The sequence below is a fragment of the Macadamia integrifolia genome, chromosome 8 (genome assembly GCF_013358625.1).
Source record: "Macadamia integrifolia cultivar HAES 741 chromosome 8, SCU_Mint_v3, whole genome shotgun sequence".
NCBI classification, from domain to species: domain Eukaryota; kingdom Viridiplantae; phylum Streptophyta; class Magnoliopsida; order Proteales; family Proteaceae; genus Macadamia; species Macadamia integrifolia.
Window position 1 is genome coordinate 25,031,988 of NC_056564.1, and position 144,179 is coordinate 25,176,166.

Sequence of the window (144,179 nt, forward strand, 5' to 3'; positions counted from 1 at the left end):
ACCATAATTGTCACACCCTACCTTGACCTTTATATGGCATAGGTGAGCCGGCACTGAATACCTCATCGCACCTAGTTAGCTCGCCAAACTAAGATCATACTCTAGGAGAGTGCACAACACCACAACCATATATGCTAAAACCATAATTAGAGTTTGCAACGGATCATATAAAATCAAATAAAGATAATATCCACCCAGTGCTTCTATGTGATGCTTGATATCATATATACAATGATTCACAACAACATAAATAGTAATCCATATATATATATACATTCATCCCATTCTAAAACAAATATTTACACAAAATATTTTCTAACAGTAGTTTTTCCCTCCAACCTGTATCAACAAAAACTGATTTCCATCACTATCCACATATATACACAAAAGGATAATCAAATACATCAGTCCTCAATAATATTGTCCGCCGTATGCACAATCATCACATTCGCAGTTATGCCCATGGCTGAAATCATCAAAATCCGGAATACAAGCCAAGTGATCCATAACCACGTCATCATGCTCTGAATTATCAACCTGTAGCTGACTGCTCTCCTCACCTATGGAACCAAGAAATGGGGGGTGAGCACATGGTGATGCTCAGTGAGGGGGTGGGATAGAAACAACCACTCGCATCCATATGCAATGCATGCTCCACACAATAGAATGATGCTCATGAATCCATTTATTTAACTATTCAGATTTCCTAGTCCATTACTATGTCTCATCTCCTATGGGTATAACTGCTATAGACGCAGGTGGCATTCCCTACCCTGTACGTTAGGCCTCTAGAATATAAGCTACGCCGTAGGCAGGACCAGCCAGTGCCTGTACGGGTCCTGGTCCACACCGCTAACCCCTAAAAGGTAACCTTACATCATAAATATATCTACAGGTATACAGTACATCGTATCCTGTCACACACACTCACACCCATACACATCCACCATTGGTACAGTACGTTGTACCACTCACAGTGCACTGCTGATCAGGCAATCACTTTTATTGGGATTAGCCCGTACCTAACTCCCTATGGATAAGGGGTGTAGCACATGGGGTTCTGATACCTAGCCCAACATTCTACATGGTGCACAACAAATCATTCGAACCATATATGCACACATGGGCACCTGCACGTGATGCATCTCACTTACCTTTCCTTCCACATTTCCACTACCATCATATCCATCATACCACAAATATGCAAGTAGATGCAAATGATGAAAATGAATGCAAATGCACAAATACAACAAGTAATGCAATACAAATGCACATATACAACAAGTAATGCATGCTCAATATTAATAAACACACCAAAAGAATGGGGGTTGAGAAGGGCACCCACTCACAGTGAATATCAGGGGCCACAATCTCTCCTGGTGCCGAGGAATCTCTCTCACGGGTATCTGGGATTCGGAAAAATCAACAATTACACACACGTATTAAAATCAGGTAAATTTTTATCTACCCCTAACAGTGCTACCTAATATCTCCCTAATAAGATCATCTATAACCTCCCTTATATGATCAACAATTCCTCTTCAAGTCCAATTTAACAAATTTCATTTTAAACCCTTAGGGTCTTATATGGGATTCAATAGAAATTTCAGATTTCCCCCAATTTGACCAATTTCTTTTATGAAATTATGAACCTAGAGTGTATATCAGTATTTTAACTTCAAACTTAATGATAAATTCTCAATTCTATAAGCATGCATGGATATCATACTCAATATCTCTTGCATCTGTCTCTATACTCTCAAATTAGTGAAATTGAGATGGGATTTCATTCCAATTTCAAATTAATTCTCTGTTCCAGAGCTTCAAGTAAGGAACCCAATCTCCAGTTCCAAATCGGCCTTCAATAATGAAGATCCGATCTTAGATTTCATTTCACATATATATAATTCCATCTACAATAGTATAATAAAACCAATTTTCATAATAAACCCTCAATTTGAGGTTGCATGTTTAAAATCCATTATTAATCTTACCATGCATGTGATCTACCATCAATTCCCACCTTGCAGGTGAATCCTGGACCTCAAAACAGTGAAATAAAAATGAATTTTCACCTTGCATGTGGAGAATTAAGCTTCAATTAACTTGCATGTAAATTTCAGACTTTAGAACAGTAAAATTGAATGGATTTTCTCCTCATCCACATGGAATTTTTCCTAATTAAAGAGAGTCAGTGTGAATCCTCACTATGTATAGGAATCGGTCATAGTGTACACATCAATTGACTAAATTATTACTTTCCTTTCCAATTTAGTCCACCGATTTCAGAGAAATTAAACTCTATGTAGTTGAGTTACTACTGAAATTTCCAGATTTCCTCTCTTTTCACAAATTCCAGTCCAAATCAGTTTAAACTCCCTTTTATTTCTAAAAATCCCTTTTATTAGAAGTTAATCTAGGTGAGATTTCTTACCTTTTTATTGAATCATCTAGCAATCTCCCAAGAAAATCGATCTTTACAGTAATTTCTCTCTCTTCTTGTTACACCCGTGCCCTAATCCGGTCTAATTTGAAACTGTTGTGATAGGCCTCAGATCGGAGATCAAAAGTACACTTGGGTTTCGACTTGCAGCTATGCATTACTGAAGGGGTAGAGATGACCCCACATGTTCGTGCATCGCATGCCAATCTAACTGGAGGGGACTCATACCTTCCGATCCTAGACAGTAAGTGACTCAACTCCCCACACTTGAATTTCGACACGCATTGAAAATTACCGAATAGCCTTGAGCATGTTCGAGGGCAACCACTCGTGTGAGACTAGCCATGGGACAACAAGCTGTCAAGATAGTAAGCTGTCCTGACCATCGGAAACAAGCCACTGGAAGCAGCCTGGGCCTGAATTTGTTGCCTATTTTTGGTGGATTGACAGGCTGCTGTTGGGGTTCCGATGCCCATGGTTCCCGCCGCTTGCATCGTAAATGACTCTGGATGATCCCAAATCATCCCCCACACCTTCTTCGTGATGTGAGTACTTTATGGACCCAAGTGTGTGGGTCCTCGTATCCCCAAAATCCATTTTAAACCGATTGGTCCAAAAGAGGTCCAAACCAAACAGACCCTAAGGCCTACTTAAGTTATAAGTTGGGAAATGAGGATTCATTTCCTCATTTCCCTTGTGCCCAACGTAGGAGAGGAGAGAAAGAGGAGACGAAAGAAGAAGAAGAAGAAGAAGAAGAGGAAGAAGAAGGAGGTTGGAGGCCTACCGTGGTGCCAACTTCCGCTTTATTGCCAGAATCGTTGCCAGAGGTAAGTACAACCTCCTATACCACTCTCTCTCTCTCTTCATTTCGACCTAGCCAAAGCTAGGTATGGATAGAATCTTGGTCTACAAATCATGTTGAGGTTGTAGGATGCATGTTCTACCCTCCCGTAGTTGTTGTCGAGCTCGAACCAAACCCGGTGAGCTTTGGCAACATGTTTTGCCAAAAGACCAACTAGGGTTTCGATCGTTCGATCGACATATCTCCCAAACGGGTTAGTGAAATTGGGATTTTCTTGGCTTCAAATGATTCTAGGAACATTCCCTACAAACTCTATGGAATAAATCCCGATGATCGGGCCCAAGCCGGAGAGCCCCAATTCGAGTTGGACTTTTCTATATTACCACCGGAAATATGGCACATGAAACACTGTAGCTGTTTTTAGTGGGTTGTTTTCAATAGACATATGGGCCTTATGTGCTCTCTATCTTCTCCACCATAAACAGGACTTACATTTTCGATGAAAATACCCTGTTACCGGTGGGTGTTTCTAGCCTAGTTAGCAATTTGACCGAATAATTCACGAATTATTCGGAAAAATCGATTTTTTCTGAATTAAATGAAAAATTCTGACCAAATCCGAATAAAAAATAAAAATCGATAAAATTCACGGTTTTTTCAAAAGTGAATATAAACCACGAATAAATCGTGACGAACCGGATTAAACCGAATTATTTGGTTACCATTAACCCACTTAAAAAAAAAAAAAACAAAACATAAAAAACCAAAACCGAACGGTCTTAACTTTACCCTCTCTGAAAAGTGAAAACCACACCCCTCCCATTTCTTACGGTCTCTGCAGACAGACTCTGCACCTCGTCGCTTATCGATCACTGATCGTCTCCTCACTGCCTCACCACTCGTAGCCTCGTCGCCTCACTGCCTAGCCACCTCACTACGACGCTGCCTCATTGCTCGCTACCTCATCGCTCACCGCCTCCCTCGATCCCGCCTCTTGAGTCCTGAGTCCTGCCTCGTCGATCATTGCCTCACTGCCTCACCACTCGTGGCTCACTGCTTCGTTGCCTCGTCGCCTCGCTGCCTCACCGCTCGCTGCCTCCCGCCTCTCGCCTCTCGCCTCTGAACTTGAGAGTTGAGAGTGGAAACATAGGTGTTCCTTTTGATGAGGATGAATCAGTCAGAGTCTCAGAGACACTACAGAAGCTAATGATAAAACTAATAGGTTAGTAATCAGGGTCCTATATATTCTGAGAAACCTGATAGAGGTGGAGATCCTCTTATTGTGCCAGTTGAACTTACATCTGTGCAGGATTCTCCTTGTGGTAGAAGGATTCTGATTCATGTGTCCTGCGGCTCCTGCCTCGCGGCCCTCACCGCTCGCTACCTCCTGCGGTCCTGTACTCCTGAGTCCTGCCTCACCGGCTTGCCCTCTCAGAGAAAGCTAACACATCTCAGGCTTCTCAGCTTGTAGATCAATCTCACGGTTTTGGCCTTTTGGTTTCCACTTTCCACTTACGGTTACGGCATCTTTTGGTTCTACGGACTCTTGCCGTCTTGCGGCTACGGGCTACCAGTGACCTCACTCCTTCAGTCCTTCCGAGTTCTGAACTTCCCACTTCCTTCCTGCGGACTCTTGCGGCTACGGGTTAGTAATCATCCTCCTGAATAGTGGCAGTAAAATCCAAAATAATTTGATTGTTTAAAAGAGAAAACAGTAAGTATTGGATGTTGTCAAACAATTTACATTTGATAAACTCCTATGACAAATCGCCATAGATCATCTGTCATAGGAGTTTTTCTGTGATTGTATTTGTATCTTCCCTCTCTGTGTTAAATTTGCATTTGATTGTTGTTATGTTCTGTACTTTTGTTTCATAGGTTTGGATTTTTCTTAATTGAATGAAATTGTGAACTAAACTATATTGCACAGCACAGTAACCGAATGAGTTTTTGTTAGTATGTTCTACTCATAATGCAAAAATCTTGGTATTCTTGGTATGTTTTCTTTGTAATTATTAATATGATTTATTTGCTTGTTCATATGAAATGATTTTTATGTTGTTTTTTTTGTGTTTCAACTTTCAACAAATAGGAAAAATGGGGAGACAAAAAGATAAGTTTTGGCAATATGCTGAGCCACTTGATAGTTCACATTTCAAATGTGAATTTTGTGTAAAACAAGTTTATGGAGGGGTCAGTCGCCTCAAGTATCATTTAGCTAAGGTTAGTGGTGATGATGTTGCACCTTGTGAGAAAGTATCTGATGATGTCCAAGCAGAAGCTCTTCTTGCTATTAATTCTGAATCAAGTAGTAAAAAGCGTAAGAGTTGTACCAGTGGTGAGAGTATAGTTGGTTCCTCTCCTTTGACTCCTTTAACTACAACTAGTCAAAGGCAGTCTACAATGGAGGAAATGATCCCTAAGATGGACAAACCAACTTGGGAGAAATGTTTGTGTGACTTATTTATTAAAAATAACATTTCTTTCAATGTTGTTCAATCGGATGCTTTTACCAAGTTTGTGAAGTGCATAGCCCGTTATGGTCCTAGTGTTCCTATTCCAAGTTATGGAACCCTTCGTGGAAAAATAATCCCTAAAGCAAGAAAGGACCTTGAAAAATATGCTAAAGAAGTAAAACTTTGTTGGAAACAAACTGGTTGCACAATTATGTCTGATACATGGACTGATTTGAAGAAGCGGTCTTTTCTTAATGTGATTGCTTATTCCCCGGGTGGTACTCTCTTTCTGAGGTCAGAGGAGTGTTCTCATGCTAGATTGACTGGTCCTTATATATTTGATATTCTTGATAGAGAGATTCAAAGTGTTGGCCAAAAGTTAGTGGTTCAGATAATTTCAGACAATGCATCCAATTATTCCAATGCACTTGATATGCTTATTGGAAAGTATCGTTGGTTGTTTAAGACTTGATGTGCAGCCCATGGTATCAATCTAATGTTGAAGGACATCTATGAAAAGGTTTTTTGGGTTCAAGAAATTTTTGATGAGGCAAAAAGAATTATTGACTACTTGTACAAGTCAATAATTGTCTTACAATTGATGAGGAGTTTCACAATCAAGGACCTAAAATATCCTTGCAAAACTAGATTTGCTTCAAACTTTTTAATGCTTTAGTCAATTGTTGAAGTGGAAGAGAAGCTTAGACTCCTAGTTGCATCAGCTGAGTGGAGGAGTTTAAGAAATTCTAGATCTATTAAAGTAGATAGAGTAGTGTACACTATTCAAAGGGAGTCGTTTTAGAATGATTCAAAAGAGATTTTGAGATTTATGGAACCAATCATTCGAGTTCTTCGTTTGGTTGATGGTGATGGGGCTACATCAGGATATTTGTATGAAGCAATGGAAAGAGCCAGAGAGGTATTGGAAAGGCTTTATGAGGTTGACCATCGGTATAATCAAATTTTGGATATCTTTGATAAGAGAAGGGATGAAAACATTTTAAGTACCATTCACTATGCAGCTACTGTTTTCAACCCTACTTATTTTTTGAGTGAAAGATTCAAAAAGATTCCTCAATTGAAAGAAGTAACAGATTTCATTGGTGGGATATTAGTTCCACAAGATGAGAGGAGAGAATATTATGGACAATTGGCAATATACCACATGAAGTCCAGCACTGTTTTTACTCCTAGTGCCAAGACGCTGATGGAAACTAGTCATCCTCGTAAGTGTAATAATTACTTTCTTTTTAAAACTTTTAGTTTACTCTTTCTTATGTGAAAATTACTTGTCATTTAAAATTGTATATATATATATATATTTTTTTTTCTTTTACCAATGACATGGGTTTGGTGGCATATGCAAGGTGATGCTATTCCTATCATACAGAAGTATGTCATTCGAATAGTGAGCCAACCATGTAGTTCTTCGTCTTGTGAGAGAAATTGGAGTGCCTGAGATGCAGCACAAACAAAAAAGAGGAATAGATTGTCAGTAGCGATGTTAGATGATTTAGTCTACGTCAGAATGAATTCGTTGATGATGGAAAAGAGGGGTGAACTTGAACCAAAAAACATGCTACCCATTAATCTTGACAGTATTAGTGTCAATGATTTTGATCAGAGCATTGAGGACGTTGATAAAGAGCTAAAGAGATTATTGGATGATAGCATCGCTGAAGACTTGCTATTTGGTGTAAGTGCTAGTTTTACTGAGAGCAAGACTCAACCCTCAGATAGTATTATCTGATTTAGTTAAGTACTTAAGTTGTGGTGATGTAATAACTTTTGTTATGCTTTTGTGGATGTTTTGCTTTATTTAGAATAGTTTTTCCTTTTAAGCATGGATGATGGAATCATGGAACAAGGTGAGTCATGGATTGAATGATGTGATTTTGAACTTTTATATTCCTACAGGACAATTTCTTTAGAAATTGGATTACTGTAACTATTGTTTCCATCACCCAATGACAGCTTTTTCCTAGTTTTTTATTGTATTGTATATTTGAACTACAGTAATTTTCTATTTCTAGGTGTACATATCAAGTTAATTACTTGATAAATAAAAAAGATACAATAAATTAAAAAAAAAAAGGTCAAAATTTTTTGCCCGACTTTTATTTTTGTAATCGAATAATTCTCGAATCCGAATCCGATTTTTATTTTGTCCGCTTTTTTAACCGCTTTTTTGACCGCACCCTTAAATTGACCAGTCGAATTACTCCGAATAATTCTCCGTCTGAATAATTCCCAAATTCAAATTTGCTAACTATGATCAAGCCGCAAGGGACAAACCCAAGAGGGAACAAGAGGGGAGGGGAAACAACCAAAGACCAAGCTAAGACCTATGAGGATTTCTTCTCTCTGTTTATTGTTCCAAATGTTATAGTTGAGCATGGATGTTCATAGATGTGACTCATAATTTATGGTTTCTGTATTGTGGGATCATGGGACAGAAAGGGGCAGAGGGGTGGGGAAGTAAAGTTGGGCCTCCATTGCCTTTGGTCGCCTTGACACCTTGACACCTTGACAACTATGTATGGTACAAACTTAGAATTTGAGAGGATACCAACAACCTCCATCTATTGGTTTTAATATACATGGATCTCATTCATAATGATATGAAGCAAAAAATCAATATCAGAGACACATACCTCTAAATTAATGACCAATATGAATGGCAGTTTCTTCCCAGCTTCTGACTGAAAATGAGAAGACAAGTTTAGTCAGGAAATATTGTCTTCCAAATAATATTTGATGAACAAAGAAGCTTATAAATTCAGGTAAGAAAAACCATTAAGTTCATAAGGGTGGAGGTGATCGGGTTTCTAATCTCCAAACAGATTTAAGATGTCAGAAAACCCAGAACTAGAACCAGAATCAAACAAACTTTAATAATTTGAGCAAAACAGTTCTGATGGATATGAAACTCTAACTGAAAGGTCACTCCACCAGGTAATTAGACCTGCAAAGTTTGGTTCAATTCCAAACGGTTGGATTTCAAGTTATGAAGCAAACCTACTTCAACTAGGAAAACTCCAAAAGTGCAGATTTGATGGGAATTCTTAAGGACTCAAAATTTAAGGGCTCAAATTGAGAATTCAGCAGCAGAATGTACTAGTTTCAAAACAACAAATCAGGATTTGTAAATTTAAGTAGAAGTTGACTTTAACAGGAAAACCAGAACTTGTGAGATTCAGAGTTCTAGAACAGAACTGAAATTTAAGAGCAAGAAATCCTATCGATGGATAGGATGGCAGGGTATATTAAATAAACAGGTCAGTAACTCGAACTTAACACAAGAATAGACCTGCAACCAAAAAATTCCAACCGAATATTTTTATTTTTTTTGGATGAATAAATAATTCATTACCAAGAGGAGAAGGGGGGGAAGGGAAGGCTTAAGCGAACAAGGAAAAGCCATCCCAGGGAGAAACAACAATAGAACAAAGACAAAACATCACAAACCAGGGTCAACAAAAAGGGGGGGGGGGGGGGAGAAAGCCATAATGCCGTCAAGTGGAATGGATGAGATCGACCTGTAGGTTCCAAGAAGCAATGATGTGGGTATTTCTAAGGGAGTTGGGAACAAGACGGGTTTGGAGGGATTGGACTTTGGAAGTAACATCAAAGTAGACAGTTTTCCAAATCTTATCTGGAGATCGAGATTTGGGGGTCCATCTACTAATGTTGCGCTCTATCCAAAGATGGTTAATAGTTGTGCAAAAAGTCAAATTACCAACGGTGTCACAAATGGAAGAACCAGAGAAGGTCATGCCAATCCATATCCATTCCCTATCAAAAGGGAGAATGGATCTCCTAGCCGGTCAGCACTTGGAAAGGACAAATTCCAGATAAGGAAGGAGAAGAAGAGATGGGGGATATCCTCCATACCCTGGGACATAGGCAGCAGGAAGGGTTAGCGGGGATATGGTAGTGGATGAAGAATTGGGTAGGGAGACAATTGGACAGGCAATGCCATAGAGTGAAGCTATGGCGGGGAATATAGCCTTTAAACCAGACCACCTTATGCCACGGGACCACTGAAGAAGGGGTTTGAACAAAGGACCAAGCGGAGGCAGAGGAAAAAGTCCCATGGGAGGAGGGGAGCCAGTTGCACTTATCTTCTCCTCCTCTATGTCCAGAGGGAAGAGAAGGAAGGGTGGTCCAGAGATCAAGGAGAGGAGGGGGAGAGGAGGGAGGGGATCAGCCACTGAGAGGCCTAAGGAATTTGGAGGATTCCAAAGGAAGGAACAAAGGAGACCTTCAAAGGCCTCAATCATAGAGGCAGGAAGGACAAAAGTACTGGACCGATAAAGATACATGGACTAAATGACTGACCTAAAAAAGGTAAGATGACCGGCAAAAGAGAGGAGTTTGCCTTTCCTGAGTTGGAGCTTTTTCCTGAGGTGATCGAGCATAGGCGCACATGTTAGAATATGTGTATTAGGGGTACATTAGGAATGTTTTGTAATTTCTCTCATTTTTCTTATTTCTCTTTTATCTCCCTAAGGGAGGAATATGTAATTCCCTCAACTTATTTGAATCTAATTTAGGTGAGATGAGCCAGAAGCTCATTCACGATTTTCCTCCTACCGTGTCTTCTATTCTCTCTTCTTCTCTCCTTCTTCTTCCTTCCTCTCTTCCATTTTATTCCCTCATTTTCAACCTTGATACTTCTTATTTCTAACTTGGTATCAGAGCCGTACAAAGGTTTGAGAGTCGACTAATCTTTTTTGGTTCCATTCTTTAAGTCTCTCTTGGGACCCTAAAAAAGAGGGGTTCATTAGAGACTATACTATGTAAAAAAGTATACAAGAGAGCCTAATCGAGTTATGAACACAAGTTGAAGACACTTGGAGGGAGATTTGAAGGCTACAAACAGAAATAGGAGCTCACACAGAGAAGAGAAGCCCATTCAGCCACTACCACCCCTGCCAATTTCGATTCTCCTTTTCTCTCTCATCCTTGCTTGGTTGGGTGAGTGGGATAGTTTAAAGGAATCGCCCAGGGGTCTAGATTTGACTCCCCAATCCTTGCTTCCTAATTTTGTGTGCTGTTGGAGTACTACTCCATTCTCCATTTGCTGCCAGGTATCGTCTGGTTCTGTTTTTTCAAGTTTTATGGTCTGAAATGGATGGTAGATTGTGTTTTGGTTGTGTTTGCTAGATGTTCTCTCTCCTCTAATGCTTGTAAGTGGTTGTTTGATGAAGCTCCATAGTTGAAGTGGTTTTTTATTGGCTTTGCCTCAAGTCTTTATGGTTTACTAGCTTGCCTCTTGTTTTTCGAGTTCCGAGAAGAAGACTTTTTTGGGGCTGGTGTTCCCCTTTGCTTTGGATTTGCCCTTGGAGTGTTGTTTAGGGGCATCCTTACATTATGTCTGATCTTACGGAACCTTTGGAAGCTACATCGGGTGGGTCGAGTAGTACAAACCCCAGTTCGATTGTATTTGACAATCCTAACACCCAGATTTCTCTTGTGAAGTTGGATAGTACCAACTACTTGGATTGGTTACATTCTGTGAAGCTATCCTTGCGGAGTAGAGGGAAGCTAGGATATATTACTGGGGCTATCAAGGCTCCCGCTGTCGCAGACCCTGGGTACCAGAAATGGAAAACTGCAAACTCCATTGTGATGACTTGGCTGTTTTTCTCCATGAAACCTGAGAAAGGTAGGAGATTTATACAGAAAGAAACTGCCAAGGATATTTAGGATAGTGTCTCTAGGACCTATGATAGGGTAGGTGACTCTGTGAATGTCTACCAGCTTCTTCAGCAGGCACTCTCCATGAAGCAGGGGACTAAGTCCATTTCTGACTACTATAACACTATTATTGGACTCTGGGAGGAGTATGACCATTACTGAGATCTTCATTTGACCAATCCTGATAATGAAGCCAAGGTCTATAGATCTCTTGAAAAAGAGCGCGTTCTGATACGCCTAGGTGGGCTGAATTCAGAATACGAGCAGGTCCAGATACAGATTTTGGGCCGGTCACCCCTACCTACACTTGATGAGGTGTGTAGCTACCTCCTGAGTGAGGAAACCAGGAGAGGTGCCATGGATTCTACACCTTCACTTGAGCGCTCTGGTCTTTCCTCCACTTCTCACAGAGAATGGCATGGAGGCGGCCGAGGTCAAGGGACCTCTCGCGGAGATGACAGGGATAGACGACTGTGATCATTGTGGGAAACCTGGACATATTCGAGATAGGTGTTGGGTTCTTCATGGCCGTCCTAGTACACGTGTTGGATCTTCTGCCACACGTGGTGGCCGCAAAGGAGCTACAACCCATACTACTATGACAGAGACTGATACTAGAGACACCTCCTCACAGGCATATACCAGCTCTTTCTCCTGGGATGATATTACAGTGCTTCCCCAGTTCATGTCTCAGCTTGATAGTCCGTCTACCTCACAAGATGCCTCAGCTCTACTATGCATGTTACCACCTCTGCACCTTCCACAGCTCCGTCGTGGGTCATCGACTCTGGTGCCACTAACCACATGACCTGTACATCCCATTACTATGACTCCTACTCCATTTTCTCTGGTAAGGATAAGGTCCACGTAGCTGATGGTACTTTCTCCTCTCTGGTAAAAGCAGTATTCCCATTATCACTTCCATTTCACTTGCTTCTGTTCTTCATGTCCCTAACCTTACCTTGAACCTATTGTCTGTGAGCACTTTAACTAAAACTTTGAATTGTTGTATCACAATTTTTCCTTCTCATTGCCTGTTTCAGGATTTGGGGACGAAGAGGATTATTGGCAGTGGACGTGAGGAGAGAGGCCCATACCGTTTTGAGCCGCAATTACCTTTTTTGCCTACACCACAGTCTTATGCATGTGGCCGTAGTGATGTTAGCTCTATAGACTCTGTGATGCTTTGGCATCAACGTTTGGGACATCCATATTTTGTGGTTATGAGGAAACAGTTACCTCATTTGTTTACATCTTTTTCTTCTACTAATGTATTTCATTGTGAACCATGTACTTTTGCTAAATATTGTCGTTCATCTTATCCCTAACATGGTAATAGATCTATTGTTCCTTTTCATATTGTGCACACTGATGTTTGGGGACCTTGTCCCACTACCTCCTTGTTTGGCCACCGCTATTTTGTTTCTTTTGTGGATGACTTTTTTGGTTGTACTTGGACCATTCTTATAGAGCATAAGAGTGATGTTTATGATGCCTTCAAAAACTTCTATCAAATGGTCCATACCTAGTTTGAAACCAGGATCAAAATTGTCCGGTCTGATAAAGGGGGGGAGTACATTTATGGTGGTTTACAAGACTTTTACTGACAATGGTATTATCCACCAGCTTGCTCGTGTTGATACACCCTAATAGAATGGGGTAGCTGAGAGGAAAAATCGTTATTTGTTAGAAGTTGGTAGAAGTCTTTTATTTGGTATGCATGTTCCTAAAACCTTTTGGTCTGAAGCTGTTCTTGCTGCAGCTTTCCTTATTAATGCATGCCTACAAAGATTCTTGGGTCCCAAAACCTAATTGCACTCTTATCTCCTCAATCTCTTGCTTTCACTCTTCCCCCAAAGGTGTTTGGTTGCATTTGTTATGTGTATGTTAACAAATCCTCCCGCACCAAACTCGAACCCAAGGCTCTAAAATGCCTCTTCCTTGGGTATTCCTCCACCACCAAAGGCTACAAGTGTTATCACCCATCATCTCGTAGGAGATTTCTTTCCAAAGATGTCACATTTATTGAGTTTATCCCTTACTTTGCACCTTATCAGCATCCTCTTCAGGGGGAGAATGGAAATGAAGGTGACAAGGCTGCTGATGTCATTCCAGTTCTTACCCCATTGCCTCTTACTCATTTTTCCTTTGATATTGGTAAACATAAAGAGATAGATGATGTTGCTACTGTGGATGAATCTTGTACAGAGAAGGCACATGTTATTGTGTACACAAGAAGGACAAAGAAGACCTACCAAGAGTCCTCTTTGAATCCACATCCTGAGCTTCCTCTTCCTTAGTCAGGTAGCATCTCCTCTCCTCAATTGGAGGAGCTTCCTATTGCTGTTCGTAAGGGTAAGAGAGCTTGTACTAACCCCATAGCCCAGTTTGTTTCCTATGATGCTCTTTCTTCTACAGGTGTTGCTTTTACAGCTGCTCTTTCTTCTGCTTCCCTTCCCAAAACTGTTACTGAGGCCATGTCAAACCCTACGTGGAAACAAGTCATGTCAGAGGAAATGATGGCCCTTGAGAAGAACTGTACCTGGAAACTAGTTGACAGTCACCAAAGGCTTGGTTTGAGAGGTTCAGACAGACCATTCTAAAAAATGGATACTCCCAGAGTCAAGCAGATCACACATTATTTACTCGGAGAGGTAATTGCACCATCACAGCACTAAGTGTGTATGTTGATGATATTGTGGTGACTGGAGATGATGATGAGGAGATAACTAGGCTGAAAACTTATTTGGCTAAACAGTTTAAGATCAAAGATCTAGGACACATGAAATATTTCTTAGGTATTGAAGTGTCAAGATCTAAGAAGGGAATAAATGTATGCCAGAAAAAATTTGTTCTAGATCTACTGAAGGAAACATGAATGATGGGATGTAAACCAGCAAGTTCTCCTATTGAGCAGAATCATAAGCTAAGAGAGGATTGTGGCCCTTCCCTTGTTGATGCAGGGAAATACCAGAGGCTAGTGGGGAAGCTGATTTATCTGTCTCTGACACGCCCAAACATTTCATATGCAATGGGAGTTATGAGCTAGTTTATGCATGCACCCAAGAGTGGGCACTTGGATGTTGTGTATCGTATCTTCAGATACTTGAAGTCCTCTCTAGGAAAAGGCCTTTTGTAGCCAGGAACAATCACTAGAGGATTAAAGGCTATTCTGATGCTGATTGGGCTGGATCCATTTCTAATAGGCGATCCACATCTGGGTATTGCACATTTGTGGGTGGCAACTTAGTTACATGGAAAAGTAAGAAACAACCTGTTGTAGCTAGATCTAGTGCAGAGGCTGAGTACAGAGCAATGGATCATGCTATTTGTGAGATCACTTGGCTGCATCGGTTGGTCCTCGAGTTAGGGTATGACACTGAAGGACCTATGAGACTATACTGTGACAACAAAGCAGCAATAAACATTGCTCACAACCCAGTGCAGCATGATAGAACAAAGCACATTGAAGTAGACCAGCATTTCATCAGGGAGAAGATTGATTCTGGTAATATCTACACACCCTTTGTGAGGACAGGTGATCAATTGGCGAATATCTTCACCAAAGGTCTCATTCCTCACAAGTTCAGTACCCTCTTATGTAAGCTGGGAATGCATGACACTTATTCTCCAGCTTGAGGGGGAGTGTTAGAATATGTGTATTAGGGGTACATTAGGAATGTTTTATGTTAAGTTGTCCTTACATGTAATTTCCCTTATTTTTCTTATTTCTCTTTTATCTCCCCAAGGGAGGAATATATAATTCCCTAAACTTGTTTGAATATAATTTGGGTGAGATGAGCTAGAAGCTCATTTATGATTTTCCTCCTACCGTGTCTTCTCTTCTCTCTTCTTCTCTCCTTCTTCTTCCTTCCTCTCTTCCATTTTCTTCCCTCATCTCCAACCTTGATACTTCTTATTTCTAACTGCACACTGGTAGGAAGAAAACTGGGAGGAAATAAGAGGGAGGCCCAAGTATTTAATAGGCAAGGAACCCAACGGGATTCCAGAGATCCCAGAAAGGGTGTCTTGGGCCTCAAGGGAGATACTGGAGAGGAGAGGAAGATTTTTTATTTGAGGAGGTAGATGTTGAGACCCGAAAGAGATTCAAAGGAGCAGAGAGTGGTCATGATAGTGGTGATGGAAAGAGGATCAACCTTAGAGAAGATCATGATGTCATAGTGATGTAAGGGGTTCCTGGGTGACTAGGTCTCCTACAAGATTAACTAACTAGGTAGGGTCAACTCAAGGGGCTTAGGTAGATAGGACAAAAAGAAACTCAGCAATCAAGATTAAGCATGCAAGATAAAATGAGACTAACAAACAAAGTAGCCAAAAGCAATAATAATCTAGACGGACAAACACATAAATTCTTACTTAAGTTTCAAGTGGGGACATGGGGAAGGGAACAAACGACATACGAGTGTTAGGTTCAGCACAAATAAATCTAGACACCCAAATTAGATATGCAAACAATCAATGTCCTCTAGCAACCAACTAAAATAGAAAATCAACAAGGTTTTTTTTGGAGATATAACAGTGACGAAACGACTTAAAGCAAGGAGTAAAAATAGGCATAAACAAAGGGCAAAGGCTGGTTTCAATGTTAATGGGCTGCAATATATAATAGGGATTAATGGAGGTGGGGAGGGTTTAGTTTAATGTTTTACCATGCTGCTATCCAGATTTGAGGAGAAAAGAAGAGATCAAGGTCCTCCAAAATAAAGAGATGCAGTCCACCTTTAATTGATGAAGACAAGTCCAGCTGGTTGTATAGAGATCCTCAGTATTGTCGATGTAGCTTGGTGAATGATGTTAGGGCTCTCAGCAACTCACGGACAGCAGGTACAACCAGCAGTCATCCATTCATTGAAAGGAGATCAGCACCAGCAGAGAGTAAACAACAACCGAGAGTAGCAACAGACGAGGGTAGCAGCAGCAGTGATGTAATGGCAGCAGTATGTAACAGCAATAGGGAGTAATCGCAGCAGTGTGCAGCAGCAGCAGTGAGCATCAAAAGGGGAGATCAGCAGCAACAGTTCAACATTAAGGGGAAAAAAAATTACAGCAGCAGCAGTTCAGCCTCAAGGAATATAAAACAGCAGCAAAAAAAAAAAGAATGGAAAAGAGAGGGAGGCGAGATAAGAGAGAAGAGAGGAGAGAAGAGGGAGCCGAGAGACTAAGGAGAGGAAAGAGGCGAGAGAGAAAGTGAGGAGACGAGATTGAAAGAGAGAGAATCGTGAGAGGGGTGGGGGGCCTTGCTCTTGGCTGTTTTTTTTTTAATTCACATTCATTAATTAATGAATGGCCAATGGCCTTACACTTAAATAGAATAAACTTCCAAAAATAAAAAAGATATTTAGAAACTCAATTGCTTGAAATAAAAAACTACCTAATAGACCAATATAAAGAAGTCCTAGTTTCCTAATTGTGTAAGACAATCAAATATCACTAGATTTAAAGCAAAGTACTAGAATCAAATAAGATTTGGTGGGGTCCACAAGATCTGCAAAGTACTAGAATCAAATAAGATTTGGTGGGGTCCACAAGATCCACTGACTGGGAGGACAAGGGGGGGTCGAACCCAGCGCTGGAAGGCTGGTTCTGGTTCGACTCCTCTCTTTCCTTCTTCTTTCTTGTTTCTTCTCTTTCCTTCTTCTTTCTTGTTTAATCCTCCAACCACAAAGATGGACCTGGTTGAATCTTCTTCTTCTTTCGACTGTACACCTTGATGTCCCCATCACATAGGCAAAAGCCAAGTCAGAGAGGAGAAAAGATTTTCATTTCGGGATGGGAGAAATGAGGTGGAGGTTGGTGATTGATTGGATGGAGCGGGAAAGGAATTCCAAGGAAAGGGAGAAGAGCAGAGGAAAAATGGGACATCCTTGGTGGATACCACACCCCGAGGGGAAATAACTGGCCGGGTCACTAAGATAGAGAAGCGAGGGGAGGAGATGCAAGAGCGGATCCAGTGGACGAAAGAGGGCGGGAAGGACATTTGGAGTAGAACATTGCAAACGAAGTCCTAATTGATCATGTCAAACGCTTTATGGATGTCAATCTTGAGAAGCGTAGCCGGTGTGTGAGACTTGCAATCGAAACCGCGAATGATCTCATGACAGAGGATAAAAGGTAAATTAGTTAGGACTAATAAGGGAGTCAACGACTTTCTGAATCCTATTAGAAAGGATTTTGGCAATGAACTTGTAGAGAAGATTACAGAGAGAAATGAATCTGAAGTCATTCATGGAAACCGCACCTTCCTTTTTAAGGATGAGACAGAGGAAGGTGTGATTGATCCCACCAATTTGGTTTGGATTGTAGAAGAAACCACGCACAACAAGAATGTCATTTCAGATGGTGTTCTAACAAACAGAGAAGAAGCCCATACTGAAGCCATCGGGACCCTTATTGGATTTGTGAGAAAGGATGGCCAATATAATTTCCTCCTCGCTGGGAAAGGATTGGAGGAAAATGAGGAACTCATCGGGGATAAACTTATTGAGGAGATTGGGAGGGAAGGGGGAGGGATAGGGGAAGTTCGGAATAGCCCCTGAAAGCATGGTTCAAAATCTTGTCGAGATCTAGGTTATTTTGTGATTTTTTTATTGTCGAGACGAGATAAACTACGAAATACACTTTGTACATAGTCTCGGTCGAAATTTCGGTATCTCGGCCGAGATATCAATATCATATCGGCGAGATACCGAAATATTACATTCTAAGGCTTATAAATACCTCATTTCGGTGAGACAGAGTCGAAATTTCATTTCGGTGAGACAGAGTCGAAATTAGTGAGACAGACGACTCTACCGAGATTTCACCTAGACAGACGAGACAAAGTCACCCTATTGGCCTCTAATTAGCCACATCATCACATATATTGCCTTCCAAATCACTCTTATAGCAAGAATCTACACATTCCAAACTTATGAAAGGTAAAGTTCTTTCCCCAAAACCATTTTTTTTTAAATAGTACATAAATACATGTTGGATGGGGTTAGATTTTTTATATGTTAGACATAAGAGGCTGATTTATGACCTCACGGAGTCGAAATTTTTTTTTTGGGTACATAAATATATTTTTTATTTTTGTGATTTAAAAATGCATTTTTCATTAACATAAATTGTTACTTTTTATGGTAAATATACCTTTGATGGAAGTCAATTATATATGTCATTGGTTGTTCTACGACTCTATCGGAGTGAAATTTTTTTTCAGCCAGTAATTGTTTATTTTAATTTTTAAAAAATTAGAAAAATAATATGCTCAGTGGATGACTTTAGTTAGGACTTGTGAATTAGGGAGTTGCATAGTATATTACTCTAGTACTCTAAATATTAGTTAATTAATGTTGATGTATGTTTTGATAATGGCTTAGATGCATTATTTATTTGTTTTACTATCATATTATATCTTGTTCTAACAATGAAGTAGGTAAAATCTTCGGAATAGTTCGACGGTTGCTACCATACAAGGGTGCAACTCTAAAACAATGTCATGTTCTAATATTTTTGCAAATTTATGTTCTAAGCATGTTTATTTACCTTAATAACAAACTACCCACCAAGTTTCAAGTCAAAATATGGCCGTTTGACAACCGAAACAATCAACTGAGTAAAAAAAAAAGAAAAAATACACCAACTTGCCGAGATCTGCGCAAGTTGGTGATTCTGAACCCACCGAAATGAAACGAGATTTTGAACCTTGCCTGAAAGTGAGAGACAACTTCCGTCTTGATGAGTTCTAAGGAGGAGAAAGTTTAGGAATGGAGTTGGCATTATTCCTAGCTTTGGGAGAACGGTAGAGATATGTCGAATTAGAGTCTCCCAAATCAAGCCATTTGATACAGGCTTTCTGACGAAGAAAGCTTTCTTTTATATCCAGAAGCAAGGATAATTCAGAAGCAGATCGTGTTAGTGTCTGGATTGAATGGAGTGGAGTTTGTCCCAACCAGAGGCCCGAGAGATGTTCCCAAAGGTGGAAGAATTCCAAAGCTTTAAGGTAGCTTTCACATTCTTAAGCTTTTTGGCAAAAGTAAGGAGAAGGGAAGGGAGCAAGGGTGGGAATGTTCCAAGCACTATGGACTAAAGGTTGGAAATCGGGATGTGAGATCCACATATCGAAAAACTTGAAAGGCTTAGGACCAAAGAAGCAAAAGGGAAGGACATGGATTAAGATAGGACTATGGTCCAAAATCCCAGTAAGGCCAAAGTAGGCATGAGAAGAAGCGTAAGAGTCAAGCCAGGTTTCATTAACAAGGGCCCTATAGAGCTTACAAGCCATTAGATGATTGCCAGATCTTCTGCTGTGCCAAGTAAGCTTGACTCCAGACCATCTGAGATTAGTGAGATTGAGATCATCAATGCAGTTGTTGAAAGATTCAACAGCCTGAGTATCAATGGGGTTCCCCCCATGCTTTTCATGGCTAAAACGAATTACATTAAAGTCTCCAGCAATTCCCCAAGGCCTGAATCCCGTGAAGGGGGTAAAGAAGAGCAGGTGAGACCAAAGGGGGAGCCTAAGAGAAGCCATATTATGAGCATAAACGATTGAGAGAAAGCAAATGAAGGAACCAGAATGGTGGGAGATAGAGATGTGGATTGCTTGGGCAGAGGAGGATTGACAAGAGATGGTCAGGAAGGAGAGGTCCCAAAGAATCCATATCCTCCCATTAGGGCTATGAAGGTAATTGGATGCAAAGGACCAAGAGGGGGCAATCGACGAGGCAATCCGGGAGATATTGGCTTCCAGGACACGGATTTCCAGAAGACAACAAAGATTGGATTGCGAGGAGCAAATACAAGATCTGATCTCAGCTTGTTTTACCGAGGAATTAAGACCTCGGACATTCCAAATCGACCATGGAATCATTAGGAACCAATGTTGAGCATCGGACGTTTGGACGAGCTTCGGGAGGTCTTGGAGATGGGAGGACCCGAGGTGGAGGGAGGTCGGTGGCTATAAACTATGACAGGGGAGACACTGGGCATGGATGAGGATCTAGTGGTGATGGAGGAGGATTTTTTATTTTGTTTTCTGTGGATGGATGACGAGGTAGATCTGGGGGACCACAGGGATCTCATCCAATGAGCCAACCAGAGAGGCTTGCTGAATATCATGCAATACAAGTGAACCATTGCTGTTAGGATTTTCTTTGATAGCCATAGGGTTATATCTGTTCAGCTGTTGTAAAGATCACATGAAGGAGATGGGAGCTTAGCAATGGTGCCCTGGCAAGGTCGAGAGCCTTCGATGGTGTCTCGGGGGGGACCCTGAGGAGCAAGGATGAGGCACAAAAAGCAGCATTGGAGAAGGGTCAGCTGGGCCTTCAGAGGCCGACAGAGGCGAGCGAAAGCTAGTATCCAATTTGGTGATGCCATCTGAGTTGGTGCAGGGAGCAGAGAGGCCTTCTAAGGTCAGCAATGAGGCAGAGAGGCCTTCCATGTTGGTGCAGGGAATAGAGGGGCCTTTTAAGGCTAGCAGAGACTCAGAGTGGATGATCGGAGTTTCCTTGTCAAGTGTGCAATCTACTATGGTAGTAGTGGCAGAGGGGAGATTGCAGACATGCTTGGCGAAGTGGATGATTGTAGTCGAGCAAGGTGGAATAGTAGTAGCAGCGGGCAGTGTTGTGCAAGGCGGAACAGCAAAGGCAGCAGACGGCGACAGGGGAGTGCTGTAAGGGGAGCCGTCGATAGAGCAAGGCGACATTGGGCGATGGGAGTGACCAACAGAAGCTGAGCAGGGAGAACCAGCGTCGGGCAGAGAAGATGAGAGCCACGGGTGAGCAATGGTGGGGTTGGTCGGGTCGGGTTGAGGGTTGGGTAGGATTGGTTGGGTAAAAGGGTGAGTCGGGTTATAAAGGTTACCCGGGTAAAGATGGTGATCCGAAGAATATTTGGAAAATTTGTTTAATAGTTGGATCGGAAGGAACTAGTTCAAAGGTATAAAAGGTGGTTCAAAGCTGGTCTGGTTCAGCTGGGTGGGATAAGAGTGGTTGAGAGTTGGGGAAATAGGGTTAGGGATCGAAGTCTGAGTTATCACAGAAGGGTTGTGGCGACAGGGAGAGGAAGCAGAGGAAGAAGTGTGGATTTGGGGATGGTAATCGAAAGTTCAAGGGTGGCGATTACCCGACCTAGCAATCCAGAGGGCGATAGTCCACTTGAGGAAGAACCTGGGTAGAAGCAGTGGTGTGCAAGCAGGTAAGAGAACAACCAGTTTCATCATCAGGGACTAACATCTCAAGGATCAAGAATGGATTTTGACCAGCGGTTAATGGTGTTGATGGAGGACCGGGGGTCTTAGGGTTTGAGTCCTTTGCCGGTTGTGGAGCATAAGTTGATTCCATCATCTGGGATTGTCGATGTCTTTTTTTCTATTTATTTTGGTGATTTGTTCCTTGAAAATGGTAGTCTGAGAGAGATCACCAAAGGGAGCTTCATTGGCATTGGGAGCTTGAGCACTAATGGGGGGCTTGCTGAAGTTTGGGATTTCTCACACAACGATGTCTTGTGCCAAAAAATTTGAAGAACGAACAAGCTGGGGGCAACCAATTGTACTTGACTTCTTGGATAAAGGAATGGCCTTCACCATCCATGATTGTAACCGATGATGGGCGGACATGATCAGCTTGCACTTCGATACATATTCTCGCAAACGAGTTTGTCCATGGATTTAGTTCATTTATCGGAATATAAGGGCTTGCCGATGAGGGAGCCAACAAGGCTGACACCCTTTACGCACCAGAAATGGAGGGGGAGATTGGGGAAGACAACCCACAGAGTGATAGAGGGGAGCTCAATTCTGTTGAACAAAGTGTGCACATCCCATTGCCTAAAAAAAATGGGCTTCTTCCCAACATACTAAGGTCCTCCATTGATAGCAGTAGCTTTATCGGATTCTGCATCAAAGTTGAAGATGAAGGTCCTGTTGTCGAGCATATACGTGGACAAGAGCAAGCAGGTTTCCATTGATTCATAAGGGAGGATTTAACAATGGAGAATGGTGGCCTACTGCCCAGAAAGGAGCCAACAACACAGTTCTTCTATTTTAGGATCTCTGAGTCTAGAAGGCCAGGCGGACAAAGGCCAATTGGGGAGGAGTTATGGATAGTCGAAGGGTGGAAGTAGAGGGTATGACCTGTTATGGGAGGAATGGAGGAGGAGGCGATTAGGGGGGAGGAAACAACTGTACTCTAGGAACCGAGTGCAGAAGGAGAAGGCTATTGAGGAAGGGGGGAGGGAGTTGGGTAGGGGCAAGGTAAGTGGCAATCAGGAAGGGGAAGGAGGTTTCAGTCAGGGGAAGGTGCCGGCGGCCGGGGAAAGGGGCATTGGTTGGTTGGTCACGGCATAGGCACTGGGTGGTCACAAGGGATGTCGTGAGTTTTTTACTTTTAGTTGCTACTAATCCAGAAGAAAAGAATCATTGATCTTTACTCCCCAACCGAATATTAAAATCATAGGATATGAAAGTTCAAGAAATCTCTGACCTGAATTGATAGAGAAGAGATAAAAAGAAGGATAGAAAGAAGACACCAAAATAGAACTATACGAAGCCCTTCCGAATGACTATTGTATGGTAACTACATGAGCCAAGAAACAGTGTAGTAGACTACATTTGCCCGTGGAGGTGAGTGGAAGAAGAATCCACAAATATGCTATAGTTATTGCTTCTAATAAAAGCTCGATCATAAATTCACTCGACCACTTGTTAGTCTTGCTACACTACTGGCTTGTCAAAGTGACATAGGCCACCGATTTATTTAAAATCAAGAGGCATTATAAATAAGGCATGCCAGCTAAGGCTAACTTATCTAGACACATTACAAGAATAAAGAAATAAACCAAGAAATAAATTGAACCGAACCATATCTCAACACTCCCCCTCAAGTTGGTGCATAGATATCGCACATGCCCAACTTGGAAATTATGGGATGAAAGCATTTAGCAGATAGACCCTTGGTAATAACATCTGCCAGCTTGTTCTCTGTGGTAACAAACGGAGTGCAGATCAGTCCATCTTCAATCTTTTCTCTGATGAAATTCTGATCAATTTCAAATTACGGCCTTGTTTTCGTAGTAGAGCCTCATAGGTCCCTTAGGAGTCAACTTCAGATCATTGAAAAACTTTTTTAACCAAATGAGCTCACTAACACCTTGTGCCATTGATCTATTGATGGAGGGCCAATAGGGGAAGGGAGAGAATAACTGAGATGGAACTCAGAGTTGCAGGGAGAGATGATTCGCACAAGAAGAAGGGGGAGAAGAGAATCACACACGCACAACCCGCAGGCACACACCACAATATTTAACTCAACTTCATTCTTCAATCTTATTTGTCTATTCCTTTACAACTAATTTAATGGAAAAATAAAAGACAAATAAAAACTCAACTGAAATAGCAAAAACTACCCTAATAAAGCAAACTGACACTCCAAACCCTCTAAATCCTACGTGAACATAACTTGCTAAAATAAAGTGAATAAAATAAAATCAAAGACAATCTTCCTAAATAAAGTAAATTCCTAAAATCTTACTAGATCCAAAACCAATATAGATTTGCTTCATCTTTGTCCGGAAACCCATATAGTTATGGATCGGTCTATGGGTGTGTATCTACATCAAGTCATCAACTCCCCTGGTGTTGAGAAAAACTCATCCATGAGTTTTGTAGAGGGTAATAGTAAAAGTTTATGAGCGGGGTGAAGTGCTCCTTGTCTACGACACGAACAAAATCCAAGTTATGAAGTTTTGGAGGTGCATTCAAGTCCGGAAAATCATGGGGAAGAAAAAACTCATAATGGGGAATAGCGGGCTCTGTACCGATGTGCGGGCTCTATACCGATGTTTTTTTTTATTTTCCCTTATTTAGCTCCCCTTAGGTTGGCTTCTCCTTGTTGGCTTAAGCCTTCCCTCCCCCTCTTTCCCCCCTTGTATATTCTTCTCTTCTCCTTGGTAATGAATTATTTATTCATCCAAAAAAAAAAAAAACACATCACAATTATTCTGCGTTTGTACAATGCCAAACATCTAAAGTGGTTGTATTGGTTGTTTTTTTTGATAACATTATAATTTATGGAGATGATGCATCCAAAATTACAGAAGAGAAGGCTTATCCACATCATCAATTTCATATGAAAGACCTATAATATAAAACTGGTATGCTTTCCTCTAAACTAGTTGACATTGCTGTAGATCCTCATAAAAATCTTGGCACTACTAACTGTGAAGATTTTGATGATAAGCACCGATATAGAAGACTGGTGGGGAAATTACTTATTTGACTGATACACAGCCTGACATGTCATTTGCAATTGGGATTATCAGTAAGTTTAAGCAGTCATAAGAAAAGATCTACTAAGAGGCAGCTTGTTGGATCTTAAGGTATCCGAAGGGAGCTCCAGGAAAAGGGCTCATTTATCAGCCTCATCAGAATGTTGATTTGGTAAGGTATTCTTATGTTGATTAGGCTGGTGTTGATGGTGATAGGAAATCTATGACGAGATTATACATGTTTATCGATGGTAATCTAATCACATGTTATAGCAAGATGCAGACCACTGTGGCTTGGTCTAGTGCTAAAGCTGAATATAGAGCTATGGCTCATACCGTTGTTGAGTTAATGTGGTACTTTCTCTCCTTGAAGAGATGGAGTTTCCTGTTCCCCATCCTATGAAGATGTATTATGATAACCAAGCTGCTATCAACCCTGTGTTAATAAGAGGATAAAGCACATCGAAGTCGATTTTCATTTTGTGTGGGGTGCTGTCATGAAGAAGTTGATTGTTACACCATTGTTTTCTCTACTGATAAGCTCGGTGATATGTTTACCAAGCCTTTGTTTGGGCCTGCCTTCCAGAAGAATTGTTTCAAGTTGGGCATGTGTGATCTATATACTTTAGCTTGAGGGGGCTTGTTAAAGTCTATGGATATGTACACGTGTCACATACACTCATAACTGATAGCCATGGTTCCTAAACTCGAGCGAAACATGTGAAATTTCACATATTTCACAGGTATCGACACAGGTCAAAACGAAACCATAGGGGATTTTAAAAAATCTCCTGTTTTGATCTGATTTCGACAGGTTTCGACCAAAATTCCCATGTTTCGATAAGTTTCGACCGAAACATGGGAAATTTCAACCTTCTCTTGTGCATTTTTTCTCCCAAGTTTAGTGAAGATTTTCATTTTATGATATTTGGCATAAATAAGGAAATACCCCCTATTTGAATCCAATAAAAATAGTTTAAAAATCAAATTCCTAAAGGATAAAAAGTCAACCCCCCAGTCCAAGAACAAAAACTGGATTTTGGTTATAGGGGCAATTTTCAACTTTTAAATGCTAGGGTTTTTCTCAATTATAAAAATTTTATAAATCTTATAATGTTAAAACATTGCCAAAAACCAAAAGTCCGGTAAAATAATCTTTTGTTTTGATATCCCTAAAATTATTTTAATTCAGGATATTTTAACAGCATTTGCGCACTTTAAAATAAGTTTGACCGGAGCATAACTGTCATTACAACTCAGATTTAAGTAATCTTAGACTTGTTGGAAAGCTGATTTTATGTTATGCCTAATACAAAAGGTCTCATGTAAAAATAAAAATCATTTGACCAGTCAAACTTACTATAGAACAAGAGCATTTCTCTAAATGTTGATTCTTTATAATTTAATGTGACTTAATGTTGATTTTTTATGATTTGATGTGGCTAAATGTTGATTTTAATGACTTAATGTGGCTTAATGTTGATTTTTTATGATATATGGTATATATAGCTTACTAAATAATGTTAGAAAAGACAACATGCATGCCTTGAGGGTAGTAAGTCACTACTTGGATGGAACCGCATAGACACTCTACTTGGAATTGAGTCACTACTTTCGAGTGTTGAGTAATTGAGTCACTATTGTTCAGTGTTGATTAATAACTGTTGATGACGTAATATTTTTATCTATTTTGGATCATTTGGATTATGTCTTATGTTTTGATGTAGATTGTAGACTATATATAGTTATTATGTAGTAAAGTTTCAGAATTTAAGCCAACAAGTCAGCGTAATGATTATCGAACCTTTGGTTCACCGCACAAGTAAGACTCTGTGTGTGTGTTTTTTTTTTATGAAACTAATGATGTGAACGTGTTAGAAATGTTTAAAATAGGTTGTACACAAAAAATCAGACAAAAAAAACACTGTTTGGGGGTCAAAACCTAAGTTTCCACCATACCGGGAAAAATTCCCCGGTATCCTCAAAATTTCCCATGTTTCCCATGAAATTTCGGTCTCCCCAGAGGTCGAAACCTGGTCGAAACCCGATGCCGTGAACCTTGCTGATAGCTTACTCTTGTGGTTTTCTCTTAGTCAGTCTTTAGGTACTTTTATGTTTCCTATTTTGTGTCTAGTTCAGTTGCCTAGCTTGCCTGCAGCTAGTAATCTTTCTAATATTTATATATGGTCAAGGGGTGAACTCTATATCTCACTAATTCTGCTTTCTCACTGCTGCAGAATTCTTCTTCTTCCATCTCTCTCTTCTCCTTCTTCCTTTGTGATACCGCTGGTTTATTAGATTTAATATTGTTACAACTAGGTTTGATGTCAACAGTAATGGCTTTGCAGGTCAGTCAATACAGTATGGTTTAACAAAAAAGGGGAGGGGGTGAACGTGAATGTCTATAGATAAACGCTAGAAGCAAAAAGTTTCCATTGGAACCACAGCAACATGTCTCGAACCCTTGCACCTAGAAGGCCTTAAAAGAATTAGGATGGAAACTCGACCAAACAGAAAATCTCCACAAACTTACGTGGCTCTATTTTTTTCCCCTTTTGTTTCAAAAAACAATTGAATAGGCCTTATATAGCTGTTCTCATGTTTCAATGCCCGGACATGCTACTTCAATTTAATGACTTTTTGAACCAAGTAGCAAAATTCTGGACACTTGACACCAAAGGAAACATATTTTGCCTCATATTTAGTCCTTTTCAACTACTGATCTCATCCTTTAACATACATACACAAGTTGGTAATTGCGAGCAAGTACAGAGAAAATGCAAGGAATAGATTCTTTACCTGAACAAGGCATTTGGGATGCAATGCAACATTGTCAATGCAGCTGTCAGCCTTGAACCAGTCGACTGCTAAGAGCTTCAAAAGAGGATCTCCTCCCGTTATCTAAGGGGAAACAAAGTGATAGATTTACACAGCTGATTGACCAAGAAATCCAATTTAAAATTTTCAATATGAACCAAAGAAAAGATTTTCTTTCAGTGTGGTCATAGACATAAGAAAAACTTAAGATTGGAAATGAGGATGATATATACTCAAAAATAAAAAAAATAAAAAAAATAAAAAAAAAACCTGCAATGAGATGAGTTTATAGCATACAGCCCTAAAAAATACTCTATCCAGCATATTTCAATGGATCTAAGAAAAGTGGCAATGTGAAATTGCAGTGAGATGAATTTATAGCATACAGCCCTAAAAATAACTCCATCCAGCATAATTCCATTGATCTAAGAAGGGTGGAAATGCGTCATTTTGTGTCAAGACTCAGGACACAATAAAAGCACAATACAACTTTCTTCAACTAAAGCTGCTTATTAAAAAGCTCAATAACCCAATGCAATAGAAAGACCACCAACACGAGCATAGCATGTCTAATAATGGTTGTGTTCAGGTTAGCTTGATAGGACTTGAAACAACATGAAACTAACTGAAACAATAAACAATAGAACGGGAAATGATAAGAGGACGGAATTCTTATTAAAAAACAAGAAGTAATAAATGGGCTGTATGGGTCAATTTCGGAAATGGCTAGTTTCAACATGAAAATGATCTGTTTTCTTTGTCTCCATTTCATGTATATCTGAAATATACACAGAAGCAATAACACACCGAAAAACAGATTTAATGGGTTGTGCTCATGTTGGTTGGTGGGTATGTTGCATGTTTGAGTATTGCCACCGCTATACCTGAGAAGGAAGCATCTTTAGTATAAGTTGCATCGAAATGAACCAAGGACAAAGAACATACCTGACACATATTATGGTACCTCATTATAATAGATATGAGCGAAAGAATGTATCCTATTTCTCCTCAGGGGGTTGAACCCATAGTATGAACCTATTAATGTCTTTCCTCATTGCTTCTCCTATGGTTATATTAGGCCTACCCCTAATATGAATCAGATCACTCCTCCGTACTGGTACATCCCAAGGCCTCTATTGAACATGGTCATGCCAGCTCAAACGACTTCCTCAGAGCTTATCTTGTGTCATGGCAATTCCCAAATCAGCTCTAATATGGGCATTCCTTACTTTATCCTTCCTATGTTTTCTGCACATCCATCTCAACATTATCATCTCTACTACACTTAGTTTATCTATGTGACGCTTCTTAACTGCCCATACATCATAGTCGGCCGTATGAGTGTACAAATATCCTATAGAATTTTCCTTTAAGCTTTAAAAGAATATGTGGATCACACAAAACTATGGACGCACCTCTCTATTACATCCATCCCAATTTAATTCTTTATGAAACATCATCCTCTACATACAACAACTCAGCCTTATCCCAACTATATGTAGTCGACTACATGAAACATCATCATCTATATCACCTTCTTTATTTATGGTTAACCTAGATATCTAAAATAATCAGCTTGCGGTATCTCTCTCCTCAATTTCCATTATTTTGTAATCCGTCTTAGTGTAACTAAAGCTACACACCATAACTCCATCTTCGTTCTACTTATTTTAAAACCTCTTGGTTCCAAGGTTGATCTCCATAACCCTAACCAATTGTAAATCCTGGTTTTGTCCCATCCACCAAAACAATATCATCAACAAAAGGCAAATGCCACAGAATCTCATCTTGAATGTTCCTGGTAAACTCATCCATGATAAGCGCAAACAAGGGTTTAATGCTAATCCTTGATGTAACCTAATTGTAATTAGGAATTCAATACCTTGACCTCCCATAGTTCTCACACTAGTAACCGCGCCCTTATACATATCTTTAATTTTTTTCACATACTTAATTGAGACCTTTCTCTTCTCTAGTACATGTCAGATTAACCTCTAGGGACTCTATCATAGGCTTTTTCTAGGTCAATAAAGACCATATGGTGATCCTTTATGCAAACTCTATACCTTTCCATGAACCTCCTGAATAAGTAAATAACTCCTATCGTGGAGCTACCTAGCATAAAACCAAATTCTCCGAGATAGTAGTTTCTCTTCTTAGGTGGGCTTCAATAACCTTCTCCCATAATTTCGTAGTATGAAAAATTAGTTTCATGCCTCTATTCTAATGGCAAAGTCCTCAAATAACCATGGTCACCACTAAACTTATTCCTTTCACAAGTTATTAAGGGTCACCTCGGTTTAGTGGGGCATGGACTCTGCAAGCTTGCCTAATCAATTGCACCTACTGAGCACCATCACCCCATGCCTTATTATGTGAGACCTCTAGCCTACATTTCTAATGGGTAGAGAGGGAGGGTAGATAAGATAACTTCACTAAATACAGAGTTGAACATCTTCTTCGATACTTATGGAAATTCCCCGTTTTTCGAGGACTTAAAACTAAGTCTATTACTCATCTATCATGGGAAGGCATTCTATTCCAACACCGTTGGACATCTCAATTGGGCCTAAAGCTGGGTCCTCTCCTGTGACTGATCTGTTCACCTCCCTTGGGCCAGCCTGTTGCCCAAGTTAGGTTGTTGAGAGATGGAGCAAGCTATTTTCTTCTCAGGGCATCTTTATAAGAAACCCATTCCCCAAGTGTTCTTGTATGTGTAAGGGCCACTCTTATTATATTTGTAAGAGTATGAACTATCCAGCGCTTAGGCTTTTGATATATGCATCACTGCCTGGCTGAATCATCTCATAAATCAGAGGAGACAGATCTGTCAAACCTATCATCCCAATAGAGGATTACAATCTAAACCCATCCAGCCAACGAACCAGATGGGAGAAGTTCTAGGAACCATCTCATGGAAGTTGCCACTATCTATCACACCTCTAGCAGTTGAAGGTGTGGTTAAAGCAGTCTTCCCCCTTTGTTACCATCAATGGGACTATCTACTTGGAGACCCCTTCTAACCATGGGAATATCTATTGCCTTTTCAAAATAAAGTAGACCATATCTATCACTTCACATCTAAAACGACATAAACCCTCCAGAGTCTGACCTTGGTTGCATAAGAATTAAGAATGTAGAGGTAAAAAGAGAATTTCCAAATCCACCTATTGGTTAAAGTACAAAGGAGCTATTGAGTTTTTTTTGGATGAATAAAATATTAATTATGAGAGAAGAGAATAGGCAAAGACATGTGAACATCAAGAAAACAGGAAAAAAAAGGCATTACATGTTCATGTAGAAAGCAAAGGTTAGTGGAGGCGTAGATGAGGTCCATGAGGAGCCTTATCAATACAGGGGGTTGAAGAAGCAACTTTGCTTGCTACAGAAGTTCGAAACAGATATTTCATATTTTTCCCAGGCAGTGACAACTGACAAATGTGTGAACTTTTTGATGAAACCTGAAATCATAGTTTTCAAGGCATAAGGCGACCCAAGGCAAGTCAAATCAAGGTGACAGAAACAAGGTGACGCCTAGGCGCCAGTCCAGGCTGAGCCGTCTCGACACCTTGACAGCCTTGCCTGAAATAAGCACCAAAGATTTTTTTTTTTCTTTTTTTAGCGGAGGCGGGGGGCAGGAGGGAGGTAGGGTTGAAGGTTTTCTTATGATTGGAGGGGGATGGATTTATTGGTGACAGTGAGTTTTTTCTTGATATAGGATGTCCTCTCATCTCATTCCTTCTTAAGTCTTGTTCTATGTTCTGTGTTTGTTTCCTTTTGGTATCACTAGTATCTCTTTCTTTATCATTGACCAAACAAAAGGATACAAAAGAAGAAGAAGAAAATATGATGTGTACTAATAATACAGAAGAAGCTACTATACCTCATAATTGCTCAAATTGAACAGAGCAATTAAAGGAAGGAAAGATGGAACAACCTTACAATTATCCTTTAAGTATGTCTTTCCTCTTATCATAAATCCTTGTCCTCCCGGACAAGACCAACAATTTGTGTCACTAGCATCTTTTCCTTGGGACATGGAACCATGATACTGACTTGCATCAATACTGATAGGAGGAATGTGGCCATCCAATTCCTTATTTGTGACTGTAACTGCACCAGAACAAATTGAAGTTAATTCTTAAGGTTTTACGTGAACTAATCATCATTTAAGGTCCACAAGTATAATTAGAAGAAACTAAAAATGATACCTTCATCAACAATAAACTGTAAATACTATTTCCTTTGGTATTTTTATTTAGACAAAATTTGTTACTATTTTTAATATACTACTCAGCACCAAAGGTTTTGAAATATGCAATAGAAATCATCAGCTGCAGCATCTGATGCAGAGGATTACTGGCATAGTGATACATATTTTTCGGACCCATCAATAAAAATATTTTCTTCTTTTTTGTTTTTATTAGGAGGAGATTTGTCACTAAATTTGTTGATATGACAAAGGAATGATAACAGCACCAGAGAGGGAAAGCAAGCTATGAGATGAAAAAGGATAGAGTACCATCCACAAATTTTAGGATCCAATTACCAAAAATTTGAATTGGTTGTCTGATTAAATAGCTCAACACTACAGCATAATATTAATTATTATTATTATTATTATTATTATTATTATTATTATTATTATTTTGGATGAATAAATAAATTTATTACCAAAGGAGAGAAGAAATTACAAGGAGAAAAGAGTGGGGGAGAAGGCTTAAGCAAACAAGGAGAAGCCAACCCCAAAGGGAGCAAAACAATACAGCAACAAAAAGCTAAAAGCACCAACAGCCAAAGAAAGCCTAAGGGAAACCAGCAGCCAGGGGAGGGAAGGGAAGGGAGGAGGGAGGGGGAACAGGAACCAGCATAATTATTCACCTAGCCAAAATATCTAAGTTCACATTTACTCACCGAATTGTTAATCAAGCAGAAAAGAGAGAAAAATAACATAACCATGGGAAAACACATAAGCATGTACTTCATCTAAATTATCTATGTTAATTTATGAGTGAAATTACAGAAAAGTAAAATGATTTCCTCACAGCTGAAGAGGAGAATGATATTAAGGTCTAGTTTAGGCAATATTACCTGAACTCCGTTTCAAGGCCAAGCTCGCGATGGCCCATGAGACATTCTTTAGCTTCATTTTCCCATCCTGAAAGAAAGTCAAGAAGCAGGTCAAAATTTGACTGCTCTATGTGCCTGTGTGCTCATATATGTGCGTCTGTGTGTCTCTGTGTGTGTGTGTGTGTGTGTGTGTGTGCATTCTAAAGTCAAGGAGAAGTAAAACCATTGTCTGTGAGTGTTAACAGATTAAAAATTCTCAGTCCATGATAAAATAACAGTAATGGCAGTAAACGCAGACCATCTTGTCATCCTCTATATCGTCATCACTATCCTCATCATCAGATGATGGATCAGCAGCAATTGCATCATAGAATTCATCACTAACTTCTTCATCCTCAAATTCACCACTTGCACTAGAAGTAGAGACTTTTGAATGGACAACAGTAGTTGAAGAGTCAAATCTGAATGCAGGATTTGCTTCAAAGTATTCCTTGAGGCCTAAACAATCAAATGGAGAAAAGAAATAAAAATTCTACCTAAATTTATATGTATATATATATATATATACATAACTGTTTGTAACCAACACATTTTCAAAGCATAACAAATTCGAGAGAAAGAGATATTGTAAGATAATTCCAATATGTATGAATGAACAATAGTTGTTGGAAATTCAGATGTGAGTGCAGGATTTGCTCCAAAGTACATATTAACGCATAAACAATCAATGAAATGGATAAAGGAAATAAGAAATCCTCCCATTATGGAGGAGAAATAATGATACGCAAGTGCGTACATCTACAATACGACCATAGCTCTGCTCCTATGACCCCGCCCTAACCCCCTATGTCCCTTTCTCCTCTGGTGGATTCCACCGCCAGATATCCTCCCCCTCTGCCCCAAACCTCCACTGACCCCTCTTCCCCTGACCCACCTCCACCCCCTTCCTCTTCTCCCAAACCTTCTCCTCCGAAAACTTGGACATCGATTGTCTCCTCCAACTCCCACCCTTCTCGTGTCGGCCTCCTCCTCACCTTTGTTCCCCATCCCCTCTGCAACAATGCTCCAGTGGGGTTCTGCCCTGTGGGTCTCCTTGACTCAGAGATTGCAAAATGGAAAACTTGCCACTTAGGGCATTTCCTTGGAAGCAGGCACCCTTTCCCAATCGTGAAAGCTTCTCTCTCTCGGCAATGGCGAACTTCTGGCATGCTCTGTATGTTCCTCCTTGATAATGGCATTTTCATTTTTAACTTCTCAAATGAAGAAGAAAAGAACATTGTCCTTGAAGGTTGCCCTTGGCTTGATGCCAAAAAACCATCTTGGGACAAGAGTCAACATGAAATCCTTTCCCTCTTCTACTTGAGTTTCTTAAACCCTTTTTCTTGTACCCTGTTTTCCCCTCCCCTGAGCTTCGGCCTCCATGGCTGCCCCCCTGCTGGGGGGCCTCCCACCTATGTATCCTTTCCTCCTCCCTCATCTCCTTCATCCTCCATGCCCCCTGCTCTTCCCCTCCACCCACAACCTTCCCCCTTAGCCGACGCCTAGAACACACATCACAAGTTTACCGTCTCCCCTCTCATCGACGGCCTTTCCCTCCACTTCATCCCTCCTTGTAAGCTAGGAGTCTCTGTTAGCCAAATGCCCTATGGGCCTTCTTGACGCAGAAGCTTCCAAATGGTCCAACTCCATCATAGGCCACTTTCTGGACAAGCGACCTCCCTTTCACTTGGTTAAGCACTCTCTCATGAAGTAGTGGAAACCTACAAGTACAGTGGACACTTTCTTGGTTGATCACGGCTTCTTCATGTTCAAATTCTCTTAGGAAATAGACAAGGCTCGTTGTTTGGAAGTTGGTTCGTGGCTGGTGAGTCGCAAGCCAATTTTCCTTTGGCCTTGGCACCGACAACTGATGTTGAACCATGTGGATTATTCGACGATTCCCCTCTGGGTTTCTCTGCCGGGTCTCCCCTTGCATTTTTGGTGCACCGAGGGCTTAAGCATTGTCAGCCCTATGCTTGGTACCTCCGATATGCTCTAATGCTAGGACCAACAGGAAAGACCGACTTGCCTACACTCGGATTTTCATAAAAGTTCCTACCTCGGAAGCTCTTCCTTCATCAATCACTATTCAAGATGGGGAGGAGCTATGCTTCCAACAACCCATTTGTTATGATTGGCGGCCTCCTCAATGTCTCTACTGCAAAGTCTTCAGCCACAATTCAGTAGCCTGTCTTCCAAAGGCCTCCGCTGGTGAGCTAGAAGATGATACTCAGGTCAACTTCATCGCTCCTACTCCCACAAAGACAGATCGGTTATATCAGCCACCAATGATCGTTCCTTTCTCCCTCCTCCGGCGAGGGGTAGGGGCTTCGCTAGGCGTCGACAACAGCATCGAATCTCCACCACCTCTACTGACTTGCACCCTGCGGATCCTACTAAACTTTTGCCCTTTGCGCAAAGTAGATTCTCGATCTTACAGCCGAATGTGGAGATGGAACAACTTTACCCTATCCGCATCCCTACCACGGACCCCCTATCGGTTCCCAAGAAGTTCCTTCTTTCGATGATACTTCCTTTTACTCGTCTTTTGGATCTTCTACCTCTGATGCTTCCTCTGAAGACGAGATCTCTACCGATGAGAAATTTGACGACGAAACCCCTCCTCTGCTTCTCACTGCCACTCGCCCCCTGCAGGTGCTCCTTCTGGAAATCTCTCCTCTGTCTTGGAGAAAGGCCCTTATGTTTCCTCCACATCGCTCTACTCTCAGCCTTTAGACCCCAACCCTACCGGTTCGGTTGGCTTGTTGGTTGAACCAGAGGTAAGCCCTCCCTTTGCTTCTTCCGCCACTCCTTTGGACAGCCAAGCCCATCTCCCTCTCTCCAACCCAGTCACCCTTACTCCTTGCTCTCAGGCCCATCCCATGGACTTGACCCTCCATGGCCCACCTCCTAGTATCTCCCCCACTTCAACCCATTCCACCAACATTACTCTTCCTAGACCTCCCATTTTGTCTCCTCCTCAGCCCAATACTGATACCACACCCATCCTTCTATTGACCCGATCCATTACCCCTGCTAACCAGTCTACTTTGCCCGCCACCACTGCTCCTTCGAAGAAATCCTCCGCCAAAAAACCTCATGCTCCCTCTATAAAGCTTCCTCCCAACCAGCTGACCACCATTGCCTCCCCTAATCCTCGCTCCTACCAGCGCCGCAATAAGTCTCGGCCTCCTTCTGTCCCCAGCTCCCTCCCTTTAGAGCTTGAGTTGCCCTCCTCCTTGCCTACCTGATGTCTCAAGCCTTTGTCTGGAACCTTAGGGGTCTAAACTCCCCTAATAAGCACCCTGTTGTCAGTTTTCTCATCAAAGATCTCCATCCCGCCTTCTGTTCTTCGCTGGAAACTCACATAAAGGAGCCTTCCTTATCCTGGGTTGCCTCCATCATTGTCGCTGGCTAGTCCTTCTTTACCAACCATTCCCATCATCCAAATGGGAGAATTTTCTTTCTTTGCGACCCGGAAGTTTTCTCTGTTTCCCTCATCTCTTCCTCCTCCCAACTCCTTCATTTGGCCATTTCCGATGTTGCATGCAGCTTCTCCTTTTTGTTCTTAGCCGTCTATGCTTCCAATCAAATGATTGATAGAGATATTCTATGGAATGATCTTCGTAGCCTCGTTGGTTAAGTGGGTCTCGGCCTTGGGGTATTTATGGGGACTTCAATGTCGTTCGGTACTCATGAAAAACGAGGGGGCCATTTAAACTCTGGAAATATCGAGGCCTTCAATGATTGCATTGAGGACGAGGATATTGCTGTAGATGACCTCCGTTGGTCTAGTACCAAATCTCGTGGAATAACAAAAGAATGGGGTCTTCCCGTATTGCTTGCAAGCTTGACAGGAATCAGAGATCATTGGAGATTTTGGAATTTGTAAACTTGGAACCTAATATGAAGAGAGAAGAGAAGATAGGCGCATTACAGTAAAAAATATGGGGGGGGGGGGGGGAATGCCCCATAAGAAATTGATCGTCAGAGCCAAATGAATAGAAAGGTTTATATTTGGTTCGGAAGTTTTGAGAAGATAATATACTTTCATTAAGTGATTTATTAGATAATCAAAAACAAAACTTGGCTATCTACTTTCCCCTCCTCTGCAACTTTTCAGCCTCCATCCATTTCAGACCATAGCCCCATATTCGTTTTAATCCACCCCTATACATCTTTTGGTCCTAAGCCATTTAAATTCTTTAGGTGGGCCTCTCATCTAGATTTCACAAATGTTGTTAAGCCTAGCTCAAGCCTGTCCAAGCTTTCTCAACTCCCCTTATTACCTTTTCTAGGAAGCTCAGAAATGTCAAAGAAGCTTTAAAGCTTTGGAATACTAACTCTTTTGGGAACATCTCATCTCTCGTTTGGGTGTTTTTTTTTTTTACCGAAACGAATCACATGCGAAATAAGATGTAGGCAAAGTTTCGGTCGAAATTTTGGTATCTTGCCGAAACGGTACAATCCCCTTGTTATAAAATATAAATACTCCATCTCGTCGATTTCGACTCTATCTCGGCTATTTCGGTTCAAGGAAGCTATTTTGAAGGGAAAACACTCCTTCCATCCTCTAATTAGGCACATCATCACACTCTTTGACTTCCATTGGACTCCTACAAGAAGATCTATACATTCAAAGCCTTAGGAAGATAAAGTTCTTTCTCTGAAACCTTTTTTTTTTTTTGAAATAGTACACAAATACTTGTTGGATGCTTGTAGATTTTATATATGTTAGACATTAGAGGCTGATCTATAACCTCAGGAACCGAATTTTTTTTTTTGGTACATAAATATTTTTTTTTATATATTTTTTTTTTTTGTTTAAAAATTCATTCTCCATTAACATAAATTGTTACTTTTTATGCTAAATATTGTTTTGATGGTTGTCGACTATATATATGTTAGTCATCAATGGCTGTTCTACGACTCCATTGGAGTGAAATTTTTTTCTAGCCGGTATTTATACAAGTGTTAAGTGTTTTGGAACATAAATAATCCTATACACTTGTTGTACCTTATAATGCAACTGAATGGTGGGTATTGTATGGGGGTTCGTCTCCGGAATTGAGGAATATTGCCATCAAAGTACTCTCCCAGACATGTTCTGCATCTGGTTATGAGAGAAATTGGAGCACATTTTCACTCATCCATTCGAAGAGGCGGAATCAATTGGGTTCACAACGTCTGAATGACTTGGTGTATGTGCATTATAATATGAGACTGAGGATGCAACACATACGCATGGGTCAGGATAATGATAGGGGCCAGATCGAGCTAGCTGATATTTTCCAGATCGACTCAGATGATGAGGATCCTCAGTGGACTGGGTGAGGGATAGAGGCGAGCCGTTGATGGATCGGACGGGAGGTAGGCCAGACCCATATCTAGTGCGAGAGATGGCGGTTAATGTTGATGATTATATGGCCACAGATCTCACAGACCCCTCGACCATTCAAGCCTGCACCTGATAGGGATGATGATGACGAAGAGGATTGGTCCATTTCATCGGGTGGTCGTACCCACACCCAGACTCAGACATAGAGACATGGTGATGATGGTGATGGTGATGGCGATGACGATGATGGTGATGGGGACGTGGTGGTGATAGATTTGAAGGAGTGAGCAATATGAGTAGGCCGATCCACAGCCGGCGTTGGTGCGATTCACTGGGGAGAGTCAGTTTGAGTATGCCACACAAGATTCTCATCATAGTGCACGTCCATCAGGTGGAGGGAGGAGTTCAGGTTACAGTAGAGGGCCTCGTCGCCGATTCGGTGAAGGGCAACGAGATTGTACGGACATTGATAGTCTATCTACTTCTATTAGTGGAATGAGTTTGAGTGGAGGGGATAGTCATCCGGACAGCGAGAGTAGAGGGAGTGGGCAATGGCATGTCCCATCATTTACTGGAGGGAGCACCTGGTCGCACTATCATGGACCTAATGGTCAATTCACTGGGATGGGGCATACTTCTAGTTCATCCATTCCTAGTAGTAGTACTGACCATGGCTCCCAAACCCAGTCACATGGTAGTGGCTTTGTGGACACTATATTCTCATACCCAGCGGTCCCAACCAACCCGTACACGTTGCTGGATCCATTAGTTGATAGTAACTCAATGGTTCTTCTTCTTCATACTATGGCGGTGATATGTACCCTCGGATATGTTACGTTCAGTATGTAGATGACTCAGTCTTTTTGGCAACTATGGAGGACTATGTTTGATTATTCTCTCAGAATATTACGTGGCATGCATTTGTGGTGCAGTATGAGGAAAATGCACGTCATTTCTTTCGCACTGAGCGTGGATTCCAGCCAGGCCATCATAATTCTTTCCAGTAGATAGTAGATACTACATAGTCTATGATTACTGTTGTACATTTGTACTGTTATGTAAGTTACATGGTCGGTGTTTGACTTTAGTTGGGACTTGCGGATTAGGGAGTCACATAGTATACTACTCTAATACTCTAAATATTAGCTAATTAATGTTGATGTATGTTTGATCATAGCTTAAATGCATTATTTATTTGTTTTACTATCATATTACATCTTGTTCTAGTAATGAAGTAGGTACAATTTCTAGAATAGTTCAACGGTTGATGCCATACAAAGGTACAACTCTAGAATAATATCATGTTCTAATATTTTTGCATTTTTATGTTCTTAACATGTTTATTAACCTTAAAATAGGCTATCCCCCAAGTTTCAGGTCAAAATACCACCGTTTGACTATTGAAATAGCCAAACGAAAAAAAAAAAATACATTGTTTCGACCAAAATCTCGCCGAAATTTAGGTATTTTGGTGGTCATGAACCCACCGAGATACCGAAACGAAACGAGATTTTAAACCTTGCTTGTTGCTGATTGCAGAAATCGGTTGTCCCCCATCCAAATTCAGATTCAATCTGATCACCTGAACTCCTCCCTGGTTGAGGAAGAGAAATCTGAATCTACAAATCTTTCATCTCTTTTGTCTTAGGAAGAAAGCTTAGTTGAAATACGTGAATGGAGAGGAACAATGAGATGTGTGATGAGGAAGAAGATGGAGAAGTAGAAGAGGCAGAAGAGAGAGGATCGATGGATGTTGGAATAGTGTATTGTGTGAGATAATCTTACCTACACCAATATATCCTTTACTAATATATTTACAAGGTATTACACAAACCTCCCTAAGGAGGGAAATTACAATACCTCCCTAAGGAGGAAAAAGAGAATAAAACATAATGAGATAAATTACAATACTGCCCTTAGACTAACATAACTGATATCTCTAACACTCCCCCTCAAGCTGGAGAATAAATATCATGCATTCCTAGCTTGGACAGCAGAGAACTGAACTGATGATGAATAAGACCCTTTGTGAAGATATCAACCAACTGATTTCCAGTCCTCACAAGAGGTGTGCATATGTAACCGGTGTCAATCTTCCCCTTAATGAAATGTTTGTCCACCTCTATGGGCTTCGTCCTGTCATGCTAAACAGGGTTGTGGGCTATACTTATGGCAGCCTTGTTGTCACAATAAAGCCTCATAGGTGCCTCAGTATTAATACCCAATTCTTGGACAAGCCTTCTCAACCAGAGAAGCTCACACACTCTATGAGCCATAGCTCTAAATTCTGCCTCTGCACTAGACCGAGCCACCACAGATTGCCTCTTGCTCCGCCATGTAACTAGGTTTCCACCGACAAATGTGTAATAGCCTGATGTAGATCTCCTATCAGAAACTGAGTCAGCCCAATCTGCATCAGTGAAGCCTTCTATCCTCATGTGGTTATGCTTGGCAAAAAGTAGTCATTTTCCTAGGGAGGACTTCAAATACCGGATGATGTGGTAAACTGCATCCACTCTTGGGAGCATGCATAAACTACCTCACCACCCCCACTGCATAAGTAATGTCTAGACGAGTCAATGACAAATAAATAAGCTTCCCAACTAGCCTTTGATATTTTCCCGCATCAACAAAAGAAGGGCCAGCATCTTCCCCCAACTTATGATTCTGCTCAATAGGAGAACTTGCAGACTTGCAGTCTAACATTCATGTTTCTTTTAAGAGGTCTAGAATAAACTTTCTTTGGCCTATATTTATGCCCTTCTTGGATCTAGACACTTCAATCCCCAAGAAATACTTTAAGGATCCTAGATCCTTAATCTCAAACTGATGGGCTAGGTAGTCCTTTAGATTGACTATCGCAGTTTTGTCATCTCCAGTTACCACAATGTCATCAAAATAGACAATCAAAGCTATGATGGTGCCATTACCATGCTTAGTGAACAGCATAGTTTTTAAGGCACTGCTAAGGCGTCGCCTTACCAGCGCCTTGGCGCTGATGCAGTCTAGAGATGGTAAGGCAGTGCTCCGCTTTATGTCAAGTGGCGCTTAAGGCTGCGTTCGGTTGCAAGGGAAATGGGAAGGGACGTGAAGGGAAGGGAAGTGAAGTGAAGTGAAAGGGAAGTGAAGCAATTTTTTTTTCCCTTTCAAGTCGTTTGGTTGCAACAGAAGTGAAGTGAAATTAATTTACCATAGTTGTTTGGTTGGATGTAAAATAGATGTAAAATTTTAAAAAACTAATAATCCAACCAAACTCTTTAAATGAATATCTTACATTGGTATGAATATAAAACTTTAATATTTATTTAACATATGAGTAATAGGATTCAACTAGGATTTGAGCCAAATAGATTGGTTTTATAAAAAAATTACACAGGAACACTTTAGTCGATAAGGCGACGCTTTATGCCCGCCTTATCGCTAAAGCGCTCTGAAAGACCCTCAAACGCCTCCGTCGCCTTACCGCCTTAAAAACTATGGTGAACAGAGTGGGGTTAACCTGACTTTGGGAATAGTCATTCTTTAGGATGGCCTGTCGAAACCTTTTAAACCAGGCATTCGAGGATTGTTTAAGACCATACAAAGCCTTCTTGAGAAGACACACATTTCCTGCAGCTGAAGGGAACTTGAATCCAAGAAGAGTTTGCATATACACTTCCTCTTCTAAGTCACTATGTAGGAGGAAGGCATTCTTCACATCTAATTGATACAATGGCCAATCCTTATTTGCTGCCAGAGATAAAAGGACCCTTATGGTGTTATACTTAGCCATATGAGCAAATGTCTCCTGATAGTCAATCTCATACACTTAGATGTATTCTTTTGCCACCAGCCTAGCTTTATACCTCTCAATAGTACCATCTGACCGGTACTTGATGTGTAGACCCACTTGCATCCAACTGGAGTTCTCCCCCTTGGAAGGTCAACCAACTTCCAGGTACAATTTTTTTCAAAGGCCATCATTTCCTCAGTTATAGCTTGCTTCCACTTTGGGTCAGACATAGCTTCAGAAACATTCTTGGGAATAGAAGTAGATGAGAGAGCAATAGTAAATGCAACACCTGTAGGGGATAGAGAGTCATAGGAAACAAACTGGGCTATAGGATTAGTACAAACTCTTTTTCCCTTCCTAATAGCAATAGGAAGATCTAACTCTGATGTGGAAGGAAGGATATTACCTGACTAAGGAGGGTGGATCTCAGGAGTTGGATTCAAAGAGGTCTCTCGGCAGGCCTTCTTGTTCCTCCTTGTGTACACAATGGTCTCCTTATCATTACCTGAACCTGAACCACCTCTTGAATGATCACCAACATCAATAATATCCACCTCTTTATGTTTTCCAATGTCAAGCATAAAAAGAGAGATAGGTAATGGGGATAGAAAAGGGATCTCATCAGTAGCATTTTCAACCTTTTCACCTCCATTAAGCTCCCCCTGAAAAGGATGCTGGGGAGAGGCAAAAAAAGGACCAGACTCAAGGAAGGTGACATCTTTAGAGAGAAGCCTGCGTCTGGAAAAAGGATGATATCACTTGTATCCCTTAGTAGTGGAGGAGTAGCCAAGAAAGATACATTTAAGTGCCTTGGGGTCCAGTTTAGTCCGAGAAGACTTATTAACATGGACATAACAAATACACCCAAACACTTTGGGTGGAAGAGAGAACAAAGAAAGCTGAGGAGATAAGATGTCCAAGGGGGTTTTGGAGCCAAAGAGTGGTGTTGGCATACGGTTGATAAAAAAAGCAGTAGTAAGAAGGGCATCAGACTAAAAAGTTTTACGAATATGCATGCCAAAGAGAAGACTCCTACTGACCTCCAACAAATGGCGATTTTTCCTCTCAGCTACCATTTTGTTGGGGTGTGTCAACACAAGCTAGCTGATGGATAATGCCATGGTCAGTAAAAAAGTCTTGAAAACCACCATACATATACTCCCCCCTTTGTCAAAACGCACAATTTTAATTTTGGTGTCAAATTGTGTACATACCATATGATAAAAAATTTTGAAGGCATCATACAAATCACTCTTGTGCTTAATCAGAACAGTCCAAGTAGCACGGGAAAAATCATCAACAAAAGAAATAAAGTAATGAAAACCAAGTAAAGAAGTAGTAGTAGAAGGGCCCCAAACATCAGAGTGCACAATATAAAAAGGAACAGTCGATCTATTACCATGATAAGGATAACAGGAACGACAATGTTTAGCAAAAATACACGGTTCACAATGAAAGACATGGGAACTAGGAAAAGAAGTAAATAAATGAGCTAACTGTTTCCTCATACCAACAAAAGATGGATGCCCCAAACGTTGGTGCCATAACATCACAGAATCCACAAAACTGCTATCAGTACGTCCACACACATAAGACTGAGCTGTAGCCAAAAAAGGTGATTGAGGTTCAAGTAGGTAAAGTCCTTTCTCCTCACGCCCACTACCAATAATCCTCTTCATCACCAAGTCCTGAAAGAGAAAATGAGAAGGAAAAAAAGAGACACAATAGTTTAAGGATTTTGTCAGATGGCTCACAGATAAGAGATTACGAGTAAGGTCAAGAACGTGAAGAACAGAATCAAGTGAAATGGAAGTAACATGAATGCTACCTTTACCAGAAATGAAGGAAAGGGAGCCATCGGCAACCCTGACCTTATCTCTACCGGAACAAATAGAGTATGTATCATAATAATGAGACGTACAAGTCATATGATCCGTAGCACCTGAATCAATAACCCAAGATGGAGCTGTGGAAGGAGCAGATGAGGAAACCTGTAAAGCGAAAGCTGAGGACTCTGGCACTATAAGGGAAGAAGATGAAGAGCCTCCCAGTTGAGACATGACCCTGCGGAATGTTGCAATATCCTCCCTAGTAAGAGAACTGTGCTCTGGTTGTGGGCTAGGAGCAGACCCTGTAGTAGCATGCTCAGTCTTAACACTGTGGGCTCTAGCTCCCCCACTACGGCCACCACGAGCACCACTAAAACCGCCACGAGGAGGTCGACCATGAAGAACCCAACATCTATCTTCGGTGTGCCCAGACTTCCCACAATGATCACAATGTCTATCCTCTCCACGAGGTGGGCCTTGGCCTCTGCCACCACCACACTAATCTTTCTGAGAGCTAGTAGTAAGAGCGGACCGCTTAAGAGGAGGAGCATGTGCCATGGCCACCCGCCTGGTCTCCTCACTCTGCAAACAACTACACACTTCATCAAGGGATGAAAGTGAAGATAGGCCCGATATTTGTATCCGGAAAGGCTCATACTCGGGATTTAACCCACCAAGCAACAGAAGAACCCTCTCCTTCTCAAGTGTCTGGTAAACCTTAGCTTCATCCTCAGGATTGGACAGTTGGAGGTCTCTATAATGATCATACTCCTCCCAGAGACTAATGACAGTGATGTAGTACTCAGAAATGGTTTTTATCTCCTTGCTTAATGCCAATAACCTTCTGAAGTAATTGATAAACCTTTGCCGAATCACCCACACAGTCAAAGGTCTTAGTAACACCGTCCCAAATATCCTTGGTAGTTTCTTTCCTCATAAACCTTCTTTAAATTTCAGGTTTCATGGAGAAAATCAGCCATGTCATAACAGTGGAGTTTTCAGTCTCCCACTTTAGATATGTCGGGTCATCTAGTTGAGGAGCCTTAATGGAACCTTTAATATACCCTAGCTTTCCCCTACTCCGAAAGGAAAGCTTCACAAAATGGGCCCAATCCAAATAGTTGGTGGTGTCCAACTTCACAATAGAAACCTAAGTATGGAGGTTATCAAAAAACATAGGAGTAGGAGGGACACTACTCGATGCAGTGGCTGAAACATCACCAAAGAGCACTCCAAGGCCACCATCTTCAGACATATTTCCGATAAAAGGTCACACACAAGGTGGGGAGTACAAACTCCACCCAAAAAACAAATCTAGCCACCAATCCAAGCATGCACTTCAAAGGAATTCACAACATTTACCTCCATCAAGATGTAGGATCAGAACATAGGAGCCAAATACCCCTAAACATCATATCTCACAAGCAAATGGCAATCAGAAGCATCACAAGCAATTTTTAGGAGTAAAAAACACCAAAAACAAGGCAGGCGGTACCCTATTTGGACTGATAATTTTGAGTGGTGGCTGCCAAACTCAAGGAGGCTTGTAGTGAGACCAAGAGGGCTAAAAGTACACCCTAGGGCGATCCAAATGGGCTTGGTTTCAGCTCCAAAGCTGACCAGATGAGAGAGGAATGGAAAAAACAATCCAGGGCTGGCGGTAACCTTACCTAGGCCTGGTTTCGGTTCTTGCAACCTGCAAGTGTCCTTTCCTTCAAAGAAAAACTCCCATTGGTGTCTCCATGGTCTCCTTGCATGCCTCCCTCAAGGTTTCTTCAATCTTCTTACATAAAAGACACTTTCCTTGGAACCCCTTTGTAACCTAAGGTTCCAAAGAGAAGAGAAAAAGGAAGAAGACAAGTAGTTCGACTCTCAAACCAACCTTCCAAGAAGGAGTTCTGATACTAAGTTGAAATATGTGAATGGAGAGGAACAATGAGATGTGTGATGAGGAAGAAGATGGAGAAGCAGAAGAGGGAGAAGAGAGAGAATCGATGGATGTTGGAATAGTGTATTGTGTGAGATAATCTCATCTATACCAATATATTTACAAGGTATTATACAAACCTCCCTAAGGAGGGAAATTACACATACCTCCCTAAGGAGGAAAAGGAAAATAAAACATAATGAGATAAATTACAATATTACCCTTAGACTGACATAATTGATATCTCTAACAAGCTTCTTAAGGCAAACGGCTAGAATCAATTGGCTGGAATTACAAGATTCCAACTCTTCTTATTTCCATCGTTCCCTGAACGCCAGAAACAACTTCAACTCCATTCCCATGCTAACAACTCCCGATGGCTCCCAAGTCTTCAATGTTGATGAGATAAAAGAAGTTGGTGTCAACCATTTCAAGCTCTTGCTCAATCCAGATGTTACTCCAGCCTTGCCCATCCCTAAGGGTCTTATCAATAAATTTGTTCCCGATAATGTTGCTCAGATGCTCTGAGCCATTCACATAGATGAAGAGATCAATGTTATACTCTCCCACAAAGCCAACAAAGCTCCAAAGCCTGATGGTTTCAATATGGGGTTTTTCACCTCAGCTTGGGATATCATCAAAGAGGATCTAATCAAAGTTGCAAAGAGTTTCTTCTTCGACCCTAGTCTAATCAAGGGTATCAGACATACCTTCCTTTGCAACATCAAGTCATGAAAAATTAACATAGTCACACCGACATCAAGCCATCAAAAATCAACATGACTAATTAACATTTAGAGAAATGCTCTTGTTCTATAATAAATTTGATTTGTCAAATAATTTTATTTTTACATGAGACTTTTTGTATTAGGTAAAACAAAAAACTAGCCTTCCAAAAAGTCTAAGATTACTTAAATCTGAGTTGTTATGACAAAGCTATGTTCCGGTCAAACTTATTTTAAAGTGCACGAATGTTGTTAAATCCCCTTAATGAAAATAATTTTATTGACATCAAATCAAAAGATTACTTTACCGGAATTTTAGTTTTAGAAATGTTTTACCATGATAAGATTTATAAAATTTTCAGAATTGAGAAAACCTTAGCATTTGAAACTTGAAAATCGCCCTATAACCAAAAATCCAGTTCTTGTTCTTGGACAGGGGGTTGACTTTATCCTTCCAGAATTTGAATTTTATACTATCTTTATTGGATTCAAATAGGGGGTATTTGCTTATTTATGAATAATATCTTAGGTTAAATGATATTTAGCATAAATAAGTGCTGAACATATGGCGGCATACAGTGCAATAAGGCGACAATCGCCTAGGCCCTAGGCAAACCGTCTAAATGCCAAGGTGGCACCTTGACCACTATTGATTGTATTATATAGGTGGTTACACGGTTGGCTAACAGACTCTATCAAAACCCTTTAAAAGGTAAAATTGTGGCTTCAAGAAATCCCCTACCCTTCGATGTTTACAAACATTTCCCCCCATGCAAAATGGCCTCGTTCTTCTTTTGAACCCTCCTCTTATCAGACAAAAGGCTCCTATTCCTATTTTCTGCTGTCCTTTGTTCAATACGGTGAAGCTTAACATTGATGGTGCAAGTAAAAGCAATCTTGGGATTAGTGGAGGCGGAGGCATAATTAGGAATAGGGAGGGGCAGGTTTTGGTAGCCTTTTCCAACTTTCATGGGGTTTGTTTAATTTTGTGGATGAAATGAGAGCTCTTCAGGATGGCCTCCTTTTCTGTGCGGACATGGGATTCATGGACATCTATATTAATTTTGACTCTTCATTAATTGTGAATTCTATCTCTCAGAGATCAAGTTAGTTGTGGAGTTGTTGGTACTGGTTTTAGGAGGCGATTTCACTTTGTGACTCTCTCAAAGCGCACATCTCATTTTTGTACCAAGATAGTAATCGTGCAATTGATTTTTGGGCTAAGTTACCCTATGAAACCTTGGATTATACCATGTTTCATATGAATGAGATGCTTTCGAATGGTTTTAGTCTTATCATTCGGGAAGACAAAGCTTGCCTTGCCAGCTTTTCATTGTAATTTTTTATTTTTGTCTAGGGTTGTTTAGGTATGGTGAGAGCAAGAGATTGTCTCGGCAGGGTTGGGGTAAGGCAGTTGTCTCCCCCCCCCATGAATTCTCTCTTTTGCGCTTATTTCAGTAAAAATTCTAGGGGCTTTTCCCCAGGTCCCAGATAATGTTCGGGTTAAAAAAAAGTATTGTATTGTATGATTTGTATCAATCAATACGTACCAGTATCGGTGTATCAATATCATACTTATTTGGCAAAAAAAATTGTATTGACCGATTCGGGACCAGTATGTGACTGATAAAAATTGAAACAGTCCAATATGTGACCGATACAGCCCGATACAGGTAAGATACACTTGATATGCCTCCTTTAAACATGCAAAGTAGAAACTATTAGTGAGATACAAAACTAAGAGAAACCGAAGGCCTTGAAAACTTCTTGTTTTCTCTAATATGAATTGGAGGAAAACATCTAAGATAATAAAAAAATAAAAAAAATCATAATCTACACCATTTCAATAAGTTTTTGGGATTTATTGTGCTCAAGTCAAGGATCGAAACAGATTTGGACAATAAGGTGGTGAAGTTGCAAATCTCTTTTTTGTTATGCACCACTAGATTAGGTAAAAATGACTCAAAATTCTTACATCAAGCAGATATATATTTCCATATTTCATCCTAAGGTGTTTTATGCTTCAAAATTGTATTTTATATGTATCATAAACTCTTCCATGCATTTCTCGACCATTTTCATGCACATATTTAACATATCTTGCTTCTCCCCAATATGACACGATACGATGCGTCTCCTCAAATCACCCTCAAATATGATACCTGATACCAATACTTAAATCACTGGTTATATGGGCCAGGCCTTGAGCTAACATAAAAACATATATGTATACAATGTATATATGCAACAGAATTTCTTAGCTTTACCTAGACGGATGAAGGGTACCCAAACCTTCTCTGCTTGGTTAAACAGTATAAACTCCTTAACTTTACCATCCCTGTTTAAGATAAACAGTATGAAAATTCACCCTTGCCCTCCAAATGATGATCTCGTAAAGGTGGGTAACTGGGTACATGTTTACAGCCCTAGCCCTCACCATTAGAGTGAGATTTCTAAAAGAAATTAAATTTGAATACACGACATAGGATAGGTTACCCAACCTGCAACTTGGCACAACAAAGCATATGAGATTGTCTTTTCAAAGTCTGACCAGTTATTCTTCTTCCATATACAGCAGCCACTAGATGCAGGTACCTCCAAAATTTGTGTTACCAAACATCTTGAAGAATTTGAAGCTGAAGACTGATTCAGACCTCTCATCTCCCAAGTGGAATCTACACAGAACCATAAAGATAAAGACCTCAATGAAGGTCAGTAAAAAGAAGCCTGATATTTGAGTACATACAGGAATGAAATTACTAGTTGTCAACAATTTTTCACTTGGTTCAGCAAGGAAGTCGTGGAGAAATAAAAATTTATTTGCTACATATTACAATGAATAAATCTCCATGTGGATTTTCCAAGTAACCAATGTAGAATTCAACCCAACTCAACTCAATGTGGATTCATGGAAAACAAACCAAAGTAACATAGTACGCCTAATTTAAATACAAATTCCCTGGAGCTTTCCTACAGCATGTAAAAAGATACAAGAAAGATAAAAGGTGACAAGAAAGTACACTTTCTTTATAATGGTAGTGCTTTTTAACAATCAAAAGAAACCAGGAAAAAAAAGAGAGCACTGAACACTTCTATACAATGTAGAGTTTTCGGGGTTTTATTATTTATTTTATGGTTGGTAGAGGAAGGAGTAAATGTGTAAAGTAAGCAAAGGGAAGGAGACACTGTCTTGTTCTCTTTGTGGTTTGGGTCGTTTTGTGGTCTTATTGGTGAAGGTGGGTGGTGGCATGGAGTAGGAAATAATAGTGGGTGCAGGGTAGCAAGCGTTGGAATTGGAGGCATTGTTTTATTTGTAGATTTCCCTCTTTCATTTTCATCTACCAATCTTCTCCATTTTCAATGGTCTTCTCCTCTAGCTTTTGTGTTCTTGATATACTTTTGAAAAAGGTCAAATTTGGTTGCTTGTTGATGAAAGGGGGGGAGGGGGGAAGGAAAAGAGCATTGTTATTTTAAACGTAAACATGACAAACCAAAAGAAACATATTATGGCAGCTAGAATAAACAATAACCAGAATTCCATTATATTTCCCGGCCATAAATAAATTGAGTTTCAGCAAATTTAGGAGGAAGAAAAGACAACATATGCATAATCCAGTACAGAAACATAACAAGCATTCCATGATATTATCCCAGAAGAAAGAAGAATAGAATCCAAGGGAAACAGGCATTTGAACAAAGCATGAGCAAGGAAGGAAAAAAACTGAATTAAGAAAATGATTAGGAGTAATTTTTTATTTTTTTTTCTCTCAAGCAAAGAGAAATTCTTACGATTAATTTGTGTACGTTGATAGCCAGATTTAGGGGGTCGCTTCTTGTGGACAACCGGAAATTGCAATATGGCTGCAGCAACAAATTTATCAGGACCAATAAACAAGAATGCACCATGCTGAATTTATTACTGGCACATATATGCAGTTCACTTGAACGTGAAATTTTTAAATCACCATACAAGTGCTCAACCTGAAACTTGCAACTTGAGTTTCACTGAAATATTGTACAAGTGTTTTGTAAATAAAGTATTGTACAAGTTCGATATAAATACAAGTTAATCTCGAGCCTTATGCAACATTAGATATCTTAAATGATTGAAGAGAGATACAATGAGAATCACCTTATGCATTTCCTGTTGCAGAATAATATAGACCCTAAAGTGAAATTTTAGTATTGTCATAAATGCATCACTGAACATCTTCATGATAAAAACAAAATTTAAATTTTTCAGAGGGAAGACTTACTATATGCTCCATCTTGTCCACGAAACCATTGCCTAGAGAAGACAAAATCCTTTTTGGAATGCAACCTGGAGATACCATAGCATCTAAGGATCAAAATTGAAGCAAAGGAAGTGTCTTAAAAGGAAAAAAGAAAAGCTACGTATAGAGAATAACTTATAGCTAGTAGCAAGCATAGTTGTCAACGCGTCGCCTAGGGGACGACTTGGCGTCCAGGCGGTTTGCCTAGGGCCTAGGCGACAGTCACCTTGTTGCACTGCATGTCGCCTTATGTTTTGGCACTTATTTATGCCAAATATCATTTAAGTAAATTTTTTTTATATTTGTTATTTCATTTACTCAAGATATTATTATTCATAAATAAGCAAATACCCCCTATTTAAATCCAATAAATAGTTTAAGTCGAATTCCAAAAGGATAAAGAGTCAATCCCCAGCCCAAGAACAAAAACTGGATTTTGGTTGTAGGGGCGACTTTCAACTTTTAAATGCTGGGATTTTTCTCAATTATAAAAATTTTATATATCAGTGGGCGAGCCTGTGGCACAACGGTTAAGTTGCGTTATTGCAACATGTTGGTCACAGGTTCAAAACTTAAAAACAGCCTCTTCTGCGAACCAGGGGGTAAGGTTGCGTAGAACATGCCCCTCCCAGACCTTGCAATTGCAGGAGCCTCATGCACTGGGTTGCTCTTTTTTTTTTTTATTATTATTATAAATCCTATCATGTTAAAACATTGCTAAAAACCAAAAGTCCTATAAAATAATCTTTTGTTTTGACATCCATAAAATTATTTCATTCAGGCGATTTTAATAGCATTCGCAAAGTTTAAAATAAGTTTGACCGGAGCATAACTTTGTCATTACAACTCAGATTTAAGCAATCTTAGACTTGTTAGAAAGTTGATTTTATGTTGTACTTAATACAAAAAGTATCATGTAAAAATAAAATCGTTTGACCAGTCAAACTTATTATAGAACAATAGCATTTCTCTAAATGTTGATTTTTTATAAGTTAATATGACTTAATGTTAATTTTTTATGATTAGATGTGGCTAAATGTTGATTTTTACTAAAATAATGTTAGAAAATAGGGAAAATAAAAAATAACCCTTGGTCGCCTTAAGGCGGGCGCCTTCTCGCCTAAGCGCTTAGACAACCCTCCACCGCCTTGGTTCGCCTAGTCGCCGTGACAACTATGGTAGCAAGTAGAGTAGAACTCATTACAATGTTCAAAATTTTGAAATGTGAGATAATTTGCAAAATATTTTGGTTTCCCAAGGTGCCAAAAACATATATGGAAACGAAACGAATACCAAATTCCGATTGAAATGGACAAAATGAAATATGTAAAATTGCTAGTACACCTTAGTTAAGCATCCCTTAGAGTTTCATTGCAAATTTCAAAGGATTTCCCACATTTCGAGCCCATTTTGCAAATTTTCATGAACTTTTCGGTTTCACAATGTCAGCACGGGCTGTTCTGTTGAAAATTGGAACCTTGAACTCAAGTGCCATTAATTATAAATATAACAGCCTAGTCTACGAATCAACAGAAATTGTCCAAGCTCGATTTAGATTTATATGATGACAAAATTGATCATATATATGATGCACAATACAGAACAGTGGAATTCACAAATGAAAAAGCTTTCAACCCATGATAGGCATGTATGCCAAATAAAGTTGATTCAAGTCAATAGTGAATTTCACAAGCAAAAATAAGAAGAAACCGAATAGCACATTTCTGAGGATTTTAGGGGGGGGATGGGAGGAGAGGAATTGGAAACAAGTCAGTTCAGCAGGACCAAAGTTATACAGAATATGTTACCAGCAGGAACTGAATCAGGACTCTTCTTTGACATAAAGGACTCCATTAGGAAATTCAAAAACCAAAGTACTCAAATAGAAGAACGCCAACCCCAGAAAAGGTGAATCCAAGCCTACTCGTACAGGTCAGTCTATTGGCACATTGGGCCCTACAGGGATTGAGGATATGTACAACAACAACAATCTCAGATTTATCCCAACTTAATGGGGTCGGCTATTGAGGATATGTGACAAAGAAAAATAAAGAAAACCAGCAAAGGAGAAGAAGAACTACCAGTTTGAAGAAAACAAAGAGCGGTCCAATCAGTAGGTATGTCTTGTATATAGAGACTAAAATAAAATAAATTACAATATTTACACACAAGACCAAAAGCAAGTAGGTATGTCTTGTATATAGAGACTAAAATAAAATAAATTACAATATTTACACACAAGACCAAAAGCAACAAATATTTGCATATGATATTGTTGAGGGGCGAAGGTAGTAGGAGGAATTCTGGTGGTTCAAACCACGGGAGGGGGGAGGACATGGCGTTAATGGTCAAGTGATCACTCAGGGCAATATAATTGGACATCGATGGTTTGTGACATTTATTGACTACTTTAATTGTACTACTTGGAAGTATCTATTGCGTTAGAAGAGCGATGTCTTTTCTTGTTTTAACCAGTTTCATAAAATGGTTAAGACTCAATTTGATGCCAAGGCTCGGATACTTCTGACTGACAATGGCATTGAGTACACTGATGGAGAATTCAGGTCTCTTTATCTAATCAGGGCATTATACATCAAACTAGTTGTGTGGACACGGCTGCTCAAAATGGAGTTGCAGAGAGGAAGAATTGCCACCTGTTGGAGGTGGCTCGGTGCCTGATGTTTGAGACATATGTTCCACCACCATATTGGAGTGATGCAGTGTTATCTGCATCTTATTTGATAAATCGTCTGCCATCTCGGGTATTGGGAACTCGTTGTCCTGTTGAGGTCCTCACGGGTTCTACTTCCTTTGTTGTACCTCCCAAAGTGTTTGGATGTGTCGCCTTTGCAAGAAATCATCTGCAACATGGGAAGTTTGATCCTAAGGGTCTTCGTTGCATCTTTCTTGGGTACTCTCCCCCTCAGAATGGGTACCGATGTTATCATCCTCCCACAAGGAAGTATTATCTGAACATGAATGTGGTGCTCCATGAATCTACTGCCCACTATCCTACACCTCTTCAGGGGGAGTTGCCTAGAATGGAAGACGTACCACCAATTGCTCATTGGAAGTGGATGGAGTAGATGATGGTTACTTGGAAGGAATCACAAGTCAGAAACAATTGGGAAATATTTCTGCCAACCCATCCTACCATCACTGCATCAAGCCAATCGCATGCTCCATAACCAAGTCCTAGTGCTGGTAAGTACCTTCCTACTGATCCATCCCTCGATTTACCTATACCTATTAGTAAACCTCAACGAGACTGTACTAAACATCCTATTTCTAATTTTGTCTCCTATAAGCATCTGTCTTCTTCTTTCTATTCCTTTTTTCCTCCTTGGCGTCTGTTTCTATTCCCCATAACTAGTGGGAAGCTCTTGCTGACACAAAGTGGAAAGAAGCAATGCATGAGGAAATGAGGGCACTTGATAAGAACAAAACATGGAAGCTTGTTCAACTTCCATCAGGGAAGAAAATAGTTGGTTGCAAATGGATCTTCACCGTGAAACAATCTACAGATGGCTCTGTAGATAGGTATAACTGTATAAGGCTAGACTGGTTGTAAGAGGGTTCACTCAAGACATATGGCATAAACTATCAGGAAGCTTTTGCACTAGTGGCAAAAATGAACAGTGTGAGTCTGTGAGGGTCATCATATCATGTGTTGTCAACTGTGGCTGGGATCTACAATAACTCGATGTGAAGAATGCCTTTCTTCATGGTGAGTTGGAAGATGAGGTCTATATAGATGTGCCTAATGGTTTCTCCACTTAGCAGACTCAGGGCAAGGTGTGCAAGTTAAATCGTGCATTATATAGGTTGAAGCAATCCCCACGAGCTTGGTTTGGATTATTCCACATGGCAATGATTGCCATAGGTTACAAACAGAGTAATGCTGATCATACTCTGTTCATCAAAGCTTACCTGGGAACTGAGTTTGAGATCAAGCACTTGGGGAAGCTCAGATTTTTTTTGGGAATTGAAGTAGCCTATTCTGTTCAAGGTATATTTATGTCTAAGAGAAAGTATACTCTTGACCTTCTCTCTGAAACAGGGTTACTTGGATGTAAGGTTGTTGATACTCCATTAGAGCCTAATTCTCACCTCAAGGAGAGAGATGGAGAACCAGTGGACAAGGGTAGCTATCAGAGGCTAGTCGGTCGTCTCATCTACCTATCTCATACTCGCCCTGACATTGCATTTGCAGTTAACCTGGTGAGCCAATATATGCATGATCCACACTCCACTCATGTGGAGGCTTCATATCGCATCTTGAGATACCTGAAGTCAGTGCCTGGACAAGGTGTCCTATTCTCTCCTCATGGCCATTTGCGCGTGGAGGCATTCACTGATGCAGATTGTGCTGGCTGTCCTGATGATCGGAGATATGCTTCTGGGTATTGTACCATGGTAGAAGGTAATCTTGTCACATGGCGGAGCAAAAAGCAAGCAGCTGTAGAGAGATCTAGTGTTGAAGTTGAGTTTCAAGCCATGGCTCAAAGTATTTGTGAACTACTATGGCTTCAGGGCCTTCTTTAGGATTTGTGTCTCTATCAATTTACCGATGCGACTATATTGTGACAATAAGTCCGCGATCAGCATAGCTCACAATCCAGTTCGACATGACCGCACGAAGCATGTAGAGATTGACCGTCACTTTATCAAAGAGAAGCTGGAGTGGGGCATCATATGTATTTCGTTTGTACCTTCTGAGGCTCAATTAGTTGATATCTTTACCAAGTCTCAGTAGTAAGTTGTTTAGTCCTAATGTTAGCAAGTTGGGCATGTTCGATATGTATGCACCAACTTGAGGGGGAGTGTTGCAATAATGGGTTAATGGGTATTATAGGGTTCTACCAAATAGATCATTGAGTCCATTAAGGTTATTAATGCAGATAAGCCACTTAAATGGGCTTATTTTATTGCAAATAAACCTTGGGTTGGGTTACATATGTGTTTGGCCTTTGATCCCATAGGTTTTCTTTGCAATGGGCACTTTTAATGGGCCTAAAATATGGGTAGAAAGTAGAAAAACGGGATTTAATTCATTAGTTCAGTTAAAGTCCTGTTTTGAGTCTATTTCCTTTGTTATTTCAGTTTCCTAATCAGTTTAGGTTTCCTAATTAGTTAAGGATTGGGTTAGGCCTTTCCTTTTTAATGTTTGAGTCAGTTTTGAGTCTTCTATATAAGTTTGCAAAGGGCTACAACATTGAATACGAATTTATTAATGAAAAAAAAAATGGCTTATGTTGTTGTGTTATGGGATGCAGTTGGGTGAGATTGCCCTAGGTGAGATGCCTAAACCTGAGGAGTGAGATGCCCATTCTCTAGTTCTTCTTCCCCCTTCTCAACCATCCATTGAATATCGTTTTTTTCTTATTTTCCTTTTATTTGTTTGTTGTGAGAGTGTTTAAGAGCTAGAACCAAGCCTATTGGAGGACATCTTCTCTATTCAGCCAGAATTTCTGGTCCTGTTTGGGATTAGGATCACTTGTGATTCTAATTCTACATTAGTTATGGTCTATGGTCATATAATATTCTCTAGAAAATTCCTTTCTCTCTATTATAAATAAAGAGGGCTAGTCTCTGTGAGACATTATCTAAATTCCCCAATTCAATAGGGTCATAACAACAATATGATATTGTTGATTTGTAGGAGATCTTCCAAATAAGCATCAACCATCACCCCAAACCTTGTTTGAGTGGGCAATTCCAAAAACATTTTCCAGAAATATTAGAACATTTTCAAAAAGACTCAAAAACAAAATATCTGACCAATCAGTTTGATTTTTATCCAAAAGGACCTCCTCCATTATATAGGATCTACTAGTTAGTATTCTTGATCATTTGGAGAGGATGGGTCATGGATGACATCAGCAACTTCTCTAAGTTTCTTTAAGCTCTAAGGCATAGATCGAAATCTCAGTCAAAAACCCCCTATATTTCGTGAAATATTTTTATTTCAACAAGGGTCAAAATGAAACTGGGTGCAACTCGGTAGCAATGGAGGGCTTTGACCAAAATTTCAGCATTTCAACCTAATTTTGATTTCAACTCGGTTTCAATTCAATTTTGAGTGGTTTCACTGATTAAAGGGAGGAAACTTAAAAAAATCATAGATTTGGTATAATTTTTTTTTTTTTTACCAAATCACCTGCATTTCACAGGGGAACAAAGTGTTGGGAATTACTACAATGCATCTATAACCACGATTCAGCACATTAAAGCAAGATTTGTGTAAGATTCATACATAAAGGTATATCCTTTTTCCCCAAAAGTTTCGAGCCTTCTCAGAACTCTATGAGATTGAAATAGCGCATAGTTGTCACGGCGTCAAATCAATCCAAGGCGGTGGAGGGGTGGCTAATCGATTTGGCGATGAATCGCCCGTTATGGCGTTGCCATGGCGGTCAAATCTGTAACACCCAAATCTAATATTTATACCTCTACTTGTGGATAGGCAAGAAGAAAGAACAGAGAAAGCCAATGCTGGCATGGTTTGCAGCTCTAGAGTGCTAAGAAGGCAGAAGTGACCCCACCTGCTCCTGTTCAGCCTGCCAACATCATTGGGGAACTCATCAGGAGGTGTGGACAAAGAGGTAAGTTTAATTACAAAACTAAATATAGTAGGAAAAAAAAAAAGGTGCGACATGAGGACTCCTAGGGGGTCACCCATCCTAATACTACTCTCACCCAAGCACGCTTAACTACGGAGTTTTATGGGATTTGGTGCATTAGTGCTGGTAAGATCGCACCCAAACTGGTAGGTCCAAAACCGGCCAGCCAATTTTGCCTAGCAGAATGTAATTTTTGGGTTTTTACACTGTGAAGCCCACCTCTGCTGTGCAAAATTCTCATTATACCCCGATAGGAAGAGACTTAAATGAGGCATCAAATGCATACTTTATACTAAAAAATACATGGGAGGAAATGAATTTATAAACTACTAGGTATATATATATATATATATATGGAAATAAAAGAGGGCAGCCAAACAGGCCTTAGTTATTAACTTACGAGGGCAGCCAAACAGACCTTAGCAATAATTTAGGAGGGCCAGCCAAACAGACCCTTGGGGCTGCCTTATATATAAGGGATGATAATGGGCTGAGATCTCATAAAAATCGTGGCTGCTGTAACAGTAAGGAGAAAAAGAAAGAAAGGAGAAGAAGAAGAAGGAAAGAGAAGGAAGAAGAGGAAGAAAGAGAAGTGAGGAGGGAACTCACTCACCTCAGGCTGCTCCTAGATCAATTCTGCACCCAGGTAAGTGAACTTACTACTGTAGCCGGGTTAATTAGGTAATTTCATGTAGAGTAGGCAGCTAGGGTTAGGGTTTTTCCCAATTGTTTACTTCCAGGGAATCCCTGTGAGTAGAATAACTGCCCAGTAAAAAAAGCCCTAATTTCTATGGGCTATTGGGGACCCAACTGATAAAAAAAACCCTATCCCTGCTAAACCCTAGAACATAGGACTACTTTTTCAGTACGGATTATGCAATAAGGGCTGGAATAAGGTTTGATTTGGTGGAAATTCTACCAAAACCCTAGGAACATAATTTTGTTCAAGCTGGAATTATGCAATAGGGGCTGAATTAATTAAGTTAGGTTAGTACTTATAAATGTTCATCTCAAATTGATGGCCAAGGCATAAGAAATACCCTAATTCTGCAGATCTCTTTAAATTCCTAAAATATTCCTGCAGAATTGGACTATATCAGTTTTGGGTGTAATAAATTGAAACCCAAAATTGGGTCAACTTGGCATTTAACCTTTTCCTTACTGACTTAAGATAAGTATTGGAAATTCACAATGAAAAATTGATGAAATTCGAGCACTACAGCAACCATGGTACAGAGTATGGAAAAGGCAAAATCAAATTCTGCAGAATAAAAGGAGGAACCGACAGGTCCCGACCGGCCAGCCGGTTTTGACCCAGGTAACCCACCGATTAGGGTTCCCAAAGCCAGATGGGTTGTGTAATAGGTTACTAGACCTTTGTACATAAGTTTAAATTTGTATATATGAATTAATGAGAAACATAACCCATGACTGTAGGGTCCAATGTTTGGAATTTCATATGACCTCGAGGACTGTAAGTATGGATGAAACTCCTTCATCCAATGAGGATCTATTAGTGATTCTCTATATCTAATTCTACTATAGAAAAGGTTTAAGAAATCAAAGAATCAATATGTATATAGAAAGGAATAGACAAAGACCTCTATAGGTTGGGTATGGGAATGCTATACTTAAAGCAAGTGGATAAAATGTAGGAATTTGTTATGTACCTAATGATTTAAATATCTGTTGAATAGGGAACATAAGTGACAGTGTGGCAATTTTCTTGAATCCAATAAGTGAACTTGCAAAAATTGAATACCAAGGTGAGTGGGTGCCCTTCTCAACCTCCCATTCTTTTGGTATGTTTGTTTAATCTTGTGTATGCATTAAATTGCTTGTGTATGTGCATTTACATTTACTAGCATTTATTCTTTGATGGTACTATTATGATGGAATATGATGGAATGGAAATGAGAAAGGTAAGACAAGTGAGATGGGTCACGTGCAAATGCCCATGTTTGTATGTGTGATTGCAATGATTGGTTGTGCATCATTTAGAATGCTGGCTTAGGTATCACAACCCCAAGTGTTACAGCCCTTGTCCGTAGGGGGTTAGGTACAGACTAATCCCGAATTATGTGGTTGTCTGATCAGCAGTGCACTTGTGATGAGATATGTGGTATCAATTATGGATGTGAGATAGGATACGATGTATTGTATGTCTGTGAATATATTTATGATACGGGGTTACCTTTTAGGGGTTAGCCGGTGTGGCCTGGGACCCGTACCGGCACTGGCTGGCTCCTGCCTGCGACGTAGCTTGTATATCTGAGGCCCAACGTACAGGGTAGGGTATGCCACCTACGTTGGTAGCACTTATACCCATAGGTGATGAGACCTAGTAATGGATTATAAATTTTGTATAGTTAATTAAATGGACTCATGAGCATCATTCTCTATCTGTGGAGGATGCATTGCACATATAGATGTGTGTGCTTGTTCTCCCCCACTCCTCATTGAGCATTACCAGTGCTCACCCCCTTTCCTTTGATCCTATAGATGACGAAGGCGGTATTCTGCCGACTCCTGGCATTGAATATGAGACAATGGCCATGGATCACATAGCCCATATTCCAGAAGATGAACTCGATCACGGACCCGCCTGTGAATGTGACGACTGCGCCTATGGAGGCCAGTTCTTCTGAAGAGTAGGATGGACTATTCCTATATCTTTTTGTGTATATGTTCCTGTTGATGCATAATCTGATGTATGTAGTCTACTACTGAGATACTGTAAACTGTGAATATTCTCTTTTTGTGAGGTATGTGACTCTCATCTGAATAATTGTAAATATATCTTATCACTTAGTTGGCACTGGAGCTTATGTAAGAAATTTTTTTTGCTAGACTGTGCATATGTATATAAAATCTAATCTTTCGTAATGTAATTGTGGTGTTATGATCTGCCCTAGTCTAGATCCTGGAGAAACAGGTTAACTGGATACGGTGAGATGTCCAGTGCCGCATGCCTTAGCCTATTGGAGGCAAGGTGTGAGTGTGTGACAAAATAACCCATGTGTCATTTTTTATTTTCCTTATTTTCTAAAGTTATTTAGTATGCTACTTTTTTATTTCCCCTATTTTCTAAAGTTATTTAGCATTGCTACAAGCCTATAATATATGCCCAATTTTCACCCCCACTACTAGCGCCATGTCCAACAGTAGCATCCATTGTAATAAATCTAAGAAAAAATATATTAGACATTAGTAGAGTGACATTAGATAGTAGAGTAGACAGTATCACAGATTCACAGTTAGACACTTTTCTGGCTCATTTAATCCATCCAAATCAAAAGATAAAGACATTGCTAAGAAGAAAAATACTAAATACCAGCTTAATTGTCAGATCAGATGGATAGATTAGAGAATGGAGAGCTGTACTGTTGCATCACAGATGCAAGGAAGCCTTTGAGAAGCCTGCTTTGCATGGGTAGTTCAGTGACTTCAGCCCTACCAGTTTTGGAGGCAATAAATTGTGGGTCACCAACTACATGAACCAATCAGATAGCCCCAGCCAAATCATTTTAGATGAGCCTTTAGGATTTCTTATTGATCATAGTCATAACTCAAAACTAAATTATCCACATAAACTTCACTATCAATGTATTTAAATCTACTTTTTAACTAATGATTACGGTCCAATGGAAAAATGCAAATGCAATATTACATCCAAATTTACTTGGCACCAGATCCCTATTGTCTGTCTTTCATATGGAAAGGAAAAAAAAAAGAGGTGAAGAAGAGGAAGAAGAATCGAACAAAACAGAGGAGGCAAGGAAGAGGAAGAAGAAGAACTGAAGAAGAGTAAAATACAAGCAGAGACTGAATAGTACAAGAAAAAGGGAATAAAAAAAAGGGAGGTGAAGAAGATAATTGAAAAACAGAAGGAAAGAAGGAAGAAGAAGTAATAGAGAACTGAATAACGAAGAGAAGAACAGCAGAGACTAAGAAAAAGGAAAAGAAAAAAAAAAAAAAAGAGTGAAGAAGAAGAATCAAACAAAAAACAGAGGCAAGAGGAAGAAGAAGAAATAGAAGAACTGAAGAAGAGAAGACACAAGAGATAAGAAAAAAAAAAGAGGTGAAGAAGAAGAATCGAACAAAACTGAGGCAAGAGGAAAAAGAATATTAGAAGAACTGAAGAAGAGAAGACTAGCAGAGAGCCAGAGACTTAACAGTAAAAGAAAAAAAAAAAAAATATATATATAGTATATACTAAAAAAAAAAAAAAAAAAAGAGGTGAAGAAGAAGAATTGAACAAAACAGAGGCAAGAGGAAGAAGATTAGAAGAATAGAAGAACTGAAAAGGAGTAGTTCATACCTATCTACGTCGGAAGACAGGAGCAGCAGTCGCCTGTCGGATAACAACTCTTCAGTCTTCGCCTCTTCGGTCTTCAGCAATTGCAGCAGCAAGTTGGGGTTGAAGTCGTTTAGACAAATCAACCCGTTGAAGTGTTGAAGAGAGTCGGGAGACTCGCGACTTAGTCTCTTAGGGATTTAGGGTCTTAACTTACAAATAATATTAATTTGTAAGAAATAAGAAATCCTAAAGGCTATTAGGATTTAAGTTATGAGTTATGACTTAAGTTACAAATAATATTATTAGTCACCTATTAGGGATTTAATAATTTGTTTTTTATCCGATGTAGCATTATTTTTTTGAATTACTTGCCAATAAGATTTTGTTTTGATATCCATAAAATTATTTTCATTCAGGCGATTTTAACAGCATTCGCGCACTTAAAAATAAGTTTGACCAGAGCATAACTTTGTCATTACAACTCAGATTTAAGTAATCTTAGACTTGTTGGAAAGCTGGTTTTATATTATAACTAATACAAAAAGTCTCATGTAAAAATAAAATCATTTGACCAGTCAAACTTATTATAAAACAAGAGCATTTCTCTAAATTTTGATTTTTTATAACTTAATATGACTTAATGTTAATTTTTTATGATTTAATATGGTTAAATGTTGATTTTTAATAACTTGATGTTGCTTAATCTTAATTTTTTATGATACAATGTATATATAGCTTACTAAATAATGTTAGAAAATAGGGACAAAAAAATAACACTTGGTCACCTTGTTCGTCTTAAGGCGGGTGCCTTCTCGCCTAAGCGCTTAGACAACCCTCCACCACCTTGGTTCGCCTTGGTGTCATGACAACTATAATAATACATAATTGTGAGTTTACCTTCCAAGCCATGGGAAAAATAACCATAGATTTCGTAGGACGATTGTCGGAGGGGGAATAACTATGTTTTTGTCATAGTGGACCTTCCGGATTCAGTAAGTTCAGGGTTATCTCTCAAATCTCAACACTCAACACTCAACAGCCAATTCCAAGTAGTGTCTAGGCGGTTCTAGTCCACGAGCTGCTTACCACTGCAGATGTAGCAGCCGCTCCTCTGAATGCACCACATATGAGTCCCATGACATGTTTTGGGCCCAATTGTTTTGATAGTCCGTCACTGCCCATCTATAAGATGCATCATCAACATCAGCTAGGTATCCCAGCCTAGGGAATGGCTTAGTCATAGTGATAGGCTGTGGATGTGGCACACAAAGTTGTGATGGATACCCAAAGATATTGTTAACAAAAGATGACCGACCCCCTAAACTACCCTCCTGTCCAAATGAAGTAGAAGATCCACCATAATACCCACCACCATATCCAAATGAACTGGTGCTCTTGAAGGATGGCACACAAGGTTTAGGGAAGATGGGATTTATCTTTTTGGTCCAAGCTCCCTTCATTAGGTAGATTTACTATGAAAGTGCAAGATCCAAGCTTAAAATGAGGATTTGATGACACAAGGGCAAAATCTTGAGTGTTTTCCTAAGTTTCCCACTTCAAAGAGAAGAAATAGGGGGAGAGGGTCGAAATTTTGGAATAAGAATGCTTGGTTTCCCATTTAAGAAGGTTTTCTAAAGGCTAACCCATTGGTCCACTCGAAAATCTCACATATCGAGGAAAATTCCCACATTACGAATTTTGGTCGATATTGGTCAAAACCAGCTAATTTTAAGTCACATGGTATTCGGTATCAGAGTCCTGGGATACCGTGGAAATGTGGGAAATTTCGACGATATCGGTGGAAACCTTGAACAATATTTAACACTTAGACATTGTATAATATTAAATGATTTGTCTTCATTCTTGATGCATATTTTAGTTGTTTTCGTTGACTTTTGTGTGTTTTAATACTAAATTATGTGTAGAATACGCTATATTTGAAAAAGTATACAGCAGGGTATGGTACTACGGTGTATGCAACCAACTTAGAGTACAAAACCAAACTACCATTTTTCGGTTTTTTTTTTTTTTTTTAAATAATCTTAGGGTTCCAATATCTAAAAAAATGCTAGATTAGGGTTTCGTTCCAATATCTTCAAAAATACTTAATTAGGGTTTCCTGAAGTTTCAGGCCATAATATGGACATTTGACTGCCGAAATGGCCAAATGAAATAGCCAGCCGATATGCAAAGTTTCAACCGAAACCTGAAATATTTCAGCTTTCACAGCTCCAAGGTTGAGTTCCTGAGTATCCCTTCCCTTAAATATTAATCTGAATCTCATCCATACCCTCCAAAAAAAAAGGAGAGGAAAAATTTCTCGGGCATCCCTCATCAGAGATCAACACTTCGATACCTTTTTTTCCTTCCTTTCTTTCTTCTTTTAGGATAACTAAAATCAATAATCATAAGAGAGAATTGGGCCAGCAGACCCAACAGTTGCTACATAAGTTCTCACAATAAAGTTTGTCAACTGGCTTCGTAATGAATGAATTGATACTTCAAAGGAAAGACAGATTCATATGTCTTGGAAAGTTATAATTTAATTTATCCCATAGACTGAGAAACAACTTACCGAGCCATGTGGTTAGGGTCATATGTACCACAGACAACATCATAGTGCCCATTTATAGAATCAACTAGTTCTAAGTCACTAGTCAACATATCCCACCTGCATAAACCATTTTCAGAAAGATTTGAGTTGTAAAGTTATATTGCAGGGCTGAGGGGGAGTACAAAGTCTGATCAACTTACTCATATCTCCGATGTCGGTCGAGGCTTACAAATACTTCAAATACTGCATCAACATTAGCATCAACAACACCAACAGCCTTCACAAGGACATCTTTACCAATCTATGTGTAACAGCAAGCATTTTTTGAAGGAAAATACATTAGATTCTAAATTAAAATGAACAACATCATTGGAAATTCCCAAAGAGAAACATAAGTCCCTAAACATTTATGTATAGCTTTGGAAATAACTGAGGATTGACACCCTGCAACTCATACGTTAAAAGATTTTAATAGATTGAGGTTCAGCATCCATAGTCCACATTTAGATGATGTGAAGAATACATCAGCAGCTTTCCAAAAATAGAGAACAAGAAAAAGGGAAAAGAAAAGAAGACCCATGATCAAGTAACTGTTCCATTTTATTAATAGGCAACAAAAGATTATAGAAAGGAAAAACAAGAAAAGAAAACAATAAGCAAGGAACAGCAAAACATAGACAGAACTCTCACCAGCTACCCTGGAAAAAGTTTTCCAGTTTACCCACCAATATTAACAATTTTTCAGTCTCAAAAAAACTAACTATACAGAATAGCAAAGATATCCAGTACAGTTTTATTTTTTTTCAAATATTTTTTCATGTAAATATGCAAACATACGAAAATATATGTATGGTGGTGTGGTGACAAGCGTCAAAACTGTGGGGGGTTAAACATAGTGAATTCCTAATTACAATTGGGTTGCATCAACAATCAGCCTTAAGCCCTTATTTGTTTGTTCTTAGTATGGACAATTTAACCGGAGGGATACAAGATGTGTTTCCTTGTTGTATGCTTTTTGATGGCGATGTTGTTTTGGTGGGTGAAACAAAATCAAAGATTAACTAAGTTGGAGTTATGGAGATCAACCTTGGAATCAAAAGGTCTTAATATAAGTAGATCTAGCAAGGAATATATGGTGTGCAACTTTAGCAGTACTAGGACAATTGATGAGTGGTGAATATTGATGAGATGGAGATTCCTCAAAGTGATTATTTTAGATACCTGGGCTCAATCATAAATAAAGGAGATATAGAGGATGATGTTGCTCAAAGGATTAAAATAGGAATGATGAAGTGGAGAGGTGTGTCTAGAGTGCTATATGATTGCATATTCGTATTCTTTTAAAACTTAAAGGAAATTTTTATAGGACTATCATATGATCAGCTATGATGTACAGAGTAAGGAATGACCATATTAAAGCTGGGTTAGGTCGGTTAGGTGTAGCTCCGATACATGATAAGCTACAAGAGAGTCGTTTGTGGTGACATGGCCATGTTCAACGGAGGCCTAGGGATGCTTCGGTATGGAGGAGTGATTTGACTCAGATTGGAGGAACTAAAAGAGCCAAGGGCAGGCCTAAAATAACAATAGGAGAAGTGGTGATGTGAAGGACATGCTTAGCTTAGGCCTAGTATCATATAGGACTTTGACAAAAGCTTGATTGGAGAGCAAGGATCCATGTGGCAGACCCCATTTAGCTGGGATAAGGATATGTTGTGGTGGTTGTTGTTTGCTCTGAATGGGGAAGAAGATATTGTGGAAATATATCACTGCCCATGAGGGTATACATACAAATTGAACCAAGTTGGATTATGTTAAAGGCTACCTGGTAGGTGCTTCTGAAGAAAACAGACATGATTCCAAACCATGGGGGTATACATTCATATTGAGCCTAGATGGATTAAGTTGAATGTTTCATGGTAGGTGTTTTGACGAAGCCGATATCATTTCCAAACCATGGTAGGTGCATTGTGAGAATAGCAGTTATACCACTTGGTGTTAAGTGGACTAGATGTAACAGTTTCTTCTCTAGGATTCTTGCTTTTGTGGTTGTTTTCTGTCACCTCATATCATCATTTCACATTACTAAACCTTTAAAAATATTTTATCAGGTTATAAAACTGCAATATGGTAATATTGTTTAAAGATCTATATATGGTTGGAGCTATTTGCATACTACACTGTCTACACTGTTTTGATATTTCTGAATGCATATAAGGATGGCATCAATGGCAGCTTATTTAGTATTCTTTAGTGTTCCTTTTCTTCTGGAGGGCAAGGATCCATGTAACCAACCCCATTTAGTTGGGATAAGACTGAGTTGTTTGTATAAACTACATACATTACATGAAGTAAGATATGAAGAGAGAATTGCATGACCCTAGACCAATACAAACCTCTGTGCTGACTTAAATGAGAGATCTCAGAGTATCTCAGAGTTATCCAGGATGAACAGCCATGATGAACAGCTCACAAAATTATAGTCATGTTTCTGGCCCCTAGGTCTATTATTTCTTCCTAGACTCAACTAATAACACCAGTGGTCAGAGAGTCGATTCAAAGATACATGAGATTCTTCAGTTATTGTTTCCATAAGATTGATTGTCAATAGCAAGGAAGTAGTAGGAAGAATGGCTCAAGTGAACATGAATAGAAGCTACAGATATAAAATAAAAAATTCAATAAAATATCATAGATATCATCTTGTCTCACAAGAAAACTCTGATTCATTCTAAACAACATGAAGTTCATAGAGACAACAAATTCTTGCATTATTTTAGTATTGTAAACATAAAGCTACATGATACTGCAACAGAGCTTGAAGTTCATACAAGACAATTATTACCTTGGAGTCAGACACATCTTCAAATATCCTAATACCTAAAACAAAAGGAAAATTGTAGACTTAGAAGATAATAAACCAACATCTCCAACAAAAAAAATGCATTAAAATAGAATGAAATTTCACAATTTCAGGAAATTTTATTAGAAAATCCAGCTCCAACCTTCTTATTTTGGAGGTGGCAATAAGGTGGAATTCGATCGTCAAAAAAATCAAAACATGTGATGCCTTTCAAGCAACATAAGCAAATGATAATCTCTAATTCAGAGTCTTCTCAATGATGAGCTGATAAACCATAGAATCAGAAAAGCCAACAAAAACTAAGAAATACCATTGACAGTACGGACACATTTCCATTCATGGGCTTCAATTGCATCCCCAGCATCACCTTCAAAATATCTCTCTGCCCTGAAATCCCCCAAATCTGAGGATTGACGCAGGAGAGTTTCTGGACCTATTGCCAAAATAGGATAAAAATAAAGATCACAAACCAACCCGCTTGTTAAATTTGTATAATCGAGACCAAAAAAAAAGAAGAAGAAGAGAGAGAGAGAGAGCAAGAGAAAAAAAAGGAGCTCAAAACACTAGGATTGCAGGAGGCCTTCATGCTGCAGCAGCATCTTCTACTATTCTACAACACACTAATGTTCTTAATGTCTTATACATATCGTAGACTGTGTTTTTTTTTATATATATACAAATTATGAGGTGTGGTAGAAAACTTGTAATGGATGATAGTACAGTCAATTTAGGTATTCTTTCAGATAAGATAGGATAGGCTTTAGTCATCTTTAGAAGGATTACAACCCCAAAAAAAGCCTACAGTAATGAGTGAAGAAACAAAAAGAGAATGGGGAACCAGATCTAGATTTAAGCCCAGATTCAAGTTCAGATGAACTGACTAATCTCTGAGAAACTCTAAATAACAGCAAGAGAGCAAGAGACATAAGATAAAGAAACGAAGAGAAAATCTGCTTGCCTTAACCAGATCACTGGTTCGCCCAACAAACCACAAGATAAGAGACCACATGTCGCACCATAATCATAAAATTTGATTACCGAAATATCTCTAAATTCGTATGGAGATATAGCCCTTTTATAAATAATTTGACTTTATAATTCCTAAACCAACTCAAAAGTATCCTTTCGAGTTCCAAAATTGCTGCAGTTCTTCTACATTCTCAAAACCCTCTCCAATAAAAGCAAAGAATCCCCCCCCTTTCCATGGCCTAAGGCCCTAAACCTCAATGACCTCCCCCTTGCCGGTTACTGCCGCCGGACCCCCTGACTCCCTTGAACCTCCTCTCCTTTCCCTTCCCTCTGCCCTCCATGTTATCGTTGGCACCTCTTCCTCCTCTGTTCGGCCCTCTGACCTCCCACTCCCCACTTCCCTTTCTCCCTCCTCTCCTTCCTTTTCCCTCCTCCCTCCTCCCTCCTCCCTCCTCCCTGGCTAAAACCTGGATCTCCATTGCCTGTCCCTCTCCATCACCCTCTCGAGTCGGTCTCCTCTGGTGTTGGTTCCTCCTACCATCATCAATGATAAGAAGGTTGGGTTCTGCCCCTCAGGTCTCCTTGAACCAGATATCTCTAAATGGAAGCTTTGTGTCGTGGGTCACTTTATGGGTAGCAAACCTCCATTAAGCATTGTTCAGGTCTCTCTCTCGAAGCAGTGGCAGCTCCTTGGCCAGATGCAATCCTTCATGCTCAAAAATGGAATTTTTTATCTTCAACTTCTCCCTTGAAGCTGATATGATCCATGCCCTTGAAGAAGGTCCCTGGCGCGTTGGTAGCAAGGCTGTCTTCCTCAGGAAATGGGACCCCTTCTCTAATCTCAACAAAGTAGATTTCAAGTCTGCCCCCCATTTGGATCACCCTCCCCAACTTCCCTCAACATTACTGGGGTGAAAAGGGGCTTAGTATCGTGGGGTCTATTATCAAGAAGCCTCTCTTCTCAGACCATCTAACCAAGCTAATGAATAGACTGGGACTCATGCGAATTTGTGTCGACCTTCCAGCCATTGAGCGCCTCCCTTCTCCATCACCATTGGTGAAGAAAATGGATCATTCGTCCAGCCATTGCACTACAACTGGTTAACGCCACACTGTACCACCTGCAAATCATTTGGCCACTATTCTTGAGCCTGCACCCGTCCCTTCTTTGGCTCCCCCAGCTAAGATAGCCCTTTGGAGCCCGCCGTCCCTATTAACTCTGGCCACCGAAAAAAAAAATAGGCTTCGTCGTTGCTGTAGTCGTATGGCCCTTCCTGGCACCCCTTACGCTGAGACGAGTTCTACTACCGCCAGACCTCCACTGCTTGACCCAGTGGTTCTTCTCCCTCAGACCTCTGGTCCGAACAAGTTCTAGGTTCTCCACTTGCTGGAAACTTCTACCTCTGACACCGACGATGCTTCTACAACTTCCTCTGGCTCTGGTTCTTCTGACTCTGAGGGTAACCCTTCCTTGCCTCAAGATCTTGACTCCCTGTTGGAGGATTGCTCTGAAGAGGGCTGCCCTGCAGCTTCTGATCAGCCTACTTCTGCGACTACTTTATCCCCCTCTCCTGCCTTTTCTACCACCAAAAATCTCCCTGCCTCTTCTATCCATCCCTCCCCTAACCCTAACACATGTCAATCCTCTAATATGGACTCCTAACCCTTCTTGGGCCGTCCTTTGAGTCTTCCTTGGCCCTCCTTCCCTTCTTTAGGATGTTGCCCCTAGCCCAGAACTGCCATCCTATCTTACCTTCTCCAACCCACCTAGTCACCTTAGACCATCCTTCATTCTTGACCCATCAAGCCATCTTATCTACTTTGGCCCATCCTCCCTCTTTGGCCCATCAACAAATCCAACCCCCCTTGGGCCTTGGCCCACTCTTCTCCTCCTAATCTTAAGCCTTTAGCCCATGACGCCCCCACCCTGGCCACCCCCTTTGAACCAAACCCATAACCCCTTCTCCTTTGCCCGACAGCCTCTCCTCAATAGCGCCTCAAGCTACTGCTGATCACATCCTGCCCTGCGAGCTCCTCTTGCCATTGAAGATGGTTCCGCCTGCGCCTCGCGAGCTTCTCTCGTGCCTGCCTCTCCGTCTCCGTGGGCTCCCCACGCCATTAACGATGTTCTTCTTGCGTCTCGCGAGCTTATCTCGCAACTGCCGTAGTCCATGTGCCTACCCTTCTGTCTCCAGGAGCTTCCCTCGCCCCTCCGCCTGCCACCCAAGCTATTGTCGCCTCTTACACCACTCCGACTCTGAATTCCTTGATCACCTCTACTATTGCCGCCCCCTCTAGATTATTAATCTCTTCCACCCCTGAAGATGAAAATATAATTGTTACCACTCTTAGATACATTATTTGTGATCCCATGCTCCTACTAAAGATCCTCATGCTGCTGCCATCCCTCTCAACCGCCAGGCTTTGCGAGCTCCTCTTGCCCCTGATTCTGGCCCCTTTGGGCTAAATAACGACATTTCTCCCAAAGACGATGGCCTTGTTGCTGCTCTAACTGCCTCTACAGACAAATTTTCCCCATCTCTCCTTGCCACCACCGCTCTAGTTCCTGCAACAAGTGCCCCCTTGCCCAGCCATCCCCAGTAGTCTTGGCCCTCTTCTTGATGAGTCACCTGCCTCCACTACCTTATCTGAGAGCCACCCTTATCCTCTGGCTAACCATTTATCCCCTCTGTCAGCTAATCACCAATTCGGCCAATTCCCTCCTTCCTCGGTTGCTCCTAGCTCGACAACCACCTACCACCAAACAACCCAATCAACTGCACCCAAAACCAAGCTGCCCCCCAAGAACCCGAAGCCGTCCTCTACCGCCAAGCATAACCTGAAACCTCGTGCCAATTCTGTCCATTTGTCGACCCAAAAGACTAGCTTTGCTCAACCATCTCCAATCCGTGAATATCATCATCGAAAGAGAATCTCTTCTACTGCTGACCAACGGCGATCCCCCTCTAGCTCTTCGAAGCTACCGAACCCAACCCCCTCTTCCTCCAAATGACCCCTTGGTCTATTTGGAATGTTTGAGGTCTCAACTCCTCGGTTAAGCATGTCTCCATCCAGTCCCTTATTAATGCTTCCCATATCGCCTCCTCCATTGCTCCATCTTGGTCCTTCCTTGCCAATTATGCAAGTTGCCCAAATGGTCAAATCTGGATCCTTTGGAACCCTCTTCTCCTTAATATCTCTCCCCTTGTCGTCTCTACCCAACGTTTCCCTCTATTCATCTCTGTTTTTACGGGGACAACACATGCTTCCTCACTATTGTCTATGCCCTTAATCAGGCAGCTGAGAGACTTCCTTTATAGAATGATCTCCGATCCCTTTCTTCGTCTGTTTACTCCTCACCCTGGGGTATTGCTGCTGACTTTAATGTCGTCAGATTTGGCCACGAAAAATTCAGAGGGGATCTCATCGATCCCTCCTCCGTTTAGGCCTTCAATGAGTGCCTTGAGGACATTGGCATGAACGATCTCCGTTTGTCTGGTTCCAACCTCACCTGGAATAATCATCAGTGTGGCAATGATTGTGTGGTATGCAAACCTGACAGGGTGCTTCTAAGTGGAGCTTGGCTCGACTCCTTTCCCTCCTCCCATGCCACTTTTGACCCTCCCAACATCTCTAATCACTGTCCCATCTATCTCCTTGTTCATCCTTCCACTTCCTTTGTTCCCAAGCCATTTAAATTCTTCGACATGTGGTCCCTTCACCATGATTTCCTTCCCCTTGTCCGTGAGGTGTGGAGCATCCCAGTGCATGCCTTTTCCTCCCCTCTCATCTCCTTTTCTAAGAGGCTTAGAAATGTTAAGGCGGCCCTTAAGCTTTGGAATTCCAGGTGCTTTGGCAATAATTCTAACAGGGCTACCTGCTGTAAGTCCAGGCTGGAAGCTATCCAGACTAGACTTCAGCCTGATCCCCTCAATTCATCCCTTGCCAAGGAGGAAAAGCCCCTCTCCTCCTAATCGAGGAAGAAAGTTTCAAGCAGAAATCCCGTATCAAGTGATTGGAACTTGGTGACGCCAACAGTGCTTTCTTCGTCGCTCTGTCAAAGGTCGGACCAATGCCAACTCCATCTGTCTTCTCTCTTCCAGAAACAGATCCCTACTTCGCAATCCTGAGGATATCAAATTTGAGGCTTCTTCCCACTTCTTTGAGCTCTTTAAACCCCCTCCCCTTCTTCCCCCATCCTCTTCACCCCTCTGATCAACAAATTCATCCCTAAATCTTGGTTAACCATCTCACTACCCATGAACTCATGCTTCTCTTCCAATTACCAACTTAACTCTTCTTAGGAATATATTTGGGTGGCCATTACCACCAGGAATACAAGAGTTTCTCAAATTCTACTGCATTAATTTGTGCTGACATGATGGGTGTGCGTTAAGGCAGGAGTGCACATGCCAAAGAACGGGCACAAAATTTTAACATGGAACAAACCTATATAAAAACACACGCACGGATGCATGCATGCATGCATATGAACATACACATAATGATACAAACAACAACTGCATGTCATAATGTGGACAATATTTATAATGTGCATGACTGTACGCAATGTGCAAGGGCTCATAAAGTTGGTGTCTTCATAAAGAAATGAACAAAAAGAATCCGATTAAGTACAACATATATTATCAGACCAATCAAATAAATGAGAGTATGTATTAACATTCAACTGCATTTCCAACTGATGCCACATCAACATCAGACCAAAAGGTGCAACATGAATAATATTTAGAAGTTCCAAGAAACTCCACAAACAATACTGGAACATAAAGGTAATGACAAATTTTTGTAATATTCACCTTTTCCAATTCTTATAAGCTTTCTCAAACCATGTGCATACCTCCTTACTCGTGGCCGATGTCCTTCAAGGTTGAGCCTTCACAAATAAACAGCATAAGAAAAGTTCTAGCAATCAACTTGAGGTCAGAGACCAAAATTTGTAGAGAAAGAGAAATAATTTACTTCCCATCTGGTAGACCTTAAGGAGGTATGCCAGTAATTACATATTGGTACGGGTGGAGCACAACAGGGGAACAGAAGCCACAATTCATTTAACAGATCTAGACAATTTCTTAAATTTGATCAAATGATAAATACAATCAAATCTGTCACAATACAACCTATGCTGGAGTTTTCATCATTTCTCTATAATGGCCAACCATTTGGAAGCAAAATTTTGGTCATTGATAAATATTCAATAAAATCAGTTTTAACAAGGACCAACTCCTAGCTGTAGTTTTAACTGTCAAAGTGGTCAACCCCAAACCACCCCTTGATAGCACCATATTTACCCGTATGGTTGGAAGACTATTCTAAAGAACAAGTCTGCCAATATCATCATAGCCGTCACAATGCCAAGGCTAGGGAAGACGATTGCTAGCAGCCATGGCACCTAGGCTTGCCTAGGCAACCACTATACTTTATAGCCCAGGCCACACTCCAAAGTTCAAATTAGTGTTTTCTTATATATATATATATATATATGTGTGTGTGTGTGTGTGTGTTAGATAGATAGATAGATATAGGTTGTAGAGGTCAAACATAAAACATAAGGGGGTGTAAAAAAAAATATTGTAGAAATGTAAGGGGGTGGAAATGGGAACTGAATATGATTTATAACATGTTACAGGCTCAAGAATGGGTTACTGGCAACTGGTCACCTTGGCCCCAAGGCCTGCCCAGGCAACACTTTGGTGACACCTTGATAACCACAAATATTATAGATCTTCCTTTGGAAACAAGTTCAAGGATATATGTGCATGCCATTATCTGAATCACATATATAAGATACTAAGCATACTCATTCTCCAAGCTTAGTTTCCGTCTTGTGCCACCTCTTAAAAGCTCGTACTCAGCCTGTTGATACATAAAATGAAAGTAAGCTCTGAGAGAGAGAATGTTAGGACGTGAAAAGGTGATAATCCAATATGATTGATTTCAACAGGACATTCAGTTTTCCATCTAAATGCGATGCAACTAGAAACATAACTTAATTTTTACCATAGTTTAAAGAAACAAGGAAATTAAAATTCCATGATTTTGAAGGTGATCTTAAGCAAAGCATCAAGAACCACCTGGTTTAATTAAACTATTCTAGCTCAATTTTTCTTACTTGTTGCTTGGCCTGATCAAATGCCTCCATCCATTTCCGAGCTTCTCCAGCCGTAGCACAAGCAATCTTCGTAAAGAAATTAATAATACATTAAAAGTGAAAATTTGAAGCAGATAGACAAGAATCTGTTTGTCTTGAAAGAAAACTGAACACAAATTAACTAATACGGACAAAAGAAGTAAATCCAGAAAGAGTAGATATTCTATACAGAAAATGATCTCAAACTCCATCATAAGAGGCAAAAAGTAAATTCCATGTCATGATTGCCATGCACAAGTATGGCAATATTGCATGAAAGTCAATAGTTCTTGTCATACGGCATTTCATAATCTTTACTGGAGTGAGAACAAAATTAAATATTTCTTTTGAACAGAAGTAAATATTTCATATTACTAATTACGCTGCTCTTCTTATAACATAAAAATCCATCATGAAAATAATCCCAACAAAAAAAAAACACCAAAAAGAGAAAATTGATATGTTATAAGGGGGGAGAAGGGGTGTGGAGGGTGGGATGGCGAAGGATGGTCAACAGAATTCACTAGAAATGAAGCAGGGATAAAATTAAACTCATCTACCTTTGGAAACATCTCTAGCTCGGTTTCAGGTTGCAAGGCAAAGTTATCTGCAGCTCAGACTCAAATCTGATGTTCATAATAATTCAAAGATCAAAGATCAGGAATCTTTAGTGTCCCAAGATGAGAGCTTTTGAAAGCAAGGATTAGAGTCTAGTGGCAGAAGCTAACTAGCTAAGTGACACTCTAGATATTTTACAAGTACATGAAAGCTATAACTAATGCAAACTCCACCATGCTTCTGGCTAGTGACGGTCCCCTCTTCCAAAAGTGAAAGAAATCAAGAGGAAGGCAGTTGACTACTTTATGAAGATTTTCAGGCCTTCCTCCTCTGCCTCCTCTGAAGCTATCCCTGATGGTTTGCTCAACAAATTCCTCCCCAGATCCCTCCAAGGTCCCCTCCAAGCCCTCCCCTCTGAGGAGGAAATCCTCTATGTTGTCCACTCTCACAAAACCAATAAAGCTTCTAGTTCGAATTCGAATGGCTTTAGCATAGGTTTCTTCTCCTCTACTTGGGACATCATCAAAGTGGACCTCATCAAGGCTCTGCAAAGTTTCTTCTCCAGCCCTAGACAAATTAAAGAGAACAATCACACTTTCCTTTAGTCTTATCCCCAAGAAAGAAGGCACCTCCTCCATGACAGATTTCAAGCTTGCTGGTTTTCCATATTGGTTCATAGTCGGGAGGTAGGAGATGACCTCTCCAACCTCCCTTCTTTTACGTATTCTTTCTTTTAACCATTTTCCCTTTAGATAACAATTATACCCTAAGACTTTAGGTTAATTCATCCTTTACCCATATTTTACCTTTGGTTCCAAGATTCCCCTCACAATTACAAATTCATTCCCATCCATGTTTGATTCCCCTTCTATTATAAGTTGAGTTTCATTAAATTATGAACTGCCATTAGCTTTAGATTAATTAAGTTCTTGTTTGAAGTGGACTCATAGTAAAGCTGAATCAGGTTTTGTGCCCAGGGTTACGCATCATTTGGTATCAGAGCAAACCTAGACATGGATTACATTGTGTTCAAGTTTAGAGTTCGCTTGCCCAAAGGAAAGCTTGTTATGTTTTTTATTGATGAAGGGCAAAACGACAATTTCATTTGCGATCTATGGTACAGATTCTATCAAAGAGAAACTAGATAATCATCAAGTCTGAGAATGATGTATTCGTTGAATTCTCCGTTTCTCATTATTGTGATGGTGGTTAATGGGAAGTGTTTGATTCTCCTCAGCCTAAATTATGGGTAGAAAATAGGAAAACGAGATTTAATTCATTAATTTAGTTAGAGTCTTATTTTGAGTCTATTTTCTTTATTATTTCATTTTCCTAGTCAGTTTAGGTTTTCCAATTAGTTAAGGATTAGTTTAAGCCTTTACTTTTAAGTGTTTTGAGTCTGTTTTGAGTCATCTATATAAATTTGTAAGGGGTTACAGCATTGTACACGAATTTGATTGAATAAAGTTTCTTTGCTATCTGCAAAAATTCCCAGAGATAGGTTGATCATCAAATAAGATAGTTGAGCGTGAGAGGCCCAGGATGAGATAGCCATCCCACTTACATCCATCCCATCTCCTTTCTCTTTTTCTTAATCTGATTTGCGAGAGAGTGACCTGAGAGTGTTCTAATACCGGATTAAAGATCAGCAGCCACATCTGATTGAAGAAGCAGAGGAGAACAGTAGACAGGTTCGAAATCAGCAAGAAGAAGCCAAAGGTTGCAGTTCAGTTCAAGTGCCATATCTCCCCATCCAAGAACCTGATCAGCTAACCCTTTTGGGGTTTTTCTGGCCACCCTAGGAGAGAGACTTGACCAGCAGTTAGTCCCCATCTGCTGGCTGGATCTTCTTCTACAGCCTCCTCTTCTAGTTTCCTAATCTAAAACCTCCAAATCAAAAAACCATCCATCCATTCCCCAAGATCTTCTGGGTTTTCATCACCTCCATAGGACCTCCACTCGATCCATTTTCCATCCCATTTTGTGCCTTCCATACCAAACTGCAGGTTACCCTAGTTTCAGCCCTGTTTTGGGCTTGATCCTAAATCTGATTTACAGATCTGTTAGTTAGTTTTCCTATTTCCATTAGAGCACTAGGGTCACTCTTGGGGCTTATTGATCTCTCAATATCCCGTACATTACCAGGGAGTCCTGATGTAAATAAGTCACTTAATGGGCTTATTTTATTGCAAATAAGCTTTAGGTTGGGTTATGTATGTGTTGGGCCTTTGATCCCATTGGTTTTCTTTGTAATGGACTACTTTAATGGGCCTAAAATATGGGTAGAAAGTAGGAAAACGGAATTTAATTCATTAGTTTGGATAGAGTCCTGTTTTGAATCTATTTCCTTTGTTATTTCAGTTTCCTAGTCAGTTTAGGTTTCACAATTAGTTAAGGATTAGGTTAGGCCTTTCCTTTTTAGTGTTTGAATCAGTTTTAAGTCTTCTATATAAGTTTGTAAGGGGCTACAACATTAAACACGAATTTATTAATGAAAAAAAAAAAGATGGCTTATGTTGTTGTGTTGTGGGATGCAGTTGGGTGAGATGCCTAAACCTGAGGGATGAGATGCCCATTCACTAGTTCTTCTTCCCCCTTCTCAACCCTCCATTGAATTCTTTTCTTTTATTATTTAGTCTTTCATCCAACCAACGACTAGTAAATATTGTTCTTCAAGTTTTCCTTGAATTTCTTCAAGTTTTCTAGAAGTTTGGATGTCACGTTTTTTCGGATTAAGCAATTCAGTCATCCGATCGAACCCAAATTGTGACAGGCATTCAAGAACCCTAATTTGGAGATCGATTCAAATTTGTGCCCTTTCTGATGGCTTGATCTTGAGATATTTGCAAAACACCAATTCTACCCTTCCCTTTTCAAGATCTGAAAAGTTATTGTTTTATGTTCCGTTAGCTAATTCAAGTTAACTCCTTAAATTTACTAAAGATCCTACCTGGGATTGGATCACTTGTGATTCAATCTTACATTAAGTCCCTAGGCCTCCGTTGAACATGGCCATACCACCTCAAATGACTTTCTCAGAGCTTATCGTTGATACAACCCCCAAATTAGTTTGAATATATTCATTCCATACTTTATCCTTACTAGTTCCCAGTTTGTTCGGACATTTATCTTATCATCCTTATCTCTGCTACACAAAGCTTCGCAATATGACACTTTTTAACAGCCCAACATACTGCCCCATACATCATGGCCCGTTGAACAACAATCCAATAGAACTTTCGTTTAAACTTTAATGGGATACATCGGTCACACAGTATTCCAGTCGCACCTCTCCACTTCATCCATCCTACTTTAATATCTATGAAACATCATCCCCTAGGTCACGTTCTTTGCTTATAATTGATCCCAATTATCTAAAATTGTCACTTTGCGATATCTCTCTTTCCTCAATTTTCGCTGTCATTATCCATCGTAGTGTGACTAAATTACACCTCATCTACTCCATCTTCATTCTACTAATCTTAAAGCCTCTTGTTTCCAATATTGATCGCCATAGCTCTAACTCAGTGTCAATTCCAGCTTTTGTCTTATCCACTAAAACAATATCACCGGCGAAGAGCATACACCACAGTAAATCAAATGCAACAGAATATAAACAGTATAGAAAATCTCACAACAAGCACTGCCTCTGACCTCTACAATCTGAAAAGGAATCTGGGAACTCTGGCACACTCTAGAACCTCCAAAGTTGTTGCAACCCGAACTTGGCAATTGATTGGAACCCCCTTGGCAATGGTGGTCTTCCTCACTCTCTTTTTTCCCTCTTTTTCCTTCTCTTTCCTTTCCTTTCTTCTTTCTTTCTTTCTTTCTTTCTTTCGTCCCCTCGTAGAAGCTCACAGTAGCTTCAACAATGTCACACACTCCTCTTTTCTTTCCTCGCTTTTCTTCTTCCCTTCTCTTTTCTTTTCTTTTCTTTTCTTCTTTCCTTCCCTCTCCTTTCTTTTCTTCGCTTTCTTCCTTCTCCTTTCTCTTCTACTTTTTTTTGCAGGTAAAAAGAAATTATTTTTTTTCTCTTCTACTTCTTCTTCTCTTCTTCCTCCTCTTTTTTCTTCTTTCTTCTTTCACTATGGCAAAACCCTAGAGATCTTCAATGAGTTACTCCTTACCTTTTCCAGCCCCTAATGGTGTTAATGAACATAGTAGAAGAGGTGGGATGTGGGGGTTATTATTCCAATGCCTTCAAGCATTGTATTTCACCAAAACTGCACCTCTAATGGTGTTTCCTTTTCTGTTTCAGGTGCTCAGCAGATGGAGCTTTTTCAATAATTCTTAATATCGTATGGAGCTCTTTGCTCTACAAGCTTATATAGAAAGTGCTAAACCTATCCCTAATCTGACTAGGAAATCAGATCTTAGTCTAACTACGAAATCAATCCTATTACTAATTACAAAGCATAACAGAGGAAAGAAAAAGGAAACATAATCCAAATAGGAAAACTTAACTACATAAATCAAATCTAAATAGCCAACTAACTAAGCCCACAGGTGGGCCGGACTAAGCACACGAATGGGTTGGAATTCAACCCAGTCAAGCTAGACCTTCAGCTGGGCCTGGCGCTTCTTCTTCTTGCGGGAGTAGGTTATGTACTCCTGCCCTGCATCAGGTGGGCTTACACAAGAGCTAATGATGAACCAAGAATTATGCCACTTGCTGCCACGAATGGTTGACCAAGCTACCACGCACACAATGAAGCTCAAAAGTGAGGTTAGATATTCCAAGGATAAAGAGCTTTTCCACCTTTGAGCACAAGTAGGAACCACAAAAAACATACAACGATATGCAGTGACCCAAAAGAATGATGTAATATTTGTATCCTTATGGTTATGCAATGCCCAGTCGTCTCAGTCGTCCAAATCAAACAGCTCAGCATTTATCCCTGTATCCAGCTTGCCAAAACAAGGAGATTTATTTTCCTAGTTGTCTAGCCATGCCCAGTGTCCTTGCATGCACAAAATATCTCCTTAGCTGCTATATTTATCAGTTTCCATCGTCTTTCTTCTGGCTTCCTTGATAGCAACTCCCACATATTTCAGGGGTCTCTGAGAAAGCGGCATAGGGGAGCTCACCAATGAGATGTGACAAAACTGTTCTGTACATAGATGGGCAGTGAGTTATTCATGTGAAAAGGAAAGAGAGAGAGAGAGAGAGGTGCTAGCGTACCCTGCCTCAGTGGCTCGGACAACCTTTTCCCATAAAAAGTTACTATATTTCTTGTTTTTTGTTATAGTTTCTTTCTTTTTTTTGCAATTCAATCTCAGTCGTAGGAATTTTAGGAGGTAGAGGTTGAAATCTTAGGACTTTATTCTATGAAATATGAATATGTTATGGGTGAAATAACAGACGTAGAGATCTATTGACATTGACTTGAATATTATTGGAGTTTCTTCTCCTTTTCTGAAATCTGGAAGAGTTTTGATTTTCCAAGCCTTGAAGAGCAAGTACATCCCACCTTCTGTTGCTCTGGAAAGAGTTCGATGGTTGGTTCCATTACCCTTGGTGTCCATTTCACATGTCAAAGTTACCTGATTGACATGTCACCCAAACATGAAACAGACCAGTGAAACAAGCTGGACAGGAGCAGTTTAAAGACACTTAATGAAACAATTTACAAAAGCTTCTGAAGTCCCCACCATCTCAAAATGTGACATGAAGACCCAGGGTTTACTTCCCACTACCAAGCACAGCAAAGTGGCAACATCACACTTGCATAAGCGTATATGATCTGTCAGGCATCAGCTCATTCTTCACGGTTTAGATGATCCAAAGCGAGAACCCTGTCAAGGACCACTATCCCTACAATTGCTTCCATCCAGACTTGTATAGCATTAGTTTTCACCTGAATTTTTGCAATATGGACCATCAACACCACCTTCCACAAGGCCTTCACAGAAACTGAGAATGAGCAATTCATTTCCTGTCTATTCCATATGATATTCTGAACCATTTATGGTGCCACATAATCCTCTTATACATGGATTTGGGAATCAGTAACGGATCGGCCTAAACTGATACCAGATTGGTGGTGTACATAAATATGGAGGGCAAAATAGTAATAAATATATATAGGAATCTTTGGAGGGGGGGAATCACCCCATCCGGCCCTATACGGCCAATCTGTATCAGTATTGGTATCGGTAGTGGAAGTGACCTATACCGGCACGATATTGTGATCTAAATCCCTGCTCTTCTTCCTCATGATCTGGAGCATTGTGCTCATTGGCATGGTTTCAAGGATTACCCTTTCGATCTGAATCAATATCATATGGAACCAACCACTGATCCAATCTATTATACATACTGGATCAACAAACCCACTGCAGTATTAGGCTTTTCCCTGTGGACTAGCTCGACTTTCATTTGGATGGTCACATCCACTGATCCACTACTAATCTGGATCAGTATCACTTGGGACTAATCTGGATTCTGAAACTGGTCTTTGATTCTCGTCAAAGTTGTCGGACACTCATTTTTTACATTGGGATTCATGAGTGACCTGCTTCTCATCCTCAGCCTTGCCTCCTTCAATTACCTCATTCTCTCATGAAAGAGGCACAACTGAAAACCACATTCAAGGCTCATCAAAAAATATCACTACTGTAAGGGCAATCATTGCATAAGGTCCAATCACATCCTTCCTTTCCCATTCATCTGTTTCCAACTGACAATAAGGATTGTTGTCGATGGCCCCATGTGCTTTCAAATGCAGACACACCCACCTCCTTTTTTGACTACTCACTATGGAGGAAGTGGGTACTCTAGCACTGATCTGAATATTGTAATTTCGCATGTAATCTTGGTGAAACAATCCAATCAAGGAATTTACCAGGCAAGAATTCACTTCACTAAGTAGAAAATTAATGAGGCACATTCTCTTTTTGGTAACCATAACAAAAGTGCACAAATAGATCAATAACATATAGTTTTATATTGATTGCATGCATTTGCAGTAGACATGACATGATAAAGAACTTTATGCCCCAGTTCATGATAAACTCAAAAATCATCTAAACTGCGACAAACCAAACAAGCATGGTATTAGATGCCACAATTATTCAGCACATAATGCAAACTCTGGCAGCAGCCTCTCAAATATATCTTCCTAAAATTCTAAACATACCAAAGTAAAAGATCTTAAAAGATAACATTTCTTTTACCATAACACCCCCCCCCAGGGTGGAAAAAAAAAAAGTTCGTATACCTTTCAATTTCCAACATCAATGCAAAAGTAATATTGAAATAAATAGGACAAAAATGTATCAATGTATCACTTACTTCTCCTTTTTTTGTCTCGTCCAGTCGGTTGTAAAATCTTAGAACATAAACATCCTATACAAAAATCAGTTCATCATTAGCAACTCAATACATACAAGATGTGCTCAATGCTTAAAAGAGAAATTGTAGAAGAAGAAAATCATAGTATTCAAGGATTGGATCAGAACTTAAAAGAATAAATAGAAGTGAACCATTTGATGAGAGGGAATCCCGCAAAGTGATTATTTTAGGTATTTGGGATCCATTCTTAAATAAAGGAGGAGAATAGAGGATGATGTTATAAAAGAATTAAAAACTAGGATGGATAAAGTGGAAAGGTGCGTCTGGAGTATTGTGTGATCGATGTATTCCTTTAAAACTTAAAGGAAATTTTTATAGGACCACCACAATGACCGGGCTATGATGTATGGCGCAAAATGTTGAGCAATTAAGAAACATCATATATATAAACTCATTATAGCTGAGATGAGGATATTGAGATGGATCTGTGGTAAAACTAGGAAGGATAAAGTGAGGAATGATCAAATTAGAGATGATTTGGAAGTAGCTCCAATACATGATAAGTTGCAAGAAAGTCATTTGAGGTAACATGGTCGTGTACAATGGAGGCCTTTAGATGTTCCAATATGGAGGAGTGATTTGATTCAGATCGAAGGAGCTAAAAGATCTAGGAGTGATGCGGATCCGGTTTCCCAAAATCAGGGATTGGATCGCTTAGGGCCCACAAGAATGACTAAAAAACTCAATGTAATGGTTGAGGGGTATTCTTGTAATTTCAGAAACAATTTTAAGAGCTTAAAAGAGAGGAAAATAAATAGTAGGGTCAAACTGAAATAAAAAAAAAATTAGAAGAGGGGGTATTCTGGAATTACTAACAGAATAGGGGCATATTAGAACATAATTTCGAGGACAGGGGTTTTCTTGTAATTATAGATAACTGTCCTTACTTGTAATTTGGAGGAAACACCTTTCTTCAACCTTAGATCACGATAGAACAAGAAACCAACGGCAATAGGAGAAGGCTTGTGATGGAGAGAACTTCCTCCCGGTGCATGGATTCAGCCCAACATTGTTGAAGAGGCTTAAAAACCTGCTGGCCTCGTGATTCCAACAGAAAATTTCATCAAACAGCAAGCACAGAATTACCAAAATCTCGTCTATTTAGATCTGTCGCAAGGTACAGAACCAGGTCTGAACCTGGGTTCTATTCTCCTAGTAGATAGAACTGTTGAGGCTAAGATTCTGGGGTTAGTGTCTCCCAAGGAGGGAGTATCTTCAATCAGGAATTCAGTCCACACTGGTCCACCCTGAGGAAGATCGATCAACCTCTCTAGGAATATAACTACCACCCAGAACAGAGTAATTTTCAGGTACGGGAAATAAACAGCATGAACTAGGGAAAAGATTAGAGAGAAGAAGAAGTTAAAAAGGAAAAGAAGAGAGATTCAGAGAGGGAAGAAGGGGAAACCGACAGCCATGGTTTTCATAACAAATCTCTATTCTTCAAAACTTCAAATCTCACAACTGAGTTCTTCTCTATTACATGACTAATATAAAGGAAAAATCAAATAATTAATGGAAACTAATCTAAAATTAGAAACTAACTAATACAAAAGAAATTGTTTCTAAATCCAAAGAGAATCAAATCAAAAGATTTTTTTTTTCTAAGTCCATCGTGCAACTGCATCAGCTCTCCCGGTCTTAAAAGAACTCGACTCCGTCGAGTTAGGTTGTGCTCCCAAGATTCCCTTGTAAATCGCTCGCCGATAAGGTGGCACAAATCTCGAAACAGAAGGGAGCATAACTCCAAGAGGAGGGAAAGTAGGTTGATGTGTCACTGGAGCTGGAGTCAGTCGACGACGTGGCATGTCTGATAATGCATGTGGCCTCATTAAGTACGTACGACCTCCTTGCTTCACCTTGATGGTGTTCCGTGCACCATCATAGAGAATGCCTGCATGTCGCTGCCAAGGTCGCCCTAGAAGAATGTCACAATGTGCCAATGGGGTGACCAAACAGGCGACATGGTACTATAGTGGCCCAAACTGTAGATGTACTCGAACAACTGCAGTGGCCTCTTCTCGAGCTATGGCTCCAAAACCTCACACGTGAATCTTCTTGAAAAGCTGCTTCTGTGGAAGGTCGTGTGCTTGAACAAATTCAGCAGATATGAAGTTTGCTTCTGCCCCAGTATCAACAACTGCATGAACATCAGTATGGTCGGAGCCGTGTAGGAGAGTACCCTTCTGTCTGAAGAGAGGAGCTTTATCAACTAGTTTATTCGAAAAAGATGAAAGGCTAGCTGAATAAGCTTCTACATCCTCATCTTCATCATCGACAATATCATCGTCCTCGAAGGGGTAAGGATATACATGAGATTCATCTTCACTCTTCTCTGTCGGCTGCTTCTCTACTACGTTCACAGAACGAGTCCTGTTGGGACACTTATTGGAATAGTGACCCTTCTCGCCACAACTATGGCATATGATATTCTTCACCCCAACACTATCCTTATTGAACTCTAACCTTTTCTCTTCAACTCTGCGAGCTTCAGGCCTCTTTTCCTCCATACATGGTGGAGGTCTATAAACTGAAGAAGTCTTGAGCATACCCTTCCAATAAATGGACTTCTCTTCAGTTGTCTTGGCATGAGCCGCTGCCACATCAACAGACCTGAAATCAGTGTTAGCCAACTTAAGTCGAATCTCAGTACTTAACCCGTTGATATATCGCATCACCCGTTGCTGGTCTGTCTCCTGAAGTCGACACCTTGATGACAGTTTGTGGAATTCAAGGGTATAGGAATCCACATCTTTGTTCCCTTGTTGCAAGTTAAGTAATTTATGGAACATTACCTTTTCATAATTAAGAGGAACAAATTTTTCAGTCAGGATCTACTTCATGACCTCCCAATTGGTAACGGGTCCAAGTCTTCTGTCAAACCTTGCATGTAGTACATCATCCCACCATGAACATGCATACCCAATAAACTTGGTGATGATGAGTTCACACTTCTTCACGTCTGAAAGAGACTTATACGCAAAAATTCTCTCCACTTTGGTAAGCCAATCAAGAAATTCCTCAGGTCCCTTTTCACCACTGAACTCGGGAACCTCAACTTTGATGCCATAATCTCTGTCGAAAAATTGCCGGGTAACATCCTGGGGAACAACTGGATCAAGTTGCTGCATCTGAGGTGTATCTTCGATCCGTAAAGTGTTGAGTTGAGGAGGTAATGTAGAGGATCCTTCTTTAGCTCGCTTGTCGGACCTCTTCATAAAGGCAATCATCTCTTCCATAAACTTATCAAACTTGGCTTCAGTCCTCTCAAGCCTAGCATCAGTATTTTGTTAGTTCTCGGCTAACTCACGATACAATTTGTGCAACTCAGCATTGGTGATGTGACTTTCCATGGTTAGAAAATTGCAAGAAAATTCGCTCTGATACCACTTGATGCGGATCCGGTTTCCCAAAATCAGGGATTGGATCGCTTAGGGCCCACAAGAATGACTAAAAAACTCAATGTAATGGTTGAGGGGTATTCTTGTAATTTCAGAAACAGTTTTAAGAGCTTAAAAGAGAGAAAAATAAATAGTAGGGTCAAACTGAAATAAAAAAAAAATTAAAAGAGGGGGTATTCTGGAATTACTAACAGAATAGGGGCATATTAGAACATAATTTCGAGGACAAGGGTTTTCTTGTAATTATGGATAACTGTCCTTACTTGTAATTTGGAGGAAACTCCTTTCTTCAACCTTAGATCACGATAGAACAAGAAACCAGCGGCAATAGGAGAAGGCTTGTGATGGAGAGAACTTCCTCCCGATGCATGGATTCAGCCCAACATTGTTGAAGAGGCTTAAAAACCTGCTGGCCTCGCGATTCCAACAGAAAATTTCATCAAACAGCAAGCACAGAATTACCAAAATCTCGTCTATTTAGATCTGTCGCAAGGTACAGAACCAGGTCTGAACCTGGGTTCTATTCTCCTAGTAGATAGAACTGTTGAGGCTAAGATTCTGGGGTTAGTGTCTCCCAAGGAGGGAGTATCTTCAATTAGGAATTCAGTCCACACTGGTCCACCCTGAGGAAGATCGATCAACCTCTCTAGGAATATAACTACCACCCAGAACAGAGTAATTTTCAGGTACGGGAAATAAACAGCATGAACTAGGGAAACGATTAGAGAGAAGAAGAAGTTAAAAAGGAAAAGAAGAGAGATTCAGAGAGGGAAGAAGGGGAAACCGACAGCCATGGTTTTCATATCAAATCTCTATTCTTCAAAACTTCAAATCTCACAACTGAGTTCTTCTCTATTACATGACTAATATAAAGGAAAAATCAAATAATTAATGGAAACTACTTGAAAATGGAAACTAATCTAAAATTAGAAACTAACTAATACAAAAGAAATTGTTTCTAAATCCAAAGAAAATCAAATCAAAAGATTTTTTTTTTTTTTTTTTTCCTAAGTCCATCGTGCAACTGCATCAAGGAGAAGACCTAAAATGACTATGGGAGAAGTGATGAGGAAAGGCATGCATAGCTTAGGCCTTGTATCATGTATGGCTTTGAATAGAGTTGACTGGAACGTAAGGATCCAAGTAGCCAACCCAATTGGGATAAGGCTGTATTAAACTATTTGTACATACTATGATAAAAAAGACGCAGATTACCAACCAAGCCTTACCTGCTGATTCACCCTCCTACGTCCTATTTCCTCCACCATAAGAGTGTGCCCAATGACACCCTTCCTGATTGGTTTCTGCAAGAACAGAAGGAAATAGGTATTAACTTAGTGAATGCATACATAAAAATTTTAGAAGGAGAGAGATCAAGCTCTAGAACTAGCTAAACATGTTGCCATATAAATGAGAAGAGTGAAATCCATTGTAAGCACCAAATTAAGAACCAAGTGATGTTTGTGACATTTTGAAGAAGTTGCTCCGCCCTATTAATAGCTGATGCATGTGAAAACCATTTTTTTTCCTAGTTTTTAAAATGCACAGTAGATAGAATATGTGGATTCTTTTAAAAATCAAGTTGAATGAGAAGAAAAGAAAATAGGTCTTGCAGACTGCCAAAGGCTGCCACAAAACATTAACTTTCCAATCGAACATCCATATCGAGGGGCCAATTTACATATTCAATAGAACAACAAACAGATCAATTGACGTTGAGTGAGAAACTATTCTAGCTTGTGAACCCGAGTAAACCATTTGGCACACATAGTTATAGCTCACCGTAAACCAATCCCGGTCAACATAGCTTCTTTTTTGGGAAACACAGCTATGTTGTATCTGGAAACAAAAAGTGGTGTAGCATCATTTTTTTTGGGGGGGGTATTGAAGAGCCTTAACATCAATGGGCCAGCCGGTGGGCCTGTGGCGCAATAGTTAAGTTGCACTATTGCAACATGTTGGTCACAATTTCAAAACTTGGAAACAGCCTCTAATGCTAAGCAGGGGATAAGGCTACGTACATTTGCCCCTCCCAGACCTTGTAGCAGAGGGAACCTCATGTGCTGGATTGATCTTTTTTTAAGAGACTAAACATCAATAACATAACTATTAAAAAAAAGAGGTTGTTTCATGGTGGAACCTCTATTTAAGCTCTAGAAATCGGCGTTTGCTTCTATTCGGCACTTAGAAAGGGAAGCTAATAGGGTTCGCTGATGCATGTGCTAATTGTGTTGTTAGTAGTCGCTCAAATTTATATTTCATGTAATGCAGATTAATTATCAAAATAGGCTTGTTTTATTAGAAATAAGCCTAGGGTTGGGTTCCATACATGTTAGGCCGTTGATCCCATGTGTTTTGAGTGTAATAGACCACTTTTATGGGTCTAAAAGGGGGGCTCTAAGATTGAGTACGGGATTACTAGTTAGTTTCCTTTTCATTAGTTTCCTTTTTAGTTGGGCTTGATTTGAGTTATATTTGTTTCCTTAGGAGTCAAGTTATTAATTGAGTCAAGTCATTAGTAGTTTGTTTCCTTTTTCAACTAGTTTCTAATTTCAGTTTTTAGTAACTATTGTATTAGGAGAATATTTGGTTTCCTTTTTGAGGAACCTTCTATTTTGTAATTCCCTCCCTCATTAACATTATAAATAAAGAAGAGGAGGCTCCTAAAAGCCTAGAACGATTTATGAATGAAAAAAAAAGAAGCTTGCTGCTATGTCTCTGCTGAGACTGTTGTGTGTTTGATCACAGTGGAAGGGAGTGGTGTTTGATCCATTCGACTCCTTGCAGTGGGAAGCCCGGGAGGATCTACTACAAGTGTTTTCTTCTTCTTCCTCCCTCAAGTATCCAAGGTACTACACATATGTCCAAGCTCTACAGGTATTAGAATCAATCACTCTCAATTCTGTCCTGTAGCCAAATCAACCCAGATTTCAGATCTGTTCTGTTCTATTCTGATTTCTATGATTTACCATGGTTTTGTTCATGTTGGGTGGACTGTTTGAGACTTGTATCAAACCCTATTAAGCCTGACTCATCAGATTACTAATTTGATCTGAGAATACCTAACCACTGACATCGATAGCTTGCTGGTTCATCCAATCTGGTCCTTCAATTCTGATCTATTGTGCTGCTATTTAGGCTATTCATGGTTGTTCTTTGATTAAAAGTTCCTGCAGTTGAGACTTGGTTAGACTCCCTACCCTAGTCTACATTATCATGGAGTACGCTTCTTTTCCAGACTCAGTCAAGATTGCAATCAAGGATGATTATTCTCGAATTCCTTTTATTAGATCAAAATAGATTGCTTTGTGACTGGTAGCCATCATTCCTTTTGGTTTTGTATCTGGGTTGCGTGTTGGTTTTTATTTTCTACAATTTCTTTAGTAAAACCTTTGGATGTTGGGTTCAGGGTGATGTCCCCCCCCCCCATTGTATTTTCTTCATTTATCTTCTATTAATAAAATTTTAGGGTCCGGCCAGGGATACCCAGATAAGTTCCTGGTCAAAAAAAAAAAACAAACAACCAAACAAACAAACAAACAAAACAAAACAAGGCTTCTTTGGTGATCAAACTCTATCCTTAGTGATCATGTTGCGGAATTAGTACCAAGTTGCGAACTAGTTCTACATTACAAAGTGTAGTGAAAAGTAAGCAACAGTTAGCTAGGGAGTCCCTTGTAAGTGTCGCGTCACAGCGGTACCTAGATGCAATGACTTATAGGCAAGGGTTCTCACACCCTGGACGAGTGTGAGTAAAGAAGCTAGTCCAAAAGTATAGTATTAGATTAGCATCTTTGAACATTGGATCTTTAACGAGTAAGAGTCTAGAATTGATAGATGTAATGAGGAGAAGAAGGATTAAAATAGCCTGTATTCAAGAGACTAGATTGAAGGATAAAAAATCTAAGGAGCTAGGCAACTTTAAACTTTGGTATACATGGGATAAAAATAGTAAAAGTGGAGTGGGAATCATAGTAGCTAAATAGATTTCTTCTTAACTAGAAGGTCTGATAGATTGTTATGTAAGGACTATAAGGTTATACCAGGGGAAAGCCTTACCATACAACATAGATTAGTGGTCATGGATATGTTTCTCACTACGTAAAATCGTAAGAAATGTGAGCTTATTTGCCCTAAGATAAAGTGGTGGAGCTTAGATAGAGATACTTTGAAATTATTTACTAATAAAGTGGTCAACCAAGTAGGACTTTAAGGGAAACACTAATACGATGTGGAACAAGATAGTTGCTAAAGATGCCCTGACCAAATTGAAAGGGAAACGACATTCCTCTTGGGAGACTTGGTGGTAGGATTGATGGAGGGCCTGTAGAGAAAGGGAAGAAATCCCTGAGTAAACTCAGAGTTGCAGGGGAGAAGAGAAGAATAGGGGGGAAAGGGATCACACGACTTGCACCATACCCGGCACTAAAACCTTCAAATCAATTCATCATTCAAAAATCACCTAATATCTCCTGAGAGTTAGACTAATAAAATTAGAAACTAAAGAAAATTCGAATCGGTAATTCCCTACTTGTACAACAACTACCAAAATAAAAGATTGCAAAAATATCCTCTAAAAAAAAGTAACTAAATCTTTCCCAAATAAAATAAATCCTAGATTCTACTAAGCTCAAAAATCCAACCGGACCCCGATCATCTCAGTCAAGATTGCCGAAAGGGTCAACTCGGTTCAACCTCGATTCTACATCAAGGATGATGAATTTAAAGCATCCATTAAGACTCAAAAAGCTAGTTTTAAGACATGGCAAAGGACTATGAATGCAGATGATCTACAAAGGTATAAATTTACTAGAAATGAAGCTAAGAAGATTGTGCCAAAAGAGAAGGCGAAGAAATATGAAAATATTTGTAACAATATAAGCACAGAGGAAGGAGAAAAAGTTATCTATAAGATAGCAAGATTAAGGACAGGAGGATTAGAGATCTCGATTATGTTAGATATATTAAAAGTGAAGATGGTAAAGTACTAATAAGGGATGATGACATTAATAAGAGATGGGAAGGTTGTTTCTGCAACCTACTAAATAAAGACAGTTCGAGTAATAGTGTCATGGAAGACTGCATTACCCATCCAGACACTGCATGTCGAAGATATATACGAAAATTAGGGTATCTGAACTAAAATAAGCTTTAAGGAGGATGCAAGTAGGAAAGGCACAAGATTTAGATGAGAACTCAATAGAAGTGTAGAAAAGCTTATGAATTTGTGGTTTATCTTGGCTAACCAAGTTGTTAAATAAGATTATAAGCACAAGGAAATGCCAAATGACTGGAGGAGGAGCATTATGGTTTCAATTTACAAAAATAAAGGTGATATTCAGAGTTGCAATAATTGTAGAAGCACAAAACTAATGAGTCATACTACGAAAATGGGAGACGGTTATTGAAATCCAGCTAAAAAAAAAAACTAGTAGTACAGAGAATCAATTTGGTTTTATGCCAATAAGATCCACAACAGAAGCTATTTACTCAGGAGACTCATGGAAAAATTTAGAGATTGCAACAAGGATCTACATATGGTCTTCATTGACCTAGGAAAAAATAATGGCAAAGTCCCTAAAGAGTTAATCTGGCAATTACTAGAGAAGAGAAGAGTTTCAAGGAAATATGTGGACATAATTATATATGTATGATGGTGTAGTGACTAGTGTGAGAACCATAGTGACACTTTAAGAAAAGGTTGTCGGTTTTGATTTGACCAAGTGTCGACTTACAAACGTATGTGAAGAGTTATTACTCTCCACGTACACAATCCGGACTTGAAAGAGAGGGGGCTTCACTTGGCACATACTTCAAATCAAATTTCTTTAATTCAACTCTAATTGATAGGGGTTGATTGCACAACTATCAGGAAAACAAAAGAAAATCTCCTAAATCTAAGACTTAGGCTACAGATAGACTAACTTAACTAATAGGACTCTGAAATACTTAACTAATTAGAATTTTTGTAGCCTAAATCTACTTGGCCCCCACACAACTAATCATGATAGGACTTTCTAATGACTAAACTAAATCCTTCAGACCATCACTTTTGGGTTTCATAATTCAGTCCATTATAAATAAAAACCAAATAACAAAAATGCAATGCAAAGGCCAACCCTTCCTCTCATTCTATAAAATCCTCAACACGTTTACCACATGAGCTTATGTAAATAATCATTTCTGTTAGGGAAACTTCTTTGAGGACTACTACCAATTGAAAAGGACAGTCATACATATCATCCACCAAGAGGAATAAAGCATGCATAATGGACTTCCATTGCAATTTTAAGTCGAGAATCATGCTTTAATATGGATTCATCTCACAATTGTTATCTGTTTTTCCTCCCCCTTCTTGGGAGCCTTTGTATTTGTTTTGTCTTTGGTAAAGGAATAATTATTCACCTAAAAAGATTATCTATTCGAATTCAGTCTCAGGTTGAATGTGAGTACTTCTGAAGAAGTTATTAATGTCCTAAATGCTCTGGAGAACCAAAATGACAATTGTTTCATTCCAGGAGATCACCGAACCAACACTCTCTTTTTTTTTTCCTTTTTCTTTTTTTCTTTTTTTTTTTTTTTTTTTTTTTTTTTTTTTTTTTTTTAAGGGAAGGGAAGATTAATGCAACAGTCTCGGATTCTTTTCTTGGAATTTAAAATTTCAATTGCGAGATAAAAACAAAAAACAAAAATTAGAATAACCAATTCAAAACGAAGAAGTATACGGAGAAAAGAATCAAATAAAAAAGAAAAGAGATGAAAACTTACAATGCCAGGATTCTCGTGAGGATCTCGCTTGTACATCTCGACGTATTGACCCCTCAATAACAAAAAACGAAGGTGACAATATTCATGTCCGATCGAATTGACGCCAAGATGAAAGACCGTACCAAAGTACTCGAAGCTCCCTTTCTCTTCAGAAGAACTGTACTCCGATCCTTCCTTGTCCGAGCCTTCGCCCGCCGCCATTCTGGATAGCGATTGCGATGGCGATGGCAATGGCAACGGCGAAGACATCAACGCTGCAGCTCTTCTCCGCTCACTCCTCTTCCCTTTCTCCTTTCAACAAATTTTTTCTCTGTATTCAGAGGTAAGACACAGTAAGTTTATGTGGAGAGAGAGAGAGAGAGAGAGAGAGGGAGGGAGAAAGCTGAGCTGCTACGATTAAAGAAGGAAGAAGAGAGAGACCGGACTTGTGACGATCACTGTTAGATTGTGATCAAGTGATAAATGATCAGTAATTTCGATGCATCGAGAAATCGAAGAGCGGGAACTGTGACACGTCGGCGGACACTAGGGGAACGCGTCTTTGTTTGGTTTGATGCAACGGCTGTGTCGACTGTCGACACTCGAGACAAGGCGTCGTAGTCACCTGCACGTTCAAAGCCACGTGCCCCGTCTACGGAGTGCGGATCCGTAATTTCGCCCATGTTCGATCCGATCTTGAGCTTCACTTTGGCCGGTGAGTGGTGGACCGTGGGAGTGGAAATCCGTAGTTAGTTATTATTGATCCGAAACATCGTTTTGGTTGAATCGGAATTCCATTGGCTTCATTCTGAGGATGTTAAATGGTTTGATCTAATACAATATTTTTTTAGGTAAAACAAAAATTGAATATTTAATCAATGATCGAAGAGTTTTCGGTTTAAATGGTTTTCTTTTGTTTTCTAATTTTTTATCTAGAGAACTTCTTTACCTTTCAATTTTTTAATAAAATAGATGTAAAGCTAACATTAAATGACTTAAACTTCTACATATATGTTATTCGGTTTAACGGTCTATCAATGGTTTATGCTTTAAAAACAAAATCGAATCGATTATTTAAATGGTTTTAAGGTTTTTATGTAAATAGTTTGATTTGATTTCAATTTCAAAGTCATATCCTTAATTCTAGACATAACCGCTCAATTTTGGTCGTTACTGATACCCATTCAATTTGTGGAAATAAAATGGGTAATGAATGGACGATATAGACCCAGATAGTAGATAATTGGATCCTTTGCACATTGTGAGGACCCAAAACTTGCCTCACTTTCTACCATTAATAGGGTAAAGAGGTTATATATAGAAACGAAAAGGGAGAAGTGCTTGATCCGCACATGTACATCAAGGTGAATATACATGCAGAGGATCCATTCTCGGAGACCTATCCTCTGAAACTATCGCGTGTTGTCATTTTTTATCTGTCGAAAAAACCATAAGGTCAAACCAGGTTTGGCTGAGTCTGGCCAACCCCAAAGGAGAATGTTAGCATGATCAATTAGGGAGAATAAAAATTCCATCCTTCCTTTTATCTATTTAGTCATTTTACAGTCTGAATAACCCAAATACTTAATTAAGCAAATTGTTTGTTCATTAGGTAGAAAACCACAAGCAATAATACAATGATACTTTTCTAGGGAGTAGGCAATGGTTATTCCTTCTTATTATATATGCCATAAAGATAAGAAGTAGAAGAAGAGAAAGGGAAAGGTAGAGAACAAAGCATGCTTTACAGCAAAAAGGGATGAAATTGGACCACTTTATGGGTATTAGAAAGCAGCCTAAATATTTCTAAAGTGGAAGATAAAGTCTTAAGGATCTTAGTGTATAGACTCTTTCTTAAAGTCGGTTAATTAGATCTGAAACTGATGGTTTATATTCGAGGACGTTTTTCTGGTGACTTGTTGCATGTGATATGGTACTTTCCATGATCTTAAAAATTAGGAATCGGATCGATGAATCGATCACTTGGATCAAAATTGACCTCAATTTCAATTGATCCAATAAGGCTGATTCATATCAAGAAACTCCAAAACTAATGAGTTTTCAGATTTGAGAGCCGATTCTAGGGTTTTAAGATCGATTCCGATCTAGTTCGAATTAGGATCAGAGTCGATCCTAGATTCCGTGTTTTAAAACGTGGGTCGGTTGTAATGGAAACCATGTTCTCTTGTACCTCTCTTTTATTGCTGCCATCCCTAGAGCATAGTTCCCACTTCACACATTGTCAACATGTTAGGTGGCACCGACACATACAATGGTAATCTTTGAATGCTCGAATAAAGTAGCAATGATATGATTAAATACCTAACCCAATTAAAACCGTCCAACTTATTTCTAAATGGACATAAGACCTAAATCTCATTGGAGGACACAAGGAACCTATGTAATATAGATGAGGATCCTATATGCATAGATGAGTATCGTTGAAAGTTATGAGATGGGTGTCAGGGTGTCATGTATTTTGTATTTTACTCTGTGTGGATGTTAACCTGACGTACTATATAGATCAGTCGAGTCAAAACATCTTACGTGGGGGATGAATTATTTTAGTGGTAGACGTAATGCATATGGATGATTTAGTTTGATCCATCTATATGATATATCAGGTAGACAACCGATACCTTATTATAATTTGTCATTATGTGACTAATTTATAGTAGTGGTACATCAATTTAACAATCGACACTTATTGTAATTAGTTATAACCAGTCAATCTTTTTGCATAAATCTTTGTACTTGTCTTTGTTTGGAATATTCTTGTAGCCGATCCTGTTAAGTTAGAATAAGATTGTTGTTGGATGTCTCTCACCCGAAAGACAAGAACATAAAGTCTTTTAAAACGCATATGAGTAGTCATTCCTGTCATGATGAGGCATTCCCCTTCATTTTGCAAATGGCAGTTTTGATTATCAGATGCAGGATGAGCATGTATTTTAGAGAATGATAGAAGTTGGGGAGGGCTAGAACTGATAGGATGGGTGGATCTATTATCTTGAATGTTGAATTTCTTTCATTTAGATAAGTTTTGATTTTATTTAAAATAAATAAATAAAAAGAAGAATCAGACGATAAGCCTAAAGTGATTTTAAGAAAAGTGGTAAGAAAAGGAAATGCTTAATTTAACACTAGTAGTTTACGAGAAAGGTATAAGACTAGCTAGTAACAAAAATGTCTTTAAATAAAATGAATTGAAAATAAAAGATTTACCATACCGATCAAATCAAAGATCAGTGAAGGAGGTGTGTTTCCTTACTTGCACAAGCCAACCAGCAGTTCTATTGCATATGACTCAACCTACGGTTCTCTTTCTCATACAAGCTAGTAAAAAGTCCATAACAAAATATGTTCAAATTTTGGTATTCAAATGTTTATTAATAATTTAAAAAAATTAATAAATATTAGAGTGCATGAGAGCTTTTGGAGATAAGTTGAATTAGTTTCATGTCATATTACACTTCTCCTCATAGAGGCTTAGGTGAGCTGACAAGACATCAGCTCACCTTTTGATTGAGCCACATAACAAAATAAAAGTTCCTTGTAAGCCTGTCGACCCTTGCCAACATAGCCCACTTGTGTTATTGATATTTGATATCATCAGCCAATACAAACCAAAAGAAAAACTATCATTTGCCTACACTTTTTAATAATACAAGTAGAATCAAAAGATTTCTTAAATTAAATATGTCATGAAATAAAATAAAGTTTTTCCATTGTCATCCCTTACTTGTGCCATGCATTAACAAATCTACAACCTCTTTTATTATCCATTCATTCTTCTATGTGTGTCTACTCTCGTTCGTTCACTCTTTACAAACATTGATACAATTCTTGTAGTTACTGATTCTTAAAAATTCCCAACAAAGTGATTGTTCATGAATATCATAAAAAACTAAGCATTAAACAAAAGCATAGAGGACTATCCTCCAATACCCATTTTGGGATCACAGTTGTAGTGTAGGCAATGCTCCTAAAAAGAAAATCACTTTCCAAATTATTATTGTAGCAATATAAGCAAGAGATCGCTACTTGGTCGCTTAGTCCTTGCACCAACATAGAGCCAAAGAGAGTGCATGTTGAAGCATCATTATAGATGGAATTCTTGATTTCATGGGTTGGAGTGATAAGTTCATGAGCCCCTTTGTCTGGGCACAGGAACGACGTGACCAAGTAGTGTTCTTTTTCCCTAGAAATATATACATTTTAGTATCATAACCTCTAGATGTTCCAGTTGAGTCAACAACCACCATGTTAATTTTAACAAATAAGCATCATTATGTATAAATAATAATCTAAGACCTACGCCAACTAAAAATTTAGGTTTGGAATATGGTTTTAGTGCATGGTATCGAATCGGGTATCAATCATCTTAGAAATAGATACGGCTCGACTGAAATCGATGTTCCAAATCATTCTGAATGTTAAGCCAACTGAGTTATCTCATTTAGCATGCATGGGTATTAATTGAAGTTTCATTTGTAATATATTTATCAATAAAATATGTATTATTATGAGAACTTCTCAATGAAGTTACCTTTTATGAAAAAACTTAGGCTCAATCGCAGCTTAATCCGATTAAATAATTGTGCCTTGATATTTCTTCAAAAAAAAAATAAAAAATAAAAAATAAAAAAAAAATAAAAAATTTGATATTTTGACTATTTTACCCTTAAACCATACCATTCCATGCTAATTGTCAAATCAATCACTTGCTTCACATGTTCATCCAAAATAAATAAAGAACAAAATCACATGCATGATACCTGTGAATGGCTGTGATATTATATTATACATTCGTTTATCACCCTTGAAATTATTTCTTTAGACTTGTTGATTGATGTTAAGAATCAAACAAACACAAAACCACAACTGTGAAGACACCTAATGACTAAGATATTTAAACCCAACTAAGATACGAACTCTAAAATATGCAAGGAAATTAGGTTCACATCACAGACACAAAAGAAATTTAAATATCTCTGTCTCTCTCCCACTAGGCTGCCAATTTTGAATTGAAATCGACCGTTTAAAACAGTATTGAATAAGAATTCATATGATTTCAATATTAAGAAAATGAATCTTATTTGATATGGTACAATATCTAAGAAAAATGGTTCGAATCATGTCAAATTATCTAATCTCAAATCAAATTGAGTGTACATATATATAGTAATTATTTATTAAATGTCAGATTTAGTCCTAACCATCAAGATTATAAATATTTTGAAATCGAGAGTAAACCGAAAAAAACCGGATGTGAACAAACCGAGTAGGATAACTGGTTAGAAGCTAGAACTGATTAGGATCGAGTATCAACTGGTTGCTCACTATTCACTCTCTTGAGCCAAAGAATACTTATGAAATTGAAAAATCACTCACTTTTGGATTTAATTAGTGGTCTTTCGTTCTTGGATTGATTAAAGACAGTTTAATCGTTTAAGGACCAAAACCAACCCGTATCAATTAATAATTGGAATTGATTCGAACCAAAGTGAGAGGCCGAATTCACACACACACTCTCTCTCTCTCTGTAATCAATAATTGGTTTGATCTCATGGGGTCAACCCAATTGACACCTCCAACTGTGTGAGTCTGTGTGTGTGTGTGTGTGTGTGTGAGAAAGAGAGAGAGAGTGAATTTATAGCAGCTCAGGGACCATCTCCTTATCAAGATTGGCAGAGCATGAATTCCCCTTAAAAGAAAGCCTTATGGAACATTATAATAGTTTCTGACAAGATTGAATTTTATATGTGTTTGTACAAGTGAACGTCAATTATAAACTACAAATTTAATGTACACATACACTGACAGATGCACAAAACTACAAATATATGGAAGATATTCTTACAAATGTATATACAAGGAGGAAGAATTTGGACTTCCTACTAGAGGCCCATGTGATGCATGTGATTGAAGAAGAAGAGGAAAATAGTGTAGGAAGATGAGCAGACATTATTGGAATCTCTGTAATAGAATATGAAAGAAATGAACCAATTATCTACTGAAGCCCTTCAATCCCCTCACCAGTTAACAACTCAGGCTCATGACACCCAAGAAACTGTAAAAACCCCCAGGTCTCCCCCCAAATAGATACATTTTAAATAAAGGGCAGTGACCTAGAAGGGTAGTGCCTATGTCCTTGGAAGCTTTGAATAGTTAGATGAGAACTCATGAGAATATGTGTACATTTCATCTGGTTTTGAATTTTGATGATTTAAATCCGTAGGAAAGTAATTTTCAACCCTCAGAATGATCCTTGTATGCACAAGTAATTTTACAAACTGTTATCAAGCAACTCTAATCCAAATTGCCTCAATTTACAACTAAATGAAGGAAAAAAATACTTTCCTCCATGTAGACCAACCTCCATTCGCCGGACTTTTAAAAGAAAAGATCCTCAGAAAATTATCAGGAACATGTGGAAGGAGAGTGGTAATCAGTCAGATAAGAAGATGTCAACCAGCATTTCAAGCAAATGGAGGTTCAAAGATAGTGGAGCAGTGGTAATACAACATCACAAGTGCGCAGCTCATCAGTTGGCAGATGGGTTGGGGCCAACAGAGCGTGCCGCTTCTGTTAGTCTTAGTGCTCCTCCAAGTTCAACAGGTACAAGAGGGATAAGGGAATGTAGAACATCTGTTATCAACGGTCGATAACTTGGTTCTGGTTGCACACACAACACAGCTACAGCAGCAACCTACACACAACCATATTGCAAGATCAGTTTATCAAGGAATAAAATATGTTTCGCAAAGTAAAATAAAATATAAACTTAAAGAAGTAACTAATAGGGTTTCTGGTCAATGAACCTGGTATAAGTGTTTCAAATCCATTGTGTTTCTGATGACGGGATCCACAATATTTGGAAGCTTTGATCTGTCAGTGAGCTGAGGCATGGCCTGCACAGTACATATCATGGGACAATCAAGTTCCAAAGATACAAAACGTAACTGAAATTGTAATAGTATTTGATATCTTATAGAGAATTTTCAAAGGGAGTTTCTGCCTTAGTGAGAATTATTAAAGTGTATACCCATGTAACAATAGATTGGCGTTGAGATGGTGCCATTTTCTCTACAGGTTTTCTTCCCATCAGAAGCTCCAAAAGAACAACTCCAAAAGCATACACATCACTCTTCTCTGTCAATTTACCTGAAAAAACAATAATCATGATCAATGATGGCAAACTATAATATTATTCTTTAATCTTTATCACAAACGCCTAATACAAAATACATAACAGTGCAAAATGCAAATCAATAGGGCCAACCAGTTAGAATTTTAAGAGGATTGACAGAATGCGCACATTTGCCCCTGTGGTACACATACATAAAGATGGAGGCACACTATTTGATGTTCCAAGCTAAAAATAACCGAGGTCAAGAACTGTACATGGGTCATAAGATCCTAATGTTCAATCTGTAAAACCTCATCAGATGGATCGCTGGTTCACTCTGATCCACCAAAGGAAGGAAGCAGGACAGATACAACAGGTAAGCTTTAGGCACAGATCTGCAAGATAAGAACCACAGCTCCATTTCCCTGAATGATTCTGCAAGATAAGATCCAAGCAACAGCAAGACACCTTCAAATGCCTTCCAGGTAAACATTTAGGCCTCCTAGTCATGGGAAAAGGATGGAAGGAATGATGTTTTATCAACACATAACTACTTAGAACACTGAACCCCCAACCCCCCCTAAAAAGGTATTTATGGAGTTCAGGAGGGCTCACGAAAGGAATTAAATGGTAGCTCAAATAAGAAGATAAGTTCAACACATAACAAGACCAGCAAACTACACAAACAAGTTAAGGGTATAATGAGTCATAGAAGCAGCTTGGTGTACCATCTAAAAGGTATTCCGGGGCCACGTAACCCAGAGTGCCTGAAAGCTTGATATTGTTCTTGTTTTGGGCGCCACCTACAGCAAGGCCAAAATCTGCAATCTGAATCAAGTAAGATCGTATAAGATTCATTGGAGGAAGATAAAAGTGTTCATCGATGCCATAGAAATTATAATACTTCAAAGATTTTGCACAGAGAGATCAAAGGCACCCACTGATTGTACAGGGAAATGTACCTTGGCATTGAAGTTGGAATCCAGAAGAATATTAGATGATTTTAGATCTCTGTGTATCACTGGAGGGTTGCAGTGCTCATGAAGATATTCCAAGCCTCTGATCCTCACAATTGAAGGTAGATGCAAATAATGGAGGATATAAACAAAAAAGAACACACTAAAATGAACCCAATAAAAGAAAATGAACATAAAATGTAATGAGGTTTAATAAACTCACCTAGCTGCATCCAGGGCAATTTTCATCCGGATATGCCAAGTTAAAGCTGATCCTCGAGAAGGTCCTACAACATGAATCAAGAGAAACATAAGTGGAGATGTTCATAATTTGTTCCTTTATTATAACATCTTATTTACTACTTTAACTACAGAAAAAGAAGAAAGTAATACCATGCAATTGAGTTTCCAAAGAACCATTATGCATCAGTTCATAAACAATAAATCTCGTCTCGCCATGAATGCAGTAACCCAAAAGAGAAATTATGTTTGGATGCCGGATTCTATTCAGCAAATCCACCTCATTCTGCAGTTTCAATAGGCAATTGAGAAAGACAAACAATTAGATAACAATGACGAATTGCAGAACATGGGAACAAGATTAATGTCAAGAAGAATAGTACCTCAAATTCTTTTTCAGCAACCTGCTCACTGCAATCGAGTCTCTTCACAGCAGCAAGCAAGTTGTCATCAAACCGAGCCTTGTAAACACATCCAAACCCACCCTCCCCCAAAACATTACTTTCTCGGAAGTTATCTGTTGCTGCTTCTAACAACTGGTACTCAATTACAGAGACCAATCCCTTCTTACCAGTAATCCTCAAGGAATTCAATTTGCCCAAAACTGGACCTAATGCAAACCCTCTATCAGTATCTTCAAATGGGTTGGGATGAAAGGAAAGAAGGGGGTAACAAATAACGATGAAAAAGAGGCATAAATCTGCAATTTTATTATTTCAGATATTGTTGTGTGACTAATATTGAAAAAAATAAATACAATTACAAAATTAAATACATATGCCAAAAGGGTAGTGAAGAGGGTTTTGTGGGAGGTACCTGAGCTCTGTATGTTCTTTGGATCAGAATTTATCCATTTCTTGTGATGATAAACGCACAGACCAAATATAGATAATATGATTGCAACAAGCACAGAAACAGATGAAATAACTGCTGCAAGCATTTTTCTATCTAAATTCCCATGCTGCTCTCTTCTTTCTACCTGTACGCCTGGTCGCAAGGAATTCAAACAAAACGCTTGAGCAAATGCACTTATCAGGAAAAGAAACAAATCAAACCAAGAGAGAAGGTAGAAGAGAACCCCTCTCCCTCCCCCCACTTCCCCAAATGAAAAAACAAAAATCTTTTGTGTTGTACAGAGAACTACAGCCACAGAAAAAATTTGTGGAGAATAAAAAGGCCCAATCTTTGAACTCAAAAGGGAAAAGAGAAGAATAATTTTCAAGATTCAACCAACAAATTTGAACAGAAATAGCAAAAAGGAAAATAAACAACAGATATTATCCCACAAAGTCTAAAAAACCAGACAATATATTTTCAAGATTCAACTTTTACTAATATTTTGTTAAATGCAATGAACTAGTAGTTCAAATTTTGAATTTTGAAATTTGAAAACAATCGACTGACGAGTCATGACATTTTTGTTTGGTGGAACCCTCACTGGGTGCATGACTTATCTAAGAAAAAAGATGTACAGTCCACAACCTACAACGAGATGAATATGACTCCAAAAGCCCAAAATTCCAGAAGGAAGAAAGAAGTAACCAACAAAGGAGCAAAGCCGAGACTTGAATACCAGGAGAAAGTGCCGCCATTGTCGCATCAATTGAAGAAATGGGTCCATTTCCAGTCGGCAAGACAGTTTCAGAAATGGAGGAAAACCATGGTTCCGGTCTGGCATCACTGAGAACTGATAACAAAGAGAAGTAACAAACCCAGATGGGTAGAAGAAGAAACAGCCGACAAAGAAGAAGATTCATGTCTTCTAGTCGAAGAGATTCACGGATAACAGAGACGGGTAGTTAAGTCGTCAATGAGAAGGAAATCTGTGAAACAATGGAGGCATAGATGTTTGGATCTTCTATGCCTTCTTTTGAATTCTTGTCACTTTTGGATCTCTTCGGTTTCCTAAATCTTTGTACAGGAAAAACAGGAAAGCTCTTTATCCTTGAATGGGGCAAATGCACAACAATCATGTGGCAGTTACCAAAAGGTGAAGACCAAAAGCTCAGGCTCAAATGTAGAACTAAAAAAGTAGTGAACAGAGAGAAGGGAGTATAGCTTTCAAGCCTTTCATGGGAGTTGGGCTTGGGACCACTTAAAATGACCAAATTGCCCCATAATTAAATTAGCCTCTGAAAATAAAATTTCCAAAATTGTCCAGTGGAAACTTGAAAGCATCCGCAGATTGCAGTAGAGTAGCTTACCTTCCTTCTGACATTAATTGGAAGAAAAGAAAACAAAATAGAAGATTTTGGTTAGAAAAGCTCCATAAATTATTGATTACTACTCCTTTCAATTCATCCAAATTCCAAAGAAAGTCATACCTGACTTTTGGTTTTTAGATCCACCGTTTCCTTCCTAGGAAGTCCTTGTCGGTTGATTAAAGTAGCAAAATTGGGTGAATAGTGCCGGTTGGACCAGCTGGGATCGTATCGAGTTTGGAAGAGTAGTTGAAGCTTTAACCGAGAACCGAGGGTTTCTTCCTTGAGAACCGCTTTACCCTGAATGGGAGAATGGGGATCGATCGACCCTCCCTTTCTCATACGTCTTTATGAAAGCCTCTCGCCTTTCGAGATCCGGCCCATCATCAACTTCCTTTCCCCTTCGTCTATTCTCGAGAGGTCTTGACGATACCCTTCTTCCGAACTGCCTAGGCCCAGCCCAGTCACAGGATCATATGAGAACGTCGTGCAGATGCTCAGGTGCCGTAGGCTGGCTGGTAAAAGAACCTTGAAGTATAATGCCTCTAGTGACTTCAAGCTCTGCCGTCACTGACTTTTCTTTCTCTCTCTTAGGCCGTGTGACAGTCTGTCTTCATTACGTTATGCAAGGCGAAAGAACACCAGGCTTTCTTTGAAAAAGGAAAAAATGACTCAAAGGAGTGAGTTAGGGCACAGCTGCCGGCTCCCCCAGCATCTCAAGTGATTAGGCGGGGACAGGATTCGAACCTGCAGTCTTCAGGTCATGGGCCTGATGAGTCGACCAATTCCTCTACCCCGCTTCTTCCCCTTCTCTTTCTTGAACTATTCCCACCTAGGTCCCCGGCTTTGGTTGCTTGGCCGGGATAGAACCAGCGCTTAGTAAGCGGCGGCGACCTTGTATAGGTTGGAGCTATGAAGCTTACTATTATGTATGAAAAGGAGAAAGGGCTTTTTCAGCTTGCTGACTAGGGTTGGCAGCTAAATTCAGTCTTCGAGACCCCATAACATAAGAAAGTCGTGGAGTGCATAAGCCCCCTTAGAGATAGGGGCGACTTTCTTGTGGTAGTAATTGCGAATGAGCAAGTAGGGGGCGGCAACTAAAGAGGTAGCGAGACTGACCGCAATTGCAGGAATAGGTTGACTTTCTTTCATTTTGGTTATGGAAAGTGAAAGTCGTTTCGTTTAGTACGAGATCGCTTCACATATTGGGCTACATCGGACTGGCCAAAATCCAGATGGCCGGTGCTATCCTATACTAGTTGGTGGATTAACATTAGTCAATACGTAAAATACAAATTAGGGTATTTATAAAATCAAAAGGGGCAAGTGTTGGCCTCTGACATGTACATATAGGTGAATGTATGTTCTGATGATTCAAACTCTATACAGATCAGCCAGGATGATTGATTAGATTATAAAACCAAAACAAGCTAACCTACTCTCCCCGACAAGAAAATAATTCAAAAAATTAAGATATAAGTCCCAACTTCTTACGGTTTAAGCTAGTTTCAAGAATTATGATCAGCTAACAAGCATCTTGCACTATATGTTAGGCCAAGCAGTCCAACCTATCCCACGTTTTTATTTTTATTTTATTATTATTATTTATTTTATTTTTTTTGAAATAACATTCTGCATTTCTATCAAAAACAACTATTTTAGTATTATCATTTTCATTAAAAAAAAAAACCTTAATAGCATCACTATCCCTAGCAAAAAGCTTAGAATCAACACGAATAAGATGTTAGAGAAAAACTTGCCTACCAAGCAAGTGTGTGCAATTTTCTTTACATGAGTTTTTTTTTTTTTTAAAAAAAAAAAAAACCTTAATAGCATCACTATCCCTAGCAAAAAGCTTAGAATCAACACGAACTAATAAGATGTTAGAGAAAAACTTGCCTACCAAGCAAGTGTGTGCAATTTTCTTTACATGAGTTTTTTTTTTTTTTTTTCCCTCTCTTGTTTTGAATATATGAATCCATTGTAGATGATATCTTATTTCAGGATAGCCATTGATGTGATGTACAGATTCCTTCACATAATAGCATGAAACTATTTCCCAAATTCTTACCCAAAAAAAGAGAAATCATTTCCCAAAATGTTATATATTACAAAAAAACATTTGAATTGATCTGTTGTAACTCCCACAAGTATCCTACAGATCCCACGAGTATCCTATGTCTACCATTTCTATTTGGTACACTTACAATGGCAACAATATTTAAAATATATTGATTCACATGTGATAGCAACAATATTTAAAGATTCTCAATATTTATATCCAACATTATTGATAACAACTCTTATGATGTTAATAGATCAACTATCTAAAATTAGAACGATGAATTTGCCACATGGTAAGTTTTAATGTAATATAGTATAGGTGTTCCCATGTTATTATTATTATTTTTTTCTTAACTGAAAAGTCGAAATAAATTAGATAATAATTGAGATAAGCAAGTCAGCACTCACATCAATCCAATATGATATTGTAATGTTCATAATCGATAGATAAAAGAGATGGGACCGAGTTTCCCTAAGGCCACGATGAACATAAATGTGTTCACCTGGGCCACGATGAGGGGGGGTTCAGAGGTCTCATCTCTTTGATACAACACCACGCAATGGAGTGAAATTTCTTCTAAAGATATAATACTAAACAAAAAGAAGAGAAAGATCATTGTCCACAAAATTCTTCAGATAATCACTTCTAACCCATACTACTAACAATGAGCCACTGAAATCAAATGTCTATATGGCTTAACCAAAGAAACTTGTCCACAAAATTCTTAAGATGATCACCTCTAACCCATACTACTAACAATAAGCCACTGAAATCAAATGTCTATACGGCTTAACCAAAGAAACTTGCATAATCTGTTCAGAGATAGTATTGATTTCTAACAAAAAAGAAAACAAAGTCCAATGTTTTTGCATGAGATCTTGTAACACTTACCAATGAAGCCCTATCAATTAGTATTACACAGAAGAAATCAATTATTGACACTAGTACAATTAGATTCCCTCTTCATAGACAATTGGGATTGCGATCCCAGGTAAGATCGTTTCAGGATTATGGGATCCTTTTCTATCTGATAGGAAGGGTTGTTGCACAAAATGTACTTCTAAGTGTTAAGTTTGTCTCAAATTCTTGACCCGTTTTGAAGATTGACTCGTTTCGATATATTTTGGTGGCGACTCGAATGGAAAGTTTTCTGAGATCTATGATGGAAGTAGAGTGGTTGTGCCGATAGGCCCAAGCCCGAAGCCCATCACTGATCTCTTATGGGGGTGCGGGGGCGTAGCCCCTACGGTATGGTTCAACCAGATCGACCGTGACCCAATGGGTCGACCGCAACTTAGAGCATATATAATGTATTGTTGCTTGTTGAGAAAGTTATTGTAATTTGGGGGTTTTTCGAGCTAAGGTTTCAGGGCGAGTTTTCTCGTCGCTGCTTGGGTGTAATCTCTCTTCTGCATTGTGAAACATCTTCTTCTTCGTCCGAGAATGTAGCACACCACCCTGATGTGTGAACATCGTTAAATCTCTGTGTCGTGCAGATCTATTGTCTCTTTATTTTTCGTATTTCTTTGTGTTTGATTTAATACTAAGTAATTGCCTCATAGATCCTGTATCTATCTATATGAAGAAGAAATCGTGTAAGAGGTAAAAGACCTTTGTATTTAATTAGTCCAAGACAACAAAGGTTCATTGGTTCCTAAAACCCTCTATAGGGGTTAAACCATGGAAGTTAAAGATCTTTAATTTATCCAACAAATGAATATTAAAGATGATCGAAGAGGATTGGGCTGACACTTATTCTTCTATTTTTGGGTAAAGACACTTATCATCACATATTGACTTTGACTTAACGATAGAAAATATTCCATTATATTAGAAGCAGAAAAGTGTTCAGTCCTCAAGCCCAATAGTTCAGTCGCTCATATTTCTTTTAACAAAGGGACACAAAATGAAAAGATGCCAACTTGTTTCCCTGCCCGTTCCACTTAAGTACTTCGTACTCAATTAATTCTTAAGAAATTTTCGCATAAAATATTTGAACTTGGTGTGGATCGTAGACTTCCACAAGAAATTCCGCAGTGTAAATTCCAAAGAGTATCTTATAGTTCATAATTAGGATTTTTTTTCCTTATTCTGTTGATTTTATTATTTTAAGTAAATACAAGTGAAAGAAAATATTTTATCTAAAAACTCTGAAAACTCTTTTTAGGGTTTATTTGAAGATAATATAAGTTCGTTATAAGAAGATGAAAATATAAGTTTTGGATAGAGTTTCCCGAGTCACTTGTGTAAGAGGAATCCCTCATATCACACCAATCAAAATGTGGAAAATTATTCAATAGAAAACCTACCTAGTTAGAGAGGAGAGAAAATGTCAATGCATCTTTACATGATAAGAATATTACATAGGAAAACATCCCCAAATTGTCTGCCTATATTTCTTTTCCATGAATTTTATATCAAAATAAGAAAATGGATAGAATTTGCTAAGCAGAAGAACAAATCAATGAATTATGGGAAAGGGCAGCAAGATCTTTTTTTTTTTTCTATAACAAGCATGAAATCATTCATGTAAGAAGGATTTTCACTTTTATTTTATTTTTTGTGGGTGGAGAGGGAAGGTTTATGTATTCATGTGAGAAAGATAGAAATAGACAGAAGTTGTTAATTTTTACCCTCCCATGAGGATTAAAGAACCATTTTTGAATAAAATAATTATTGGATTTGTATTCAAGGGTATTTAAGTAAATTGGCGCTATTTGACTTGAAACGTTGAAATTTTGATGGATGGGTGGGTAAGGAGGCGGTTCAGAAACGTGGGTTCTAGGAGGTGGAGCGTGCCACATTTATTGGGGCTGTTAAAAATATACAGGTGGGGAACTTTTCATTTACAACCCAATTAAGAAAAGCTTCCTTTCAATGTGGAAATACGATATTGAAATTCGTACCGTTGGATAAATAGGTCTACATATGAGTTAGCATTATGTCAAATTTTAACGTCAAATTCAATCAAATATCTTTTTCTTCTTCGGTAAAAACAAATACCTTCTTACATATTTGCATGGATCTTTGTAATCATACTTTTTCGATAAACGGATCATGGAGATTGGAAGGGAGGCAGGAGGTCTCTTGCGTAGTGGGGGTGTAATGGGTGCAATCTCCAAATTTTTTATTTAAGATTCGTTTACTAAGGAAAATTTTGTATTTCTTGTATTAGGGTTTGTGTCAGTTCTACCCAAAAAAATAAAAAATTGATCAATTGATCTAAACCTCAATTTTGGGTTTTTTTATGTAAATTTTAAGAAAACGTTCTGTAAGTGAGTGTGGGGGTTGCATCCATACATATGGAGATGAAATGATTACCCCACCTCCTATGTAAGTTGATAATATCTATCTGTTAATATTTTTCCATACGTTTTCATTGACAATGATATACGAGCCATGCTCCCGAACAAAAAACATTATCTCTTAATCTAAATCTTTTATGTCCTTATATATCACCCCCAAACACATTTTTGCCTTGGGTGGGATTAACCGTACAAATAGAGTGATACTGATACAACAACTCTAACATCATGGATGAGCTTTTATTAGCTCAGTTGCAGCCTAACAGGGGGCTATACGGGCTAAGACAGTTGTGTCTAACGTAAATCCAAGGAAAATCGAGAACTCGACCCTTCTGTTGCTACCTTGAAATAATGGTAATAATATAATAAGGTAGTGGTAAGTATGGCCCCTAGTGGGCCCTAGCCCCCATTGGGGATCTTTGTCTGGCCCATAGTGTGGGGCATAGCACGAAAAAGAAAATGACTTTAATAGTAACAGCCAATGGATCCGTGAATTCATCTTTCTTGTTTGTTCCAATAAGATAATAAAACCGTCACGTGTTAGGTGAAGGATTAAGCTTGTAAGAAGGAACCATTGGTGCAGGGCCCACACTCTTAAGTCCCACCAGGAGGACTATTTATCGGTCGGGTTTATATGGTGCAGGGCAAATGCAATAGTTCCATTTCTGACCCCTTATTTTGTTTTTAAACTTGATGATTATGACCATGGCATGGTTTATGGAAGAAATAATGCTATTTGAAAGTATATATTATCTTGTTGATCGTGGGTACTGGTGTGTACATACTTAGATTGGTAATTCAATATCAATTAAATTGAATGAAATCAACATGGAATCATTGTGAACATCGGATTGACCTGATGGTTTGTACATTTTTTCTTCGAGTAATCTTTGGGGAGACTAACACAGCAATCTATCATCATGGTCTCCACTTAAATCGTAGATACATAAATGGAGAATTGAATCTAGGATAGTGTACCTATCTACACAATCCCTAATTCGCTCTAACCATCTAGGTAACTCACGGATGGGTTAAGTGGTGATGGGTTTATGGTATTTTTACCACTAGGCTACCAACCCTATTCCTGATAATTTGTACATGTTTTGTGTGAGCAAGTATTGGGCGTAGGTCTACATTTCAAGAATTTCCCACCTCACTTCCTTTGCCCAACCCCTGCACACCCCTTCACCCTGGCTGCCCTCTTGTGACGCCATTTTAGTGGCCTATGGACCCTTGTTAATGAATGATCCCATCACAAAAAACAAGAAGAAAAACTCTATAATGGAATAAAGCTAAATTTGATTAAACCTGAATCTATGGATACCAAAGCCACTTCCAATATTTAGATCCAATCAGACTGAATTTTAGCTGATTTCGGGATAGTTCGATTCTTTTCAATGAATCAAACCAGCTAGGTTGCCATCCTAGATAAATAATTAGGAAAATTTTTTCTTGTGGGAGAGCGTGGCCCCTATATGTGTGTGAGGACCAATAGCAATGCATGAGAAAACATCAATAAGGGTATCATTTCGTATTTCATAGGGGTGAAGTGGTCATTTCACCCTTATTATCTAACACAGGGGGTACACTCCCTTACAAAATTATTTTCCTAAATAATTAATAGTTAATGCAATTGTGGGGTCAGTATGGCCCCACAGGACTAGTCAGGGCAAATGCCTGGATATCCGTCGGTAGCAAAAAAAAATATAGTTAATGGACAAAGGAACTTTGCCTATTCTTCTGCACCCTCCTATTGGCCTGCATGCTGGCACATGAGCTACAAAGGAGTTTTATCATACGTTAATTATTATTATTATTATTATTATTATTATTATTATTATTATTATATTAGTAATAAGTAAATCAAATAGGCACAACAATTGAAAATTCAGCTCCCAAAGTCAAATTCATTACCTAAGATCAGAGCTTTTCTTGAGCAAGTTTCTCAAGAATTAATGAGCCACATCACAAAGTCAAATTCGTCATCCAAGATCAGAGTTTCTTGAGCAAGGTTCTCATGATTTTTTTTTTGGGTAAAAGTTCTCAAGAGTAACATATCGATCAAAGTGGAACTATAGCCTTATTGTCTCTCTTAATCGATCGCCAAAGGGCAAAAAAAAGCCAAAAAAATTATCCCAAGTCATCAGATTCTGATTAATTTTTTTAATGAATTCACTTTTTACAACATTTGGCCGATGTAAGCAGCACTTAAGTCAAAAGATTAAGTTAAGTAGTCAATAACAAGTTTAATGTTAATAATATGAAAAATAGCAAAAAATAAAAAATAAAATAAAATAAAGATGACATAACTATTAATTCCAGTTATACCCAGGTCAATAGTTCCTAATTCTTTTTGACAAAAATCCAATCCTAATAATTTTTTTAATGAATTCACTTTTTACAACAATTTTTTTTTTTTGCCATATTGATTCCGCGCAACTTTCATTGAAACAATGAAGAGCACTAAACATCCCTGTGTGGCCGTGTGAGTGGCCCAAGGTGTGCCTAATGGGAGTCGATCTATAACAAGTTTAATGTTAATAATATGAAAAATAGCAAAAAATAAAAAATAAAATAAAATAAAGTTGACATAACTATTAATTCCAGTTATACCCAAGTTAATAGTTCCTAATTCTTTTTGATAAAAATCCAATCCTAATAAATTTTTTTTAATGAATTAACTTTTTACAACATTTTTTTTTTTTGCCATATTGATTCTGCGTAACTTTCACTGAAAGTAGTGAAGAGTACTAAACATCCATGTGTGGCCGTATGAGTGGCCCAAGGTGTGCCTAATGGGAGTCGAACTTAAGATGTCAAAGTTTACAGCTCGTACCAAGTTCGTTGCTCACCAACTACTCTACCCCTTGGGTTCACTTTTTACAACAACATTATATTGAAGGTTTTCATTTTGAAACTTTATAATAAGAACTAACAATATACATATATGATAGTAGTTAATTTATATTATCTATATATTGCAATAATTGAATATTTTGGGAAAAGACAATGAAGGTGCGTTTTGATTTAATAATTAATAAAAAAGAAAGCTGCCATTTAGAATACTGTTTAAGACCTAAATTAGTGGTACTAATTGGGGTGATCAAAGATTTAAGTAGGATGGAGGACCCAGAAAGGAATTTTAATAGTTGAATAAGATGGGACACGGACTTAAAATAACCAATGCATGAGAATCTATTAATTAATTAAAAGGCCATGTAGGTTAGTGGGGTTAGGTTCTTATTGTCTCTCTCATTTTTTAATTTTCATGTGTAACTTGCAACATGGGAAAGCCTTTTATATGTGTTCATTCTTAGTTTTTAATATTGGGTAGGTTTCTACAAAAAAAAAGTGGGCCTGTTAACAGAATTAAATCCGATGAGCATGAATTATCAAACCATTTGATAAATGGTTCGATTTTGATTTTAAAAAGTGCAACTCCTTAATAAATGATTTGATTCGATTTTAAAGTGTTTAACCATTGGATTTGATCAATTTGTTATCGAATAATATTTAATCCAATTAAAATGTTTAATTATATCAAGTCTCCATAGTTTCGTAGGTGCACTTAGAGTTTAGAACAAATATGCAAAAAAAATAAAAAAGATTTAAAAACTGAGAAACCATTAAGAACTCTTAACAAACGGCCTAGTACCTCAAACCGGTAACAAGACTCAAACCAAAACTATTTAAAAATCGGGGAACCAAAACTGTTTAATAAATGGTTTTCAATTTCACTAACTAGAACCATTTAATAAATAGTTTGAATTAAATTTCTATCTATTACACTTTGAATCGAATCGAACCATTTTACAACCTTAGTTGTGAGAGATTGAGAGATTCTATCATCAATGATCCATACTCTAATTATTAGTTAGGTGGTAATTGATTTTGGTCTGAGTTTTCCATCAACCATGGTAAATGGGGAATATCTTAAATTATGACAATTGATCTTTAGATTGCATTAGAAAAGGATATTTTTGACTTCCACCAAGAAGAGGTAACAATTAATGACGAAACTCAACTGTCCAAGAATCCAATCATCTAGTCACATCATGGTGGTCTGTTGATGAAGAAACTCTCTCTCTCTCTCTCTCTCTCTCTCTCTCTCTTTGTGCGCACGCGCATGCGTGAAACACACTATTATGGGGAGCATGCGTGACACACAATATTATGGGGACAGGCTGTGTATGGCAATGTTTCCATTCCAAATTGGTAAAATTTTGGGTCAGAAATATTTTGTTTGTGTATTTGTTCATTTTAAAAACTTTTGCACAAAAAAATTTTGAATGATAAAACTGGAAGAAAAAAAAAAATATCTACCACTAAAAAGAGTAGAAACACCCATAGAATGCACATTAATAGAAGTATATCATTTGCTCTATAGTGGTAGTGCGCGGTGGTGGTAGAGAGACTTGGGTTCATTGGGTTGTTTTTATTACAAATTTGTGTATATTTATACATGACATCAAATAAAATTCTCTAATAACAACCAATTTTTTTTTTTTCACTTTAGAAAAACAATAAAAACATCAATACTATTTCTTAGACCCTGAAATCCTTCTCCAATATTAGTTTTTGTTGGTATTAATCTTTGTGAAAAGATGGAAAAATACAATACTGTGGTCACAATGAAGTTGAGTGGGGGCCCTAAGAAAGTCTGTAGTGGATTGGGTTGGGTGGGTCGGTTTTGCCGAGAGACAGCCACCCTGACTCGACACTAGGGCCCATCCCTATATCTTTTATAGGAGGAAACCAAACCAAAGATCTTTGTTTGAGATATGTTTGACAGGAGATCTTGATCCTTCAATAAAATAGAAGTAACGGTTGTCTTTCTCACTAGTTTGAGAGTTAAAACAGGTTGACTTAATGCAGAAGGTTTCCAAGGTCGACAATTGACATTGTAACGAGAAGATAGAAGATGATAAGGAATACTTAGGGCAATGGTAAACCCTAGGTGACACCATGGGATTTGAATCTTAAGAGACAAGCTAAGTAGCTGACTTATCTCATTCATTTAAAACCTTAGGGCCTTAACTAGCTAGGGGACCAGCTTAATTCCAATTCTCATGCTTTGGGGGGACCAGCTTAAATAGACTAAAACTTTGGACTTTCAGTTGATGGATCCGAAACAAAATAATTTAAAATTCTAAATAAAATTTTAGCTCATTTATGTTTTTCAATTATTTTATTTTGAATGAAATTTCAGTCACGCTTTTCTGAAATATGCTGAAATTTTGGATTATATGTTGAAATTTTGGTGCAATAACTTTTTTTTTTAAATATATTTATACAAAATTTTGGTTGAGATAGGACCGATATTAAATATTAATAGCCATAATGGGTGTTAGCTTACGATATATCGGCGGTTTATACAACCTTTTCCTTATAAATAATCAATTAAGAAAAATCTCCTCTAATGCAATTCAATTCTATTGATGAGAGTGGAAGCAGAATTCCCTCCATGCCCATGGTACAAGAAACTCACTCTTTGTATTTTAATATTTCCTGTGACCCCAACTTCCTATGGTAAAGTTGGATATAATTCAAGAGCGAGACCTTACCCGATCGTTTGTTTTGCCAAAAGAAAAAAAAAAGAGACCTTACTCGTTTATCAAACTCGTACTTAGGCTGTATTTGGTTAAAATTCTTGGAATGCATTCCAAGCAACAATACCCTAGTCTTTCACCCATAAGAAAAACTTCTAGATCCACTATTTATTTAACGTATATTTATCATCTTATTCTTATAGTCTTAAATTTTATGGGTCTTAGGCACCAAACTCTATGATGATTTCAATTCTAAATCATGGTTAAAAAGAAATGAACTATACAACTATATTTGGAGTATTTGAAATCTAATAGTGGATATTTACAATTATGTTTGTGTATGGTATGATTTCTTGGAATGCATTACCCACTTGTAATACATTCTAAGAATGCATATGAAACACAATATTAGCTTAGGTCTACAACTGGGGTTGCAACAGTGATTGACTCCATATGTTTTCTAAACTAATAAACTTTGAAGACTTTGAGTCTGTGTAATGGAGAAAATTTTTCCGTCATTGGGCTACAAAATGTTCACCACTCTATCCTAGGGTTCACGAACCCCTAAGGACTTTTGGTATGTTTCCCAATATACTCTCTTGATACTTTGACACACATTTGAATCTGTCGTGGTGAAAGATTTTCATTCACTATGGCTGATAGAGAACTCGGTCCTTGTGTACGTAATAGTCACAGTCAAGGGAAGTAATTGATAATCCCCTGCGAAACTCTAGATCAAGGATTAAAGTATCGGTATCGATCGCTGTATCGGTCGGTCAAAATTAAGATACGTATCGGAGGGTATCGTACGATCGATCGGGATACGCTAAGATACGCTGAAGATACGCACATAAATGGATAGGGAACACATTTTTATACACTTTTGCATAAAAAAACAGTTAAAAAAAGTTATATATAACATGTAGAATGCATAAATACTTAAGTGGAGGGTATCGTATTAATAGACAAATATATTGAGTTGAAAATGTTCAAAATGATGAGGGTATGGTATTGATAGACAAATATATTTTTTTGAGAAAAATCAAAATTTTCCATGGAAGTTGTAGAACACTTGTTTTTACATAACATATAAAAAATCTAAACATATAAAAAATCTAAACATTTTTAATCATTGAGCATGAGTAGATCTAAGTATGATGAACTAAATTGAAACCCTCATTTTCTCTTGAAAAAAGTTTGTAAATCCTTATAAATCCAATGATTTCATGTAATAATAATGCACAAAATGTGATTCTAAGTATGATGAACTAGGGGTGTCAATTCGTGGCCCGAACAGACTAAACCGATCGGGACCGACCGTTTATAGACCGGTCCAGCCCGGACCGTTTATTAAACGTGTCGGGCTTGAGCCCGGCCCGTTTATAAACGGTCGGTCTTGGTTTTGCTACTTGGACCGTCGGGCGCCCGACCGAGACCGACCGTTTAACACCCGATCGAGACCGGCCTATTGTGCACTGGCCTAGCCCGACCCTTTAATGATTGTAAAATACCTATTTTACCCCCCAAATTAGAAAGTAAAAACTAAAAAGTAAAAACATGTTCATATTTTAAATAATGGTTATATTTGGTATCATTTATTAATTTATTGTCATTTTTTTGGGTTTGCATGAGTGGGCCGGAATATAAGAGCACATTTTAAAGAGGGTCCGTTTAAAAACCGGTTAAAGCCCGTTTAACATTAAACATGTCCATAGCCCAATTAAGGCCCGACTAAAGCCCGATTAAGGTGGCCCGATTATAGCCCGAGGCCGACCGACCGAATATAAAGTGTACCATGCCCTCAATAACTAAGCCCGATTAGTTAAACGGGCGGACACGGTGTAGCCTTTGAAAGTCTTTAAGCCCGATTAAGCCCGATCGAAACCGAACTGACCCGACCGGTTGACACCCCTATGATGAACCTTAGATTTGTAAAAAAACTTGAAAATCTAAGGTTAAAATTGAAAAAAGTGAGTAAAGATTCAAGAACTTACTATTCAAAATTTTCAACTTTCAAGTTTAAGGTTCTTCTTGGACTATGTTTTTCTCCTTATTTGAACCATTCACTTCGACAATGTTTCTTTCAATCTACCATTTGAGTCTCCAAAAAGGTGTGTGAATCAAAGGGGAAGAAAGAAGATAAATATAGAAAACTATTGGTGAGAGTTTGAAGTGTTTGTTTCAAACAATAACTTTTTTTTAAATATATTTATACAATTTATTTTGGTTGAGATAGGACCGATATTAAATATTAATAGACATAATGGGTGTTAGCTTACGATATATCAGCGGTATATACAACCTTTTCCCTATAAATAATCAATTAAGAAAAATCTCCTCTAATGCAATTCAATTCTATTGATGAGAGTGGAAGCAGAATTCCCTCCATGCCCATGGTACAAGAAACTCAGTCTTTGTATTTTAATATTTCCTGTGACCCCAACTCCATATGGTAAAGTTGGATAATTCAAGAGTGAGACCTTACCCGATCATATGTTTTACCAAAAAAAAAGAGACCTTACTCGTTTATCAAACTCGTACTTAGGCTGTATTTGGTAAAAATTCTTGGAATGCATTCCAAGCAACAATACCCTAGTCTTTCACCCATAAGAAAAACTTCTAGATCCACTATTTATTTAACGTATATTTATCATCTCATTGTTATAGTTTTAAATTTTATGGGTCTTAGGCACCAAACTCTATGATGATTTCAATTCTAAATCATGGTTAAAAAGAAATGAACTATACAACTATATTTGGAGTATTTGAAATCTAATAGTGGATATTTACAATTATGTTTGTGTATGGTATGATTTCTTGGAATGCATTACCCACTTGTAATACATTCTAAGAATGCATATGAAACACAATATTAGCTTAGGTCTACAACTGGGGTTGCAGCAGTGATTGACTCCATGTGTTTTCTAAACTAATAAACTTTGAAGACTTTGAGTCTGTGTAATGGAGAAATTTTTCCGTCATTGGGCTACAAAATGTTCACCACTCCATCTTAGGGTTCACGAACCCGAAGGACTTTTGGTATGTTTCCCAATATACTTTCTTGATACTTTGACACACATTTGAATCTATCGTGGTGAAAGATTTTCATTCACTGTGGCTGATAGAGAACTCGGTCCATGTGTACATAATAGTCACAGTCAAGGGAAGTAATTGATAATCCCCTGCGAAACTCTAGATGATGTAATTTGCATAGGCAAATTGTAAAGTGGGAACTAAAATAAATAAGGGAAAAAAATTCTGTCAGTTTAGTGTTGTCTACGCCCAGACACAATGGATGCGAAAAGACCATGCTACCTCTCACTCCTATGAGCTGAAAATACTCTTACATGCTTTCCCATTGACCCACATGTTGCTATTGTCTACACCAAAATAATAGGGTTCTTTCTCCCAATAAATAAATAAATAACCAAACCCTTGAGACTAGCATGGATGGAAAAATGAACAACGGAATAAACAAATGCCTTTATCTTTGCTGTATATAAGGATATGGGGGGGGGTCATTATCCTTGCCCTAGAGGCTAGAGCGTTAGTTAAGGACTTGACTTTTACCTCAATTTATGTTTTTCTATAGAGAGAGAGAGAGAGAGAGAGAGAGAGAGAGAGAGAGAGAGGTTTACAATATCACATAGAACCATCCCTGGTAGGTGAAAGCCTGGCCCAGCCTCATTCTATATCCATTTGATATTATTCCATATTTGAAGGGCTAGGATAACATTATCAATCCCTCATAGTGGTGTTTCAAGAGAGGAGAGATTCTAGCTCTAGCATAAATATAAATATAAATAAAAATAGGCTTTTCTTTATAATTAGAAATTGAAAATAATTTAAATTTTGTTTTTAGTCTCAACTGAAAATAAAATTTCCCGAAATTACCTAAAATTTGATTTATTATTATTATTATTATTATTATTATTATTATTAAAATTTTTTTTTTACTATGAAACACTGAAATTGCAGAAATTAGGATAAAAGGGTCTTCTCTCCCGCTTTACCCCCAAATCTTACAAATTCTCTAGAAAATATAGTAAGAAAGTCTCTTCGAAGGTAAATATTATGGTATAAATCATAGTGTTTACCATGTATATGTATATATATAGTAGCAAGGATTAAAGAATTGGACCGGATTGAGTAATCGACCGATTCAAAATTGGCTCAATCCTTTGTATGGAAACTGCTCTAGCGGATCTACGGGATCTAGACCGATCCAGGCCAATTCCAACTCCAATTCTAATTCCATCCAGATCAGATATGGCTTGAATCGATTCGGATTTTGATTCCGGTATTCCAGTATTTTAAACGTTTTACCAACGTCAAACGAATATGGTAAGAGAGAGAGAGATATCAAAATCAAAGATTTTAAATTAATAAATAAAGACCATAAATTATAATTTATTTATATATTGGGGGCCTCCTAGCTTGGAACACATGTGGTAGGATTAGGATGTGTCATTGGGTAATTTGAATTTGTAGGATTTCTCTTTCTATGTGAAACGTTTTTCACTTTTTTCCTTTGTTTTATCTTCCAATTAATAAGTTTTAATGGAATTCCAACTGTTTTCGGTTGCAATATTGTATTTAGTGCCTTCAAATCCTTCTAATTATCAATCAACCAAGACATACATGCATACATAATGTATGTATTTATATATGTGCATGTAAACATCATCGTATTTAATAAATAATTTTTTTTTTTTTTTGCGAAATACTAAATTCTTTAAGCAAACTCAGCTATGGATCATAATTCTTGCCGAGAAAAGACAAGTTTATAAGAAATAAAGGAAGGGTAGGCCACCATGTTCTAGAGAGGTGGAACTTGGCAACCCCACTCGCAAGAAAATGTGCTTCTTATTAGAGGATCTAGGAATGAAATTGAACACAACCGAAGTAAAATCTGAAGCTAAAGCTAGAATATCATCCACAATGGAGCATGTCGCCCAATCCAGTGACGAGGACATATTCAGGGCCCTAATTAGACTTTTGCAGTCTGAAAACACTACAACCTTCAAGAAACCAACACTTCGGGCAAGCAGTAGGGCATCCCATACTCCTTCAACTTCAACTGCAACTACTGAAGATCCCCAATCGAACTTGCAATTTGCCGCAATAAAGTTTTTACCTCTATCAAAAATGATAGTTCCTCTTCCTCCTTTCTTGGACTCGAAATTCCAGGCTCCATCAGAAAAACACCAACACAACGTCTGGTGCAAAAACAAGAAGGCTAAAACTAGAGGTGCAATAGGGAGAAAAATGGCTCCTATTGTACAAGTGAGGATTAAATAAGTGGTGGGAACAGAGTCTACCTTCTTCCATTGTAAGATGGAAAGCTGAAATGGTAGCAGTAAACATGAATTTTCAAAATTAAACACTTCTTTAATAAATAAATACATCCATTGCAAATGTATGTATATATGTTTTTTTTGTTTTTTGATAAATATTTATGATAGATAAATGTATTGTATTACCAAAGAAGGAAAAAAAAAAAAAAAGGCAACCACACTTCCTATTTAGACAGACCTAAATGAAGCGAGATAGGTCCAAAAAAACCAAGCAACACATGCCCCGCCAAACAATCTGAAAATACAAAACCAATAAATTACACTCAGTAATAAATCTTAAAATTAGCATCTCCTTTAATTAAACTTCTTAGATCATCTAAAAACTCTTCTGAAAGTAAACTAATATCCATGCTCATGAAGGAAGCCATATAAATCATCTTCCTCAAGACATGTTAAACTCTTATCTGAACAAATATGTTTGGTGTTTTCTTGGCTTATTCATGGATCATTGGATTTTTAGATGGTGTAGTGGGCCTAATCTTCAAGGCTAGGCTGAAAATGGGCCTTCATAAAGTTTTAACATGTGGCGAAGGGTGTTACATCCAGCCCGGCCCATCTAATTTCCAAAAGCCAACTTAGTGCTTAAGTCCAAGGTTTTAAAGAAGTCTCACAAATATGAGCCAAGAAAGAGGTTGATGCCAAAACAAATATTCTTGATCAATATAATCTCTAGGCAAGTTCATTAATACCAAAAAAAAAAAACTCAAACGATAATGTATTGTTAACCTCTAAGCATTAGTGTTATATTTCCAATTATTTAATATCGATGATCTCTTACTCTATTGAAACTAGAGGTTTGGCATTCAATTTTCTTTAATCCAACCTAAAGGGGAATCCGACAAGGTTACCCATTGAGTCCATTCTTATTTATTCTGGGCATGGAAGGTTTCTCTCGTTTGATGCCAATATCACATTTGTTGTTTGCCAAAGGACCACCATTGTTTTATGTAAAGTCGAAGGACATTCATATCTCTATTCAATTGTTCCTTGATGTTGCTGGCCAAAATATAAATAGCAACAAGAATGAAATTTTTTTCAGTTTGAGTACCCCTTCAGACCTGAAGAGGTCATATTTTTTGGGAATCTTGAAATTAATGAAAGAAATGTTAGTTAGCATTGTATATTTAGGTTCTCTTGGTTCTTACTTCTTAGTTCCATTCCTGCCTATTTAATGTCCTGTTTTCAGTTTCCGAAAAACATTGTTCCAAATTAGATACCTTTAATGTTAAAACTTGAAGAAATGAGAATGGAGGGCAAAGCAAATCTCCTTAATCCATTGGAATGAGAGTTGCAAGCAAAAAAATAATGGTGGTCAGTTTTAGGTTAGGTTTGATACACAAGGATGCCCACTTAGTTAACCTACGATGGAGGCTTTTGAAAAATCCCTCTTCTTTTATGGAGTATGATTTTGATGTTGAAATATTTCCAAATTCTAATATTTTGCCTCTAAAAATGGATTGTGGGTATGGAATGGTATATCCCAAGTCATTCCTAGCTAGGTTAAGGAAGCTACATTGTTGGAAGGACAGGAATGTGTTATCAATTGACATTTAGCAGTACCCCTAGATACCTCAATGGCCCCAAGTATATATATATCTAAAAAAATATCATCCTCTTTGTGAAGTGTATGATTTATTCATGGATTGATCTCGGAATTTACCGTAAATTAACTCTATTTTTGCAAGACATATTGCATCTCTCATGACAAAAGTACATTTAGCATTTATAGTGCGTGATGGAATTTTTGTTTAGGCTATTTACCAAGAATAATTATTTAATAACTAGGTATGCTACGATTAATTTCTTACCTCCATCAAAACAATGGTCAAGAGGCTAGATTGAAAAAATAAGTTTATTCTGATCGAACAATGTGTATTCTTTCCTCCCAATTTAATGATTTTTCATTTTTCACTTAAAATAAAAACATTGGAAATTTTTCAAATTGGCATTTTTTTTCAAAAAGCAATATTTTACTTTGAAACAAAAGGAATCAATGGTAAATACGAGAATAAGGTGTACGTTTTATTTTCAACAGCCAATGGCATATATAAGTCGAAGTTCTGAGAAAGAAAAATAAGATTATTAAAAGGAGTAAATTTCACAACCATAATATATAACGATTGCCTGGTGCGGTTGGTGAGCTATGGTGTGTAAAAAATCCATGTTTACTAGGAGTCTGAAGTTCAAGCCGAGCAAAAAATGATCAACCTGTCCCTATAAAAAACGAAAAATTAAATCTCTGTGACTGCTTTCTTATACACTCCCATTGATCCTCACGTCTATGTAAAAACCACACTCCTAAAGAGAAAATACTTCCTCATAAAAAGAATAGACTATTCTCCCTCTAAAATAATATATAATAAAATAAAGGGAGAGGGATAGGTATGCCGCCGATATCAAGTATGCTAGCGGATAGCATCAATAGGAACACATGATGGAGTATCATTTAGGAAGGATATGAGGGTCATTTCAGAAAAAGGGAAGAGAGAGATGGACACAATGGATGCTAGCATACATGATACCGGCGGCATACCTAACATTTTCCCTAAAATAAAATAATGAGACCTCATCTGTATTTTGATGTTGCTTTGTATTCGAACCCCAAGGCCATGGACTGGGCTGCTTTTATCATCAATGCCAAGGTAAAGCTTGCGTTTGTTACTTCAGAGTTCAGATCACCTCTTCCCCAGTTCTGTGATTGGGCTTAAGAGTTGCTTTTCATGCTGGTTTGTTTCATGTGGCCTTCCACTCTGATTGTAGTTCTTATTTACTATTTATCCACTGTTGGCTATTCACCTCCTGAAATTGGCATTATTATTGAGGATATTCAGCTCCTACTGATTTGTTTTGATTTTTATTTAAAAAAAAAAATATCATCACTGATGCTGGTCTGACGACTAGCAAATGAACCCAAGTTCATGCTGTAACCCAAGTTCATGCTGTTATAAGATTTTTTTTTATTATTGTTATTTTAAATACAACGAGTTATCAGATAATCAATCTTTTCGGAATTTGGGAGAAGAATCTCAAGTCTATGAGCAAGAGGCATAAAGGAAATAAAATTTCACTGGAAGGGTCCTCATGAAATCATGGGTATAACCCTCTTGATAAAGCTGGGTATAAGGAAATTGAATCTTCAAAAAGATTTTTAGTTTGTATTTATTCTTTCATTTAGGTTGTGTTTGGTAGTCAAAGAGATAAAAAGAGAGGAAAAAAAAATTGTAACATTTTCTTGGTTTAAGAAATTTTCATTATGTTTGCTATGAGCTGAGAAGAAATTTTTTTTTTTTTGAATTTCAAAATTCACCTTAATATGGTGAAATTTTCTTGTGCTGCCCCAAAAATACCTTACTTAAAACACAATAAACACAAGAAAGTAGATTTTTTTTTTCTCTTTTCTTCGATTGGTAGCAGAACAAACGTAATTTTTTTTATTTTTTTTTTCCATTTCATTTCCATTTCTTCTCTTTTCTTCTCTGTTGTAGATTCTTTTTTCTTTTCATTTATTTTCTTTTCTTCCCTTAGCTACATACATAAAGAATTTAAAAACGAACAACAAACCCTCGTCTCCCAATCGCCTCTTCTTCTTCTTTCTCTTTTGCGGACATCCTATCCCTCGCTCTATATAGCTAACTAACGATTCCCCAATACACACAAACAATATGAATAAGGTGTTGGTGTACAATGTCTTGTATTTCGTCATAGTTTAATCTAGAGAATACTAGTGTAGACGCCTTGACAAGCAGGACGACAATCCTTTGCATAGCGGGGGTGTAGGGCTACTCAAATGTTTTATTTGAAGGCAGTTTTATACTTTTCAGATTATGATTTTTCATTATATTTTTTAATAGGTTTTCTTTCTTTATAATTCAAGCAATATTGAGAGGTGTAAGAACTAACGTTATAATCATATTCTCTATTAATAGTAAAATATGATCTCATCTCACTAAATATATAGGTAATCTTATTCAACCTCATAAACCTATGTACATTACTTATCCTTAATTTTTCATTCCCTTTTACATTGTTTTATGATTGCATTCCTATTATAGGAAGCCTACACCAATTATCAAAAAATTATCTAAAACTTTCATCTTACTTTCCCAAAAAAGTCCATGTAGAGTTCGGTGAGTTTTTTCGCCCGATGGAAGCTTGAATTGTTGAAGACCTTGGTTTTAAGATCTGATTACAATCCTTCAACTAGGGTAGGGTAGGGTAGGGTAGGGGCGATGGAGGGGTTGTCGATAGAAGAGTAAGTAGAGGAAGAGGCGATTGGGCCTTGGGAAATGAGGCTTTAGGGGTAAAACAGAAATTAAAATCTTTTTCGACGGTAAAGGCAAACGAGACGATTCGTTAGACGCAGCCCTCAAAGAAGTGCCACGTATGGATAACAGGAAACTTCCTCTACAGTGGTAAGAGCGAAATCTTATCTTTTTTTTTTTTGGTAAGAGCGAAATCTTATCTGAAACAATAGGAAGCAGAATGGTCATTGATGTGAGAATTATATATGATGCGGATCTGACGGCTATCATATGCACTAAGTTCACTTCATTATAGAACCCTTTCCCAATTTGGATGGTCACCCATCACCGACTTCTTTTAGATGTTTTTTCTTCACTTTTAATTAATTAATTAATAACCAGATGAAGCAAAGGCATGAGAAACACGTCAAAAGCGACCCATTGGAGGAGCCGGTCTAATTAGCTGTCAATATTGGAGGAGCCGGTCTAATTGGCTGTCAAAGGAAGAAGAGACGAAAACGGTTTGGACTTGAACCGCCCAACAGAAATAGTTTGACCGGATCCACTCCACGCGGGTTCCACCATTAACGTCTACGTCACGTCGGCCGCCACACTAGGCGCGTCCACCACATAAACTCCAGCTGTACCCACGGGATTCAAAGCTACTTTAAAAGGAAAAAATTACCCCTGCTTTTTAGCTAAATTACAATTCGTACCACCTTTATGGCTTTACTCGACAAAATGACTAAATAACCCCTCAAAATGTTTAAAATCGAATTTGAAGTCGACACGTGGTATACAGTATACAATCCAAAACATGGTATTTTTGTAATTTAATGAAAAGGTAAGGTGTCATGTACAAGGTCGTTGCTGATAACCCTAAAGGTCGTTTTGGGGTCCACGTCACAAGTGGGGGCAGTAACTCCGGAAAAAAAGAAAAGAAAGCGGTTTTAGTGGCTTTCTTTATTCACCTCTGGAGCCACTTGTATCGCCCTTCGACCGCCTTACTTCCTATATAAAACCATTACCCCTCAGCTCTTATCGTCTATATTCTCATTGTATACGTAGCGGCGTTCTTTATTTCCTCTCTCTCTCCTTCTCTTGGAAAAGCCATTCCAAAATCTAAGTTACGATCTGTGGACGTCCATGGCTACTGCGGCTCTCCGCTCACAAGACTGCCTCAGAGGTCGGTTTCCAGCCGAAACCCTAACCTCTCCCCCTTTCAAACCTCGCAGAACCAGTAACTCCAACGCTAACCCGAGCCCTAACCCTAACCCTAACCCTACTTTTACCAGATCCGGCCGGAGAAAGCGAACTCAGGTGGGATCTCCAGACAAAGAGAACAGGCGAAGTCGCTGCGAGATGGCCGGTTCTAGATTGCCCGCCAAAAACATGATCATGGGGCAAGTTACGATTTTAAAGCGTGGTGAGATGTTGAAGCCGACGGAGGACCGAGTTCGTGGTGTTGTTGAGGAAGAGGCAAAGACAAATGAAGTTCCGGTCCTGTATTCGACGGAACGGTTAGGTCCGGAGCCGGATATGGTTCCGAAGCAGATCGGTTTGACAGATGTGAAGTCTGTTGATGGTGTTTTTGCTGGTTCAGCGTTTCTTACTTCTCCTCCGCCGAGTTCTCTTCCCCTACCTGGTTTTTTCACCAATAAGGTAGTGCCAAGCAAAAATGATGTGGCAACGACAGATTTACGGCGGTTGCTTCGATTGGACTTGTAGATGGTGCTCTACCGGGTCGTATGATCGGTAGCACTTGTCTCTATCATTTGCTCTATCCGTCGATCTCCCTATATTTTTTTCAACAGGAGGATCGTATTGAAGGAGCAGTTTAGCAATTAGGAATAACACAGATGGAGGATCACTGTTTACTCTGCTCTTGGAAGAACTGGGTAGTCAGTTTTCGTCGATAGGAAATATATTTGGGTGTCATGTATAGTTCACAAGGTTTGATTTTTCGCATATAAGGGTCTTTTGGTTTGATTTGTTTCTTCCTATAATTCAGAGCTACAGTTTTTAGAGGTGGGGGTGGGAGTGGAGGGTTTGTATATGTTTGGCAGGTTCGTTTCGTTTCAGAAAGTAGGTGTCTTAAGATTGTCACTGTTTTTCCCCCCTACTGATATGGAAGATTGTCTTTTAGTTGGAGCTTAGTTTCTTGTTTGTTATCCAGATTTCCAAATGTAATTGATCTACATATAGTTTTTGTTTGTTTGATGTAATTTTTTAGCTACTTAATCTTGATGGTTCTTGCTCATCAGATGAGGAAGAATGAATTAGATTTTTTTTTCAATTGTTCCCATATTTCGGTGCTTTCCTTGGGTTGCTATTTGGTCTCTTCCTTAGCCTCCAGACGGAGTTGGTTCCCTTTCCTCTGTTTTGAAATTAAAAAAAAAAAGACATTAATGTTCTTACTCAACGACAGGTGGCCACTGCCATTTCTTTTTCTGATACGACGGTGATTGCTGCAACTTTTTTTAAGATGCGGTCTTGTTTTGCGAAGATTTATTGATAACAAGTCTGGACTTACGATCGAGGGATGGAGGGAGAGAGAGGGAGGAGGTAGCCATGCCACGGAAAGGCAATCTGCTCTTCAGGGATGATAACAAGTGGATTTCTTACGAGGATTTGCTTGTGAGAATTGTTAATGAAATGGGCAAATTTTATTTTCTATTAATTTTTAGGATATCAATCATATAAAAGGGTAAAATGGTCTTTTTATTTTAATAATTAATGCCAGATTAACATAGGCTTTCTGGGAATTCACATCTGATCTCACTGGCCAGTTGGAGTACTTGGGTAGCATTTTATCCTTTTCTCTTGAGACCTGAATGTTGGGGTGAAGGTAGCATTTTATCCTTTGGTCTCAAACAACAAAGGGGTGAAATGGTTTGGCCATTTACAGGTTTTATTAGACTGTTTTATTCTTACTAAAATGTTGATTGTTTTTTTATTCAAGTACTTTATGCCTTTGTACGTGCTCTGCTACAACGATACAGGATCGGCCGCCTGGATTAGGATGGATGGACGTTGATGCAGATAAAGATAGGCAAATGAGAATCAGATACCAATTCCTCAAAACCATGTTATCTTGTGCCAAGGTTGGAAGAGACCATGGTTTAGGGTTTTGGTTCTTCGATTGGGATATGTCTCGGCCAACATTAAGAGTTTCAATATATAATTGAAACCATTTATTGGAATCGGAATCGGAATCGATCGGTTATAATTGAATCGAATTGAAATTGATCGGTTATAACTGAATCGAGTAGCATTGTAATAAATTGATCTGGTTTTGGTTTTATAGGCCATAATTCTGGTTTGGAATTGAATCGAACTGAAAAATTGATGGTTAACAGGCACTTAGTATAAAGGCTTAAAGTGTTTTGAATTTCGATGGGTTTCTACGAAAAAAAGGGGAGAAAAAAAAAAAGTACTAACAGAGAGGGAGCTTCACTTTCACACAATCACACTTTTTAATTTTTTAATTTCTATAATCATAATTAATTAGTTATAATATGTGTAGTCTTTTATAGAAAGTATATTATTCTTGGTAAAATAAATGTATATTGTATTGACTCTTCAAGAAAATTTAATATATGTAGGATTCACACTAGTTGTAGGATGCAATATATTTTCTAAAACGACACTATTAATTGCTTGAAACTAGTTGTGAACCGAATAACAAAAATCGATTAAAAACTATTAAAACCGAAATTGGATGAAAACAATTCTGATTTCACCTTATCAAAATATAAATCGAATTGGAACCGAACCGAATAAACAAAACCATATCGAATAATCAAAATCGCACCGTTTGACACCCCTAATCGATATTGATCTAGATTTTAAAATCATGGTTTAAGGCATGGCTTCTTGGATTGGGATTGATCTCAACTGATACTGATTCAGATCGTACATTAACGGGCTTTGTTTGTCCATCACTCTTAACCTAAAATGGTTCACAGCTAGGGATAGACTATGTTTGTGTAAAATGTTGCATATATTAAATCGCATCATATAGGGATAAATGTGGCTGGGTTAGGATTCATAGTGCGCGACCATCATGGATTTCCTTGTCTGGCCATCTCTGAACCATCATACTTCTATATTCCTTTTCTCAGCCAAATTTTCGGAAGTGCAATCAGCTTTCAGCCCTTAGAGATCATGTTAAGTTTACGTATAAGAACAATCTCATATATCTCTGATACGTAGATTTAGAATCCATTTTCTCTCTCTTTATAGAATAGGTTCCAAATATACAAATGAAGGACGTATGAGAACAATCTCATTCGGGAACTTGATCTGGTCTTGAGCCCTCCGCCCTCCTCCAGACCATTTTGGAATGTTATAACAAGATTCACGTGGAATCTAATTACAAGAAACTCATTTCCCAATAGCTCCTGCAACACCGCGCACACTGTTGACTCTCTTGTCTCTCTAGCTAGGAAGGTGTTGTCCTTAGAGTTCAAATTATAAATAATTATTTTATAAATATTTGTGTCGATCCAATCAATAGTTCAAATTGTTTATATGTAAAATTACAATAGACTAGGATGGTCATATTATTAAGTGAAGGGACCTAATTTCTATAGAAAAAAGAAAAAATAATGAAAGACTTAAACGTAATTGACTATCATTTTGAGAGATATAAGGATAATACTTTCCTTACATGCATATATCAATAAATATCTCTTAAAAAAAAATCTCAATGAAAGATATTATTTAATATTATTTTATAGGATGAGATCTCAATGGGATCCTATCTACTTCTATGTTTAGCAAAGAGCATTCTATGTTTCTTAAAAATGAAAAAAAAAGTATCTATGTTAATTTAATTTGGAGAGAAGAAAAGTTGTTTTACAAAAGATTGTTATCCAAAATTTGGAAGTCTCTTTCACCCCCCTATTGTCCTTATCTCCTTATCACTCTATCTTATACAATTAAGGTTTTTACACCTCTAATGGTAGTGTTCTTTCTACCTCTTTTGTTCTGGGAGAAGAAAATGATAAATCTTAGAGTGATTACAAGAGATTGTCTTGTGTTCTTTGTGGAAGGATTCCATTATGTGATCATGAAATCCCTTGTTTTGTTTGGTAGTAGAAAAGTTGAGTTCCCTAATATGGACTTCTCCCATGCTATTCTCTTCATCTGATGTAAGTTTTGAATACCGTATGCTTTACAAGAATTTCGATTTAAAAATTAATATGATTGGATAATAAAATTTATTTTTCCATTATTAATCAATCCTCCTTCAATTACCAATTTACCACATCAGTCTTCTATATTAAAAAAAAAGAAAAAAAATAATTCCATATATGGATGATCCCATTCATAAAATCTTTAGTCCTACTAATTTTTTGATTTAGACTGTAAAATTGCATACTTTTTTTTTCCATAGGTAATTTGTATGTATTAAGGAAAAAGAAAAATATACAAATATAGATTAAGGCAACCCTTACAACCTTCTTTGGGCAGACAAAAAGAAAGGTTGAGAGGTCCCTAAATCAAACAAGACAGCTTGAAATTACAGTTCATCTAATATAAAAAGAAAAGCTTTAACAACTAGGAAAATATGCTATGAAAGAGTTAAGTAGACCAATCACGGGAACGAAAAAAGTATAGAGCACTTTTTATGCTACGACTCTTCCACTGAAAGGTAGATTTCTAGTTACTTGCTGACCTATTACTTGTTACCTAACCTATTGACCACCCACTTTTGATTTTTATCATTTGAGATTAGAATTTTCCATCATCAGCGGAGAATTCCAAGTAGTCAAAAAACTTTTAAAACCTTTTATAGGATAAGAAAACCCTAATCTTCTGAATTTTTTTTTCTTTTCTTATGGTGACAAACAAACACACCCTGTTGAAAAATACTAATGATTTTTGTTCCTCCAGCTGGGCCAGACAGGGCCAATTCATATGGGCCCTATATTCTTACGCGGGGTGGTCCATTGTATTGAATGGGGGACCCAGTGTAGAAATCAAGAATATGGCCTTTAAAATGGGAAGATCATTGAGACATTGCGTCCACCACTCCACCCCGAGCAACATAGGCTTTGTTTGTTTGTCATTAAATTGACAGAAAATAAAAGAAAAAACATAAGTTTTGAACCAGTTTTCTATTTTACCGGTTCGATACCATTCTGAACAGACTGAATCAGACCATATCGAATAAATCTTTTTTTTTTTTCTTTAAATCAATTTTATTATGATTTTACCCTTAAATTATACATGTGGAGGGAGATAAAAAATGTCAAAATTAGGGATTCTTTAAGACTGAAATCATTCCGATCTGATCGATACTAACCGTTCCATTCTTTTTTTTTAGAACCATGTTTGGGATGACATCCGGATGAAAGATTCATCCTTCAAATTGTTTTGTAGGATTAAAAAAGAGTTGTTTCGTAAGAGAGAATTACTCTTTTTTTTTTTCTTATGAATATTTGGAAATGTTTTTTTCTTTTAATCTTTTTTCCATTTGAGAATTGAATTAAAGAGCTGTAGGTATGTTGCTTTTCTATAAATCCTTTTGTAAATTTTTCTTGAGGAAGAGAATACTAGGCATCTTAGGCATGGAGACCAGCAGGAGCATGCATGAGACATCCAATAAGGGGGAGGATAGGCTGGTCATTTCATCGTTCATTGTTTGGGTGCAAGAACACATGACCGTATGGTATTATTATTTTTTCCCCATTTTTCTAAGTACATAAGCTTAACAACACTGATGTGCTTAATTAAAAATATTTAGAAATAAATTATTTTTGATCAAACACATCAGCAAATTGTCTTTTTGGGTTATTGAATCATAATTTGGGGATGTATAAGTGGGACCTCAGGCATGCTTCTTGCATTTCCTTACTCTCCCCCCGCCCGCCCCCACCACACCACCCTCACCCCCACCCTCACCACCAACCCTCCACCTTTTTTCCAAAGCACACACACCCTTCTATAACAAGGAAGTTCCCACCGTACTTGAAGGAAGTAGACAGCTAACATTCTACCAAAAAAAAAAACCGCACTGAACAAAATGTTATTTACAACTAAGGTTTCAAGGAATCCTGAGAAAAAAAAAAGAGTATAAAAGCAACTAACATAATTAAAAAGGAAAATGTTGTATACGCAACACGATTGCTTATGTATATATATTTTCTCAAATATTCATGTTGTGTACGTGATGCCTTATATATATTCATGTTGTGTACGTGATACCTTTTATATATATATATATATATATATATATTTATATAACAACACAAGGTATAAGGAGTTGGAAACAAGCCAAAAGATTATGTTATCTTGGAAAACAAACTAATCTTACTTTCGATGAAGGGGACAAAGATGCTGAGATATTATAGCTAATTCCACTAGGTTTGCTTTCATCTATAAGAAATTAACAATATAATCTTTCTAGTCCATCTGTAAACAAATTAACAATTGCTTGTTAGGATAAGTAATAGAACACCAAGGATCCCTCATCCTTCTTTCATATAAAGAATGTGCATTTTCAATAAAACAATATGAGAGAAAGCTTTCAACTCTGAACTTCAAAGATATGATCAAAATAAAAAGCTAGTCAATTGTTAGAGTTGTTGGTGTTCGGGCCTGCAACACTAGCTCTTCCACAGGATTTGCTCCCATGGTTCTAGAAAATGGAACGAGATGGTATTTGTCTTAATCGATCTCCTATTTTGACCTTTTGGATCTCATCCCACATATATGGTTCAAGGGTAAAATTGTAATAAAAACTGATTTAAAAAAAAAGATATATAGTCCAATCTAGTACATTCCAAAATAGTATCAAAATGATATCTACCTTGACCATTCTCAAGTTTTAGAACCTTTTTGCTCCTCCACCTTGCTAACCTCATGTGACATGCAATCATACAACCTCCCTTGCCGAACAACCGTAGCAAGACTATTACTTGCATTTCCAATAACCAGTTTTTTCCCCCTCTTAATAGCAACATTTTAATTGTTTTCTGATAACAATTTAGCTAAGGAATTATGATACCAAGACTAAAGCAAAAGTAGGCTGCCACAAGAATGTTAGTGGAATAGGATCCTGATAGGCCTAAAATTACCTCACCAATGGGCATGGGACACATGGCACTCAAAAAACCAACTATAAAATAAGGAAATCTCCACCTATTCAAGGCAATTGTCTACAGGGTAAACAAGAAATTTCACTCCACTACTGGGATTAGGGCTTTACTACACTCAGTGTCTCATTCTATGAATAGGAAAGAGATATTCCAGGTAAAGGGGATTTAATCCCTCTCTCCCCACTGCTATTTCAAGTCCCCAAAATTATTACTGTTATCCATAAACTGACTTTGGCATCGGAGAATCCCTCCTAGAGCCCATTTTTTAGTCTCTCTATCTTTTCCCTTTGTATTTTGCAGGACTCTTACCCATAGACGGGGCCAGTTTTTGGTCACAACAAATACTTTCTTCAAATAGATGTGTAGTTGGATCATCATGGTAATGAAGAAAGGAGGAAAGAAAAAATTTAACATTATACTGTTTGTAATCACCGAGATAATTGCAATATAGCAGGGTTAAAAGGAAAAACATAATAAGGATCTATATCAAACGATCCCATTTAATTTCATCAAGACTGCAAAAGAAGCTGTAGAAACTTAACTGCTACTCTAGTTTACATTTCATTGAAGTTGTTCCTTGTCATGGCAAGAGACTGCTTAGTTGAAGACTGTTCAGCTAGCTCTGGCAGATCACTGGGCCCTTCTTGGTATAAGGTTTATTGTGGAATCAGTCATTCACTAAAATCAGACACAAAAACACTCCCATATGCACTCTGATGAAAGGCCAAGTCTCCCTGTTCTGCCCACAACACCTAACTGAAAGCAGACATCTCAAACAAGTAGGAAGCTAGTATGTTAATTCAGTATTCCTATATGCAAATAATGGCCTTTGAATAAGAGCTTAAACCCTTCTTACTTGGCCTACAAGACCAATGTCCCCCCCCCCCCCCCCCCCCCGCGCCCCCCAACACCTAACTGCAAAGAGACTTCTCAAAAAAGAAGGGAGTTATATTGTGGGTTGTTAGACCTTCCCTCAAAGATTGCATCTCCATTTTGACTTTGTTCATGAACAGAGGTACATTCCAGTATTTCAGATTAATACCCTTCATAACTATCATATCTTTAACTACTTTTCAAATATGGATTCTAAAATCTACTTCAGAATAGAAAGTGTAGGTAGCATTCCATGTTTACCGACACCTAAGATGGAACCTTTATCATAAAAATCAAGACCAGGCACACCATTCCAACTCCTAAGAACTAAATGCTAGAAAGTCCTTATGCATCAAAGATAAAGAAGGAATGAATACATGTGATACCTAAATAATCCATGCTACCAGAAGAAAATGTCATTTTCAATATACTTTCAGGCAGCAATGTTGCTGTGACTGGAAGATGATGCTTGCCCTAGAGGTAGAGACCTTGGATTTTCTGGTCAGGTGATGGGATCAAATCCTGCCGTTCACCCTCCAACTGTAGAAAAACTGGCATTATCAATTCCACAATCTAGGTGTCATTAGTGTGATCTGATCTTTTTTTCATCGCGACCCCAAAAACTTAGCTATGTATTCTCACTGTTCTGTCTAAAAGTGAATGTGATGAGGGTCATTATCTATTTGCAGTATAGAAAGTGATCACTTGAAATTACATCTGTTTATTGGTTATACACAACTGAATTCTCTCAAGGGGCCTAGCTTATAACTCAGCCAGGCCTAAACTTGTTCCTTGCATGTTCATTTGAAATGATTACAAGTCAATAGATACAATTTATGATCAACATTCTTAATTCTTCAGTAGTGCATCATAACCCTAACAATCTTCCTAGAGAATACCATGTTTGCTCAGCAGTCAGGCTTCAAACTCACACCTGCTGATTTCCCAGCTCGATTTTCTTGTTTTTCCCAGTGCTTTCCTCTTCAACTTCTGCAGGCAAAAACCGCTTCCAGAACCAGTGTTTTCTCCACACAAATATCATCTCTTCAATAGGAATTCCCTTGGTTTCAGGAAGGAGGAAATAAACAAAGATGGTCATGATAGTGATCCAACCCGCAAAGAAGAGGAAGATTCCAAATTTGAAAGAACAGAGGAGGGCAAGGAAAGCCTGCGCAATTACAAAAGTAAAGAACAGGTTGACAGCCACAGTAATGCTTTGTCCAGCTGATCGGATTTCTAAAGGAAATATCTCACTAGGAACAGTCCACCCAAGTGGGCCCCATGACCATCCAAAAGCCGTGACAAAGAGGCAGATCACCAATACCACTAGTATTGAGAATCCTTTCGAGAGTGTCTGATTGTTATTGAACTTGAGGGCCAAGATTATGGCCACTATTACCTGTTTCATGAGCAAAAGATGGAAAAATTGTATAGTGTTAATCGCAAATTATTCTCCTTTTGTGTCACAAAAACATTACAACAAAGAACAGCAAACAAACTTTCCAACTACTGACTATATAGGAGAAATATGGAATAGAAGATATCATCTAATCTAAACACTAAGTTGTGGATACTCATAGTTCAGTTCGGGTTCAGTGTCATGCTAGAGACTACACAGAAAGTTTTCCTGAATGGGTACCTGACAAACAATCATCTGTATTCCTCCACTGATTAGAAGAGGTCTTCGACCCAATCTATCAACTGTTGCAATTGAGATAAAAGTTGACAAACAAAGAACAGCGCCAGTCAAGACTGATGAATATAGTGAAGCATTTCCCCCAAAACCCATGCTCTGGAACAGCACGGGGGCATAGAATAGAATTGAATTAATGCCTGTTAGGATCTGGAATGTTGGCATGAGGACTGCCATCACCAACTGTGGTCTGTTTTTTCTCTCAAGGATGTTTCTGAAGGGATGCTTGATTGAGTTCGCAAGCTCACTAGCTTCAACCATGTCTTCAAACTCTGCATCAACATTGTGGGTACCTCTTATCTCCTCTAGAACTTTTCTTCCTTTGTCACGAAAACCTTGTTCAATTAGGCTGTTCGGTGTCTCTGGAAGAAGGATCCCTCCTACTGTCATCAGCAATGCAGGGAGTGCTGCTAGGCCTAGGGAGAGCCTCCATCCCCATGATTTGATGTTCTGTGTCCCAAAATTGATCATGTTTGCTGTGAAGATTCCCGAAGTAGTTGCTACCTGAAACATCATGTTCAGGCCTCCTCGGAGATGAGCAGGTGGCATCTCTGACAAATACAATGGGACCGCCTTGAAACAACCAGGGAAACAGGGGAATCAAACAATGTACATCAATAAATAATACAAAGGGGAGATTTAACATGAGAATGACAAGATTCAAATATCTCGGCAGCTTCCTCACTTTATTTTCATTCTATTTGAGTCCATATGACAAATAGGTCTCAATTTTCTCCTATTGTGGATGTTCCTAATATCATCAGAGAGAGGCTAGGTTGTTCTTGATAATACAAGGGCACCCTTTTCCTTCACTTATAAGGCGGCACAGACAAAACCCGAGAAGTTCTTCAGATTCTTTGTTTATTTATCTATTTGCCTCCACTAACTATTCTCTGTGCTTCTGGGCATTCAGTAGGCATGTAAAAAAGCATAAATGTGTTCCGGTTAATAGTGACTCTTCATCACCAGATTTTGAGACATACGTACAGAACAAGCACAACAAAACAAGAACTCAGGTCCTCCATTTAGATTCATCAAGATCCTACAGAAATGCATTCTAATTGATATGCATTATACGTAGAACTTGCAGAAATACATTACAGAAAAGCAAAAGTACCTGACTATAACTGTACAGAAATACATAAAATCAAAGAAAAACTACCTGATTACCAAATCCGATCCCAAAACCAAGCATGATTCGACCCAAGATCAGCATTGCCAAATTCATAGCAGAAGCATTAAGAGCGGCCCCAACGAGAAAGCTGATCCCTCCACAGATTATACTTAAACGACGGCCATACTTTCTCGTTACAGGAGAAGCAACCAGAGATGAAACCAATCCAGCAAGGTACAAAGAAGAAGTGAATGCAGAGAGCACCTGGCTGTTGTATTTGCAGTAGTTACTCTGTTGCGCATGATTCTGACTGTAGTAGATTGATGGGAAGAATTTAAGCAGAAAAGAATCCATGGATGTCACTCCACCTATCAAATTTCAATGGGAAAAAAAAAATCTCAAATTGAATAAAGCCTTAAACTGTTATATTGACAGAGATACTACAAAATACAAATCAATTCTCACACCCCCTTCCAATTCAATAGTTATTTCATCACTTGTCAAAAGGAGAAAACTTTGGGTCCTTGATTCATCGAAACTTGAATGTTTTCGTGTTTGTTTCGTATTATTTCTCTGGAGTTACTGTGAGGGGTTTCCAGTACTTCTGAGCCTATCTGTTCACAAACTTTTTGATTCATTGGAGAAAGCTTTAACCAAGCAAATACTATTTACCCTCTTTCTAAGTATCACCATGAAACTTTTCCAGGAACCATTTACAATGAATATTCATTTACTTTAGGAATCCAGAATCAAAAAGATGTTTCCCAGAACATATTCTGCAAAAAATTAGAGCTGAGGGTGTGATGAACACAGCCTATGCATACTATAAAAAAGAATTGGATCAGTTTTTCTTCATAATGAAGAAGTTTACCCAAAACTGATAATCATCATCTTAAGAAAACAGGCTAGTTCCATTAATTCTAAGAAAGATATAATTCAAACCCAACAAAAATTAAAAAAGGGTACCTGAAATTCCGATATCATATCCGAAGATTGAACCGCCCACGGCGGCAACGAGACAAGCAATCACCACATAAGAGGTGACCTTCCCCTGGTACTGCTGTGCCCTCTCCTTAGCCACACCGGCCGGACCCAGAGTCCCCCCAGCCATCTCTTCTCTTTCTCTCTACAGGAGCCGACGACAAAGCTCACTAGTCCCAGATACCAGAACAGAGAAAATAATCTTCAGAAAGGTAGAAGAGCTGCCATTGGACTCCAAAAATAAAATCCAATTTGAAGTCAGAGACTGAGAAACAAATCACTCAAAACCACTTGGATAAGTAGTAATCTTCTTTGGATAAACAATTCCAACTTAATACTCTTATTCTTTATTGATTGTTGACTTATATATCTGAAATCATAGTATGAAATTGAAATAAAACTACTCCTGATCTTACTGACCCAGGGAAGGTATTGGAGTCGTTTTCATCTGTACAAATACTTTCCATGTCCAGCCAAGACTTTCCTTTTCTGTAATTTTTTTCTGTTGTGTTTGGGTCCATACCCAGTTTTGAGATTCTATAAAATAGTGACCTCTTGCCTCTCAAAGCATGGTTTCCTTTTCCTTCTAAGGTCTGGGGGAGGATCTGGATCCGTTTGTTCCGGATTTTATCAGTTAATTTCCGGAATTAAGAAGTTTGATTTGAAGTCATTGTCAGATTTAGGTAATTTCCTGAGTCTTAATATCCCGAATTAAGGAATTTGATTTGACGTTATTGTCCAATTTAGGTCAATTCCTGAAAAGACTGTCCTGTTTTTTTGGCAAGCTAACCCAAAAGACTCTGTTAAGCTTATCATTTTGGGAGAGAGTTGGAATTACAGGGAAGGGCGTGAAGCAAGGGGTAAGGTGGGATGGGGTTGAGTACGGAATAGAGGTGGGGTCATCGTTGGACGAGGGAGGATAGTGCTGGGCATGGGCAAGGTTGTAGGTAGGGGTGTCAATCGGTCGGTCGGGCTTGGTTTTGGTTTGGGTTGAGTCGGTTTCGGTGTGTAAAAGTTGAAATCGAAACCGAACCAATAAAGAAATTCTAGTTTCGGTTTGGTTTCGATTTGTCTTTGGTTTCTTAAATCGATTTGTAACCGGGTTGGTTTTGGTTTTTGGTCCAGTTTGGATTCGACTTTCCATACAAATGTATACAAAACTATGCAAATGTTGATTTTTTTAATGAATTTTGTAGTGTTTCGGTTTCTTACCAGTTTGGTTTCAGTTTCGGTCTGGGTTTTGAGCCGGTTTCGGTTTGGTGTCGGGTTCATCCGGTTTTCGGTGCGGTTCGGTTTGGTTTTGGGGTTGCAATACTCCAAACCGAACCGAACCAATAAGGCTTCGGTTCGATTCGGTCCGTGTTGTTATCGGTTTGGTCCGGCCGATTTTACCGATTCGATTTAGGAATTGACACCCCTAGTTGTAGGGAAAGTTGAGGCGGGAAGGTTGGGAGGGACAGGGGAAGGGGTGGAGTGGTAGGAAGGGTGAGTGAGAGCATTGCTTTCTGTTGGTGTATGATGTTTTGTATTCCATCGTAGTTTAATCCAGGGGGTACTGGTGCAGCACCTAGACAGGCAGGACGGTGATCCCGCTAGCCAGTTAGTGGGCCGTGAGGGTTGAAGGGGGCAGGAGGTCCCCCTGCATAGTAGGAGGTGTAGGGGGGCATAGCTCCCCGCTCAAAATTTTTATTTGAGAGCAATTGTGTACTTTCCGGATTAGGGTTTTTTTCACTATATATTTGTAGCGAGGGTTTCTTTCTCTGTAAAGCAAACAATACCGAGAGGTGTGAGGACGAACGCTGTAACCCTATTTTCCATTGATAGTGAAGTAGGATCTCATCTCACCGGGGAAGTAGGCAACCTTGCTGAACCTCGTAAAATCCGTGTGCATTGTTTGTTTTGTTTTTCCATTATCTTCTGCATCGTTTTAGGTTGCGTTTCTACATCTTCTGCAATCAACACTTCTTCTCTTTGACGATGAGAATATAGCTATCATTAGTGTGGCATGTGAGAAGATTTCTATCACCATTGGTGTGGCGGGAGAGATTCCTTTTATAGCATAGGAATTGTATATCTAATAATAAAATGGAAGATGATTTCTCAGGACACCAACGTGGGGGAGGGGAATTTGTACACCACTCCAATGGCATTGCAGAGAATGTCATCATAAGCTTGGGACCCACATGTCAAAGCAAGAGAGAGAATGTGTCAATGTAGTAGACTTCACGGGTAATTGTGTGTGATGGTTTGCAATAAAATAAGTGCTTTGATGTTGTGGGGATCCTTTCCCCTAGTAAAATAAAGAAATAAAAAGAAAAACATAATCAAGAGTTTTTTATTACAATGCTCTATTTAGACTTGTGTCCAAATTTTTTGACTTTTTGAGTATACACAAGCATGCTACAAGGATAGATATTACACATACAGTTGATAAGTATGTAATTGCACATCTGGCAAGGGATAGATATTATACATATGGTAGGTACATATGTGTTGTTACCATAATTTGGATCACTGGCACAAAGAGGCTACGCACCAAAGATGGAAGAAGGGAGATTCAAAACAAACTCTATGAGAACTCTTTGATGCTCAAGTCAAATCTGTGTAACAACAGTAGTACTCTCTTTGTGATAGGAGATTTATAATATTTGTACCTTCTACCTTACCTCTCCTATTTAGGTTGAAAAGGGATGTAGGGTCCAAGTTTAATAAGAGAGTCCTTCCCAAATAAGAAAATTGGGTTGTACTCTCTTTTTGTGATGCAATGGGAATCTTAAGTCCCAATGTGGGAGTTCGCTTCCCAAGAGATCTCATTTGCTTTGACCTAGTTATTCGCCTTTGCTGTTTTTTGCCAGGCATCAAGTGCCCTTAGATGGGCTACTTTTAGGTATATCAATATGTAATCATGTCAACATATTACCAATATTCATATTAATGAATATGATGTGATACGCGTCATAGTTGAAAATTCAGGTTTTGACTCCATTGAATCCACCTTCAGGCCGTGCTGGGTCCACCCTAATTGGTCCCGACTTCAATAGAACAAAGTGAGATTCAAATAAACAAATTCATGATTCTTGAAGAAACACGGAAGAGAGAACCATGAACATGCTGTTTGGAGATATTCTTCTTTGCAAATATTAATCAATACCCCCTAGTACCAACTTTGGTATGTATAGTGTAGGCCACTAATTTCCAAGCAATAGAATTGATCAATATTATCTACAGAAACAGAAAGGCATTCAATGGCGCATACTATTGCTTGTGATCATGATAATTACCATTTCGATTTTAGTGATAAGAAAACATTTTCCCTTGGACAATTAAGAATGGCAAATATAGGAAGACCAAGATGTAATATGACTGCTACAAAAAGAAAGAGAGAGAGAGAGAGAGAGAGAGAGAGAGAGAGAGAGAGAGAGAGAGAGAGAGCAAGGCTGGTTGAGATGCTTCACCCGAACAAGCCATAAATGTGAAAACTGAAAACCAATGAAAGGATGGTTTTTGACTTTTCATCCCATGGACAAAGGAGGAGAGAGATGGTGGGGAGTGTCATTATACAAAGTGAGGATACATTAATCATTATTTAAAATCAGGATTCATCGGGCTCAACTTAAGATCTCAATCTTGACTTTTTTTTTTTTGCTAACAATAAGTATCAAGGCGTTCGGTATAACTAGTCCCTCGGATTCATATTGATCCTATAACTGTATAGATCGGATCATATCAAAATTTAATGAGAATCATTTATTTTTTACTGAAAATTTCATCTTTGACCTGATCCAACCCTATTTTATGCCAAAGGTTTTCAATCCTGACCAACCGATAAGGCCAAACTTGTGCCCTGGCGACAACTTTGATAGTTAGGTGAGATTAGTCTTAGAAACCTATCTCTTTCACACATACCTCATGGAGGCGGAAGAAGGGGATAAGCTATTAAAGCACATATTGTACCAACGACTTGAGAGGCTAAGATGAAGAAACTAATGTCACAAAACAAGCAACAAGTGGGTAAGAACATCACAACTATCAGAATAGGTGGGCCCATAAGGGCCATTACAGTTACTTACAAATATCTAGGCATAATGTCATCTCAAGATTTTTCATCCCTCACAAAGAATATGTAGTGGAATACCTCACAAGACTTTCAATAAAAAAATAGGGAAAAGGTTGGGTATGCCGTCGATATCAAATATGCTAGTACCCATTGTGTCTATCTCTCTCTTCCCTTTTTCTAAAATGACTCTCATATCCTTAATGAATAATACTCCATCATGTGTTCCTATTGGTGCTATCCGCTAACATACTTGATATCGGTGGCATACCTATCCCTATCCCTATCCCTCTCCCAAAAAAATAATTAAATAATAACTCACAATACTTCGTCAACTACCACGTGTTCTTTTGATGCTGCAGTTTGCTCTTGGTTTTGCTAACCTTGGGTATTAAAAAAAAAAAAAAGAATAATACTATTTGGTTGCGTGCCTTCATGTTTCGACATAGGTTCGTATAAAAAGATAGTCGTTTCATCAATGGTAGGTGAACAGATCAGGTACATTCTCGTATATTTCTAGTCTGTGAATTTAAAATCCATTAAATGAAAAGAGAGAAAATTGATTCTATATCCACAAATCAGGATCATTCTTATATGTTCTCATACGTGAACGTGATCTGCTCTCCAATGGTAGATGCATGCACTTGTTTTAACTAACTATGAGAAAATGCATATCAATACATGTGTGTTTTAAAAATATGAAAAAAAATCCAATATATGAGAATCTCTTCATCTATATATTATGGTTAATTGAAATTTGACATATAACCAATCAATATATTCTTTAAATATTTAATGATTGGAATGTCTGCAACACCTTTTCACATGGCACAAGGTCTGCAACCCATGAAAATCGTTTGTAGCTACTGCACTAGTGCAGTGAGCATTTGGTGGCTAGGAATCCCTTGAGGCACATGCTCATATGCTTTTAGTCGTCCGATGCTCACTACACCTCACCGCTTGCTATAGAGGATGTAGACTCAATGTGAACCCCTAAAAAGAATCCATAAATTATTAAATCAAATGTAAATATAAAATTCAGATGTCTCTCTTTGACCCTAATGTTACATTTGATTGTCCAAAAATATATAAAGCTTTCTATATTGGAAGACTTTATAAAAAGAATCAACCAAGGAAAAGGGATTTAGAGGCCAACCTTTCCTATCATTAAATGCTTTTCCAATAATCTTTCCAAGATGAAGTTTGCTATCCCTTTCATTGCTTTGGTCGAGCCACTAAACTAGACCCCTCTTTAAGGAGAAAGAAATTAAAGTGTTTCTGATGGACCACCAATCGTAGAAGTTGTTGATTGATCCAATGTCATCTTTCTTTCAGCTTGTGTTGGATTCGTTCACATGTTAAGGGGGTGTTTGGTTCGGTAAATCAAATGGTCTATGTATCGGATATGAATGTCAATCTTTTGATAGACATTCTTCTGAATTATGTTTCTTTCTGAAAAATCGTTTAGTTGCCTTGAGGCTAGTACATGTTTCTCGCGGGTTGAGATATTGGCTTCCATAGAGAACTTCTTTCCTTTTTCTCCTTTTATACTAGGTGGTAAAAAGGTTGCTCAAATCTGAGTTTAAGTGTTGAGGTAAACTTAGATTTGGAACACATCCTTTGTAATATGGTCATTCATGAGAAGTAGGGTGCTCACTTATGAGGGTCATCCTAGTAGAACCAAACAACTCCAAAAATTAAGAATTATCATTCTAAAGAATATCATCCCAAAGATTTACCGAACCAAACACCCCCTAAGGGTTCTTTTGATCTTTTGTATGGAAAAAAGCAACAAAAGAATATTCTTTATTGAATCCCAAGAAGTAGTCGAGTTGGCAATAGACCTTCACCTTAGGAAGAGTATGGTTTTGAGTTCAACTCCTCTTACTTACTTAGGGCAACTCACACGGGATGTTTATTCAACCTCAGTATGACTCGATCCATGTGGTTGTTGGGTTAGTATGGATCCACATGATTAGTTAGACCAAAGGCCTTAATACTTGAAATTACCAAAAAAAAATGTTCTCTATTGAAGGTTGTATCCTTTGAACTTTAAGCCCACATTTTGAATCGGTTTAAGTTTTCCTTCACCCTAGATCATTTGCCAAAATGTGACCTATGATTTAGAGTCTTACGTAATTATTACACTCACAACTCTTTATTGACGAGATCAAAATTTTCCTTGTCTAATCAATTTGATGGAAACTGATGATCACCGCGGGTGAAGGAAAACTTTATCCCAAAAAACTAAAACTTTGACTCCTCTCAATTTTATTTACAGTGGATATGCAAACCTTAATGGGAAATTCTTGAATTGAAGATCCGATCTTTTGCAATTCCGGATTTCAAACTAGAGCTTCAAATTTAGAATTGACTAGAATCATGGAATTACAGATTAATTATTTCACGTGGTCAATTGCACTAATAAGACTAGGGTTGTAAATAAACTCGATACAATGTGTTGGCTGGAGTCCAATTTCCTTTGTATTGTGTGTTCTTCCCAATATGTGATAATGGTTTAGTTAACTCTTTCTAAGTTTGTTCTTATCGTACTACAAAATTTTATCTCTCCATTTAAGAAGATAATAAAACGACCTCTCCTTCCTCGCATCTCTTTCTCTCTCTCCAAACTTAGGTTGTCACCCTAATTACCTTCTCTCCTCACTCTCCTCTCCCCCAAAACTCTTATCATTCCCTCTCACTCATGGTTTGAGGAATTTGTTATGTCGGCCTGAATCTGTCGGATCACATCAATAGCAATTTTGTCGAATCGTAATTCTTAATTGATACCATTAGTGGATTAATAAAGACAAAAGATAATATGGTAAAAAAAAATCTGTTTGAGAGTCTCACTCGATCCACTTCCCCTTTTATTCTTGGTCTAAAACTTGATCTCTCCCTCCTCTCCCCTCTTCCCTATATCAACATTCATACAACAACAACATAACTGAGCCTTATCACAACTAAACGGGTCTGCTGTATTGATCCGAATTAGAACAAAGGAAAAGAAAAAAGAAAATAGAGTAAATAAAGGGAAAAAGAGAGAAAGAGAAAGAAAGGAAAGGAAAGAAACATAATACCGCAACACCTCTAGGACATCCCATTTACGAACATCAAGAACACAAATCTTTAGCCTCCAAGCAGTTGTATCTACATTCATATTAAGGATTATATATAAATAAATTACTAAAATATAATGTGAAATGACTATCTAAATCTCTTATATTATATTCCACTTTTGACAATCATTTTCTCATATATATATGTACTAAATAGCAAGCTTCATTAGGTGAGGGTTTGGATTCTTGTGATTGCAATGGACTTCCAGACCCATTAAGATTTTATTTTATTTTATTTTTAATCAGCCCACTATGAATTCAAAACCGCACACACACACACACACACACATATATATATATATATATATATTGGGTATAGAAAAGATATATTATATCACGTATGGTTGGTTGCTTCACTGACCAACTCCATGTTAGCAATACACTACATAAATGAAAACCCAGTAAACCTATTATCCTCACATTAAAGCAATTGTTTTCATTCAAAAAAATCACTTCCCATATATGCAATAAAATGTTAAAATATAAAAAAACTTTTAAGGAAAGTTTGTTCATAGTTATTTAAAATGCATTTTAAATATCGTTTTTTTTTTTTAGACGTATCATTTTTTGTTAGAAGAAATAATAATCTTCGTGGCTTTCTCTCATGTCTTAGAAAAGTTTGGTCGCATTTTGACTGCCCATTCAAATTTTGTATAATTTTAAACATACCATATCATACACATTTTTTGTTTAAATCTTCTTTTATCTATGAATAATTGTATCATATATAAATGATAATTGTATCACCTTAATTTCCACATGTTACAAGGTGTGCAGCCAAAAAATGTTTTGAGCTGACTATCAAGAGAAACTGTTCCCGGGAAACAAACCAGAAACTATGAAATCAAATGTAAATATAAAATTCTGATGTCTTACGTTCTAATTTTACATTTGATTCTCCAAAAATATGGAGCTCGATCTCTAGTGGAAAACACCATAAAATAATAAAAATTTCCATTGGAAACTGATCTATTGGACAGCTTTTTCCATTATTTTTCAATGGGAAAGTCTATATTTTAGACATTACTTTGGTTGAGCCACTAAATAAAAATTTAAAATAGGCCTCTCTTTAGGAAGAAAGAAAGTTTCTCCGATGGACCACCGACCACCAACCATCGAAGTTGGTGATTGACCAATCTCATCTCACTTTCCCGAGGTGTTGGTTTTTTATCCACTTTAAGGTGTCTTTGGTTTTTTAATGAAAAGG

At 38.5% G+C, this 144,179-nt stretch overlaps 5 protein-coding genes and 1 pseudogene across 6 annotated transcripts; 2 read left to right on the plus strand and 4 right to left on the minus strand.

Moving 5' to 3' along the window:
- The first annotated feature begins 5,342 nt into the window (after positions 1–5,342).
- Positions 5,343–6,173, plus strand: LOC122086829. Its single transcript, XM_042655777.1, has one exon. It carries the CDS (start codon positions 5,343–5,345, stop codon positions 6,171–6,173), a length of 831 nt encoding a protein of 276 aa, XP_042511711.1.
- A 2,104-nt stretch (positions 6,174–8,277) lies between these two features.
- On the minus strand, positions 8,278–92,456 carry LOC122086518 (protein ENHANCED DISEASE RESISTANCE 2-like). The gene is made up of 18 exons (XM_042655390.1): positions 92,006–92,456; positions 86,467–86,541; positions 81,777–81,830; positions 73,907–73,972; positions 73,595–73,650; positions 72,594–72,670; positions 67,118–67,240; positions 66,790–66,824; positions 64,145–64,245; positions 63,966–64,061; positions 50,450–50,514; positions 49,983–50,054; positions 48,695–48,868; positions 32,862–33,061; positions 32,585–32,651; positions 31,431–31,606; positions 27,476–27,577; positions 8,278–8,403 (listed from the first exon to the last, which is right to left on the minus strand). The coding sequence occupies exons 1-18, from the start codon at positions 92,252–92,254 to the stop codon at positions 8,293–8,295; spliced, it is 1,899 nt and encodes a 632-aa protein (XP_042511324.1). The 5' UTR covers positions 92,255–92,456; the 3' UTR covers positions 8,278–8,292.
- Positions 57,114–57,230, minus strand: LOC122087820 (annotated as a pseudogene).
- Positions 92,457–98,193: 5,737 nt separating the features above from the next.
- Positions 98,194–102,343, minus strand: LOC122085762 (probable receptor-like protein kinase At1g80640). Of its 2 annotated transcripts, XM_042654337.1 has the most exons (11): positions 102,116–102,342; positions 101,886–102,077; positions 101,129–101,299; positions 100,696–100,922; positions 100,466–100,598; positions 100,296–100,359; positions 100,079–100,175; positions 99,845–99,944; positions 99,033–99,151; positions 98,809–98,898; positions 98,194–98,696 (listed from the first exon to the last, which is right to left on the minus strand). In XM_042654337.1, exons 2-11 carry the CDS (start codon positions 102,067–102,069, stop codon positions 98,532–98,534), a joined length of 1,350 nt encoding a protein of 449 aa, XP_042510271.1. In that variant the 5' UTR covers positions 102,070–102,077; positions 102,116–102,342; the 3' UTR covers positions 98,194–98,531. The 2 variants fall into 2 exon arrangements, with proteins under 2 accessions (XP_042510271.1, XP_042510272.1); XM_042654338.1 differs by having other exon boundaries at positions 100,696–100,916; positions 101,886–102,343.
- A 21,727-nt stretch (positions 102,344–124,070) lies between these two features.
- Positions 124,071–125,326, plus strand: LOC122085798. Its single transcript, XM_042654381.1, has one exon. The coding sequence runs from the start codon at positions 124,177–124,179 to the stop codon at positions 124,756–124,758; it is 582 nt and encodes a 193-aa protein (XP_042510315.1). The 5' UTR covers positions 124,071–124,176; the 3' UTR covers positions 124,759–125,326.
- A 7,342-nt stretch (positions 125,327–132,668) lies between these two features.
- LOC122086003 (sugar carrier protein A) lies at positions 132,669–136,174 on the minus strand. The gene is made up of 4 exons (XM_042654659.1): positions 135,785–136,174; positions 134,867–135,186; positions 133,651–134,277; positions 132,669–133,410 (listed from the first exon to the last, which is right to left on the minus strand). Exons 1-4 carry the CDS (start codon positions 135,927–135,929, stop codon positions 132,940–132,942), a joined length of 1,563 nt encoding a protein of 520 aa, XP_042510593.1. The 5' UTR covers positions 135,930–136,174; the 3' UTR covers positions 132,669–132,939.
- Between the last annotated feature and the right edge of the window lie 8,005 nt (positions 136,175–144,179).

Excerpts from the sequence above, each read along its gene's own strand:
- LOC122086829 (XM_042655777.1), top strand. The coding sequence starts at position 5,343 with ATGGGGAGACAAAAAGATAAGTTTTGGCAATATGCTGAGCCACTTGAT.
- LOC122085762 (XM_042654337.1), bottom strand. The coding sequence starts at position 102,069 with ATGAATCTTCTTCTTTGTCGGCTGTTTCTTCTTCTACCCATCTGGGTT. Across the intron at positions 100,360-100,465 it reads TTTGGAAACTCAATTGCATG|GACCTTCTCGAGGATCAGCT; the intron begins GTATTACTTTCT and ends TTCATGTTGTAG. Across the intron at positions 98,899-99,032 it reads GCCAATCTATTGTTACATGG|GCCATGCCTCAGCTCACTGA; the intron begins GTATACACTTTA and ends TGTACTGTGCAG.
- LOC122086003 (XM_042654659.1), bottom strand. The coding sequence starts at position 135,929 with ATGGCTGGGGGGACTCTGGGTCCGGCCGGTGTGGCTAAGGAGAGGGCA. Across the intron at positions 134,278-134,866 it reads GGATCGGATTTGGTAATCAG|GCGGTCCCATTGTATTTGTC; the intron begins GTAGTTTTTCTT and ends GGTTGTTTCAAG. Across the intron at positions 133,411-133,650 it reads TACAGATGATTGTTTGTCAG|GTAATAGTGGCCATAATCTT; the intron begins GTACCCATTCAG and ends CTCATGAAACAG.
- LOC122086518 (XM_042655390.1), bottom strand. The coding sequence starts at position 92,254 with ATGTCTTCGCCGTTGCCATTGCCATCGCCATCGCAATCGCTATCCAGA. Across the intron at positions 66,825-67,117 it reads ATGTGTCCGTACTGTCAATG|GTATTAGGATATTTGAAGAT; the intron begins GTATTTCTTAGT and ends CTTTTGTTTTAG. Across the intron at positions 48,869-49,982 it reads TCAACGTACACAAATTAATC|ATTCCACTTGGGAGATGAGA; the intron begins GTAAGAATTTCT and ends GGTTCTGTGTAG.
- LOC122085798 (XM_042654381.1), top strand. The coding sequence starts at position 124,177 with ATGGCTACTGCGGCTCTCCGCTCACAAGACTGCCTCAGAGGTCGGTTT.